The 132569-nt window shown below is 46.0% G+C and overlaps 4 protein-coding genes across 8 annotated transcripts in view; 2 read left to right on the forward strand and 2 right to left on the reverse strand.

The window, feature by feature from the left end:
- Positions 1–26780: 26780 nt before the first annotated feature.
- On the reverse strand, positions 26781–54505 carry C1H11orf97 (chromosome 1 C11orf97 homolog). The gene is made up of 4 exons (XM_075919367.2): positions 52262–54505; positions 38351–38455; positions 28850–28975; positions 26781–26955 (listed from the first exon to the last, which is right to left on the reverse strand). The coding sequence occupies exons 1-4, from the start codon at positions 52974–52976 to the stop codon at positions 26951–26953; spliced, it is 951 nt and encodes a 316-aa protein (XP_075775482.2). The 5' UTR covers positions 52977–54505; the 3' UTR covers positions 26781–26950.
- A 226-nt stretch (positions 54506–54731) lies between these two features.
- On the reverse strand, positions 54732–62023 carry ANKRD49 (ankyrin repeat domain 49). Its single transcript, XM_006134409.5, has 3 exons — positions 61784–62023; positions 60578–60863; positions 54732–59681 (listed from the first exon to the last, which is right to left on the reverse strand). The coding sequence occupies exons 2-3, from the start codon at positions 60848–60850 to the stop codon at positions 59220–59222; spliced, it is 735 nt and encodes a 244-aa protein (XP_006134471.2). The 5' UTR covers positions 60851–60863; positions 61784–62023; the 3' UTR covers positions 54732–59219.
- A 110-nt stretch (positions 62024–62133) lies between these two features.
- MRE11 (MRE11 double strand break repair nuclease) lies at positions 62134–118450 on the forward strand. Of its 5 annotated transcripts, none has more exons than XM_075919364.2 (20): positions 62134–62272; positions 63090–63228; positions 65044–65176; positions 65948–66108; positions 67794–67881; positions 69249–69390; positions 71146–71260; positions 73490–73675; positions 74701–74872; positions 75434–75514; positions 75758–75884; positions 85748–85851; positions 95959–96132; positions 99638–99700; positions 103964–104186; positions 106875–106958; positions 109351–109409; positions 111657–111724; positions 113579–113669; positions 115869–118450. In XM_075919364.2, exons 2-20 carry the CDS (start codon positions 63209–63211, stop codon positions 115920–115922), a joined length of 2145 nt encoding a protein of 714 aa, XP_075775479.2. In that variant the 5' UTR covers positions 62134–62272; positions 63090–63208; the 3' UTR covers positions 115923–118450. The 5 variants fall into 5 exon arrangements, with proteins under 5 accessions (XP_075775479.2, XP_075775480.2, XP_075775481.2 ...); XM_075919365.2 differs by having other exon boundaries at positions 85751–85851; XM_006134410.5 differs by lacking the exon at positions 62134–62272 and adding an exon at positions 62315–62471.
- Positions 118451–130690: 12240 nt separating this feature from the next.
- The window catches only part of GPR83 (G protein-coupled receptor 83), a 10205-nt gene continuing 8326 nt past the window's right edge, over positions 130691–132569 (forward strand). The window contains exon 1 of the mRNA XM_006134408.5: positions 130691–132115. Coding sequence (XP_006134470.3) covers positions 131735–132115 — 381 coding nt within the window. The 5' untranslated portion in view covers positions 130691–131734. The remainder of the gene's footprint in view (positions 132116–132569) is intronic.

Raw genomic sequence — 132569 nt, forward strand, 5'->3', positions numbered from 1 at the left:
CCTGACTGAACTAAAGGTGCAATGTTTTAGCTGATCTCTATGAACTGTTCTCTCATGCCCTCCCCGTTCAGGTCGAATGGTGTAAACTGGCAGGTCAGGATTGTTGTGAGCAACTACAATGTGAGGACTCGACTCCCATTTGTCCTGTATTTTATTACGCCCCCGGTGTCTATGATTACGAACTAGTACACGATCACCAGGCCTGATGAGAGCCCCTCTGGACTTGCGATCATAAGTCCTCTTCCTGCTTTGGGCTGCCTGTTTAGATGTACTGAGAGCAACTTCACAGGCTCTCTTCAGCCTGTCATGGTGACTTTTGACCCAGTCATCCAGATTGGTCACATCATCTTCCTCAGGGCCCTCTCTGTCTAGAATATCCAATGGCAACCTGGGATCTCTAGCAAACATGAGGTAAAAAGGAGAATAACCTGTCGATGAATGGATGTGACTATTATAGGCCATCACCAGCTCAGGGAGATGCTCCTGCCAGGCTCGTTTCTTTTCAGGCGGGAGTGTTCTGAGCATGTCATGCATTGTCCGGTTAAACCTCTCGCACTGAGCATTTCCTTGTGGGTGATAGGGTGTTGTTCGGCTTTTGGCTATGCCATACAGTTTACACAATGCTGATATCACCCCTGACTCGAAATTCCTCCCCTGGTCTGAGTGTAACCGTGCTGGACAACCATAATACATAAACCAGTGTTTTAGGAGGGCTTCAGCCGTTGTCTGCGCTGTCTGGTTTCTAGTTGGAACTGCAACAGTGAATCGGGTAAACATATCTGTGAGAACCAGTACATTCTCAAACCCCTCGGAAGATTTCTCTAGCCGAGTGTAGTCCATTGCTAAGACCTCCATTGGGGCAGTCACGTTAGTGCAGGTCAAAGGGGCCCGAGTGGGTGGAAACACATCCTTGGCTAGGGCACACCGCTTGCACTGATGGATCCATGCTGTTACATCACTAGCCATTGTAGGCCAGTAATAGTTCTTCCTCATCGCCTCAAGAGTGCTTCTGTCTCCAAAATGCCCTCCATGGTCATGCCTGGCTTCATAAACTTGTCGGCGAAGTGACACTGGCACCACTAACTGCCACACTTCTTCGCCATCACGAGGATGACAGATTACACGGAACAGCACTCCACGGTGCAACCTAAGTCGCTCCCACTGTCTGGTCAGCTTCTTAGACTGAGGGTATTTGGCCCCAAAGCTCCGGTCTGGCCTCATCCGGTTCATGACTGCCTCTAAGACTGGCCCAAGGTCCCCTTCTTTTTGCAGGGTGCAAATTTCTTCCCATGAATACCCTGAGATTATTGCATCCTCACCTTCTACCAGGTTTTGTGATACCTCTTTTACCATCACTTCACCCTCTGGCTTCGGAACCTCTAGCCACAAACAGGCCCGCACAACGTCTGCAGGAATGACCAGAAAGTCCTTTTCAAGGTCTTCACCCTCTTCTAATTCCTCTTCCAAAGGCAATCTAGACAGGGTGTCAGCACTAATATTCTGTCTTCCAGGTTTATACTGTACTTCAAAAGTGAACTCAGCAAGTTGGGCCACCCACCGGTGTTCAATCGCACCTAAGTTAGCAGTGGACAGGTATCGGAGAGGATTGTGGTCTGAGATCACAGTGAATTTAGAGTACATTAGATAATCCTTAAATTTTTCAGTAATAGCCCACTTCAAGGCCAGCAATTCTAGCTTAAAAGCACTGTAGTTTTTGTCATTTCTTTCTGACCTCCTCAGCCCTCGGCTTGCATATGCGATCACACGCTCAACCCCCTCCTGTTTCTGGCTGAGCACTGCACCCAGGCCATGTAGGCTTCCATCTGTTGTCACCATAAATGGCAGGCTAAAGTCAGGATATGCAAGCACAGGTGGTGTCATCAGCCGGTGTCTTAGTTCATCAAAAGCTGCCTGACAGGCATCATCCCATACAAAGCATTGATCCCTTTTCTTCCTTTCAGTTGGTTGGCCCACCAATCCATATAGTGGCGCAGCAATGTGTGCAAACTTTGGAACAAATTGTCTATAATAGCTCATGAAACCCAGAGCTTGTCGCACTTGTTTGGCATTCTTCGGGACTGGCCAGTTTTCCAGAGCCCTGGTCTTCTCCTCGTCTACCTGGATTCCATCCTTCGAAATCACATGGCCCAGAAATTTGACTCTCTCACGTAAGAGGCAGCACTTGTTTGGCTTCAACTTCAACCCATGTTCCTTCAGTCGTGTGAAGACTACATCCAGTTTTTCTATATGACTCTCGAAATCTTTGGAAAACACAATAACATCATCCAGGTATATTAGCAAAGTGTCTAGGATGTAATCTCCCAACACCCCTTCCATTAGTCTCTGGAACGTAGCAGGTGCATTGCACAAGCCGAATGGCATACGCGTCCATTCAAACAGCCCAAACGGAGTTGTCACTGCTGTCTTTTCCTGGTCCTGTTCTTCCATTGCAACCTGGAAATAGCCAGAAGTCAAATCAAGAGTTGAAAACACTCTGGCACTTCCTAATGCATCCAGGGACTCTTCCACCCGGGGTAGCGGGTAAGCATCCTTGTGTGTTACTTCATTCAATTTCCTGTAATCACAGCAGAATCGCACCCCACCGTCCTTTTTTATTACAATCACTGCAGGCGATGCCCAGGGGCTGTGGCTTTCTTTAAGGACACCTTGAGCCACTAGGTCCAGGATGTGCCTTTTTACCTCCTGGAACACTTGTGGTGAAATCCGCCGGTGTCTCTGTTTTATTGGGACAGCATCTCCAGTGGGTATTCGGTGTGTCACTGTGGTGGTGTAACCAAAGTCTCGGTCATCCCTGGAAAAGACCTCTTGATGTTTCTCCAGTAGTGCCCGTAAATGGCCAGCCTGCATAGGGGTTAGCTGTTGGAGATCCACTTGGACTGGAATGAGTAACTCTCCATCAGGTACCTCTTGAGGTGTAGTAACCTGTGCTCCCTTCTCCAACCTTGTCACTCGCAGCTCATCTCCCTTTTCTTCCAGGACTACTCCTCCTGGGGGTACTACTTCTTCGGGTCTGTGTACCTCTGCCACTCTAGTGCGGGGGTACAACTTTATGGCCTTCTTACTTGAGTTTAGCAGCCTGACTGGCACTTTTCCCTTGCTGGCATTAGCAAGTATGTTCGCAACCAGTAGTCCCTGAGGTAGACTGGCCCCTCGTGTTGGCTCAACAAGCACCCGGTATCCATTGAATCCGCTTAGTACCTGGCAGCGTCCATCAACAATCTTCTCACTCCAGGGAGGTATAACTACCTTCTGTCTCCCTGCCACCTTTACGTAGCCAATCTGTCCTGTGGGACCAGGAAAACATCCTTGTCTCTCCACTTGGGCCAGTACCCGCTTCAATGCAGCCTTCATCCTAGGCTCCCCATGCCGGTTCATTTCTTGGGTTCCTTCCCCCACTAATAGTAATTCTTTCAGCTCTCTTATTATATTCATCCCGAGAATTCCTGGTACTCTGTTCCCCATCAAAGTCTTTTCCGAAGCTGGATCCTTTAGGATAAAGATGCATTTTCCCGGGATTATCCGACCCATATACCCTACATCAGCTTCAAGGCACCCCACAACAGGGATAGCTAATCCATTAGCTGCTGTTAGCTGTACAAACCGGGTATTATGCATGGTCAGATCTCTCTCTTTTAAGTAGTTTTGGAAATATGATTCAGAAATAGTGGTGACTTCTGAGCCAGTGTCTATCAAACAGCGGGTCCTCACCCCTGCTATGGTTATTTCCACTGTCAAGCAGTCCCCAAAAGCTCGACCGCAGAAGTCATCAAATGCACTAGCATCATCAGGGTCCTTTTCCTTACTGCTGGCATGCTGCCCTTTTCCGAGGGACAGCCGTAGGAACCCTTCTGTCCCCGCTTGGCCTTCCCCTGACGTGCTACTCAATCTTGGTGTCTCTGGGATTTCAGACACTCGGGATTCCAGTCCCCTCTTCAGTGGACAATCTCGGCTAGTATGCCCTGGCCTGTCACAAGTATAACAAATGTACCTTCCCAGCTCATCCTTTAGTGGGGGCCTTCGGGACCCTGGGGTCCTGGGGTATTTTGGCCAAGTAGTGGAGGAGGTGGATTTTTCTTTCACCACCTCAGTCATTACTTTCAGCATCTCCCCCTGCTGGACTGCCAGTTTTTGGATAGCTTCACTTGCCAATGTTAACTGTATTTGGGGCAGGGCCTTTTCCCCAGTAGTTGCACTGACTAGGCCCCCACTCCGTGTTCGGGAGTTAGGCTTGCCGGTCTCTTCCAAAGGAGCCTCCTCTTCTTCTGACCACATAATGGCAGCCTGCATGAGTTCAGGGAACTTCTTTCCAGGCTCTTCCTTCAGCCTTCTCTTCATTTCACGGCGGAGGGAGTCATCCCGAAGCCCAAACACCATCTGTTCTTTCAGTGCCATATCTGCGTCTGAAACTCGTTGAGGGTCTCGCCGCTCCACTTTGCTCATTCTCTCCTGGAGTTCATAGGCATATGCCCGGATAGTTTCACCAGGCTCCTGCTTTCGCTCAAAGAACTCCTTTAGCCGAGTTCCAATAGGTACCTTGTCTCCATACACTTCTAGGAGGAGTTCAAACACCTTTTTCACATCTTTCTTGTCTGCCATTGCCATAAACTTTACTGTGGCCTTGGCCTGGCCCTTGAGGTGCTCCTCTATGAAATCCACATGATCTTCTTCAGGTATTCTTAGCACATGCAGAGCTGCCTTCACAGACTTCACCCACTCCTCTACCGTAATGTCTCCTGGCCTAGTTGGGAAGCCACCAAACTCTGCAACCTTCCGCTCCCGTGGGACATAAATAGTAGGGGGTTTCTTAGCTTCTGCTGCCTGTTGATCTATAACTGCCCTGGCCAGTGATAAGGCTTCTCTATGCTCAGCTCTAGCTTGCTGTAATGCCTCACTTTGGTCTGATAATCTGCGCTGAAGTTCAGCAACTTGGATCTGTAGTTCTTCAATTCCAGCCATGGTTGTGCTCTCGACCAGGCCTGGCTGGTGCTACCAGAACTCAACAAATAAACCAATGGGGTGGATCCTTTGAATAGGATCCTGTTCGTGACGCCAATTATGTAAGCGGGGGAATGATCCCGCTATTGTGGGGAACTTTCCTGGCTTCTATACGCCCCGGTGAAATGAACCAGCGAAAGGATCTGAGTCCCCGCTCCCACTTCCTTTACCCCACGGCTCCCTGATCCTGAGGGCTCCCCCTCCACTCTCCTGAGTAGCAGAGCCCTTGAAACCCCAACAAGGCTGGGCCCAGGTTTCCTGGGGCTTAATCCCTGACCTTGTAGTCACTAGGGGCAGGAGTTAGGGTGTCCCCACTCCGAGGTGCTCTCTTTACACTGCAGCCCTTCTTGGCCCAGTGATCACTTCATAAGGTTCAAAGCAAATACAATTTATTAAACATCAAGGCTACGTCTACACTGGCATGAATTTCCGGAAATGCTTAAAACGGAATACATTCCGTTTTCAGCTTTTCCGGAAAAGGAGCGTCTACATTGGCCACGGAGTTTCCGCGATAACGATGCGCTTTTCCGGAAAAGCGCGTCTACATTGGCGGCGCGCTTTTCCGGAAAAGCAGAAAGCCTGGAGCCATTTTGAAGAGGGCAAAGGCCACCAGCCCTTTCCGGGGGCGGGGCCAGAGCGCCGTTCAGACACGTGCTTAAAGGGGTCTCGCCGGGCAGCCGTTGGTCTCCTGCTCCCGTGCCTTGGGGCCTCTTCCAGGGACTGACACCCTTCGCAGGTCTGTGGGTGCCCTTTGACTTTTGGGGACACCCCCCCTTTGGCCCCCAACTGCTTTTCTCTGCGGTTTATTTTTTTGCCCAGCTCTGTGTACTATGGAGCCACGGGTGGCCATGTGCCTGGTCGGGCCCCTCTTGGTGCTGTTCCGCTGGCTGCAGCTCGTGCTGCAGGCCGGTGCCATGCTGTTCATGGACCAGGAGGCAGAGATAGCCTTGGACGCCCTCACCAGGGAGGCCCTGGCAACTCTGTCTCATCAGCACCCCACCGTATACCGGCCACTCTGGAGTTTGGACATCAGCACCGACTGGTGGGACCGTGTGGTCCTCGGACTATGGGACGACCACCAGTGGGTCCGGAATTTCCGGATGAGAAAACAGACCTTCTTGACCCTGTGCACCTGGCTCACCCCCGCGCTACAGAGAACCGCCACCCGGCTGTGGGCACCCATCCCCGTCAACAAGAGGGTTGCCATCGCGCTGTGGAAGCTGGCCACACCGGACAGCTACCGCTCGGTGGCACACCAGTTCGGGGTGGGAAGATCCACCGTTGGCGTGATCGTCATCCAGGTAAGTCCCAGGGGGAGTGGGATGGGGGGAGGGTGCTCCACTCCAGGCCCAGGGACAGCCAAGACTCCAGGCTGGGTCGCCCAGGGGTTTCGGCCATCCCTCCCTTGCACAGGCCCACTGGTGGGGGGGGACATGGGGGGCCCTGGTGTGTGTGTGTGTGTGTGTGTGTGTGTGGACAGAGGGAATCAAGGGGGGGGGACCCAAGGGAGCGCACACTCACCCCTGGCTGTATGTAATGTGTTCCCTTGTGTTTCTCTGCACCCTTCTGCAGGTTGTCCACGCCATCAATGACGTCCTGCTGCCAAGAATCATCCGCCTGCACGACGTCAATGAGACCATGGCCGGCTTCGCTGCCCTCGGGTTCCCCAACTGCGGGGGAGCCCTGGACGCCACCCACATCGCCATCCGGGCCCCGGAGCATTGAGCAGCCCACTTTATGAACAGAAAGGGGTACTGCTCCATCGTCCTGCAGGCCCTCGTGGATCACCGGGGCCGCTTCCTGGACATCTACGGCGGCTGGTCCGGCCGGGCACACGACGCCCGCATCCTCCGGAACTCTGGACTGTTTCAGAGGTTGGAGGCGGGCACCTACTTCCCCCGGCGGGACTTGACTGTTGGGGATGTACCGATGCCCATCTGCATCATCGGGGACGCGGCCTACCCCCTGATGCCCTGGCTCATGCGGCCCTACACGGGGCAGCCGGACCAGAACCGGGCCCGGTTAAACGACCGCCTCAACCGGGCCCGAAACCCAGTGGAGCTGGCATTTGGTCGCTTAAAAGGCCGCTTCCGTTGTTTGCTCACCCGTCTCGACATGGGTGAGCAGAATGCAACGGAGGTGCTGGCCGCGTGCTGCGTGCTCCACAATATTGTGGAGCGCAGTGGGGAGGCCTTCCTCCCTGCATGGGTGGCAGCTGAGGCACAGACCTTGGACCAGCCCGCCACAGCTGCCATCCGCCAGGCGCGCCAGGAGGCGGTGCGCATTAGAGAGGCCCTGGTGGAGATGTTTGCCCAAGCCCCCTAGCAGGGTCGCTTGGGTCACCCCAGAGTACTCTGTCCCAGCTCCTACCCTTCCCCACCTCCTCCCCTTACCTCCCCCCCCCAATAGTATAGTAAAGCGTCGGGTCACAGCATATCGCGGCCGTCATCGAGTCTGTTCGTCGGGTGCGTCGGGCGTAGTTAGGGTTTGTCTTTTAAGTTAGGCTAGGGTTTAGGCCACCATCGCCATCCTGAGGAACAGCCAACAGGATTTGGGACTTGTGTGGAAGGCTTACATCAGTGCCATCTTCAATGGATCTCCTGGCTGTTCCTATCCTGAGGCCCGGAAGGACCAAAGGATCGAGGTGGCCAGCAACAGCACGATCATCCGTCGAGGGATCTCCTGGCTGTTCCTCTCCTGAGGCCCGGAAGGACCAAAGGATTGAGGTGGCCAGCAACAGCACGATCATCCGTCGAGGGATCTCCTGGCTGTTCCTCTCCTGAGGCCCGGAAGGACCAAAGGATCGAGGTGGCCAGCAACTGCACGATCATCTGTCGAGGGATCTCCTGGCTGTTCCTCTCCTGAGGCCCGGAAGGACCAAAGGATCGAGGTGGCCAGCAACAGCACGATCATCCGTCGAGGGATCTCCTGGCTGTTCCTCTCCTGGGGCCCGGAAGGACCAAAGGATCGAGGTGGCTAGCAACACCACAATCGTCCTCCCTGTGCCTAGAGTTTGTTTAATAATCTCTGTTGTGTGCATCTTGTAACTGTTCTTGCTAGTTTGTAATCTATGTTAATAATATTTTGTGGTTTACCTGTTACTGAAAAGTGTCATCATTTATTTCTGCGCCACAAACTACTGACCACTTACGAAGGCCCCCCCAGTGAATAGAGTACAGATTTCGTTCTCCACAGTTTGCCACCATGTTACATTTAAGTGGCTACTTGGCATCTCACATCATTTTGTACACTACCCAAGAGTTACACAATACCCAACACACGAATGAACAGCAAAGTAGAGATCTGTTTATTTACAAGGGGGGGGGGAGACCTTCAACTGGGACAGGAGAGGGGGAGACCTTCAACTGGGACAGGAGAGGGGGAGGCAGTTACTGGGATGGGCGGCCCCTGCGAACGCTCCTCCGGGGGCCAGCCTGCCCACGCTGGGCAGACCGCGTCGGGGCAGGCTGCACGCGGAGGTGGCCAGGAGCATGGACACGGCCAGGAACAGGGTCAGGAGGAGGGGCAGGAACAGGGCCAGGAGCTGGGATAGGAGGAGGGGCAGGAACAGGGCCAGGAGCTGGGATAGGAGGAGGGGCAGGAACAGGGCCAGGAGCTGGGATAGGAGGAGGGGCAGGAACAGGGCCAGGAGCTGGGATAGGAGGAGGGGCAGGAACAGGGCCAGGAGCTGGGATAGGAGGAGGGGGCATGACCTGTGCTACGGGAGGGATGGCGGGGGCCTGGGCTCCGCCCATGCCATAGTGAATGGCATGCACAATATGTGCCGTGAGAGTGTCCATTGTGGTGCGCATCCCTCTGCATTCGGCCAGGAAGGCAGCCCAGGCATCCTGCTGCCACTGCAGGTCCCCCTGCACCCGCTCCTCGATGGAGGCCTGGATTGCCTCCACAGCATGGACGTGGCGCCGAAGCAGCTGGTCCCTCTGGCGGAGCCTGTGCCTCCGGGGTTGGCCTGCTGGGGGTGGCGCTGCTGCCGCAATGGAGGGTCTGGTGCTGGTTCCCGCTGCAAGGAAGAGAAGAAAGGATGGGTCAGTCAGGCAGGCCGTCCACTGTCCCCACACCGCATGCCCTCCACCCCTGAACCTAGGTGACCCCACAGTTGTGTGGCTTGGGCCCACTCGGTTCCCCTCCTGCCTGCCCCTGGAGTAGGGTCCTCCCTCCAGGGTATTGTAAGCACCGCTCTGTATCCTGGCCCCATGCAGGGCGGGAGGGTGCTAGTGTAGCGTTCACCTGTGGAACTCCCTGCCAGTGGAGACTGTGAAAAGCTTTTGGGTTAATCACTGCTGTTTGACAGGGAGCGAGATGCATCCCCACGCAGTGCCTGGGAGCACATCTGGCAGAGGCGGTCTGGGCTCTCAGATCCCCTCGTGTGGGATATCTCCTGGACGGAACCAGAAGGGTGACTGGGGGGTGGGGGGATGTCCCATCCTTGCAGCACAACTCAGGGGCCCTTCTCCCTCCCACGATCCCTCCCGCAAGCCCGGTAGCCCAGGAACATGTGTGGCCCCAGTGGGGACTTCCCTTGGGGAACCAGCCAAGGCACCGGGAGCAGGTGAGGGGCTCGGTGGGGGCCACGGTCACAGGACCGTGACGCTGCGGTCTACCCAATTAGAAGCTGGCTGTGCCTCACAGCCAGGCATGGGACAGTGTGCCGTTCTCTGGTCTGCACCCTTGCTGGAGCTGCGGGCTCTGGGCTGAGTCCCTGGGGCCCTGGCCAGTTCCGTCCGGCATCCACCCTTCCCCCTGGTCCCGCCAAATGTGTGTGAGCAGCAGGGTCCCAGGCGTGGCCTGCAGCTGCCTGCCGTGGTCACGTGCCGCTCGGTCACCAGGCTGCACGTGGTTGCACCTGCTGCTTGCTGTCCTCATGCTATGCAGCGTGCAGCTCACGTGGCCTGAGTGACATGCTCTCCCCCTCCCCCCTCCGGGCACCTGGATTTACAAGATTTACAAGCCTCTGCTGCAGAAGCAGAGAAATGGAAATGTATGACCATCAGTGCCCAAACCCAGTTAGATGCACTTAAGGATGGGTACAGAGAGTTGAAGCAACACTCTCAAATCTTAGAGGAGCATGCAAACGAGAAAGAGAAAACTGAAAAAGAAAATCAGGTATTACAGGGAATGGTCAAAAAGTTAACTTTAGAACAGGGGAAAGCCCCTGCTGACCATCACCACTGTAAATCGCTCATTAAACAACTGGAACACAAATTGGGCTTTGCAAATAGACAAATTGCAGCAGTAACCTCAGGAGAAGGGACATTTGAGACCCCAGACGGGGCAGATTTTTGGGACCCCTCTGGAGATTGGGGAGGGGATATTCGGGTAGATACCTCCCCCCAGAGCCAAAACGCCATTGCAACAGTCACAAAGAGAACAGTCACCACCACGAGAGAGGGTGGTGGGAGTGAAACAGTAACAACGGTGCCTGTCTCTGCGTCCGATCTCCAGGCCATGGCAAAGTGGCTGGGGATTTTAAAACGGGAAACTTTTTCTAAGTGGAGTGTACAGGCCCTTTTACTAGGAGAAAGGGAGGATTTAAACTCACACGAACTACACTGCCTAATGAGCATTTGTGCAGCCCCAGATATGCAGGGACTTATAGACAGGTTTAGGATTGAGGAGGATTACCAGCTAATGGATGTTCTGACAAAACTGGCAGAACTGATGGGCAGGCGTAATTTCCTAGCCCAAGCCGTTGCAATCTCACAGGAAACTGATGAGGACCCCAAAATATTTTTAACCCGATGGGGTCTCATGCAGATGATGGCTGGTTTAGTTACCCGTGATAGTGCCACCAAACTGGACCTGGTGCCATTCAGTGTAGACTCCTTAAGAGAATGCGCTGCCTCCTTACAGCCATTTTATGCAATGAGACTGGGAGTGTGGCAACCCGGCCAGCCTGCCACATTACGAGAACTGAGAGACCTGGTCCGGCAGATAGTTACATATTCCAGTCCTGCGCCTATCATAAAGAAAGAAAGAGTGGCGTATGTTGCAGCCTTAGAGCCATTAGTTACTTATTCTAATGAAAGTGGCAATAAAGGCATCACTGGGGCACGGGGAGCACACACTAGAGGAAGGTCTCGGGGTAGAGGATATCGTGGAGGAGGACAGAGGGATAATTTGTACCAGAACCCCCAGAACTTTAAAACAGACACCCCAGCTCTGGGCAAGGAAGGGTTAACTGAAAGAGACGCTCGCTGCCTGGCCTGGAAGGTGTTAATGCAGCACGGGGCAGATAGAGAAAGGTGGAATGGGGCCCCCACATGGGACTTATTGGCAGAAGCTTTTAAGCTTCAGATGCTTTCTAAGGAGGGGAGAGAGGGGAGAGTAGTGAGCGTACTAACGCCGACCGCTCCTCCCCCTCCTCCTGCAGTCACGGACCCGATCCCGTTCCCAGGAGATACGGTATAGGGAGACCCTCTGGATATTGAACCTCCTCCATCTGTAGGAGCACCACACTGGAGGTTCATCAGTAAAATCGCGTGGGACCCCGAAGGTCGACCATGTATTTATATCCAGCAGGGCACATGTGCTCCTACATTGGCTTTAATTGACACCGGAGCTGCAGTCTCACTGATTAGAGCTCAGCCGCCTGCCGGCACTAAAATCAAACAAGTCAAGCTGCAGTCCTTCCAAGGGAAGCCCAGCGTAGGATGGGAGTGGGCAGGAGTGCCTTTCTCCGTGCAAGGGTTCAGAACCCACGGAGACCTGATCCAGACCCCAGACATGACAGATGAAATGATTCTAGGCACAGACTGGTTGTTTAAAAATTGCGTAATGATTGACTTACCACGGGACACTTTATGGAAACTGGACATTCCCCCTCCCCGTAAGGGAAAGGTGGAACAGAGGATCCCTCTAACCAAAGGGGGACCAGTAGCCACCGCCACAGTAACTCAGCAAGCTGAGGTTTGGCGCTCAAAATTCCCTACTGTCTGGACTCAAAAGAAAACGGACTGTGGGAAAATACAGGCGTGTGTAAAAATTGTTGGGGATGTGGTGCCCCCTCAGAAACAATACCCCTACCCTAAGGAGGCTGAGACACAGCTGCAACAAATAGTGCAGGACTTAGAACAGCAGGGGGTCATTCGAAAAACTAACTCCCCTTTTAACTCCCCGGTATGGCCCGTCCTCAAGGCAGACGGCAAGTCTTGGCGTTTAACTATTGACTACAGGCGTGTTAACAAAGGCACAATCCCTATGGCTCCTATAGTAGCTGATATGACCCAGGTCATTCAAAAGGTGCAGGCTACTTCAAAGTACTTCTCAGTCATTGATCTGGCTAACTGCTTCTTCGCCATCCCATTGCACCCAGACTCACAGGATAGATTTGCCTTCACGGTAAATGGGCAGCAATGGGCATTCCAGCGTTTACCCCAGGGATTTCATAATAGCCCAGCTATCGCTCATAAACATGTTATAGATATGCTAGACCGCCTTAGCCCACAAGACCGGGCCTGTGTGTTTTCCTATGTAGATGATATTTTAATTTTGGGGGAAACTGAGGCACAGGTACAACAGTTAACTGAGAATGTTTTGGCTCTGATTCAAGAGACTGGTTTTAAGGTCAGCTTAGAAAAAGCCCAGCTCGTCCAGTCTCAAGTGACTTATTTAGGCATTGTTGTAGGGAAGGAAGGGAGGCAGGTAGACCAACGAAAAGTGAGAGCCCTGGTAGAAATGCCGGCTCCTACTGACCAGCATTCCCTACGGGTCTTATTGGGAGGGTTTAATTTTCTAAGACCCCATATTTACAAATATGCTGAAATTACATTGCCCTTGTGGAAGCTGCTTAAGAAAAAGGAAAGCTGGGACTGGGGAGCGGAGCAAGACGAGGCTCTAAGGGTGCTTAAACAAAAAGCTCTGACGGCCCCTGCTCTGCGATTCCCAGACCCAGCCCTTTGTAATCAGACTCGCAGCTAACAACCGGGCATTAGCAGCTATTCTCCTCCAGAGGAACGAGGAAGATAAGCTGGTGCCGGTAGCTTACGAATCCAGGAAGTTACAGGGACCAGAATTAAATTTTGATCCCTGTGAGAGGGAATGTTTGGCAGCGGTGTGGGCAGTCCAGTCCTTTGAACCCCTGACAGGGACGGCTCCCCTAGCGATCCAAAGCACCCACACCCCTTTAAAGTACATTCTGTCCGGGAAACTGGTTGGGGGCAGGGTCTCAAACACCCGCATGGCTCAGTGGACCCTCACATTGATAAACAGAGGGGTCACCACGGAGACCGTGTCTAGCCCTGACATGCTGACTCTCGCTCTGATTGAAAAAGGCAATAAACATGACTGCCCCGAGGTTTCCTTAGAGCAGAGAATAGCCTTGGTTCAGGCACCTCCCTTTGAGGAACTAGACACCATCGGGATAGAGGGACACGTGTGGTTCACAGATGGGAGTTCAATGGTAATTAAAGGGATAAGGAAAATTAAATATGCAGCCATTAACTTAGAAGAGGAAATCCTACAGGGATATTTGGATCATGGGTCAGCCCAGCATGCTGAACTCCATGCCATATATCAGGTACTACAGCAATATGAGAACAACCCCAGACCTGTGTTTATCTATGCAGATAGTGATTTCTGTGTCAAGGGAATACACTACTGGATGCATGACTGGGAAAGAAATGGGTGGAAGGCAGCAGATGGGAAAAGTGTGGCATATGTAGAGGAATGGAAATGGATTTACCAATGGGTACTACAACACCCTGGCTGCTTAAAGGTCAGACATGTAAAGGCACACAGCAGACAGGACACTCCAGAGGCTTTCTGGAACAACAAAGTAGATGGTATAGCACGGCAGTATGACATAGCTGCACTAGTAACCAGGAGTCAGGCAGGGAAGGTAATGGGGGATCCACAGTCAATGGATGAAATTATTAATGACAATAACTGTCCAAACTCCCCAAACAGGACCCCAGGAAAGATAGAAAAGCAGGAACTGGTTAATGTTGCACATCAGTTCATGCATGAGGGAGTGGAAGGGACACTGAGGAGGTTAAGAGAGGTAGCCCAGTGGAAAGGTATGGAGGATGATGTTAAAACCTGGGTTCAAAATTGCATTAGGTGTGCTCAGGATAAAGCCCGGCCACCATATTACCAGCCCCTTATGCACCAGAAGCGAGTAGGTCCCTGGCATAGAATACAAATTGATTACATAGACCAGTGGTGGGCAACCTTTTTTTTCAACTGAGCCAAATCTCGCCAAAACCACGATTGAAATTTATTTTGAGAGCCACATTTTTAAACCCGAAAATACATAGGATGGTACACTGTTTTTAGTTTCAATAAGTTTTTATTGAGAATATTCTGCATGCAAGTATCCACATAGGTCGGGAGGATACAAATAACACAACTAATAAAACAAAAACTTTAGAACGATATTATTTATCGATAACGTTAAATTCCGTAAAATTTGCCTTACAAATGTAGAGAAAATTACATCCTGACAATGACTGACAAAGTCACAACCACTAATGTGAACATTGGCCTTGCATTTCCTTGGATAGTTTGAGTAAGTCAGGTTTGTATGTTGTTGTTTTTAATTTTAGGCACGATTCCAGGTTCTCATCGATGAGACGATTTCTCAATTTACTCTTGATAAGGTTCATGCTTGAAAATGATTGTTCGCATAAATATGTAGACTCGAACAAGGAAAGAACAGCAAACGCTAGCTTTTTTAGTTGATTATATGAGTCAGGAATACTATTCCAGGTGTTAAAAATCAACATATCTTCCTTCTCCAGGTCTTTCAAAGCAGACCACTTGTGCTGTGAACTAAGTTCACATTTGTTTTTCTCCAATCTTTCTAAATCAGCACAAAGACGTTCAAATTTCGAGCTCCACAGTTCTTTGTTTTTTAAATCCAGCAATTGCATTTCAAAGTTGCCAATGTCGATATTAAAGGGAGAAAAATTTAATTCCGTTACAGTGGCATCCAGAGGTTTTTTAACAAAGGCCAACGTCACTTTGCTGTTTCTGAATTCCTGAAACCTCTTGAGAAAAGCTTCCCTCATATTTAAAAGTGCTGTTTTAAAATAGGTAATGTCAATATCAGAATTATTTTCTTGGCGATGTTTCAACAGGCTTGGAAAGTGAATCAAAGTTTCTCTGTCAAAATCTTGAGCAAAAACAGATAATTTGTTTTCAAACGAAATAAGTTCTTCTAACATCGAAAAAATTGTGTTTCCTTTCCCCTGTAGTTTATGATTAAGCTGATTTAGATGGGAAGTAACATCCACCATGAAATACAGTTTTTGGATCCACTGATCGTTTGTTAATTCTGGATGGTGAACACCCTTCTCGAGGAAAAATGCTTTGATTTCTGATATTAAGGAAGCAAAACGTTTCAAAACGTTTCCTCTTGATAACCAACGTACCTTGTTATGCAGCAGAAGATCTGCGTACTCACTCTCCATTTCAACTAAAAATTCTTTAAATTGGCGATGATGAAGAGCTTTAGCTACAATGGAGTTGATCATCTTAATCACCAATTCCATAACTTTGCACATTTCTTCTGGAAATGTCTGCGCACAAAGTGCTTCTTGATGTATGATGCAATGGTATGTAAGTATCTCGTGACTAATTTTTTCTTTCATAATAGCAACAAATCCATTTCTTACGCCGGTCATACTTTTTGCCCCGTCTGTTGCAATTGAGACGATTTTATCAAGTGGAATATGATATTTTTCAATGCAACCAATTACAGCATTTGCTATATCCTCTCCACGTGTTTGACCTTTCTGTGGCAATAATCCTAAAAGTTCTTCTTTAGGACCTGTAGCTGACATAAATCTTACAAAAAGTGAAACTTGAGCTGTATCATTTAAGTCACAAGACTCGTCAACTGCTATTGATAAAGCTGAAACCACTTTAAGATCATCAACTTGTTGGTTGGTTATATTGGAAGACATTTTGGCTGTTCTATCCTTCACTGTTTTAGCAGACAATGGCAACTCTTTAATTTTTTTTAGAATTTCTTCTTTGTTCTTAAAATCCCTGAATAACTCTTCTGATGCACTTATAAAACAACGTTTTATGTATTCGCCATCTGTATATGGTTTGCCTCTCTTAGCAATCTCTTGACTAACCGCAAAACTTGCAAAATTAACATAGTCGGAAGACTGCACCCACTGATTAAACGCAGAGCTTGATTTTTCTTGACTCTTCAGAAGTTCCTCAACTGCTTTCTTCCTTGCATCACCAATAGGATATTTATTACTAAAGGACAAGTGTTTTGTTGTAAAGTGTCTCTCCAAATTAGATGTTTTGTTATGCGCCAATTTTTCTTTACAAATAAGACAGGTCGGAAAGCCATTTACGTTCTGAAACGCGAAAGTCTCGGTCCATTCCACTTTAAATTCACGGTTTTCGTCTTCCATTTTTCGTTGTTTTTTCTTTGTAGCCATGTCAAACAGGGCACCTATAAAAATGTTTCATTTTAAAGTAAAGCCACCAACACCAAACCGGCATCCTTAATCACATAAAAGAAGTAATATTGGATGACACACTGTTATTTATCTGTGGATGACGCACTGTTATGGGGGATCTGTGGATGACGCACTGGTATTTATCTGTGGATGACGCATATATGGCATCTTATGTGTGTGTAAATAGTATTATAAAATTAGTGGGGCTCATCATGGATATTTTAAGCAGGGTTCTCCACCTTGATGGATACACCGAAACAGTAGGCAAGAAGTAAAAGTAATAAAACAGGCATGCACACATTGCACTGGCTCTGCAGTCAAGTTGAATAAAAGTAAAAAATGACAACATAAAATGAAATAAAAATCAAGATACAACTAAAAAAGTACATATAAAAGTATGTGAAAACACACTCAAATAGTCCTCACTGGTACTGTTATATATTGACCTCAGAACCTGGCCACTAACTTATTTTGCTGGCTCCTAGATTACGATATTCCGCAATTTTATGTCCACACCCCCCTTTTCACATCAACCCTTTTTATGTCAATCCCACAATGTCACATTTCTCCCCTCATGTCACATTTCTCCCCTCATGTCACATTTCTGCCCCTCCATGTCACATTTCTGCCCCTCATGTCACATTTCTCCCCCCTCATGTCACATTCCCCCCCCCCCCCTCCATGATGGCCATCATGCCTTTCTTTTTACCCTGCCCTGTTCACATCTCTCATTTCCATAGTTAGGCACACTTAATTCATAATCACCACCCCCCCCTCCCATGATGGCCATCAGTCACCCCTTTCTTTTTGCCCTGTTCACAGTTCACATCTCTCATATGAGTACATAATTCATAATCATCCCCCCCCCCTCCATGATGGCCATCAGTCACCCCTTTCATTTGTCTCTCCCTGGCCCTGCCCACATCTCTCATTTCCAAGTTCCAGAGGCATATAGTTCATATTCATCCCCTCCCCCCCTCCATTCCCCCCCAACCCTTCCTTTTTCTGTCACAGAAATTGAGTCCCCAGAGGCAGGCAGGCCAGGCCATTGCTACACCTACCGGATGACACGCTGCTGATTTGGGAGGCACAGTCTTCTTCTGAGGGCGGCAGACAGAGAGAGGATGCTGCCTCGCCGCCGCGGCGCTACACAGAAAGTCACGCTCCCCCTATACCACATGACCCGACTGGAGCTGTGTGGAGCCGGCCGCCGGGGCTGCACACAGGGCGCGCACTGACAGAGGCTAGCTGCAGAGTCCTGACTTTTGGGGCGGCCGCCCGAGAGGAGGGAGGGGAGCGGGCGCCCGGCACACAGAAGAGCCGCATTAAAGTGTGTAAAGAGCCGCATGTGGCTCGCGAGCCGCGGCTTGCCGACCACTGACATAGACAAATTGCCACGGAGTCAAGAGGGATTCCGGTATCTACTGGTAATCATAGATGCAGTCTCTGGCTGGGTAGAAGCATTTCCCACTAGAAGAAACACCACCACAGAAGCTGCAAAAAAGTTATTTACTGAGGTGGTCTGTCGTTATGGGACTCCTGAGATAATAGATTCAGACAATGGAGGGGCATTTGTAGGGGAAATGTTTACTAGCTTGTTACGAGCCTTAGGCATTAAACAAAAATTTCACATCCCCTATCGCCCTCAATCATCAGGGCAAGTAGAGCGCATGAATCGCACTATCAAAGAAGCCCTAAGGAAAGTTGTGAGCAATACTGGCAAAAATTGGCCAGATAAGCTACCTTTAATTTTGGCAGCTATTCGTAGCAGCAACCGGTTGAGAACAAAAATACAGCCTTTTCAAATCCTGTTTGGACAGTCGATGAGGCTAATGATAGACCCCATGCAGATAAGTTTAGGATCAGGAGAAACTGATGTTGTAACACAGCAGCATGATTATTTTCAATGGCTCAAACAATTACAGGAGGACAAATTGACCCTGCAATATCGAGTGAACCAGGCCATTAATAAAATAAACGATACGTTCCATAAGCAGAAAGATGGTGACTCCCAGCTCTGGGAGCCTGGAGATCTGGTCATGTATTTAAAATTGGGTAGAAGGGAGCACAATTTGGAATCCAAATGGATAGGTCCCTATTCCATTGTGGACCGGCTTAGTCCTTTGGTGTACCGAATAGATAAAGATGGAAAATTAAAATGGGCTCATATCTCGCAATTAAAACTGTTTTCTTGAGTTTTAGATATCCACGTTCCTGGAAATGGTACTCGAGGCATGGAGCATTTGGATTCCAATAACTCTGGTGGCGATTCACGCACTGGAGCCAAAACAGCAACCGGACTCACGATGGGGAATTCAGTGGTACAATTGGACTAGCTGGAACACACCACAGGAGATACCAGTGGCCAACAACACACTGCAGGGAATCTTCATACTCCTATCAGTTCAAGTCTGGGTAAATATCACCCCTGGTGATTATGGATGCATCTATTCTGTATCAGCTCCAGGAGACTCTAGGTGGGGCTTCAATCCCTCCTGCGAACCTGGTCAGCCTGGATCTCAAACTATACCCCCTTTTAAACCAGAGCCTACAGAGACTAGAACAATAACACTCTGGGTGAATGAAACAATGTTTGTTGGGAATGTCACATTCTTGATTATAAATGGCCCAGATCCAGAGACTGTGAAATTTCCCCACTTGCTCCGGAGGCAACCCTGTATTCAGGTGCAAGTGGCCCCCATGATCTCTACTCCACATATCACGATGAGATGGGATAAGAACGACCTGGCTGGGGTGAAGCCTGAGTGTGCCCCATACAGCTCCCCCATATTTGATGCGTGGTATCGGTCATTACTGCAAGAACATATTCCAAGGAGGAGGGCTCGGAGTATAGTAGACACTGTGCTAGGGGGGATAGGAACTGGGACCGGTGTCCTGAACTCCATAGACCTTGAAGCACTGGGAAATAAAGTTAGTGCCATTGAAACCCTTCACTATTCAATAACGGAAGGGCAAGAACATCAAATCGCTCAATTGGTTCAAACAAGTATAGATACTGTAGATTTACAATGGCATACCTGGCAACACATAAACCACACTTTCTGGGCTGAATATGCCACCATGAGAGCCATTGCAGATAAAACTGCTCTAGCCCTGTGGTGTTCAGAACAGCAAATTCTTTCCATCATGCTAATGGAGAGGGAAATGGATTGGGTGAGAGCTAAGGATATGATGGTCCTAGCCCCTGTATTGACACGACATCAGAGTAATCTATTCTTGCCATACATTGCTGGATGGTACCAGCCATTACATTCATTCCTTAATGTACAGCAACTGAGCGGGAGCATTTCTGTCCAGGTGCTGAGAGCCCAGGAGGTGCAGACAACTAGGTTGATTTGCCCTTTCTCAGCACTGCCAGTAATCCAGGGAAAGCATATTTGGATTCCCAGACTGGCTGGGACATATATGAATATGAAAGGGGATATAGTGGACCACCGAGGGTGTGAGCAGTGGTCCTCACAACAATGGGTTTGCCCCACACTCCCCATCTTGGAAGAACCATGCTCTCTCCAAAGCAGAGAATTAGCTACATGTTTTTGGGATGAGATGGATAACTCCACCACCAAGGTGTATTTTAATGGAAGGAATTGTGTTTGTGCTGTGGGATTGGAGCCTGTAAGATGGCAAAATAAGTTTCATTCAGATCCCCCGTCCAAAAATGTATGTGTAATGTCTCCATACTCCATACCCCTAAACTGGTATATTATTTCCCAATACACACAGAAAAACAAATTGATGTAGAAACCTCAGATCTGGTGGACCTTGATCCGAATTTCTCTTTGGGTATTAATTGGACAGGCCTAGATGAGTGGATTTATAATAATGAACAAATTAGTAAATTAACAAAAACCACTCGGAGAAAAATCCAAACTAGAAGTTTGGCCATCCTCCATGAGGGAGCAGAAATACTTAGGGTGGCTGACCAGGCAAAACAATTAAGTATTCATCATTGGTATGATGTGTTTAAGGGTTGGTCCCCTACCTGGTCAGCATTTTTTAATATAATCCTCCATCCCATTATTATTTTAGTAATAATCTTGGCTGTTATGCTAGTTTTAATGCTCTGCATGTGCTGTTGGATGAAACGAATGTATTTTAAATTGAAACCACAGGCTGAAATCATGACCCAATACATAGCTTTAAAGCAGATACAGAAAATTTAAATGGTGACCACTCAAGAATTGTTCTTGAGAGGTCAAAAGGGGGACAATGTAGATAAATCTATGTATTATATATTGCTGCATATGACTTGACATTGTGCCTCTCTATATAACCTTGTAACTTTGTATTAATCCATATAACCTTGAAACTTTGTATTAATCTATATAACCTTGAAACTTTGTATTAATCTAGAAAACCTTGTAACTTTGTATTAGAGCCCTATATAGAAAACTTGTGGCAGAATAAGATTTTCCCCCACTCTCTTTCCCCCACTCTGTAATTAATTGCCCTGTTGAATGAATGAGGTGTGAATGAGTAAGACTTGGGAGCCAAGCACCTCCAGACAGCTACAACAGTTGAAGGGGGGTGGAAGCCAGACCCAAGGTGTCAAGTGGGCTGAAGAAAGAAGACCAGACATATTGACGGCCTTGGGGATTAGAAGCAGGCACCTTCTTTGGAAAACACCCTCTCTGCAGCACAAAGGGACCAACGGACACAGACCCAGAGTTTGAATCTGGGAAAGATTTGCATATGAGAGGGATGCTATAAAAGTGAGGTGTCTTGCAGAGGACCCCGGGTTTCGTCTTGTCACCATCGGAGCATCGATCCAGATCGGCAGAAGCCCGGCTCCACCCCTCCCCCATCTAACTCACCTGGCCAGTGCAGTTAAGGGGAGCAACTTGTTGGTAACAACAGCAAGACGGAGTGTGCTTGTGTGTGTGAGTGCATGAGTGACTTATATATATATATATATATATATATATATATATATATATCATATGCATATGATAACTGTTAATTATTCTATGTGTGATCAATAAATGTGGCGTGTTGCCTTATCCCCCTGAGAAAGATCCCGAGTACTTCTTTTAAGTACAACAATGTCACTTGTATAGATGTATGGACAGAATTGGCACTGGAGTTGATTGCGGGGTGGGTGAATGAATATGATGGAAGTGTGCTGGAAATAATTTGTTTGGAAACAATTTGGTTTGAGCCTGAATTTGAGTCTTGGATTACATTGCAGTGTACCTACATCCTCAAGTGCTATTGAAAATGTTACCTTAAGTAAATAACCATGCTCTAGCTTGATCTCTTTCTCATCTGTGCCATAGCAGTGACCACCATACATAGAATTATAGGACTGGAAGGGACCTCAAGAGGTCATCTACTCCAGTTCCCTGCATTCATGGCAGGACTAAGTATTATCCAGACCATTTCTGACAGGTGTTTGTCTAACCTGCTCTTAAAAATCTCCAATAACTGAGATTCCACAACCTCCCTTTGGAATTTATTCCAGTGCTTAACTGCACTGACTGTTAGGAAGTTTTCCCTAATGTCCAATCTAAACCACTGTTGCTACAATTTAAGACCATGGCTTCTTGTCCTATTACCAGAGGTTAAGGAGAACAATTTTTCTCCCTCCTCCTTGTAAGAACTTTTTATGTACTTGAAAACCATTATCATGTTTCTTCTCAGTCTTCTCTTCTCCAGACTCAACACAACAATGTTTTTCAATCTTCCCTCACAGATGTTTTCTAGACCTTTAAATATTTTGTTGATCTTCTCTGGACTGTCTCCAGTTTGTCTATATCTGTCCTGAAATGTGGTGCCCAGATCTGGACACAATATTCCAGATGAGGAAGTGGCATAGGAATAGCTTTTGGCATAGGGGTGCTGAGCTGCACCCCCAACTTTCCCGTCTGTGCCTCTCACCAACTTTTAGAGCTGGGGCCAGTAGATGGTACCCCGCATGTGGGGCTGGTAATAAGGATCCTGGGCCTGGTGAGACCCCACATGTATGTTACCTGGGGTTCTTTCAACCCAAACCTCTTGGTAACTTTTACTCTCTGCGAGGTGGTGTCAGGAAATAATTTAGGGGAGACACGGTTGTCCGACCGACAGATGGATGGTACAAACAGGACAACACAAGAGTGCTTTCACTTAAAGCTAAACTTTACTTAGTCTCAAGCACTTACATACATCCGCAACAGGTTAGTAAAACACCCCCACCCTCGATAATTACCGAAGTTGAGTGTGGCTCTCGAGTGACACCGAGCAGGCTTCCGATGGCCAGTTTTCCATCTCCTGGTGGGGACGAAGATGCGTCCAGATGTGAAGAGTCCTCAAGGGGAGTCCTCGAGGCGTCCCTTCAAGTGTTCCCAAAATTGTCCCCCCTAACTCAAACTTTTCTTCCCTATTTATCCATTAGTATTACAATAACATGTCACTCAAAAACTTGTTAGGCAAGCACTTTTTAAAGGTTAGGCAAGAGGTTTTCTTCTGATCATCACTTTCACCAGATGTGTTTTTTTCTTTTTCAGAGACTCCATGCTCGGGCGCCCTGACAGATATATGTCTTAAGGCATTTAAACTAAATGTATAGCTCAGCAATTTCACTAGAGATTTGGGCCTCAGGAAGGATGTGGGGTCAAGCTGCCCTCTTTGTGGCACCCAAACTCCTCCTCTTACCCATCCCTGACTTGGTTATGCTGTCTAGGCCTATTTTGGACCTGTTAGCTTGGTTGCTAACGTTCAAGCAGTAAGCAATAGTGGTTCAGGCACATTACTGGATTTGCCAAAATCTCCCCGTACATTTAGGGCCAGGCAGTGAAGCCCCCAGGCACGGGGCTATCAACTGGCCAGGACACCAAGGTGTGGGGTCAGTGGCCAAGCAGGACCTAAGGCCAGGAGTGGATTCCCCAGGCAGCAACAAGCCCGGTGGCTGGGACCCCAGACAGTAGGGATTTGAGGCTGGGACACCCAAAATCCCGCAGCCTTACTTTCTAGGCTTATGAACTGACGCCTAATCACTGTGGAGTAGTGGAAGAATTACTTCTCATCTTACTTACAACACTTCTGCTAATATATCCCAGAATGATATTTGCTTTTTTTTTTTTTACAGTGTTATACACTTTACTCATTTTAGCTTGTGATCCACTATGACCCCTGATCCTTTTCTGCAGTACTCCTTCCTAGACATTTATTTCCCAATTTGTATGTGTGGAACTGATTTTTCCTTGCTAAGTGGAGTACTTTGCATTTGTCCTTATTGACTTTCATTCCATCTGCTTCAGACCAAAGACAGGAGTTGCAGAAAGAGCAAAGTAACAACCATGTAAAATGATTTCATCAGAAGTATTTTGGCTGCATTAAGGATTGGCCAGGCTATTATGGAAAAGAGCAAGACGATGTGGATGTGCATTAAGTAATTTGGCTGTTATCATAAAAAGGAAGATCTTTCATATGGAATTTAGCATTGGTCAGTGCAAAAATGAAGACAGTAACAACCCTGCTCTTAGAAAAGAGGCAGATTCTCATGTTTGGTTCATTACTGTGTTATCTGATGATGTTAAGGGTGTATACTAAGCAAGAGCATGGCATCTCCATGTGCCCAGCACCTCTCAAGGTCAGGCCTCATGAAAGGTGTGGATTAGCAGTCTACACAGAGCATGAGAAGCCAGGAAGTACTGAGCTCCATCAATCTCAGGCAAATCACTTATGCCTACATGCCTCAGTTCTCCCCTCCACCCCGTAAAATGAAAATAATACTTGCTTACTGCAGTTAATTGGTTTATTATTTCTGTGTTTCCTGGTGTCCATTTCTATTCTCTTTAACACAGAATAACTTTGCTGTGTAAATATTAGACTCATATGGGATGAGTACATTCAACTTTATTAAATGAAGACAGACATTGACTCACAATCTTTTAATATTGGGCCTACAGCCGTTGCCATCAATAAATAAGCTCAGACAAAGGAGGTTAAAGCAACTGTCAATAATCTTGCTGGGGGGGGTTGATGTCATTTAACAGTAAAGTTACCAGAAAAAGGTCCAAAAATACCAGCACTAACTATATTTTATCCTCAAATACATTTCACTGTTCACACATAGTAAGCATGCCTTGTATAATGGAGTTCCCAGCTGATGTGCTGGGAAAGATACATGCAGGTTTCCTTTTAGCTCAGACATGGATGTTACAGTAGTATCAGGTGACTAAGAAATACAACATTAAGTAACAATTGAACAGAACAGTGAGCTCATCACTTTCCCCAACACTTTAGATGGACAGATCTACATTTTTAGATGTGACCAGTGATTTGGAACGGCTAACTGGAGATACCAAAGAGGACCCAGATTTTGACAGAGCAGTAAGCAACATTTTGTGAAAACCAGACCCCTCTAAGGTGTCTCAAATTAGGCACCCAAAACAACTAGTTGCTTTTGAAAGTTCAGCTCACAGAACAAATGTCAAGGAAAAACAATTACATGTAGCAGCAGAAATAAATACAGGAAATTACACTAATCTCAACATTGTAGGCATCTCTTCTTGATTCTCCCTCTTCCACCTCCTTTTCTCCATTTTATTGCTTTGCCCTCATTTCTGTTTCTCTTATTTGAATCTTTACTTCTCCTGAAAAGCAGCATTTCCCTCCCTTTCTTTCTTTGCCTCTCTCCTTTTTGCTGCCTTTTGTTTTCTACCTTGCTTATTCTCCCTAGGTTGCTTCTGTCCTCTTCTTCCTCCTCTTCTGCTCTTTCCTACTTTGGCCTTCCTTGTCTCTCTGTTCCTTCTTGTATCTTCCCTATAGTGCATGGTCTCTGGATGCTCTCCTCCTCTCTCCTTACTCTCTCCCCACTCTTTTTGATGAATTCTCCCTGTCCTGGTCCACGCTGCTTGCCGCAGCTCCAGTTGGCCAGGAACAGTAATTCATGGCCATTTGGAGCTGCAATCACTCAGATCTATGGAGGCAGAGGTAAATATAATGGTGGCAGCCCACCAAGCCTGGCAAACAGCTACAGTTTTTATTACCTACTCCTGCCCTAGTCTGTGTCCAGTTCCTCTCTTCTCTACCCTAAGATCTCACTAGCTTCTCTTTTCTCCCAGTTTAGCATTCCTCCAGTTCCTCTCAGGTGAGAAGGAAGATACAGCTGATGCTGTCACTGTTGTATATATGTGTGAAGAGTGACATGTTGGTGAGCCTGAGAGCTGAAGCTAGATCACATAGTATTGAGATAACTATGTCAGTTATGGATGTGATTATTTTTTTATAGAAATAGCTATAGGGAACAGACTAGGGAACCTAGTCTGCACTATAGGTTATAATGGCATTGCTATTTCTGTAAAAAAAAAATCACATACACAACTGACATAGTTATCTCAATACTAAAAGAGTAGTCGAGACTACTTGACTACTCGCATTTCACCCTCCCCACTGTATCAGAGGCAGGAAGGTGCTAGGGGGAGCTAGCTTAAAATCCGGTTCCCTCCAGCACTGTCTCTATGATGCTGCCTCCCACTCCCACCATGCTGCTGCTTCTGATACAGATCCGAGGCAGCAGTGTGGGTGGGAGGCAGGGAAGGCTGCTACGAAGCAGCCTCTGCCCGTGGCAGGCCCAGGCTCACCACGGGCAGGGGCTGTTCCACATCCCGTGAAGCAGTCCCTGTACATGAAGACCTGGGCTGGCCATGAACAGAGGCTGCTCCAGCAGTAGCCCCTGTCTGTGGGGGGTCCCAGCTCTTTATGGACAGGGGCTGCTGGACTCAGTGCGAGCCGAGACTGAGACCTGTCCCCACTGCGGCTCTGCAGTTTAAATGTAGTAGGAGCCACACTACCTGCCTGCCCAGCTCTTACTACATTTAAACTGCAGAGCCACAGCAGGGGGTAGCTCCTGGACCTGACGCGAGCCAGGACTGAGGCTTCCTCCCTTATTGATTAATCATGTAGTCAACAGAAATTCTATGGACTACATGATTTGCTAATTACTCACTTCCTAACATCCTTAGTGTGGACACAGTTATACCAGTGTAAAGGTGTATTATATTGCTATTGCTTATTCCCCACACCCAGTCTTTTCCATATGGGAAAAAGCTTTATTGGGATAAACACTTTATATTGCTATAATTGCATCCACACTAAGAGAAATGTACCACTTATTAACTAGACGGCTACAATTGTTCTTTGTAAATAAGGACTTGGTACAAGATCATTTGCCTGATATGTTAATGTGAGGTAAAAAAAAACCCAATAAACCTGAGTGGCTGATATGTACCTGCCAATGCCTGAAAATTGAGAAGTTTGGCAATCAAATCTTCACACTTTCAACACCTTCTAGGTGAAGTATTCTATTGTTGGAGTGGATCAGGTGCCAATACAAATGGCTTTATAATTTTATTGGACAAAATATAATATACAATCTATATTATGATACTTTGAATTTGCTGGAACAAAATTATTGTAGGCTTGGTAACATGGAATTGCCTGCCTTGCCCCATGTCATCAAGAAAGGGAGATGTTACTTTTCATTGGGGCTATCCTAGAAGAAAAAATACAGGGAAACAACAGAAATTAGCACAGATTTTACTTGGTAGGGAATAGTTTTAAACAGCCTTTGCCTCAGAATTCTAGCACATTTTATATTTGTAAGGAAGTAGGACAAGACAAAGAGAGCACAGTGTGCACAATACACTATGGAGCAGTATACACAGCACAATGTGTCACCTTGGAGAGAAGGAGTGAAGGTTGGGGAGAAAATAAGATATAGGTACTGAGAGTTCTTAGCGGACTGCTAATCAGTTAATCACAGAATCACATACCCAAGTAGAAGAGAGCTGCTACAGAAGAGCTGCAGCAAGACCTGACTGGATTGCCTGTTCCCCAGCCTGGTGAAGAGGAGCCCCGCTTAACCACATAGAATGAAAAGAATGTGAACTCTGCATGCTCCTGGCCACTAGGTATGGCTCTGACAGAGCTTATAAACGCTGTATGCCCTTGAGCCGGGCCGCTTTCTCCATACTACAGAGTCTACAAATTCCTCATGTAGAGAGTTGCTGGGCATAGCAAGTTTGCTACTCTGATAGCTGAGGGTATGTCTACACTACCCCGCTAGTTCGAACTAGCGGGGTAATGTATGCATACCGAACGTGCAAATGAAGCCCGGGATTTGAATTTCCCGGGCTTTATTTGCATAAGCCGGCCGGCGCCATTTTTAAATGCCGGCTTGTTCGAACCCCGTGCCGCGCGGCTACACGCGGCACGGGCTAGATAGTTCGAACTAGCTAGCCATTCCATCTGGAATGAGGCGTACAGATAGTTCGGAATGGCTAGCTAGTTCGAACTATGTAGCCCGTGCCATGTGTAGCCGCGCGGCACGGGGTTCGAACAAGCCAGCATTTAAAAATGGCGCTGGCCGGCTTATGCAAATAAAGCCCGGGAAATTCAAATCCCGGACTTCATTTGCACGTTCGGTATGCATACATTACCCCGCTAGTTCGAACTAGCGGGGTAGTATAGACATACCCTGAGAGAGGACAGGCTCATTGAACTGACAAGGCCCCTTAGGAATTGTAAGGGAAAAGAGAAATCTCTCCAAGCTGCCCATTACCCTGCCAATATACAAATGGGGAAATGACTGAGACTTCACCCAGCTTCATCTCTCCTCCCAGAGTTGTGCACAAGACGGGGGTTACTGCAATACAAGACCTGCAGAAAACTCTGAATCCCATGAAAAGAGAAAGGCAAATGTGATTGAGGATCCACAAAGAGCTATTGAGATCCATCCACCAAAATGAATAAAAAATATTTATTCTGTGTCTTTAAGCAAGATCCTGAGCATATAAGCTTAAGGTGACTCGACAAAGCAGCATTAAGCAGCATGGGCAGTGGGTGAATGAAGGGCTGGGGGAGGCAAGTCCCTAACCCCGCCCCTTCTGGCCAAGGCCTCCCCCTCCACAGGAGCCAAACTCTCCCCCACTGCAGGGGCAAGCCTCCAGCCCCCGTCCTGCAGGAGCCTTCCCAGCCCTGGAGTATGGGGAGGGAGGGCAGCGTGCAGACCCAGCCTCCCTGGCTCCAGAGCACAGGGAAGGTGCACTGCTCCAGCGTCCCCAACCTCAGCATGTCTGAAGCCTGGGAGCCATGCTGAAGCAGAGGGTGTTCTGAGGGTTGTGTGTGGGTAGGGTCATGCCTAGCAGTTTGGGAAAGCATTGCCTTCCTCTGCCTCTTATACCTGCTGCCCATGCTAAGCAGCCAATATAGGGTCTGTAACCTAGTTCCCTGCTACATGCTGAAGGAAAAGCAGGGGTTGATCTGTTAAAAAAATGCCAAGATGCTATGGTGCTCAGGACTATATAGGTATCTACGTAAATAAACAAGGTACAGTTGCTATCTGTTCAATGGATTTGTAGTATATTATACAGATTACTGACTCTTACTTCTTATTCCTCCGTGCCTGGAATAGTACTTGGGCTGTGAAAGCAGACTGTTTCTGTTCTGTGATGCTGGCTTCAGGCCTCCTATGGAGAAATTTCTTTTCACACTCCAAATTCCTTCCAGGGCCACTGTTAATAATGTATTAAAATAACCCCATTAAAACTAATTATTCTAGCATGGTTTGTTTTGCTTTTCACTTCGGCTGCTGTAAAAGAATTAATATAAATGACTTTTAAAACAACCACATGTCAATGTAATAAACAGAAACAATGTAATTTACTAGAAACAGACTAGCTCTACACAAAAGATACTGCACACAATTAACTTACTTGTACTTTATTTTTCAAACATTTTGGATTAACAGTTAATGTGACGAATTATTTATACTTTATACTGCTGCCTTCAATCCTATCCATAGTTTAGTGAGTCAGTGAACTAACACCTAGGCTGTGTCTACACTGCTCCCCTTTTCCAGAAAAGGGATGCAGATGAGACAAGTCGGAATTGCAAATGAAGTGGGGGATTTAAATATCCCCTGCTTCATTTGTATAAACATGGCTGCCGCTTTTTTCTGGCTTGGGGCTTTGCCGGAGAAAAGCACCAGACTAGACAGGATCTTTCGGAAAATAAAGCCTTTTCCAAAGATCCCTTATTCCTCTTAAAATCAGGAATAAGGGATCTTTCGGAAAAGGCTTTATTTTGAGGAGTAACGTCATTTTTTGAGGAGTAACGTTAGTTTGAACCAAGGGGTTTGGTTCTAACTAATGCGTCCCGGCATGCACTTTCACTTTCAAAACAGCTGTTGATTGGAGTAACGCGCCGACGAGAGCATGCTAATGAAACGCAGGATATTTAAATCCCCACTTCACTGACTATTTCGATGCCTACGTTTGCATCCCTAATTCGAACTAGGGTGCAAGTGTAGCCATGCCCTTAGGGTATGTCTACACTACCACCCTAGTTCGAACTAGGGTGGTTAATGTAGGCAACCGAAGTTGCAAATGAAGCCTGGGATTTGAATTTCCCGGGCTTCATTTGCATCTTGCCGGGCGCCGCCATTTTTAAATCCCCGCTAGTTCGGACTCCATGCCCACGGCTACACACTGCACGGAGTAGGTAGTTCGGATTAGGCTTCCTATTCCGAACTACCGGTACACCTCGTTTCATGAGGAGTAACGGTAGTTCGGAATAGAAAGCCTAATCTGAACTACCTACTCCGTGCCGCGTGTAGCCGCGGGCACGGAGTCCAAACTAGCGGGGATTTAAAAATGGCGGCACCCGGCAAGATGCAAATGAAGCCCGGGAAATTCAAATCCCGGGCTTCATTTGCAACTTCAGTTGCCTACATTAACCACCCTAGTTCGAACAAGGGTGGTAGTGAAGACATACCCTTAGGGTGTGTCTAGACTACATGCCTCCTTCGACGGAGGCATGTAGATTAGCCAGATCGGAAGAGGGAAATGAAGCCGCGATTATTTTAATCGCGGCTTCATTTAAATTTAAATGGCTGCCCCGATCTGCCGATCAGCTGTTTGTCGGCAGATCGGGGCAGTCTGGACGCGATGCGCCGACAAAGAAGCCTTTCTTCATCGGCACAGGTAAGCCTGGTTTCACGAGGCTTACCTGTGCCGATGAAGAAAGGCTTCTTTGTCGGCGCGTCGCGTCCAGACTGCCCCGATCTGCCGACAAACAGCTGATCGGCAGATCGGGGCAGCCATTTAAATTTAAATGAAGCCGCGATTATTTTAATCGCGGCTTCATTTCCCTCTTCCGATCTGGCTAATCTACATGCCTCCGTCGAAGGAGGCATGTAGTCTAGACACACCCTTAGAGAATAAAAGTTTTTGGTTTATACATCGAGTAGACATGGGTAAAAGTCAGAACATCAAGTGTCCTCAGAAAATATTGATAAAAATGTCCAAACAAATCCAGGGAGTACTTCCAGGAATGCTTTCACAAAGTCAGCCAATCAAGCTTATTCCTTGCAGCAGTAAACTCCAGAACAGATACATTTTGAGGTGATTATTTTTTATCTAACCTAATCTAATTTAAGCATTCATAATGTATCTGTCATTGTGGTAATTCCAGCAATGATGAGAACACAGATAGCATTACGCATTCACATGATCACATTTATGAGTTCATCAACAGCTATTTTCCAGGATGGCCAGGGACATAAACAGGGGTGCTGGAACAATTTTTATTGGGCTGCTGCTGATGGAAATCATGCATTTGGTATTTGTTATTACTATTTCAAGCCAAGGGGTAGAGCAGCGACCCCAGCACCTCTAGTTCCAGTCCCTCTGGGCATAACCCTATGCTCTGGATAGCCCTAAATCTCTGATTTGATCAAATGTCCTGTTCTATCCACTCCCCCAGAAGCATTTGGCATCTGCCACTGTCAGAATAAAGGACCTAATTGATCTAATCCAACTTTTCATTTTAAATGCACTGACGTGGTACATGCCTATTTCAAGTTCTTAGTAATATTAGATACATTGAGACATATGGTGAAATAGCCATTAACCTGCCTTCATTTGCACAAGCAAAAATCACTTGCATACAAAACTGTCATAAACTTTCACCTATTTGATTTCTTGTTTTGCCATTCTTAGTCTCTGGACACGCAGCCTGTCATTATTATATAGTGTGAGGAAGGCAGCCATTTTTATACACTCTGCAATGAAAAAGTTATTGCTGGATATTCAACATGGACAAGACTGTAACAAAGGAAGTTAATATAAGGAACATCAGGGAAGCAGGTTAAAGTGCTATAGAATCAGACTATCAGCATATTTCTAGTGCACCCATCAAACGAGTCAGATCCTCAGGGCTGTCCACTTGAAGCCAATGCAGCTTCACCAGCTAATAATAGCCCCACAAAGGCTATTACAGCAATTGAGGATTGATCAGATGTATTAGCTCTCAAACTGCATACTCTGTGCCAGCATGAAGGCCAGGAATCCTTAGCTAATTAAGTCAGCTCTGTGCTCAACAAACAACAGTTTCCATGTCCCAATGGACTAATTAGCTCATGAAATACAGAACAGAAGAGTATGAGACAATGGTGAAGGAGAGTGGTAGGTGGTTGATACCTTCGTTGCAGGCAGCAAATTATTACTTTGACTTCAAAAAATATTTTTTTAAGTTTTGCATGAATTTAGTGCTGCCGAAAGTTACCAAAATAAGAGCCCTGGAGAATGAATTCCTCAATGTATCCACAGAAGTGTGTGACCTTCCCCATGCTGCTTTTCCAGAGTGTCTGAAGCCTGACCGGGAGAGACTACTTTTAAGGAGAGAATGGTTTATTCTCCATTGCCTTCCTTTTTGGCTGAGACACAAAGTGGGTGATATAATATCTTTTATTGGAGCAACTTTTGGTGAGAAAGACAAGTTTTTGAGATACACAGAGGTCTTCTTCAGGTCTGAGAAACTAATAGGGCAAGTCTACACTGAAAACACTACATTGGCATAGCTGCACTAATGTAGCTGCATCACTATAGCGCTCAAGTGAAGATGCTCCTATGCCAACAGGACAGAGCACTCCCATCAGCATAGTTAATTCACCTCCCTAAGAAGCTCTCCCATCGACAGAGTGCTGGTCCACACGGGTAGTGAAGGTCAGTATAACAACCACATTCAGGGTGTGGATTACAGTGACCTGTAGTGTAGACTTGGCGTTAGGAAAAATCTACATGACAAAATTAAGTCAACCTAAGATTTTTCATACCCCTGAGTAATACGGTTATGCCAACATATGTCTGTGATGCAGAGCAGACCTCACCACCAGAAGCTGGTTCAATATATGATATTACCATACACACCTTGTCTCTCTATCAAGGGACACTTTCAATCCCAAGTGTGCTGATGATTTATATTACAATAGAAAAAGTGCCTTTCTATATCTCCTCCCATCTAAGGATACAGGCTTTGTATCCAAGATGGTTGCCCATCCAGTCCCCTAAACAATCAAGAACTTCTGCAGGAAATATCAGGATGAGAGTGTGCAGACAGGAACAAGATTTTTAGACAGACATTAACTCTGGTGCGAGTATATTTTAAAATAACAGAAAATTCGACTCTCCTTAAGCTTGGAGAGATTTTTGGAAAAGGAACAACTCCTGTAGAAAAAGTTTTATTAATAGGAATTCAGACTGATTTTACCCTAGTACTGTATTGTGACCATACTGAAAATCAACTTGTAATGATGAAAAACAAAAACCCTTTTGCATGAGGAGCAGGACACATAGGGTATATCTACACTTGCACCCTAGTTCGAAGTAGGGATGAAAATGTAGGAATTCGAAATAGTCAATGAAGCGGGGATTTAAATATCCCGCGCTTCATTAGCATGATCTTGCCGGCACATTACTCCGATCAACAGCTGTTTCAAAAGTGAAAGTGCGTGCCGGGATGCATTAGTTCGAACCAAATCCCTTAGTTCGAACTAACATTACTCCTCATTTTTACTCTCAAAAAATGAGGAGTAACGTTAGTTCGAACCAAGGGGTTTGGTTCGAACTAATGCTTCCTGGCGCACACTTTCTCTTTTGAAACAGCTGTTGATCAGAGTAACGTGCCAGCGAGATCATGCTAATGAAGCTCAGGATATTTAAATCCCCGCTTCATTGACTATTTCGAATGACAACATTTGCATCCCTACTTTGTAGTAGGGTGCAAGTGTAGACATACCCTATTGCAATTATAAGTTGTGACAGATCCAGGCTAGCCATCTGCTGTTCACTGATGAAGGCAAGATGTGCTGGAGCTGGGTAAACAGCTTTCTCTTCCCTGAGTAAAAATAAGGCCAAAGCTTAAATCCACTATTATCAGGCAGGCTCTTGGGGTCAACTGGAACTTCCTAGGAGCCACAGGATAATTAAACACCGGCAGCCAATTAAGGCCTGTGATACCATTTTAAAAGGGCTCCCCAGGCTAGGAAGGGGGAAGGAAAAGATTGAAAGACAGAAAGGAGAAAGTGCTGTGTAAGTGTGAGCAGAGGACTGATGAGCAGGTACCAAAGGAAAGGCACTGGGAGGGATTATTTGGGGAAGTGGCCCAGGGAAAAGCTCTCAGATTGTGAGTGGCAGTAACCATGCCTATTGCTGTTACCTTAGGGTCCCTGGGCCAGAACCTGAAGTAGTGGGTGGGCCCAGGTTCCCCTCAACCTCCCCACAACATCTCAACCTCTGCCTTGAGAAGGGAGATCAGGACTCCAGAGGGGAGTTTACCCCAAACTTATGGACTAGCCTGTGATGAGTATGGCTCTGTAGGCTGTGGCTCCTGCCTCCAGCAAAGAGAAAGAGGCTGTGTGGAGGGCCACAGCAAGCCCCTGGGTCTAACGCTATCTACCAGTAATAGAGATGTGGCCGTGTTAGTCTGGTCTTGCTGAAACAAAAGACAGGACTATGCAGCACTTTAAAGACTGACAAGATGGTTTATTAGGTGATGAGCTTTCGTGGGCCAGACCCACTTCCTCAGATCAAATTGTGGAAAAAAATTGGCATGACCATATATACCAAATGTTCACTTTTTTTATTGTATCCCTTTGGTATATATGGTTGTGCCAATTTTCTCCCACTATTTGATGTGAGGAAGTGGGTCTGGCCCACGAAAGCTCATCACCTAATAAACCATCTTGTCAGTCTTTAAAGTGCTGCATAGTCGTGTCTTTTGTTTCAGCTATCCGCCAGGAGTGTGAGACCTACAGGAAATAGTTGGAGCTTTGCTACAACTGGTGCTAAGTGTGAGATCCAGAGCCAGCAATGTGGTTGGCAGCTCAGAGATGGAGGAGATCCTGCAGTGGCTCGTCAAGCAGCAAGTTACAATTGATCCCAGGTGCCTGCCTGATTATACTGGACTTAGGCTGTGGCCTTTTTTTACTCAGGGAAGTACAAGCTCTTCCATATATTCCCTCCACTGGTGAACAGCAGACTGGGTCTATCACAAAGTGTATAAGCCTAGTGAAAGGAAAGGGCCCAGTCCTGCGCTATGCTGTGCATCCTCAATCCACAGTGAAGTCAATGGTAGTTGGGTGTGCTCAGTACTTTCCTGGAGCAGATCCTCTAATGGTCTTGTGCAGATTTGAATGCATTTTACTAGCTCCTGCCTGTGAGAATCAGTCGGGTATCTCGTTCACGCAAACAACCATTTACCCAAGGGAAGGGAACATGTCATGTGTACTTGATACATGGATTCATTTACAGAATGGATGGACAGACCTGGTAGATATGCTGTAAAAGCATATTTCCTGGATGAACTAAATATGTATGGTAGAATTGTCAAATAATTTCAAAAATAATAGTCACTCCCAAAATAACACACTAGTTTTAATCATTGTACAAATACTGCAAATACTCGAATAAATGTACTGTAGGGAGTATCTTGCACTTGCAGGAAGATGAGCTGAATGACCTACATGGCTTTTCCATCTCAAACATCAATGATTTTATTCTAATTGTGATCTGGCTGTAACATTTCACAGTTGCTAGAGCATGGGGTTAGACTAGACAACATCCTGAGGTTGCTAGATAACAGTGCTCATAGTCAAATAGAAAACATTCAGAATCTTATTAATCTACACAAGGCAGATTAAATGAGGCATTGAAAAGGATCAAGGAAAAATGTAGAACAATAAAGAGATTCATATTTATTATGTGGTAACTCAAAGTCCTGTAGGTGCAGATTCATTCATTATATTAGAAACTGCTCTTGCATTCATTGGAAGTGTGGCCAAATCTGTAATTGCTCATTGAGCAAGATACAACCGCCTGAGAGAACAGATTGCAAAAAGGAATTGTTTAAGCTTAATTTACCAATAGTCCTTCACATCAGCTACCACTCAGATCTGCTGGGCTTAGCTGTAGGAATACATAGGCATCAAATAACTGTAATACAAAGGTTAAACAATAATTAAACAAGCAAACAGAAATATGCTGAGATGCCATTCAGTGTAGTTAATGGAGATTTTTTTCATTTATAATGAAAAGCCATCAGCTAACAAAACGTTCCAAGAATATTTCAGTGGGATCTGCCAAACACTCTCCTTTCTTATTCCCAATCTGGTACATTGCCCTTCTAGCACTCCCCAAACTCAAACTGACTTCAGCAGGAACATTGGGTATGTATGCAAGGAATTCACGATTGGGCCTTGACTCCACACGTTAGTAGTCTTATCCTCTTTGCCCACAGACCATTGAAATGTTGCATAAAAATGACTTGGTAGGAGTCAGAAACACATACTAGAAAGAATGTGGAGAGGGTATGTTTTTTATTCACAGAAAAAGAATTTACCATGGTCAGTTGGTGAAGGTAACTCCCAGCACAGCTCCTTCTACTGAGGTACCACCACCACAAGAGCCAAGCCACCTTCCCACCCCTCACTACCACAGAGAGTAGAGGAGGGTGGACACCCCGGCTACGTCTACACTGGCCCCTTTTCCGAAAGGGGCATGCTAATTTTAAATTTCGGAATAGGGAAATCCGTGGGGGATTTAAATATCCCCCGCGGGATTTAAATAAAGATGTCCGCCGCTTTTTTCCGGCTTGGGGAAAAGCCGGAAAAAAGCGTCTAGACTGGCCCGATCCTCCGGAATAAAGCCCTTTTCCGGAGGATCTCTTATTCCTACTTTGAAGTAGAAATAAGAGATCCTTCGGAAAAGGGCTTTATTCCGGAGGATCGGGCCAGTCTAGACGCTTTTTTCCGGCTTTTCCCCAAGCCGGAAAAAAGCGGTGGACATCTTTATTTAAATCCCGCGGGGGATATTTAAATCCCCCGCGGATTTCCCTATTCCGAAATTTAAAATTAGCATGCCCCTTTCGGAAAAGGGGCCAGTGTAGACGTAGCCCCCAAGTACGCCCCAGCCTCCACACCCCAGAGCATAGGGAGGGAGGAGAGTGCATGGTCCAAGCCTCCCTAGCCCAGAGCACAGGAGGATGGGCAGTGGGGGCAGCAACACTCTGCCCTCAGAATGCCTACAGTAGATATTTTGGGGATGGAGTGTGGGCGGGGCCAGGCTGGGTGGTTTGGGAAGGCAATCCCTAGCATACTTGGGATCCATGGAATTACAGTATATTGGGAACATACTAGGGATGTTAAAATGTATTTATTGAGGTAAACGTGTCACTGCTGAAAATTTCAGTGGTGATACATTTACATGAGGGAGGAGGCTGCCACAGAGCCATCTGTCCACACCCCGTCCCCACTGTCTCTGTATCAGAAGCAGCAGCATGGTGGGGGGATGGGGCTGCATGTAACCGTGAAGGTTAACCGATGAGCCCAGGCTACTATAGTACTTATATGACATGAATTTTAAAATATTTCTTTTAACCTTTTATAGTGCAAATATTTGTAGTAAATTAATAATATCAAATAAGCACAGTACACTTAGTATCTTGTGTGGTAATTGAAAATAATATATTTGAAAATGTAGCATAGGCTGAAACCTATTAATTGAAGAAAATAATGCTCAAGGTATATTTTGGGATTTATTTAAACTCAGTCTGAACCTTTTCCAAAAAGTACCCTTTGGCCCATGCAAGCCCTAAAAAGTTGCTGCAGACCCTGGTTCTGTAGCAGTCTGATTTACTCAATGGGAAGACTGATATGTCCTGGAAACAAATACATTAAAAGTAACATTCATATCCTAAGTGGCAAGTTGCAGAGCTGACTGGGTAGCAGAGGTCTCTTTGCCTGTTGAAGCCTAGGGCCTTGTCTATACTTACGTGGAGATTGACACTCTGGAGACTGATCTTCCGGGGTTCAATTTAGTTCAATTAAGACACATTAAATCAAATATTGATGGCGCCCCCATTGACGCCGGTACATGGGGTAGTGAGGAATAAGGGAAGTCAATGGAAGAGTTTCTTCTGTCAACCTCCCACAGAAGAGCCACTGGAGAAATTTGATTTGAGGTACTATTCTCATAGTTGCAGTTGTGTATCTTAAATCTAATTTCTCATATAGTGTAAACCTGGCGTAGGTGTCATATTTTAAAACACTTTTCTGCCCCTCACGCTTACACTTCAAATGGGAATTCAAAAGTAGTGTGAACTTCTTGCATGACCACAAGCAAATCAGACAAACTTCTAAATCCATTGTCTGAGTGGCTGCAATTTAATAAAATATGGCATTCGAAATATACTGAACTCTTGTTTAAGAAATAAAGGAAAGGAGCTTTTTTCTTTAAGCAATGGTGTCAAGAAGGCAACATAGGAATATGCCTTAAGTAAATTGACAAATATCAGGTTACTGAACCACGTTTTATCCAGGTTTTATGTTGCTGTAATGTCAAACTGCTGAATTGCATGGACTTCTATGTGTCCTGTATGTTCCAGTTTTAGGATGATGGAAGAAAGAATGGATTTCTCCAAGTTCTGTACATTCAGATAAGGATGATAATCAATATCACGGTTTTGCTTTAATGAACAGCATGCTCTCTCATTGACATTTTAGGTACCATTTCCCAAACAAACACTTTTTATTTGCTGACTATAGAGATTACCTGAAGCTGGATGTTTAATTTGGCATCCATCTCTCCGAAAATAGAGCTCTTCTTCAAGTACTTCCTTAACTCTCTTAGGTGGCTCAACATATACAAATGTCTTCCCTGTTTGCAAAACATATTGAAAAAAATTAGGGTATGTCTACACTAGTTCGAACTAGGGGGGTAATGTATGCATACCGAACTTGCTAATGAAGCCCGGGATTTGAATTTCCCGGGCTTCATTAGCATAAAGCAGGCGCCGCCATTTTTAAAAGCCGGCTAGTGCGAACCCCGTGCCGCGCGGCTACACGCGGCACGGACTAGATAGTGGAACGAGGCGTACAGATAGTTCGGATTAGGAAGCCTAATCCGAACTATCTAGTCCGTGCCGCGTGTAGCCGTGCGGCACGGGGTTCGCACTAGCCGGCTTTTAAAAATGGCGGCGCCGGCTTTATGCTAATGAAGCCCGGGAAATTCAAATACCGGGCTTCATAAGCAAGTTCGGTATGCATACATTACCCCCCTAGTTCGAACTAGGGGGGTAGTGTAGACATACCCTTAGTTACCTTAAACCAGGGATGGGCAATACTTTTTAATGGGAAGCCAGTCCAAGATTTTGGTAAATGGGCAAGAGCTGCACTTCTATGGAGAAGGTGTGGGATCTGTGATGGCAGGTGGGATGTAGAAGGGAGCTTGGGATAGAGGACTGGAGTGCAGGCAAAGGCATGGGGTTAGAAAAGGGGTTTGGGTGAAGGAGGAGGTTATGATCGGGGACAAGGAGTTGGGGTTCAAGGTCCAGGAGGGGGTATGGGTGCTGGAGGGGTGTAGGAGGGAGTGCAGGGTCTGAGAGGGAGTTGAGACCTGGAGGAGGTAAAGAGAGGGATACAGAGGGTTTGGGTGTTGGCCTGGAGCAGGAAGTTGGGAGGGGGGATGCCTCTGCCCCGGCTCCGGAGCATTCCTGGCTCCGGAGCGTTCCCTGCACCCCTTGTAAATTTCCCCACGTTGTTCAGTCGCGGGCTGGGAGCCTAACCCTCCGCACCGTAAATATACCACCGCACCCTAAATATACCCTGGCACAGTCTTGTATACCCCACAGGTTATAATCAATTGCGTGGTATACAAGATATTTTTTACTGAAACAGCAAAAACCGCGGGGTATATTCGGGTGCGGGTTATATTTGGGTGCGGGATATATTCATTAAAATACGGTAACTGACGTTTTTCTGAAATAACAGCATGTCTACACTGCAGGCCATTCTTTTGAAATAATGGCAAGCTGAAGGACTTCTTATCCTCATGTAACCCTCATTTTACGAGTAAGGGACAGCAAAGGAAGATTTTTTTCCTTTGACTTCCTGCTGTGTAGACAGCACCAAAAGCCAAATTAAGCTATTTAGACTTAAGCTACACAATTTATGTAGCTCAAGTTGTGTTGCTTATTCCAACTTTAGCCCTGCTGTGTAGACGTACTCTTACACAGCAAACAACAACCTATGGTAATGAGTCCTGGAATCCAGGGTCTACAGACTCTAGCTTGTGGGGCTCATGCTACAGCGCTAAAAACAGCTGTGTAGACATAGAATCATAGAATACTAGAACTAGAAGGGACCTTGAGAGCCCATCAAGTCCAGTCCCCTGCCCTCACGGAAGAACCAAATACCATCTAGATCATCCCTGATAGATGTCTATCCAACCTGCTCTTAAATACCTCTAGTGATAGAGATTCTAAAACCGCTCTAGGCAATTTATTTCAGTTTTTAACCACCCTGACAGTTAGGAAGTTTTCCCTAAAGTCCAACCTAAACCTCCCTTGCTGCAATTTAAGCCCATTGCTTCTTGTCCTATCATCAGAGGCCAAGGAGAACAATTTTTCTCTCTCCTCCTTGTGATACCCTTTTAGATACTTAAAAATGCCAATCACTTCCCATTCTGTATGTGTGAAACAGATTGTTCCTTCCTAAGTGGAGTACTTTGCATTTGTCCTTATTAAACTTCATCCTACTTACCTCAGACCATTTCTCTAGTTTGTCCAGATCATTTTGAATTATGACCCTATTCTCCATAGCACTTGCAACCCCTCCCAGCTTGGTGGTATCTGCATACTTAATAATCGTATTCCCTATGCCATCATCTAAATCATTGATGAAGATATTGAACAGAACTGGTTCCAAAATAGACCCCTATGGAACCCCACTTGTTCTGCCCTTCTAGCATGATTATGAACCGTTAATAACATGGCAGTTTATGCTGAAGCTTAGGCTCCGAATTCCTCTCCTTCCCCCATTCACTTCCCAGGCCCTTTAGTCTGAGCTTCAGTGTCAAAACTAGTGATGGGAAACCAAGTCCAGTGAGTGGGCCACATGAGTGGTTCTCCTTTATTTCAGTGGTCCACAAATAGTCAACCTAAAGTCCACTGGGGTTCAACCTGTGGCCAGCGGACCCCTTCTCTGCTCCCCTCCCCCACATGCCTCTTACACATTGGAGCCCTGCACCTCCTACTCTTCCCCTTCCTCACAGCACTTTCGGAGGGACATAAATCCACTGATTTGTGCTCTGTCCTCTCTCTTCCCCCTCCTTCCCAGAGCTTTAACAGCCCCGAAAAGCTGATTCATGGCTGTTCAAGTTCTAGGAGGGAGGGAGAAGTGGGGGACAGAGCGTGAATCAGCCATTCATGGTGCTCCAAAAGTGCTGGGAAGGAGGGGGCGGAGTAGGAAGTGCAGGACTAGTTTCCCAGTGCAAGAGAGGTGCTTGGGGGAGGAAGGGAAACAGGTTGTATGCGGTCTGCAGGTGGAATCCCAGTGGGCCGCAGGATGCCCTCCACTGATAAAAACTGTTATTTTTATCACTGTATTGTGAGTCAAGGAGCCAGAATCTGTTGAAATAGGGTCTGAGATTTGCTGTCGTGGGCTGCCTTTGCAGCGTACATGCACTCTACGGCTGTATCTACACAGCAAAGTTATTTCGGAATAATGGCTGTTATTCCAAAATAACTGTGTGTCTACACAGCAATTCTGTTACATTTAAATAATTTTGAAATAACGCTCGGCTTATTCTGACTTCTGTAAACCTCATTCTATGAAGGATAACGCCTATTCCAAAATAGCTATTGCGAAATAAGGCGTGTGTAGATGCTCCACTTCTGCTATTTCGAAATAGCCTCTTACCAGGGCCATTCTAATTTATTCATCCTGGGACTCTAAATCAAGAGCACATCCACATTAAGGAAACCTGCCTTAGACTAATTTTGAGGCTTCCCTGTAGTGTAGACATGCTATTTCAAAATAAGTTATTTTGGAATAACTATTTCGGTATAGCTTATTCTGAAATAACTGCAGGGTAGACATCACCTATATGACCCCATGATATTGTTCCAGCTCATGGAGAACCTAGGGCAGTGCACTCCAAATTTTTAAGCACAAAATCACTTTTTGAATTCAAATACAATCCAGGATCTACCATAAACCTAAATATCCTTGCTCCATCTCCTTCATGCCTCTCTTCCAAGGCCCTGCCTCTGTTCACTTCATCCTCCCCCATCCTCCCCCCCTTCCACCAGGCAGGGGCAGAGGGCACTGGCTCTGGTCTTGGGCTAAGGGATTTGGAGTGTGAGAGGCACTCTGAGCTGAGCCTGGGGCAGGGAATTGGGGTGCAGGAGGAGGTTCAGGGCACAGGCTCTGTAAGGGAGTTTGAGTCCAGGGGGCTCAGGGCTAGGGCAGAGGCTTGGGGTGTAGAAGGGGGTTCATGACTGGAGCAAAGGTTCGGAGCTGGCTCCAGCTGGACACTACTTATCTCAAGTGGCTCCTGGACGGTGGTGCAGTGGGGCTAAGGCAGGCTCACCCCTGCCCTGGCCCTGCACCACTCCCAAAAGCAGTCAGCTAACTCCATCCCAAGTCCTGTTGTGCCCCTTCCATTCTGTGACGATAGACCAGTGGTCCCCAACACGGTGCCCGCGGGCGCCATGGCGCCAGTGGGGGCATTTGTGTGCGTCCGTCAAGTGCTTGGGGCTGGCCTGGCCCTGGGCACGTGGCACATGGCGCACGGTGAGCACCGACCCCAGGAGCGCTGCGGATTGGCCTCCCGCGCTCCGGGCGCGCAGCGCATGGGGGGAGGGCCGGCCCCGGGCACACGGCACTTGGGGGGGGGGGGGAGCGCCGGCCCCAAGCATGCGGCTCTTGGGGGGGGGGAAGCGCCGGCCCCAAGCACGCGGCTCTTGGGGGGGCGCCGGCCCTGGGCGTGCGGTGCTTGGGGGGGAGGGACGCTGGCCCCAGGCGCACGGTGAATTGGCCGCCTGCATTCTGGGCGCGCAGCACTTGGGGGGGGCACCCCGGCCCCAGGTGCACGGTACTTGGGGGGGGCACCGGCCGCGGGCGTGCGGCCCTTGGAGAGGGCCCCACCCCCAGGTGCGCGGTGCATGGGTGAGCCCCACCCCCGGGCACGCAGCTATGGGGGGGCCCCGGGGCCCCGCCCCCAGGCACGCAAGTGTCCCCGCCCTCTGGCGCCCAGCGGGCGAACGGCCACGCCCCCTGGTGCCCGGCAACCTCAAATGGTTGGGGATCACTGCGATAGACTATAGGGTGGGAGAGGGGGCACCCTGACATCAATGCCCCCTCCTCTCCCTTTCCTGCCCTGCACAGCAAGCAGGAGGCTGGGGGAGGGGAGACAGGAGGGAGAAGAGGAGGCTGCAAGGCAAAAGGCAGTAGATGCAGAGCAGTCGGAGGAGGAGCAACTGAAGTGCCAGCACTTAATAGCCTCTTGGTTAAACCAGTCAGGATCACCTGGCAGAGGCTCCAAGATCTACCAGTAGATCCTGATCTACTGGTTGGTGACCACTGACCTAGGAGAATGGAGCCTGCTGAAGTACCCACAGTAATAGGACAGGTCACACCCTTGCCCAAGGAAAAGACAGTGTCCTCAGCAGGGTGGGTTTGTCTGAGACCCTCTGGTGAAGGCTACTGCCCACTACAGGGTGAAGATGGGGCAGGATAAGACCACTATGGGGAAGGGACAAGAGAGACTACAAAGGAATTGTGTAGTGCCCTCTGCAGGGTGCTGTGAGGAGAGACTCCCAGGGGAAGGCACCACAGGGAGATCAGCTGGTAAAAAGTGAGATCACTAGGGCAGTGGTCTTCAACCTTTTTTGCATGTGTGGGCCCCTACAAAATTTCAAATGGAAGTGCAGGCCTCTCTGGAAATCTATTGTCTATATATACAGTTGAACCAATTCAGTTAGTTTTCAGTCTACAACTTTCACTGACCCCTTAAACCTACTCTGTGCACCTCCAGAAGTCCATGGACCAAAGGTTCACAAATACTGCACTAAGGAAAGTATAGTGATTCCCAGAGGTTGATGGTGTGTTTGGGATCCCATGGGAGGCAGTGTCATTCACACTGAAGGCAGAAGAAAATGGAGTGAAACCCCCACAGAGGAGGGCTGGGGTGACACCACCAGGGCCAAGGTGTGCCCACTACTTGGGAATGGATGGAGAGATGGGATCGCAGGGCAGGACAGTACCCTGTACAGGGGGATAAAGGGGACATGTAACCATATGGATGCGGCAGGGCAACAGCTCTGCTGGGAGATGGAGAGATGAGACCTAAGGGCATGGCAGTGCCCCTGCAGTAAGTGGATGGGAGCTGGGATAGGTGCTGCATTAGCCGGGGTGCTTCAGGAGAATGGAATAGAGCTGGGATCCAGCGCCCTGCACTAGGATAGATAGGAACTGACCCCCCAGAGCAAACCAGTCTTCCCTGTACGGGGGTGGAATGGAGCCAGGACCGCAAGGCAGTGCCCTTACAGAGAGGTGGATGGGAACAGGCACCCTAGGGGAAGGCAGTGCCTCTGAAGAGGAATGAATAGGAGTGGAAACCCCAGGGCAGGGCAGTGCCGGGGTGGATGGTAGTGGAGACCCCAGGGCAGGGCAGTGCCAGGGGTGGATGGTAGTGGAGACCCCAGGGCAGGGCAGTGCCGGGGTGGATGGTAGTGGAGACCCCAAGGCAGGGCAGTGCCGGGGTGGATGGTAGTGGGGACCCTAGAGCAGGGCAGTGCCAGGGTGGATGGTAGTGGGGACCCTAGAGCAGGGCAGTGCCAGGGTGGATGGTAGTGGAGACCCCAAGTCAGGGAAGTGCTGGGGTGGATGGTAGTGGGGACCCCAAGGCAGGGCAGTGATGCGGTGGATGGTAGTGGGGACCCTAGAGCAGGGCAGTGCCGGGGGGGATGGGAAGGGGGACCCCAGGCGTGGATGGTAGTGGAGACCCCAGGGCAGTGCCAGGGGTGTATGGTAGTGGAGACCCCAGGGCAGGGCAGTGCCAGGGTGGATGGTAGTGGAGACCCCAGGGCAGGGCAGTGCCAGGGGTGGATGGTAGTGGGGACCCTAGAGCAGGGCAGTGCCGGGGTGGATGGTAGTGGAGACCCCAGGGCAGGGCAGTGCCAGGGGTGGATGGTAGTGGGGACCCTAGAGCAGGGCAGTGCCGGGGGTGGATGGTAGTGGGGACCCTAGAGCAGGGCAGTGCCAGGGGTGGATGGTAGTGGAGACCCTAGAGCAGGGCAGTGCCGGGGTGGATGGTAGTGGAGACCCCAGGGCAGGGCAGTGCCAGGGGTGGATGGTAGTGGGGACCCTAGAGCAGGGCAGTGCCGGGGGTGGATGGTAGTGGGGACCCTAGAGCAGGGCAGTGCCAGGGGTGGATGGTAGTGGGGACCCTAGAGCAGGGCAGTGCCAGGGGTGGATGGTAGTGGGGACCCCAGAGCAGGGCAGTGCCAGGGTGGATGGTAGTGGGGACCCTAGAGCAGGGCAGTGCCAGGGTTGGATGGTAGTGGAGACCGCAGGGCAGGGCAGTGCCAGGGGTGGATGGGAGTGGAGATCCCAGGGCAGGGCAGTGCCGGGGTGGATGGTAGTGGGGACCCCAGGGCAGGGCAGTGCCAGGGGTGGATGGTAGTGGAGACCCTAGAGCAGGGCAGTGCTGTGGTGGATGGTAGTGGAGACCCCAGGGCAGGGCAGTGCCAGGGGTGGATGGTAGTGGAGACCCCAGGGCAGGGCAGTGCCGGGGTGGATGGTAGTGGAGACCCCAGGGCAGGGCAGTGCCAGGGGTGGATGGTAGTGGAGACCCTAGAGCAGGGCAGTGCTGTGGTGGATGGTAGTGGGGACCCCAGGGCAGGGCAGTGCCGGGGGGGATGGTAGTGGGGACCCTAGAGCAGGGCAGTGCCGGGGGGGATGGTAGTGGAGACCGCAGGGCAGGGCAGTGCCAGGGGTGGATGGGAGTGGAGATCCCAGGGCAGGGCAGTGCCGGGGTGGATGGTAGTGGGGACCCCAGGGCAGGGCAGTGCCAGGGGTGGATGGTAGTGGAGACCCTAGAGCAGGGCAGTGCTGTGGTGGATGGTAGTGGAGACCCCAGGGCAGGGCAGTGCCAGGGGTGGATGGTAGTGGAGACCCCAGGGCAGGGCAGTGCCGGGGTGGATGGTAGTGGAGACCCCAGGGCAGGGCAGTGCCAGGGTGGATGGTAGTGGAGACCCCAGGGCAGGGCAGTGCCAGGGTGGATGGTAGTGGAGACCCCAGGGCAGGGCAGTGCCAGGGGTGGATGGTAGTGGAGACCCTAGAGCAGGGCAGTGCTGGGGTGGATGGTAGTGGAGACCCCAGGGCAGGGCAGTGCCAGGGTGGATGGTAGTGGAGACCCCAGGGCAGGGCAGTGCCAGGGGTGGATGGTAGTGGAGACCCTAGAGCAGGGCAGTGCTGGGGTGGATGGTAGTGGAGACCCCAGGGCAGGGCAGTGCCAGGGGTGGATGGTAGTGGAGACCCCAGGGCAGGGCAGTGCCAGGGTGGATGGTAGTGGAGACCCCAGGGCAGGGCAGTGCCAGGGGTGGATGGTAGTGGAGACCCTAGAGCAGGGCAGTGCTGGGGTGGATGGTAGTGGAGACCCCAGGGCAGGGCAGTGCTGGGGTGGATGGTAGTGGGGACCCCAGGGCAGGGCAGTGCTGGGGTGGATGGTAGTGGAGACCCCAGGGCAGGGCAGTGCCAGGGGTGGATGGTAGTGGAGACCCTAGAGCAGGGCAGTGCTGGGGTGGATGGTAGTGGAGACCCCAGGGCAGGGCAGTGCCAGGGGTGGATGGTAGTGGAGACCCCAGGGCAGGGCAGTGCCGGGGTGGATGGTAGTGGAGACCCCAGGGCAGGGCAGTGCCAGGGGTGGATGGTAGTGGAGACCCCAGGGCAGGGCAGTGCCGGGGGTGGATGGTAGTGGAGACCCCAGGGCAGGGCAGGGCAGTGCCAGGGGTGGATGGTAGTGGGGACCCTAGAGCAGGGCAGTGCCAGGGGTGGATGGTAGTGGAGACCCCAGAGCAGGGCAGTGCCAGGAGTGGATGGTAGTGGGGACCCTAGAGCAGGGCAGTGCCGGGGGGGATGGTAGTGGGGACCCTAGAGCAGGGCAGTGCCAGGGGGGGATGGTAGTGGAGACCCTAGAGCAGGGCAGTGCCGGGGGGGATGGTAGTGGGGACCCTAGAGCAGGGCAGTGCCGGGGTGGATGGTAGTGGAGACCCTAGAGCAGGGCAGTGCCAGGGGGGGATGGTAGTGGAGACCCTAGAGCAGGGCAGTGCTGGGGTGGATGGTAGTGGGGACCCTAGAGCAGGGCAGTGCCGGGGTGGATGGTAGTGGAGACCCTAGAGCAGGGCAGTGCTGGGGTGGATGGTAGTGGAGACCCCAGGGCAGGGCAGTGCTGGGGTGGATGGTAGTGGAGACCCTAGAGCAGGGCAGTGCCAGGAGTGGATGGTAGTGGAGACCCTAGAGCAGGGCAGTGCTGGGGTGGATGGTAGTGGAGACCCCAGGGCAGGGCAGTGCCAGGAGTGGATGGTAGTGGAGACCCTAGAGCAGGGCAGTGCTGGGGTGGATGGTAGTGGAGACCCCAGGGCAGGGCAGTGCTGGGGTGGATGGTAGTGGAGACCCTAGAGCAGGGCAGTGCCGGGGTGGATGGTAGTGGAGACCCTAGAGCAGGGCAGTGCTGGGGTGGATGGTAGTGGGGACCCTAGAGCAGGGCAGTGCCAGGGGGGGATGGTAGTGGGGACCCTAGAGCAGGGCAGTGCTGGGGTGGATGGTAGTGGGGACCCTAGAGCAGGGCAGTGCTGGGGTGGATGGTAGTGGGGACCCTAGAGCAGGGCAGTGCCAGGGGGGGATGGTAGTGGGGACCCTAGAGCAGGGCAGTGCCAGGGGGGGATGGTAGTGGGGACCCTAGAGCAGGGCAGTGCCAGGGGGGGATGGTAGTGGGGACCCTAGAGCAGGGCAGTGCCGGGGTGGATGGTAGTGGGGACCCTAGAGCAGGGCAGTGCCGGGGTGTATGGTAGTGGGGATCCTAGAGCAGGGCAGTGCCGGGGTGGATGGTAGTGGAGACCCCAGGGCAGGGCAGTGCCAGGGTGGATGGTAGTGGAGACCCCAGGGCAGGGCAGGGCCAGGGTGGATGGTAGTGGAGACCCTAGAGCAGGGCAGTGCCAGGGTGGATGGTAGTGGAGACCCCAGGGCAGGGCAGTGCCAGGGTGGATGGTAGTGGAGACCCTAGAGCAGGGCAGTGCCAGGGTGGATGGTAGTGGAGACCCCAGGGCAGGGCAGTGCCGGGGGGGATGGTAGTGGAGACCGCAGGGCAGGGCAGTGCCAGGGTGGATGGTAGTGGGGACCCCAGGGCAGGGCAGTGCCGGGGGGGATGGTAGTGGGGACCCTAGAGCAGGGCAGTGCCGGGGGTGGATGGTAGTGGGGACCCTAGAGCAGGGCAGTGCCGGGGGGGATGGTAGTGGGGACCCTAGAGCAGGGCAGTGCCGGGGTGGATGGTAGTGGGGACCCTAGAGCAGGGCAGTGCCGGGGTGGATGGTAGTGGAGACCCTAGAGCAGGGCAGTGCCAGGGGGGGATGGTAGTGGGGACCCTAGAGCAGGGCAGTGCCAGGGGGGGATGGTAGTGGGGACCCTAGAGCAGGGCAGTGCCAGGGGGGGATGGTAGTGGGGACCCTAGAGCAGGGCAGTGCCGGGGTGGATGGTAGTGGAGACCCTAGAGCAGGGCAGTGCCAGGGGGGGATGGTAGTGGGGACCCTAGAGCAGGGCAGTGCCAGGGGGGGATGGTAGTGGAGACCCTAGAGCAGGGCAGTGCCAGGGGGGGATGGTAGTGGGGACCCTAGAGCAGGGCAGTGCCGGGGTGGATGGTAGTGGAGACCCTAGAGCAGGGCAGTGCTGGGGGGGATGGTAGTGGGGACCTTAGAGCAGGGCAGTGCCAGGGTGGATGGTAGTGGGGACCCTAGAGCAGGGCAGTGCCAGGGGGGGATGGTAGTGGAGACCCTAGAGCAGGGCAGTGCCGGTGGGGATGGGAATGGGGATCCCAGGAGTGGATGGTAGTGGAGACCCCAGAGCAGGGCAGTGCTGGAGTGGATGGTAGTGGAGACCCCAGGGCAGGGCAGGGCAGTGCCAGGGGTGGATGGTAGTGGGGACCCTAGAGCAGGGCAGTGCTGGGGTGGATGGTAGTGGAGACCCTAGAGCAGGGCAGTGCCAGGGGGGGATGGTAGTGGGGACCCCAGGGCAGGGCAGTGCCAGGGGGGGATGGTAGTGGGGACCCTAGAGCAGGGCAGTGCTGGGGTGGATGGTAGTGGGGACCCTAGAGCAGGGCAGTGCCAGGGGTGGATGGTAGTGGGGACCCTAGAGCAGGGCAGTGCCAGGGGGGGATGGTAGTGGAGACCGCAGGGCAGGGCAGTGCCAGGGGTGGATGGGAGTGGAGATCCCAGGGCAGGGCAGTGCCGGGGTGGATGGTAGTGGGGACCCCAGGGCAGGGCAGTGCCAGGGGTGGATGGTAGTGGAAACCCCAGGGCAGGGCCGTGCCGGGGTGGATGGTAGTGGAGACCCTAGAGCAGGGCAGTGCTGGGGTGGATGGTAGTGGAGACCCCAGGGCAGAGCAGGGCAGTGCCAGGGGTGGATGGTAGTGGGGACCCTAGAGCAGGGCAGTGCCAGGGTGGATGGTAGTGGGGACCCTAGAGCAGGGCAGTGCCGGGGGGGATAGTAGTGGGGACCCTAGAGCAGGGCAGTGCCGGGGGGGATGGTAGTGGGGACCCTAGAGCAGGGCAGTGCCGGGGTGGATGGTAGTGGGGACCCCAGGGCAGGGCAGTGCCAGGGGTGGATGGTAGTGGGGACCCTAGAGCAGGGCAGTGCCGGGGGGGATGGTAGTGGGGACCCTAGAGCAGGGCAGTGCTGGGGTGGATGGTAGTGGAGACCCCAGGGCAGGGCAGTGCCGGGGTGGATGGTAGTGGGGACCCTAGAGCAGGGCAGTGCCAGGGGTGGATGGTAGTGGAGACCCCAGGGCAGGGCAGTGCCGGGGTGGATGGTAGTGGGGACCCCAGGGCAGGGCAGTGCCAGGGTGGATGGTAGTGGGGACCCTAGAGCAGGGCAGTGCCGGTGGGGATGGGAATGGGGATCCCAGGAGTGGATGGTAGTGGAGACCCCAGGGCAGGGCAGGGCAGGGCAGTGCCAGGGGTGGATGGTAGTGGGGACCCTAGAGCAGGGCAGTGCTGGGGTGGATGGTAGTGGAGACCCTAGAGCAGGGCAGTGCCAGAGGGGGATGGTAGTGGGGACCCCAGGGCAGGGCAGTGCCAGGGGGGGATGGTAGTGGGGACCCTAGAGCAGGGCAGTGCCAGGGGTGGATGGTAGTGGGGACCCTAGAGCAGGGCAGTGCCAGGGGGGGATGGTAGTGGGGACCCTAGAGCAGGGCAGTGCCAGGGGGGGATGGTAGTGGGGACCCTAGAGCAGGGCAGTGCCGGGGGGGATGGTAGTGGAGACCCTAGAGCAGGGCAGTGCTGGGGTGGATGGTAGTGGAAACCCCAGGGCAGGGCCGTGCCGGGGTGGATGGTAGTGGAGACCCTAGAGCAGGGCAGTGCTGGGGTGGATGGTAGTGGAGACCCCAGGGCAGAGCAGGGCAGTGCCAGGGGTGGATGGTAGTGGGGACCCTAGAGCAGGGCAGTGCCAGGGGGGGATGGTAGTGGGGACCCTAGAGCAGGGCAGTGCCAGGGGGGGATGGTAGTGGGGACCCTAGAGCAGGGCAGTGCCGGGGTGGATGGTAGTGGGGACCCCAGGGCAGGGCAGTGCCAGGGGTGGATGGTAGTGGGGACCCTAGAGCAGGGCAGTGCCGGGGGGGATGGTAGTGGGGACCCTAGAGCAGGGCAGTGCTGGGGTGGATGGTAGTGGAGACCCCAGGGCAGGGCAGTGCCGGGGTGGATGGTAGTGGGGACCCTAGAGCAGGGCAGTGCCAGGGGTGGATGGTAGTGGAGACCCCAGGGCAGGGCAGTGCCGGGGTGGATGGTAGTGGGGACCCCAGGGCAGGGCAGTGCCAGGGTGGATGGTAGTGGGGACCCTAGAGCAGGGCAGTGCCGGTGGGGATGGGAATGGGGATCCCAGGAGTGGATGGTAGTGGAGACCCCAGGGCAGGGCAGGGCAGTGCCAGGGGTGGATGGTAGTGGGGACCCTAGAGCAGGGCAGTGCTGGGGTGGATGGTAGTGGAAACCCCAGGGCAGGGCAGTGCCGGGGTGGATGGTAGTGGAAACCCCAGGGCAGGGCAGTGCCGGGGGGGATGGTAGTGGGGACCCTAGAGCAGGGCAGTGCCAGGGGTGGATGGTAGTGGAGACCCCAGAGCAGGGCAGTGCTGGAGTGGATGGTAGTGGAGACCCTAGAGCAGGGCAGTGCCAGGGGGGGATGGTAGTGGGGACCCTAGAGCAGGGCAGTGCCAGGGTGGATGGTAGTGGAGACCCTAGAGCAGGGCAGTGCCGGGGTGGATGGTAGTGGGGACCCTAGAGCAGGGCAGTGCCAGGGGGGGATGGTAGTGGGGACCCTAGAGCAGGGCAGTGCCAGGGGGGGATGGTAGTGGGGACCCTAGAGCAGGGCAGTGCCGGGGTGGATGGTAGTGGGGACCCCAGGGCAGGGCAGTGCCAGGGGGGGATGGTAGTGGGGACCCTAGAGCAGGGCAGTGCCAGGGGGGGATGGTAGTGGGGACCCTAGAGCAGGGCAGTGCCGGGGGGGATGGTAGTGGGGACCCTAGAGCAGGGCAGTGCCAGGGGGGGATGGTAGTGGGGACCCTAGAGCAGGGCAGTGCCGGGGGGGATGGTAGTGGGGACCCTAGAGCAGGGCAGTGCCAGGGGGGGATGGTAGTGGGGACCCTAGAGCAGGGCAGTGCCAGGGGGGGATGGTAGTGGGGACCCTAGAGCAGGGCAGTGCCAGGGGGGGATGGTAGTGGGGACCCCAGGGCAGGGCAGTGCCAGGGGTGGATGGTAGTGGGGACCCCAGGGCAGGGCAGTGCCGGGGGGGATGGTAGTGGGGACCCCAGGGCAGGGCAGTGCCGGGGGGGATGGGAATGGGGACCCCAGGGCAGGGCAGTGCCGGGGGGGGATGGGAATGGGGACCCTAGAGCAGGGCAGTGCCGGGGGGGATGGGAATGGGGACCCCAGGGCAGGGCAGTGCCGGGGGGGATGGTAGTGGGGACCCCAGGGCAGGGCAGTGCCGGGGGGGATGGGAATGGGGACCCCAGGGCAGGGCAGTGCCGGGGGGGATGGGAATGGGGACCCTAGAGCAGGGCAGTGCCGGGGGGGATGGTAGTGGGGACCCCAGGGCAGGGCAGTGCCGGGGGGGATGGTAGTGGGGACCCCAGGGCAGGGCAGTGCCGGGGGGGATGGGAATGGGGACCCCAGGGCAGGGCAGTGCCGGGGGGGATGGGAATGGGGACCCTAGAGCAGGGCAGTGCCGGGGGGGATGGGAATGGGGACCCCAGGGCAGGGCAGTGCCGGGGGGGCAGTTCCCGCTGCAGGGCTGGATGCAGTGGGGACCCCAGGGCAAGACAGTGTCGGGCGGGTGGACGGGAGCCGCCCAGGATGGACACTCCAGGCAGGTGGCGGGGCCATGCGACCTAGGCAGGGGCGGCGGCGGCCCCATCACTCACAGGGCTGGCTGCAATGGCCGCTGCCCGCCCCCGCCGGCTCCGCACAGACGCTGTTCCCCGCTTCCCCGGCCGCCGGCTCCTGCTGCTCCCCGGCTGCCTCCCGCATGGCGCCGCCTCTGCAGGCCGCCCCCAGCGCGGCTGAGAGACGCGCCGGCCGGTTGCCATAGGAGCTCAGGGGCGGGGGAGGGAGGAGCGGCTGGGCCGCCTTGGGGGGGGAGCGCGGCAGGGCGGACGGGCTGAGCAGGACGGAGCTGGGCCCGCAGGACACGTGGGGAGCGGACGGGCGCTCCTGGCTGTACCTAGTTCCGCCCTGCGCCTCCACGGCGCTCCCCGGCCTGGGTGAGCGAGCAGCAGGCAGATGGGGGAGCGAGGCGAAGAGAGTGGCCCAAGGCGCCCCAGGGCCGGAAAGCCTGCCCAGCAACGAGGCGTGAGTTCTGCCTCCCCATGCCGAGGAAGCAGAAGACAGCAAACTCTTGTAGCATCCTCTTCCGTCGGCGTTTAGACTGTACCTTCTCAGGTCAGGGATTGCGTCTTCCAGTGCCTTTGGAAAGAAAGACTCTTGCACATCTGAGGCTCTATCACACTCTACATTAATTAAATAAACTCTCACCTCCTCCTTTGCTGTCTCACTTTTTGGGTCTTCCAAACGTTTTAAAAGCCAGCTAAGGTAGTTGGCTAAACTGTCCTTTTCACCAGCCTGTGATGTTTGTCCCATTGCTAGGATTGGTTCTAGCTCAAGGCTAGGACCATCCAGTTTCTGTGACTTATTTATAGCACACCGCTTAATAATATTTTGCTGTCTTATAAACCAGGCCGAGCCTCTTAATGAGTCAAAGCATTAAATATTAAAATTGAGTGTGGGTTTTTAACTGTTTATCTGAAAGGTTTGTACAATTTACTATAATGGACATGGAATATGCACACTGCATTATTCTTTGCAACATCTCTACAGGTTGCCAGCATTATTCGTTTTAGAAGCATAGCGATTTAAAGGAGATGACCTACAGAAAATACATAATAGTAACCAAAACTACTGCTTAATTGGTTGGGTATTGTAGATTTATAGTCTAATTTTGCTAATAATGACATTTTCAAACTGTATAAGATTAAGCATCTTCTAATGAATAGAATACATTATAACAAATCACAGCTTTCTTTGCCTCTTGTTTTATTTAGCCTAGATTTGAGAAAATCAGCTGGTATTTAATGTAATACATTCAGAACGCCACCAGATGGAGGTAGGGTTGCAAGGAGTGCCTGATGCTGCTCTGGTGGAAACCTGAAGTTTTTCTAGTCACATTAATTGGGGCAGTCTCAGGTAGGCCTAGACTTTTGAATTTTGAAGAAACTGAAATTAAAGCTTGTTTTATGGACCTATTTATATGGATGCATAGTTTTTAATTAGTAAAGAGTCCCATATATGGAATCATGACTTTGAAAACTTGGGCTTATCTATGCTTGTTATTTTTAGCTGTGTTTTAACACTTTAACCTGCGCTAACACATTCATAAATTCTCATGTAGACCCTGCCCTAGGCTTTGAGTTCAGCTTAATTAGTGGTATATGTCTGTGTAGCCAGACAGGAAACCCCCTTGTAACATCCATTTTTGCTTGCCTGGAGCATACAGGGCACACAGAGCAGAAGGCCCAGGCTGCTGTGACCATGAATGGCTGTAAACAGAGATACGCCAATTGTTGACCAAGAGGCTGCGAAGGAGTGTCCTTGACTCAAACCCATATTGATACGAACACACAGCCGCCCTCAGGTGGAGGAATCTCTTGCCCAGTAAAAGAATATCCGGCACTCCTAATTTAGCTATCTTCCTCTCTTGCAAGTGTAAATTAACTTGAAACTTGCTTGTAAGAACTGGCGCCACAAAACAGACCAGTACAATTCGGCATCTTAGATAAGAAAAAGGATATGGGCCCCCAGGGGTATAAAGATGGGTCCAGCAGCACATTTTCTCTGAGTGTCAATCTACCATCTATCTGCTAGTCGGGTTAGGTGTTTGATCTCCCGAGGTTCCAGAGGGGACGCCCACCTCGTATTCGTCTTTCCTAGGAATTGAGAGACTGGCCCTGGCCTGACACGCTGGAGTCGAGAGGCACAGAAAGGGGTAAAAATTGTACCTGGATGTGGTCCTTTGTTTAAGTATATATATATATACACACACATAGTGTTAGAGCTCTTTAAAGATTAAGCTGCCACTTGGTACCATTATTTCTATCTTTACCTTTTTCCTGTAATCATTTTTAAGATCTATCTATCTATCTATCTATCTATATATATATATATATATATATATATATATATATATATATATATATATATATATGCTAGCATTTAAGAAATAGAGCAATAGCCATTGTAACCATATGATTTATAAGCTTCTTTAATAAACCTGTAACTGTTTAAGCTTTAACCTGACTCCTTCAGTTGCTGTAATAGAACCAAGCACAATTTAAAAGAACTTCAGCCGGTCATAAAGGAACAGACATAGGGAGAGCTTGGGCATTTGGATCTGTGTCACTCCCAGGTGACAAGATCCGTTGGGGCACCTTTTCAGCCTTTCCTAGGCTGCCCTCTGCGAAGGAACCCCTGTGTTCTAGCAGCTAAAATCTAAGGTGTAATAAACTCTTCCTATATAACGGGGCGTCTGCTGGCCACCCTCTGCGATGGGACCCCGGTCCTAGCAGTAAAGACACAGACATTAAACCTTTTCTCGGAAACATACACACACACACTGCCCTGACCGACGGCTGACAGTCTGTGTGCTGGAACACAGTCTAAAATTTACTATCCTATTAATAAAAGTGTTAAAACACCACTAAATTATGAAAATGTAGACAAAATCCATGCCACTGTCATGCCTAGATCTCCATTACTCTTCTATGATACTGATGTGGTTTTCACTAAAGGGTTGCATTCACTTTCTGTAGATACACTAAGTAGAATTGCCAAACAATGTGATGATTAAACAGTATTGTACTTTGAAATTTCACTTCGCAGTTGCAGTTCTGTAATACTACTTTTGTAAAACTTTTCATCTCCAACTACTTTACAAAGGAAGGCAAGTCTCCACAGTACAGAAAGATGAAAGATTCTACACAGAAGGTCATTAGCAAAACTGGAAACAAAACCTAGGTCTCCTGATTTCCAGTCAAATGCATTACCTAATGGGCTGCCTTCTGGGCAGACGGCATTGCTGAAAATATACCATTATCTTCACCACCACAATTAATTTGAATGCAGCTTCCTGACAAAAAACAGTTATTTTTCACATCAGAAACATCCTGTATAATTCCTTGAAAAGTCATACCTTTACAATGATAGCAATAGTTTTTGCGTCATACATAAGGTGCTTTTTTAAACACATGCTATAGATAAATCAAAGCTATACACAACTTTCTTTCCACACTCCAGGAAAAATAACTTAGGTTTGATAAAGTGCTAGTTAATAATCCATGGTGCTGCCTGCCCCCCCCCCCCCATCAGAGGCAGCAGCAGGGGGAGGTATGGTAGGGGAGGCTTTATGAAGCAACCCTTGTCCGTGGGGGGTCCCAGCAGGGAGCTGGGCCCTCCTGTGGACAGGTTGCTGGGCCCCCCTGTGGACAGGTTGCTGGACCTGGCATGATCCAGGACTGGGCAGTCCCAGCTCACACGGGTCCAGGACCGCTGCAGCTCTGCATTTTAAATTTAGTAAGAACCAACTGGCTCAATTAAAATACAGAGCTGCAGCAGAGATGCACTCGGCGCAAGCTGGCACTGAGGAATCCCGGCTTATGCTGGGTGTGGGACCGTTGCGGCTCTGCATTTTAAATGCAGTAAGAGCCACCTGGCTCAAACCGGTAAAGGAACTACCCCCACCGCAGCTCTGCGATTTAAATATAGTAGGAGCGGGGTGCACAGGCAACTCGGCTCTTACTACATTTAAACTGCAGGGCCACAATGGGGGTAGGTCCCAGACCAGTGCAAGCACCTTCCCTTATTGACTAATCATGTAGTCGATACAAATTGTATTGACTGCATGATTAGTCAATTACCTGCCTCTTAATATGCTTACTTCACTTATGAAACTATTGCTTGCTTTGGTAAGGACTGAGCCTATTGTTGAGGCAAAGTGTTAAACCCTCATTTATGTTTCCTAAAACTTTGTATGCTCAAGTTTAAAGCACTGCCATGACAGCTTTTTAATGCGACAGTGTGGTCAAGTTAAGAGGGCTGGCAGAGAGCGCTCTCAGGCTACATCTACACAGCAAGACAAAACTTGAATTTAGCTTCAAACTTTAGCTACATCACTTGTGTAGTTTAAGTTGAAATAGCTTAATTCGGCTTTTGGTGCTGTCTATGCAGCAGGCAGAACACTCTTCCTTCAACTTCCTTTAGTCCTGGTAAAAGGAAGGTTACAGGAGTCAAAGTAAGAAGTCCTCCAGCTGACCATTATTTCAAAATAATGGCTTGCAGTGTAGACAGTCTCTTTGTTATTTCAGAATAATGTCAGTTATTTTGAATAATGCTGCTATGTAGACATACCCTCACTAATCCACCTCCATTAGAGGAGTAGCTAACTGTGTAGGAAGCCTATTTACACTTGTGCTTTACTGCACTGTAACATGCTGTGCGTGTGAGAGTGTTTTTTCACACCCTGAGTGAGAAAGCTACAGCATAGTAACTTGCCACTGTAGACAACGGTTAAGACAAAGAGCTGTGTTAACAGATGACTACATTTTCTTGATGAACAAAACAAGGAAGAATGCTCTATATTGTGCTAAGACTAATTCCAGCCTGGAGCAAGAATCACAAAAATCAACAAGACAGTGATCTTATATATGAACTTTAGGGCTATGTCTACATAGGAGGGTTCTTGTGCAAGAATCTGCAGAGTGTTCAAACTGCCTGCCCCCTCTTGTGCAAGAAGATTTACAGTACAGCATGGTAAGAGAGGGCTTCTCATGCAAGAGCTACGATCTTTTCTAACAGGCGTAAGCTCTCTTGCGCAGGAGCTCTTGTGCAAGAGGGCAGTGTGGACGCTGGGCAGGGGTTTCTTGTGCAAGAGCCCTATGGCTAAAATGGCCATCACAGCTTTCTTGCACAAGAGAGCGGCCACACTGCAATGGATGCTCTTGCGCAAAAGCACATCTCGCACATGGCAGTGTGGACGTTTTCTTGCGCAAGACTTTTTGGAGAAGAACCCTTGCACTAGAAGTTCTTGCGCAAGAAGCCGCCAGTGTAGACATAGCCTAGATGTTTCCCTTCTTCAATGGCCCTCTTGCATCCCACGTAAGTTAACCACTTTTCTGGCCATTTTGTGTGGAGTGAGACAGATGCCTTACCCATTCTCACAAATAGTAGGTTAGGTGTTTAAGCCACCTGACTGCGGGAGATAGGTTCCTGGTTATGCGTCTTGTGTTTTTGCAGCCTGGAGTTGGGTCACTATTTCTGTGAGGAGGTTGGACTCAAGAAACACCCCTCATCAGCATCTCCCATTGGCTAGTTTACCTGAGTTGCCAAACTGACTGACTGTTGATCATATGCTAGAAGGCCTGCCTCTTCCCAGTCATTATTTAAGCATATAACTTAGGCTTTGTAGATCACAGTGTTGTTCCTGTAATTTCTAAGTGCCTCAAAGGCAAAGCTGAGCTTTGCAATACCCTTTTATGATCTGATCCTGAGCTACTTGGAGAGAAAGGTGCTGACAAATAGAGAAAATGCTAGAGTTAGACTACACTGTGTTACCAACACTGGTGATTTAATTGAGAGTTTTATCATGTTTGGTGTAAGTCTTAAAGCTTTAGCTACTGGAGTCATGAGAAAACATGAGAATCTACTTTAGACTAAAACCTGGAAGTAAGTTTCTAACTGTCATGGTTGCAGAGAAAAGCTGGACAATATAACTCAAGTGCATACCAAAAAGGTTCAATAGCCAGAAAATACATCATTATCTCTCACTGTTTATTATTTTCAAATCACATGGTTTTTCATCAAATCTCATATCTTGTGTGCCCGCCTCATGATATTTGAATGTTCCAGATTAGTAATACTGGCCTCTCTTCAGTTAAAAAGGGGATCAAATAAGGAACTGAACTCAGGGTACTGTCTAAAATGTAGTGAGAATTTATGAGAAAATACACAAAATGAAATATGTGACTACAATGGTGTCCTGACATTTGTGTTAGAATCAACTATACAAGATGTCAGCATGAATCAGATATACTACTAAGGTCCCTTCTGCTTTGCAAAAATGTTTCAACCGAATCAGACAACAGTGTTTCATTTAACTTTATGTGTTTCAGATTGTAGACAGTGCACTTGAACATTATTCCTTAACTAATTTTGAAGGCGAGTGTAATGAGGATCTTTAATGACAGTCATCTCTATCAATAAAACTAAACTTGAACAGCTTCAATACCTTTAGGAAAATGCTCTTGGTCTATCAATAGACAACTCCATTGATTATAAGGCCATCAACAAAGATCCACAACACAAAAAATATTTAGTGTTAACCATATATTTTGGAGTGTCCCCTGTCTAAGTTAATTGCATTCAATTGCATGCACTTTTAGAAGAGTTAAAACAAGTGTCTCAAGTCACAAAGTTTAACACAAACATTGACTATCAATTTGTGCATAACCTGCTAGACTTTTTTCACTTAACAGTTAATGTTCCAGCTCACTCCAAGACTTGATATTAGTGCTTTAGACTTTAATTACAGTAGGTCCTTACTAATTTAGAGACCACTAAATTTACTAATGTATGTAAGTGATATGTCAAAGTATATGGTCATTTGTCTTGCAAAAATAATTGAATCTAAATCATGAGATTTCCCTCTATAATATCTCCCATTAAATCTTTTCTGAGAAGTGGAGAGAAACCACTAGTTTTGCATGGAAGTATAAAGAATGTCATGTTACAAAGAGGAAGTGAAATTCACATTCAAAAGTTTAAATAATATTTTTTTTAAGAATCTGGCACACAATTTGTGCAACTTTCTACAATTTCAAAAAGGTAGTGATATATGTCAGTCCTTCTAGCAATATCAAATGCAGTTTCATCCAAGTTATTTTTTAGATTTGGTTTCAGATAACGATTCATCAGCAGAAGTTCAAGAGTTTCTTTACTCCCTTTGTTTCCTGCTGCAAGATGCAATGGTGTCAGCAGTCCATTTGTTTGAGCATTGATATCTGCACCATGCTGAAGTAAAAATGAAGCCACCTTTGTATTGTTCCACTTACATGCGCTATGTAGAGGAGTCCAGCCATCCACTGTCAGTGCATGGACATCTGCACCTTGGGCAATCAACTCACGCACAACATCTAAATGTCCACTGTAGGCAGCTCGATGGAGGGGAGTGTACTGATCTTCATCTTGGACATTAACAGGAGCTAGTTTTTGAGAAAGGAGCCTGTTCATTGTGCTAAGCTATGTAAGAAAGACAGACAGTTTAATGGAACCCTCACTCAATGAGATGCATAGCTTTTATTTCTACAATTTAGAGACAGCCTGATATGCAGTCAAAGGAAGTTTATAATATTTGTCTCAGGAAGAAGGTTGTACATAAACAATTTTTAAATTATACCAATTATTTTACTGTTGCTGTTTCTTTTGAAGACCAGACATGAACTCACTGGTACATAAAATGCATGTGTGAACATACACACGCAATAGATATGTAACAAGTATAATTAAATAAGGTAAATTTATAGTCTGTTGACTGTAGTGCATACAGGATAAAGTACCACTTAAAACAGGGGAGAGGAACTTCTTCTGGTCCGGGTCCACTCACCCACAGGAAAAAAAAAACAAAACAAAAAACAAAACAAAAAAAAAATCAAACAACAACAGTTGGAGGCTGCACACAAGTAAAGAGAAAAAAAATCACAAGACCATAAAACAAAACAAAAAACCCACCCCTCACTGACGTGGCCCCTGACTGAAGGAGAAAGAAACACCTCCACATTCCCCTTGCACACAGAGCTTCAGGTGGGGAAGCCCAACCTAGTAGATTTTGGGTCCTCCAACCCTGTGGGGGGTAGGGGCTGGAGCATGGGCTCCCCAATGCTATGGGGTACCCCTAAGCCTCAGAGGCAAGCTGGGGGCCTCATTTGCTGACTTGAAAGGCAAGTCAACTCTGTGGATTAGCTTGCAGGACCTGGCCCCAAATATTCCAGGTCCTGTTAGCTTGGCTCCCATTATGCTTTGCAAAATATGACAATTGTGGCTAAATTCTTAATTTTAAGCATAATCCAGGTAGATACCAATATAAGGTAATACAGTCAAAAATACTTTATATATAAAGTGGATCAACTTCTTCTTACCCGATTTTTTTCTGCTGCCCAAAGCAACAGTTTTTCTGGATTATTCTCCAATTTTTTTTCTTGCATTTGGAACCACTCCTCGCTTTTTTCCTCCTCATCTTCTTCTTCTTCAGACTCTCCGGACCAAAGACTCTGAGTTCCTATAGGAATTAGATGTCTGTGTGTCTCCAACAATTCAAGTTGGTTAAAGTTCTCAGTAAATTCCAGTAACTCTTCTCTGTCATCTTTTCTATTGTCTGTATTTTTCATGTCTGATTGTCGGCTTTCATCCATTTTTAGTTAGCAGCTGTAAATGCCAAATGTAAATAATTAAATATTTTTTTCTTTCTCACACAAATAAATTATCAAAAGATAAATAAAGTGCTATTCCAACAACAACACAATAAAACACTTTCTAAAAGCAACTTTAAGAATGACAGTTTTAAGTATTTTTTACCAATCTGGCTATGTAAACAGGAACTGGATTAGCTGCAATTAACATCTTTGCTGCCAAAACCCACGAGAAACAAAAGTGCTTGTACAGAAAAAGTATGACATCTATAAATGATATAGATTATATGGAGCAGCATTGAATATGCATTCTGCATAGTGTGCTTGGAATACCCAAGTGGATTAATATTTGCGTTTCCAGAATTAGTTTTTGTTTCTCTTTTGAGTTGTAGCAATAATGACTTATCTATACTTTTCCCCCAGAAGGATTCTGAGCCTGGGGTGGCTAAAGGTCCAGATGAAGGGAGAAAGAGGAAGAACATTGAGCATTTCATCTATAAAGCACCAATGCTAGTAGAGAAATTCATGACTGGGGCAGAAAGGAAGCTTTGGTGCCTCCACTACCTCCGTATAACAAGGAGTTTACCAATCTTTAAAATTCAAACAGAAGGGATGGATGCCTTTTTCTCCATTCTCTAATCTCTGAGTCACCTATCCCTTTTGGCTCCTGCTCCCAGGTTATAGCTGATGCACAGCTGACCTGCCAGCTAACATTGTAGTTAGCAGGGTAGCTGGTCTAATTCCACTTCCCCAAATTTCCTCTTGTTCTGATGATGCAAAACATCTCAGGTGCCAGGACACTGCGGCACCCATTCACAATGCCCTTTGAATGCCACCCAGGGTCTTAAGATTTGAAATGACCTGGCGTAGCCAGGACCTCAGGGTCACACGCCACCTGACAGCAGATTCAAATTGCTGATACCAGGGTCCGCTTACCAATTCCCCTGCGCCACTCTGGTAGCACCGAGACGAGCGCAGACCACCCACCGCCCCCTTCCCCCCCAGCCCTGCTTCCGAGCTGTGACTGCGCCCGGCCTGAGCTGCTACGGGGGCAAAAACCCTCGTCCTAGCCCCACGCCCAGCATGTTCCGCAGGGCGGGGCGGAGAGAAAGGGGCGGGGCTGGTTGGCGACGGTGCCACAGACGTCAGTCGCGCTCCTCCTCTACGTGAAAGCACACAGACGGAACCCAGCACACTTCCGGGTGCGCAGCTCCTCCCGGAAGTGGCCACAGCGCGGCCTGTGGGTGGTTCCAATCTGGCCAATGGCGTCCCGGCTTTGCCCTAGCCTAGAGGAGCGCAGGGTACGGTGCGCTGGTGGGCAGATATCGCGAGAGGATATTACTCCCTCCCCGCCCCTTCAGCGCTATGGAAACCGAAAGCGCGGCGAGGAGGCGCGGGGTGCTACCGCGGCGCTAGGCCTGCAGGGTGAGGCTGCGAGAGCGGGAGCGCGCTCTGCTGGTGCCTGCTCGTCACAGCCGGGGCTGCGGGGACAGCCGCTCCGCAGGGCGGGGCACTGGTGCAGAGGCGGCGGGAAGAGGCCCGCAGTGTCCTGGGTTGCCCCACCCCCGCCAGCTGCCTGGCATCGCTGACGCCTCCCTGCTCTGAGGGGAGGCAGCGCAGCGCGGTGTGTGCGCCCGGCTCTGCCGCCTCGTGCAGATACAAGCGCTGTTGGCCCGCTCACGTGGCGGGATTGAACGGGGGACTGCGGGCGCCACGGCTCTGGGCTGGGGGCTGTCACGCGGTGGGGCGGCAGTGCGGGGCCGTAGCGCGCGCGCCAGTGGGTTCCTCAGACACCTGGGTCCGCAGCGCTCAGTGCTCCCCCTTGCGCGGGAGGGAATGGCCGCTCGCTCCTTCCCGGCATCAGGTCTCCATGGGCCAGCTCTGGGCCTCTAAGGCCGTGCGCACGGGCTGTGCTTCCCCTCTGATTGCTTGCGGGCCGCTGCCAGCCGGGCCCCCCTCATTTGAGGAACTTTGGAAGCCCAAAGCCCTGTTTCTGGGGCAGCTTCTGAGCCGCTTTGGTGCCCAAGGGGCAGCAGTGGAGAATCGTCATGCCCCATATATTTGATTTCATTGTGTCTCAATGCAGTTGATTTTTTTTAAAAAAGTGTGATTTTATTAAATACAACTGGCTTTCTATATTTTTTTTAAAAAAAGAGCAAAACTATCAGTGCAAAACTGTGTAGGTGGCATGAACTCAATTTTATGTACTTCATTGTAATCCATTTGTATTCTTATATTTTAGGCACCATTATCTGTATTTGAAGCTAGAACTGACTATTCTGCCTTGTGTGACCCATCAAGCTCTCTTCAGAACTGCTCAGTAAGAAGTCCTAGCCACTTGGTGCCATTCTAAGTGCAGAGATGAGTCCCATCAACTCACTGTAAGCTTGTGTTTTTGTGTGTGTTTGTTTCCAGGCCCATAACCTCCCTGTGCAAAAAAAAGTTCTGTTCCATTTGCAAGAAAAAAGTCAAGTGGCCAAGCTATTCAGGTTAAAAAAAAATGAATTAAATGGTCTCAGGTAGAGTGACCAGATGTTCTGTCCTGGTGGCAGGGCAAAGCTGCAGCATGCAGGGCTAGCTTCTTCCCCCCTGCTAATCTGTTAGTGCAGCCTGTCCTGCATGCCTAATCTCAGTGCAGTCAGACGCCAGCTGGTAGCCAGTTACGTTTCGCCTCCGCTGTCCTATTGGCCCTTTACATGCTACCCTTCTTGCCTCTCCCTGCTTTGCCCTCCCCACCTCTCCAGCCCTGCTGCTCTTCCGTACCACTACCACCTCCTCCTCCCCCGGTCTCTGTGGGGCATGTCTCGTTCCCATTGCTGTGCAGAGCACCACTCATCTTACCAACAGCCTGTCTGACAAGCTCCTTCCTTTCCCCATTGCTTCTGGATGGGCTGGCACCCAAGGAAATCTGAAGACCCTGTGGTCCAGAACACTGACTGGGAGTAAACAAGCCCTGCATGTGCCAAAATCCCGTACAGCACTGGCACATGGAAGCCTCTCACGCCCCTTCTTCCCCCCTCATGTAAGAGATGTCTATGAGAGACTGTGTGTGAGATATCTCTCCCCATGCAAATCCTAAAGCTTTAAAGATAAAGTAAATAAGACTTAAATTACTACTCCTTTTTAACAGGGTCTCAGTCAACTTGATATTTGAACTCTTATATTACATAGTTCTGATCTCTTTCCATTGAACTCGTTTGAATATGAGTACTGATTGTATCTCTTTTAACTGGGACTCCCTGGTCCGGCATGGACCACGGATATTCCTGGACCACACTGTCCAGGAAGAGGGAGGTCTGGCGGTGGGGCAGGAGCACCGTAAGGAGCAATGGCAACTCAGACAGGAGCAGTATGTATGTGGGAGGGGAGAAGGGAGGATGGCCATCATGGCAGAGAGTTCTTGCTCCAGCGGAGCTCCCTGGCCCCGGTTGCTGGGGAGCTCTACCCTGGCTGCAGCTGTGGACCTCCTCGCCCCTGCCAGGGAGCTCTGGTCCTGTCCCTGGCTGCAAAGCTCTAGCAGCATTCTGGCTCCAGCAGCTAGGGAGCTCTCGCCCCAGCTGTGGAGCTCTGGCCTTGGCGCTCTGGCCCAGCAGTAGGGGGGCTGGAGAGAGTCCTAGGGGACTGAAGCAGCAGTGAGGGCAGGCTGGAGCCGTAACCCGGTGACAGTGCAGCCACAATGGGAGGAACCTTCTCTGTTCCGGCAAAACCCCTCTTTTGGGACCAGTCAGGTCCTGTGGGTGCCAGACCAGCGAGGTCCAACCTATAATTTTACTGAGTAGCCTATATTTAGCATAGGGAAGTATGGTCACCCTAGTTTCAGGTGTTTGCTCAGGCCATTTCTCTAAACCAATATTCGTGGTTTTATGAAGACTTTTTTTCCCCTTTAGGGTTAGATCCTTAAAAGGGATCCACAGGGTGCAGCCCCACATCTGCAAGGATCCATTTGCAGGATATATCCCATAACATCTTTTACTTACGGTAAATCTAGGTGTTGTTTGAAACAAATGTAGGTTAAACATTAAACATGAGACATTTGGTTTTTAAGTTCATGGTATCCTGTTAATGCTACAAAGTATAAATCTTTGTTGTAGACTGCTTGTGTCTTTGGTAAATTTTGGTACAATGGTTTATTGTACTAAAGACTGGAAATAGCTGAATTCAGAATACAGGTTTTTTATTTTTTTAATTAAATTTAGGAATGAAGAAGATACCTTCAAAATCTTGGTTGCTACTGACATTCACCTTGGGTACTTGGAGAAGGATCCTGTGCGTGGAAATGATACATTTGTAACTTTTGATGAAATTTTGAGACATGCTCAACAAAAAGAAGTAAGCAGTCTTAAACATTTTGGAAAATAAGGCACTGAGACTGTACTTTGGATGCTTTCCAGAAAATATGAGGAAGGTTGGCTTCAGTCCTGTGTCTAGATCTTGTGGAGCCCCTTAAAGATTGCAAGATTGGGCCCTTGTTCTGAAGTCACCTCCCCCGCCCCGGCGTCTGGACTCCCTGCTGTGCCTGGGCATCCTGTCGGGGCGGTTGCCTGTGAGCAGCTGGCGCACCGCTGGTATGCCGTCTCCGGCGCTGCTCAGCTCCCGGGCTGCGGCACGCCTGGCACTGCGGCTCCACCCACTGCCCCGAGAGCCGCCAGGAAAGCTCCAGAGTGTGGGGTGCCTCTGCCCTGTCACAGATATACTTACTCATTTACTCTAATAAATTAGTTTTAAAGAAATTGGGGTAGAACACTTGTAAAATATTGTTGGGATCTTCTTTATCATTGATTTTTTTAAGAACATCTGTGATATTGCTTTGCAAAGAATTGTATGTTTTTTGTTGTCATGGTTTTGTCTTTTTGCAAATTGTGCTTTTTAATTTTTCTGAATAACTGCTAGATTGTAAAATAAGATTAAATTAATTTAACTACAAATATTTTCGGTTTTACTTGTTTTAAAGTCTATAATTATGGTATTAACTTTAAAGACCTGGTAAGAAATTTAATATACTGAAAACTAAAATTAATGTTTTACAATAGCATGTAGAGAATTGCTTTTAAGATAAAACACAATGCCATTTGACTGTAACAAATCTCTTGATCTGTGCAGGTAGATTTTATTTTATTAGGTGGGGATCTTTTTCATGAAAATAAACCTTCCAGAAAAACACTACACACCTGCATTGAATTATTAAGAAAATACTGCATGGGTGATCGTCCTGTACAATTTGAAATTTTGAGTGACCAGTCAGTCAATTTTGGTTTTAGCAAGTAAGTATATTTACAGTGATGAAGTGCCTATGTTGTACATTTGCTCATTAGACACTAGAAACAGTAAGCTGCCAGTGGAGTAGAGGTAAGAGTCTGGTCCTGTAAACTGCTTATTGGCAGACCTCTATAAGTCAGTGGATTTCTGTGCACTTTCAGTAGTCCACAGAGCAGCTTGCAGCATCAGCTCTTGAGTCTATTTTCTGACCATTTCAGACTTGTTAAAAATTCTTAAGAACTTTGTTACCATCTTTGGATGACTTGTCTAATTTATTATTATTGCATATAATATGTAGGCCCAGTATTTGAAACTTAATGTAAGAATGCTCATTTGAACAGTCACCAAATACAATAGTACTGCTTGTTAGAGAGAGGAGTGATTTTGATCAAAGTATTTGTAGGATTGGGCCTCCATAATCCTAGCTAGGCTTTTGAGTTTTTAGAACTAAAGGATTCTAACATCATAAATTAAACACATTGCTCAGTGTTTTGAGGACAGAAATCAAATGTGAATATGTTGAAAAGGTGTTTTGTTGGTTTTGTTTTGTTTTTAATAATGCAGAATATATCAAACAAGTTTTCAACTAAGGATCTCAATTATTGCTTAAAATGTTAACCAGTTAAATGTTAACCAATCAGCATCACCCGGGGTAACCAGTTACCCTACTTTCAACCTTAAGTACAACAAGTGTGTACCAAGTGTACGCTGTGATGCAGTACATTCCACACTTCAATATTTATCCAAATTTATGTAGTGTCTTGCTTCCTCTAAAGCCTTGCCCACTGCCTAACTATCTTAGCTACATGTATGAACTCCAACTTCAGAATCTGAGCACCTTTACTCTTATAAATATACCAAGCAATCATGTCTGCCAGTCAAGACCTGCTCCCCGCCCTGGAGCCAGTCCCTCCCTGCTTTTGCGAGCGAAAGCAGTGTTGATATCCCCATTTCACATGTAGGAAATTGTAGTACAGAAGTTCTGGCTCATAGACTCATAGACTTTAAGGTCAGAAGGGACCATTATGATCATCTAGTCTGACCCCCTGCACAGTGCAGGCCACAGAATCTAACCCACCCCTCTTAGAATAATCCTCTCACCTATATCTCAGATATTGAAGCCTTCAAATACTTTGAAGGCCCCAACATGCAGAGAGTCCTCCAGCTGTGATCTTTGCCCAATGCTACAGAGGAAGGCAAAAAACCTCCAGGGCCTCTGCCAATCTACCCTGGAGGAAAATTCCTTCCCGACCCCAAATATGGCAATCAGCTAAACCCTGAGCATGTGGGCAAGACTCACCAAAGGTATTTAGGCACCATGATTTCAATGGCAGTTAAGGTCCTAAATACCTTTTGAGGTTCTGGGCCTAAGTGACTTGCCAAGGTCACCCAGGAAGTTTTATGATGCAGTAGGAACTTGACCTCATGTCTCTCAAATCTAAACTGTTGCCTTTCAACCACTGTCCTTCCTCTCTTAGTCCCTTTTTAATATAGGTGAAGTGAAATCTCATTTAGTAATCACCTGCTTGAGAATCTTGCTGAATGTGTCTTTATTAATGTTCATAAAATGTCTTAATATGTAATAAAGTTTATGTATCAGTTACAATTATTTTGATAAGAAAAAACTGTATGACATATTCTGTGTATGCAAACAGCTTGTAAAGAAACGTAAAACTTTTTTTCTATTCAGATTTCCATGGGTGAACTATCAGGATGGGAATCTCAACGTTTGTATTCCAGTTTTTAGTATTCATGGCAATCATGATGATCCCACGGGGGTAATTATTTTAGTGATGGCAAGAATTATAACATTGCACAGATACAAGTATTTTTTTTTCCCTTTGAGAACAGGTTACTAGTATGAATCATTCCATTTCACTTTTAAGTTTCCTTTTTAATTTACTAGGTGGATTTTCCAGAGTCCATTGTTTTTTCACATGTCAGACTCAAACCAAGGACGTTAAGGACTAGTTGACTATCCAATAAGAATTTGCTTATTGGATAGTCTATCGACTAGTCGATTTCACCCCCTTGCTGCCTCTATGAGATTCTGGGGAAATGCTGCACGGTGCCTAGAATCAGTTGCGGAGTCCCTAGCTGACCACAGGCTCGATGGCTGCCCCTTTGAAATACGGAGGCAGCATTTCAAAGGGGCAGTGCCACACAGCTGAGCTGGGGATCAGCTGGGCAGCAGCTGCCCCTTTGAAATGTTGCCTCCACGTTTCAGAGGGGCAGCCCTGGAGCCCGGGGTTCCAGCTGACCCCAGGCTTTGTGCAGCATTTTCCCAGAACCCGGGGTCAACTGGGGAGTCCCTAGCTGGTCCTGGGTTCCGCTGAAATGCCGCATGGAACTGGGGTCAGCTGGGGAGTCCCCAGCTTTAACCTGGGCTCCACGCAGCATGTTGCACAGTATAGAGCCTGGGGTCGGCCGGGGACTCTTTAGTCCCCCACTGACCCCGGGCTCCATGGCTTTGAAATGCGCAAGAGCCCCTGATAGACTCTTCTATATTTCAAAGGAGGAATGCAGAACTCTGCGTATAGCCCAGGGCCAGCGGGAAGTCCCGCTGACTCCAAACTGCATGTGGTTGCCTGCTTTGAAATGTACAACAACCCCAGAGGGGTTGTTGTACATTTCAAAGCAGGCAACCACATGCTAAGTGCCTATCAATTAGTCGAGTAGTTGATGGAAATTCCACCGACTACTTGACTAGTCAATTAACTGTATTTTAACATTTTTAACTCAAACAATCATGTTTTAGGCTTTACGTCCAATTATTAACAGGGGTGGGAAGACAGGATATGGGACCACATAGTCTGCCTATCTAATACCTTATTTTAGGGATATCTAGACCTACAGATGACATAAGGCATCTGTTCATAAATGTTTTCATTATGCATTTAACACAGAGAATTTGTAATATAGGATTTTTACTATTCTTCACAATCTACCTCTAAAACAAGCTATTTAATAAAAACTATAACTTGATAGTTCATACTGAACAATCAATTTAGCCAAGCCATCCTTAAGGCTTCCTTTCTATTATACTTACTTTGGTGAACAAAGTAATAGTTAATTAAGACACAATCTTAAAAGTTGAATTTAAATACAAATTAATTATCTTTCTGTTCTTTAATATTTTCAATAGGTAGATGCACTGTGTGCATTAGATATTTTAAGCAGTGCAGGATTGCTGAATCATTTTGGACGCTCATCATCTGTAGAGAAGATAGACATTAGTCCCATTTTGCTCCACAAGGGAAGCACAAAAATTGCTCTATATGGATTAGGTAAGCTTCTTTTCTATTCATCTAGATATTTCCAAAGCATGTCTAGATCTTTGTATCAAAGGGCTATATTTCCTTTTTTATTGAGCTCCAACCCAGGGCCCTAGGGACAGAGACTACACTCGAGTCTCTGTCCGACTGGCGGGGGTGTGCCCCTAAACACACCAGCCCATGGGCTACTTCGCCGCCCTGCCCTGGGCTACTTCCTTCTTCCCCCTGTCCCGTCCTTGGAGTGTCGATACTCACGACGTCGTGTCTCCCCCTGCGGAAACTGTCGTGAGCGCGTGTGGGTCTCTCTCCACGTCGGGGAGCCCCTGTGCTCTCCTCGTCCCCCCCCCCCTTCCTTTCCGGTGGCCGGCAAGCTTTTAAAATCCCCTCCGACCTCGGAGGAGTTTACGTGCCCCGCCCCTTGCCGTCCGACGTGGCGCATTCTCTTTTCCCGTCTCGCTGGAGGGGCTGAGTTCAACTCAGCTGTGCCGGGACGTCCCTCCAGCTGAGCCGCGGCGCGAGAGCAACCGGCGCATCGGCGGTAGGTGCTCTGTTGCCCCTCTGCAAGGGCGCAAAGTCCCGGGGGTTGGGTGCGGGGTCTCGGCGCCCCGTCACAGGCCCTATATTTGGCTTGTAGTTTGTTGACAGTACAGTATATTTACTCACTTACTGAAGCAGCCATGATCACATTAGTTCACCCTACATTCTTTTCATAGGCTGCTTGATCATTTGGTATTGGTTTATAAAACTCCTAATGGTGTTTATTCCCTCTTTACTTTTATGACCTTCTCTGAGTCCTGTTAAGATTAGTGTCTGTGCTCTTGACTGCAGCCATCTTTTTAGGGATGCCACTATTGTATCAGAGGTCAGCAAGTTTGATATGATGGCAAGTATTTGTGGATAATCTAACCAATGTACCCAGATATACAGATAATCTTCTTAACCTGCGTATTATACTTTTAATAGTAACTGTAATACAATTTGTGAGTTTATACTTGTTTATTACACTGAAATCTCTTGCTGTTGAATGAAACTTATTCTTCCCCATTTTTACCCTGACAGCTCAGTGTTGTGTTTTTTTATTTGTTTTTTTTAATTAGTACTTGCTGTGCTTGTCTGAAGTCAATTTTTGTTTAGGCTTTTCACATGCAACCAAAAGGGGGAGAGAAGCACTTTTAGACAGAAGATTTACCCAATGTTGCTCGAGTCTTAACTCAATTAATTTTTGTTTTTCTTCATTTAAATTATTGATCTGGGGTGAGGGTGAGGCTGGGGATGAGGGGTTCAGTATGTAGGCTGCCCTGGGGAGAGAGGACAACCCCAGCCCTCTCTCACCACCGTGGCTTTAGGTCATGTGAGAAGCGCCTTTCCATGGCTGCTGCAGCTTCAGCAGGCACACCCAGGGACGGGTACATGTCCCCAGCAGGGGTCCAGACAGATACACAAACAGACAAACTCTCTTAAATATATAGTAGATGATATTAAAAGAGTAAACTTGATTGTAAAACCTGATAATTGGCAGGGAGACTCAAGGGCAGACATGGTATCTGCTGGAATTAAGTTTAACTTTTTTTTTTTTAACATTTTAGGTTGAGGTGTTTTTCAGTTTTAGAGCACCTTGGTCAAATCTGTGGCAGTGCTTCAAGATTCTTTAATCATGAAAAGATAAAGTGTAATTTTGCTACACAATGTCATTGTTCAGGATTTAGCTGATAAAACATAATTTATTGTATAGTAACATTGATTAACATTTTGCAATGCACATTCCAGGGTCTATACCAGATGAGAGATTATATCGAATGTTTGTCAATAAGCAGGTAACCATGCTGAGACCAAAGGAAGATGAGGATAATTGGTTTAATTTGTTTGTGATTCATCAGAACAGGTAACAATATTGACTGGATTGTGAATTTTTTTTTTCTAAGTAGATATTCAGTTTTGCACAACAAAAATATTCAAAATGCTATGCATGAAATTTAGGTTCATGACCGGACATCTGCTACCTAAGTCTATTGGATAGCCTATTAGATGCATCAAGCAAGTGGAATATGTCATTTCTTGGTGTAGTAACCCTGTCCAGTTGATCTGATTATAGAAAAGAAATACAGAAAAAAGGATGGAGCAAAGGAGTTCACAGTTGGCTGAGAGTGTGACCTCTGAATAAGGAGGTTAAAAACAGTACAACCTCATTAATTAACTTTATGGAGAGGGCGCAGTTGTTTTTCACAAAACAATTGTGAATTGTCTGTATTGGGGCGAGGAACCTTTTTTTTTTCCCAAATGGGGGAGGGAGTACTAACCCACAGAAAACATCAGTTTCAGGTTACACATAGCCTTCAAGGGGATGCTGAGGCTCTGGCCTTCTAGACTTTGGGGTGGGGTCAGAAATTAGGGGTTTAGGGCGTGGGAGGAGGCTCTGGGTTGGGGCTGAGGAGTTTGTCGTATGGGAGAGGGCTCAGGCCTGGGGTAAGGGATTGAGGTGCAGGGTCTGAGAGGGAGTTAGGATGCAGGAAGAGGATCTTGGGCATGAGGTTTGTGGTGAGGGTGCAGGCTCTGGGACGGGTTTGGAGAGTAGGAGGGGGCTCAGGGATGAGGTCAAAGGTTGAAGAGCAGGAAAATATGAAGGGCGTGAGCTCTGGCCTGGCGCCACTTATTTCAGGCGGCTCCTGATTGGTGGCGCAGCGGGGCTAAGGCAGGCTCACCCACTGCCCTGACCCCCGCAGATCCTGAAAGTGCCCGGCGACTTTGGACTGTGTGCACTGCGTGTGCTGATGAATGTCACTCTGCAGCTTTCATTTGTCCCGGTTTCTGGTTAATGGGAGCATCGGAGGTGGCACATGTGGATGGATGGTGGCAAGCGCACACGGGATCTCAGAGCTGAACTTTCCTAACTGTCCCTGCATCTAGGGCCTTCGGGCAGCTGACCAGTAGACAACTTAGCTTCCTTGCACAGCAAAACTGGTATTGGAGGCTCCAGCATTGCGGTGGGAGGAGGGGAGCGGAGGGTAGACAAGGCAAAGCTCAGGATTCCCAGCCCGCAGCATGGAGATTTGCCATGAGTGGAATGAAATTAAACAGTGGGCTGGAGGTTCCCCACTCCACTGAACTCTGTACTACTTGCGTGTGTGAGGAGAAATATGAGTCTATAAGTTTACATGTTTATAGAAGGAATAACAAATTGGCCATGGATTGGTTATAATGCAGAGACAATTGTAGAGTTGGGTTCAGAAGTCCTATGATTTCGTTTGCACTTTTGAACATTTAAAAAATCTACCTTGGCAAGATTATTGTATACATTTGTACTGTTCCACATCTATTATTTTCCCAGAAGTGTTAGCAGGCAAAGAGTGAAAATGACACCCTCCTTATAATTTCTGCTCTGAATCTGTTCAAGAAAGAGAATGTGAAGGTGTCAAAGGTACTTTGAGGGAAAAGTCTGAACATTTTGTAAAGATAGCTCCGTCAGAGTTAATTACTCCATACAGCTGTCTGAAGGAGTAACAATAACTGGATCTTCATTTCCCATTTTAAAGGGGGGAAAAAAGCAAAAGGGAGTAAGAAGTGAGGATTATGGATTTAGGATGAACCCTAAAGAAAAAAGTGGAAGAATTTTTTTTTCTTTAAAGAACAGCTATAACAAAAATGTTTGAGGTGGACAAGACGTTCATATGATGGAAAAGTGAAGAGTATACATGTCAAGTGAAAGGAGGAGAGAGAGTAAGAGAACCCAAATCAAAGCCAGGATGGTGGGAGGGAGAAAAATCAAAGTAAGCAAGCTTAGTGTTAACAGAAATGTTTGAATTTTTAAGCTACCCTTTCACTTGTGAGGAAATATAACCTCTATTAAAAATCAAGAAAAATAATATTTCTTAACTCAGCATTAGAATAATAACTCTTATCTGTGCAAGGAATAAAAAGGAATATTAATTTTCTATATACTTGTGAAATATAGGCATTGCCAATATTGTAAGAATGCAAACCAAATGTATAATATCTTTATTATTTAAATTAGTGTTTTGCAACTGTTCTCCCCCCCCCCCCCCCCGACCTCCAATCTCGCCTCAAAAAGCCAAAACTGTACTTATTCTAATTCTCTTCCTTTTCTTTGAAACAGGAGTAAACATGGAGCCACAAATTATATTCCAGAGCAGTTTTTAGATGACTTTATTGACCTTGTTATATGGGGTCACGAACATGAATGTAAAATAGCTCCAACTCGAAATGAACAGCAACTTTTCTATGTATCTCAGCCAGGAAGTTCAGTGGTTACTTCTTTGTCACCAGGAGAAGCTATAAAAAAGTATGTTTTTTCTGGAGTTTTGTTCTAGTATTCTTCTTGCATGCTGTTCTGGGCAACTCTTATACAGAAGACACATTTTATTTAAATGTAGGGAATTGGTTGGGGTATAATGTAATTCTGTTTGGAAATGTTACTACGTAATCTGCCAAAGGACTAATATCAGTATTTTATGGTAACTTAGTGTTGGCTTTTTTTTTAAACTAAATTCAGCCTTTTAAGTAGGTACACCTCTGGGCACTTAGGTAAACTTAGCCTAGAAAAATGAATGGATTTTTTTTAGGGCTGTCAAGTGATTAAAAATTGTAATCACGATTAATCGCGTGCAGCTCCCATTTGAAACATCATGGTGGCATTTCAACGGGGCAGGGCTGCATGAAGCCTGGGATCAGCTGGAGTTCCTAGCTGATCCCAGGCTCCATGCAGCGCTGCCCCCTTGGAAGCACCGGAACGGCACTTCAAAGGGGCAGTGCATTAGGAGCCAAGGATCAGCTGGGGACTCCAGCTGATCCCCGGATCTGTGTTGCTAAGGCCCTTTGAAGTGCTGCCTTGAAATGCCGGAGCGGCACTTCAAAGGGCCTTTGCAACAGCGGAGCCAGAGATCAGTCCCCAGCTGATTCCCGGCTCCACGTTGCAAAGTCTCTTTGAAGTGCCAGAGCGGGAGTTCAGCCGGAGCAGCGCTTCAAAGAGGCAGCACAGCATTAACGCCTGCGATAAACGTGTTAAAAAAATTAACGCATTAATCCTGACCTGCTTTAATCGCAGGTGTTAACGCAGGTCACTTGACAGCTCTAGACTTTTTGCACCCTGTCTATTTCCATCTGTGAACATGCTCTCATGTAATCATGAGGCCCTTCCAGTTATAACCTACTGAGGACAGGATCTGAAGTACTGCTCAGAGCACCTTGTTACTTTTTAAGGATTTTCAGTGAGATTGTTGTAAGAATAAAGGAGACATTAACAGAAATTTTTATCTAAATTCTGTGACTTGCCCATCCTCATTTGCAAAATTATTCATCTAATTCCAGGCACATTGGTTTGCTGCACATTAAAGGCAAAAAAATGAATATGGAGAAGATTCCTCTTGAAACCGCACGAAGTTTCTACATAGAGGATATCGTTCTTGCTGATCATCCAGACATTTTTAATCCAGACAATCCAAAAGTAACACAAGCAGTACAAGCATTCTGTATGGAAAAGGTAGCTCTCTTGTACTTGAACTGTAGGAAGGGAATGTGATCAACATAAAAGACTGGAAGTTGGAACACCTTAATTTTCTCCCTGTGTATGCCAGTGACATGCTGAGTGCCGGAGAAAGTCTCTTAATTATTTTCTCTCTCAATTCGGTACTTCATTGGCCACCCCACCCCTTTTATTGGACTCACGAGTCAAGTGAAGAATCACAATTATATCTAACACTGAAGTATCACATAGTATAGCACTTGATAATGTTGGAGATTACACTGAACTACCTAATGAAAATGTGAGAAGACTTTTGGAAGTACTAGCAAGAAACTTCTTTGTTGAGATTTAGTCATTATATTTCACACACTTGTTCAAATTCTGCCATCTCTAATGTGTATGTGCACTTAAGAGGGCAGATTTTAGTTCTTTATTACTTAAATAGGCACTTCTCCCCTCCCTCCAACAAATGTAGTTTTAGATAGTGGCTGGAAAGTTCCAAATAGCCACAACCAGAAAAAGTAATAGATGCTGAAGAGTAACTTTTATATCTATTCGCTTACTGCTTGTGCCTCTCAGGTTGAAACACTGCTGGATAATGCAGAAAGAGAACGTCTGGGAAATCCACGCCAGCCAGAAAAACCTCTCCTAAGATTACGAGTAAGTCTTAGTTGCTTTATTTTAAAACTCTTGTTGACTTGATTGTTTTGTTCTACATGTTCTCAAGTTTTATATTTCATAATTTGTCTGCTCATCCACAGTTTAAATTTTGTTTTAAATCCCATTCTCGCTCTACATGTATCGGATATTTTTTTTTTTTAAATCTGATGCTTTGTAGATTATTTGAATGGTATGGTTTACCTGCCTCTATCTAAATTTCATATATTGACATTCTCATTTTAGGTTGATTACAGTGGAGGTTTTGAACCATTCAATATTCATCGTTTCAGTCAGAAGTTCATGGAAAGGACAGCTAACCCAAAGGACATTATACACTTTTTCAGGCATCGTGAACAAAAAGAGAAAAATGGTAAAAACACTTTTAACTGATAACATTTAATATGGGAATTTTAGTAGTTAACTTTAAAACCAGTATGTATTGATTTTAAAACCAGTATGTTCACTAACTATGTAAACTGTAATGAACAGAAGCGATATTATTATTTGCTTTAGCATGGCACGTAGGACCCTTAGTTGAGGACCAAGACCCAGCTATAGAAATCTGTAAGGACCCCTGCAAATCTGTAACATATTTGCAGGAGCATGTGGTATGTGCTGTTGTTTTAAATCTTGGTGCTCGTAGGAGCATCCTCTGTCAACAGTTTACAGAGAGTGACTTTATGGCCTCAGAAGACCTTTCTGAGCTCTGTGTTTAATGCTGTGCATAAAACTGCATCACAGTTGAATTCTTTAAAAGAACAAATTAAGAAGTAGAGGAGCAGTTTTTATATGCTTTAAATGCGTATATAGGAAGTGCTTGGCTGTGGCAAAACCCAGCTCTCTGAAATTTTCAGTGATTTCCCTCCTCCCCCCCACCTTGAGACATGTCAACACATTTACCAATTTGACAAGGGGCTTGTCCTGACTTCAGAACATCTGGGTACCATTGGGGTAGGAAATAGCCTTGTTATCCATACACAAACTTCCCTAGCATTTTATAAGTGAGTACACACATTGAGGATTTCAGTTTTCTCTCTACATCTGTTTACGTAGGATATGCTCATCTAAAACTTTGTAGGAAAAATTTTCTAAGGTGTAATTTGGTTTTCTCTGAAATTGTCAACAACTATTAACCAGTTATTATGAATTCTAGGCATATTTGGATTTTCACTGTGCGAAGTGACTGTTGTTTTAAATAGCAGGAACACTACAATAGAAGACACTAAAATAAGATATTCTGGTAACATATCAAGACAAATTGCATTCTTGATGTAGAACAGTGTATTCAGATTCTTACTAAATCCAAAAGGAACAACGCAGCAGCATTTCAAATTGGGATTTTAGCTAAAGATTTAGCTTTTGGGTTAAATAGCTAAATCTTTGTCTAAAATCCCAGTCTGAAATTCTGCCATGTTCTTCTTTTTGGATTTAGTAAGAATCAGGGTCTTTCGTGTGGAATAGTGTGTTCTGTTTGCCCTGATTCATTATAAGAATATTTTATTCCAGGTGTCTTCTGTCGTAGTGTTACTGCTGTTTAAAACAGCAGTCACTTGTCACAGTGAAAATCCTAATATGACTAGACTTATTAATAACTGAATAATAGTTGTTGACAATTTTTGTCCCAGTAATGAATCCCTAATGGTCACTAATGAAGATGTGATTTACATAAGAACATGCAGTGCTAATCTAATGGACTTCTAATGTAGTACATTAGTGCTTTATAGGTAATTTAATTCCATTGACAAGGTTTGTTTATAGCAACACTTGAATTAAGTTGAAAACATGCTTCATGATTAGTAAATACACTTAAAAAGCTCTTAGCTAATTCTGAATTAGGTTGCTCTTCTTTTGTGTGGGGCTGTTGGACTTAATTGAGCACATCACTTTTAAAAATGACTTACCTTATTAGTTCTTTGGAACTGCAGAACAACTACTGTAATCCTGATCGCTTTGGGTTAAAGAACTTGTCTGCTTAATATGCAGAAAAATCAGTGTCATGGGGGTCTGTTTGTCTCAGTGGCTTCTTTTCTTAATGCCTCTTAACACAAGGTTGGTGACTAGCAGAATTAATACAATTCAGGATTATGTACACGTATACAAGATCTGATTGTAAGTATACAAGATCTGATTGTAAGACACTACGGGTTCACTGTTGTGTTCAGCAGGAGGTGAAGGGATACTGGTGGGCTATGTCTACAATGGCCAGTCTCGTGCAAGAACATATGCAAATGAGGTGCAGCAGTATGAGGCAAAGGGCTGTTGCGCAAGAAGGAGCAGTCTACACTGCTCCTTCTTGCACAAAAGCCCCTTGTGCAAAATGGCAGCTCATTAAGTATTCGTTGTCATCCCTCATTTGCATATGTTCTTGCGCAAGACTGACCATTGTAGATATAGCCCTGGAGTTTTTATATCTGTAGAACCCTACGGCAGGGGGGGTGGGAAAGAAGAGGGGGTACTTCAAAGTGGCAGTGCTGCATGGAACCTGATGCTGTGCTCCCCGTGGCTTTTCAAAGCAGCAGTGCCGCTTGAAGCCCAGAGTCAGCGGGGGAGTCCCCAGCTGACCCTGGGCTCCATGCAAAGCTGCTGTTTTGAAACACCGCGGGGAGCACAGGGCTAGCAGAGGACTATCTCACTGGCCCCATGCTCCCCACGGCGCTTTTACCTTTGAAATGTCGCAACAGCCTTAGAGCACCTCCACCTCTGAAGTGTAGAAACAGTCCTATCGACTAATTGAATAGTTGATACAATTTGCAAATTACTCGAAATTTAACATCCCTAGAACCTTGCAAAGCCCCAGATATCTGCTTTTATATCCATGGATATCTGTTGATATCTGCGACTTATTTTGGTGGATGCAGATACAAAATTTGTATCAAGAATCATGCAAATTTGTAAATACCCACTTTATATCTGCGGGTATCTATATTCATATCCATGGCTCATTTATGTGGATACAGATTTTGTATCTTTACAGAGCTCTATATATCTGACCTCAGATGTAGATTTTCCATTACAAGGCTAGAGCTGATGAAGGTGTTCACGTTGTGTGTGTCAGATCAGAGATAGGACTTGACTAGTGCTGTTGCTATAGCATTTCCCAATGGAAAAGACCTGAGTATTAGGTTACTCTGCTGTCGTGATGCTGTAATAGGTGAAGTTGATTAATTCTTGGTGTCTATAGAACAGCGATGGGCAACCAAAAATAGGCAGTGGACTGCATGAGTGGCCCTCCTTCTCCTCACTGGTCCCCAGCAATCCATGCACACTCTGGATCTTGTGTTTGACTTGGAATTGAAAGTTGGAATTGAAAGGCAGCTTTGACAGAGAATATTGATTACCAGCTGATTGCTCTACCAGTGCTTTGGTGGGACTTCATAATGTTCCACTGTTGATAAGATGGACCCCAAATGCCCTCTTTCAGAAGGAAGGTGATACAGTTCACCATGGTTTATAGGTGATGTCTTGTATACAGTTTTCATATTACTTTCTGGGTGAAAATGCTAGGTGATGAAGGCCAGTAAAGGGGTACTGGCTCTGCTGTTGCTGTTGGTTTGCCAGTATTTCACTGTAGAGGAGTTGTTGTGTACCCTTGGCTTGGGGCTAGGACAGGGATGGGCAATAATTTTTTGCCAGGGGCACTTTTGAAATTTTTGAAGTGGACCCAGGCCGCACATGAAGGGTTGGGGCATCGAGCAGAAGGGGCGGGGCCAATATATTTCTGCATTCCCATCCCCAGACAGTGATTGGTCTGGTGGTGAGAGAGTGCCTTTGCCCCCATCCCACATTCTCCCAAGGTGCCCATGCCCCTGGGGTGGGAGGAGACTTCCCTCACTCGCCTGCCCCTAGGCCAATCAAGGCATGGGGGCGGGGGAGTGTGCGAAGCCTTCTCCTCTCTTCTCCCCCCCCCCCCCCCAGCCCTGCGAGCGGCATGCAGTGCTTCAAAGCACCACATGCTCCTGGCAGGGCAGGAGGAGGCTTCCTGCGCTCCCCTGCCCCCAGGACAATTGGGGGTAGCATGTGAAGCCTTCTCCGCTCTGCCCCCTCCCTGTGAGTGGCACTTCATAGCGCTATGTGCTCCTGGCAGGGTGAGAGGAGGCTTCACATGCACCCTTGCCCCCAGGCCCTAATTGCCCTGGGGGCAGGGGAGCAGCAGGGCCTCTGCAGCCAGATCCACCAGCTTGGCAGGCTGTATCCAGCCCGCGGAGGCCCTTTTGTCCGCCCCTGGGCTAGGATGAAAGCTAGTTGGCTGCCACTTGATCTGATAAGATGGAGATAATATTCATGGCTTGTAGGAAGTAGTCCAAAGAGTATGCAAAGAATAATTTGATACCTTTCACTGAAGGAGCGTAACCACCATTTGAAATACAGTTGCATATTGTGACAGGTTGGATCACCGAGATCTTCTTGAGGCCAGTGAGTTGATCATAGCACTGAGCCTGCCTGCCTATCTGTCCTCTGGGGCTCCCCACCACCCTGTCCTGCTAGATCAGAAGCTCTGGTCTCCCACAGCAAAGGCATAGAGTTGGGGTTACTGCCCCCCTTTTTCAGAGCAAAAGAGGAGCTGAATCAGCTCTGGGAGGGCTGAGTTATAGAGCCTAGACAGGAATACAGGTGCATTGCCCTCAAAAGGGACCAAAACCCCAAATAAATCTCTTACCCTGTATAAAAGTTTTACACTGAGAAATATCATAAGGTTTGCTCTTTAACAATGAAAGGCAGAAATGCACAGCTATGGCTCCCCCCACACACCTTTCAGTTATCAAATACAGTGTAAACAATTGTTAATAAATAAAAGTAATTTAAATATAAAAAGTAGGGTTTAAGTGATTGCAAGTGATAACAGACAGATTGAAGTAAGTTACCAAGCAAAAAATAAAACAAAACACGCTAACTAAGCCCCCAGAAACGACAGATTCAGGCAAGGTTCAAATCAATCGAACAGGTTTATTGTCAAGTGTGATGCTCTAACAGTTGGTAGCAGAGATTCTACAATCCTGCACCACTGTGCATTTGGCCCGTGTTGACAAGCTACCAACACACAGCAGGCCTATTGCCGTATAACAGATATTAACAGCGGTGAGTCAGAGTTAAGCCATTGTGCACTCTGTGGCTACGTCTAGACTGGCATGATTTTTCGCAAATGCTTTTAACGGAAATGTTTTCCGTTAAAAGCATTTGCGGAAAAGAACATCTAGATTGGCACGGATGCTTTTCCGCAAAAGCACTTTTTGCAGAAAAGCGTCCGTGCCAATATTAATGGGGTTTTGCGCAAGAAAGCCCTGATCGCCATTTTCGCGATCGGAGCTCTTTTGCACAAAACACATCTGAGCTGCCTACACTGGCCCTTTTGCCCGAACGGGAGCAGCATGGTATTTCCGCAAGAAGCACTGATTTCTTACATGAGATCGTCAGTGTTCTTGCAGAAATTCAAGCGGCCAGTGTAGACAGCTGGCAAGTTTTTCCGCAAAAGCAGCTGCTTTTGCGGAAAAACTTGCCAGTCTAGACACAGCATGTAAGTCTAGGCAATGACACCTGCCATTTCAGGTGCCTAGTGTATATATCCCTCCTCCTCCTCCCCTCCAAGGTTGGCCAGTGTGCATAATTTGCGGTGCCCTTTTATAGACAGATACAAACAACGTACATCATTTCTTTATGTACCATGTTACCACCCTCTGTTGCCTACTTACCACCCCTCATATTGTGAAAAGGGGGCTTACTTACTGTCCTTCATGCTGTCAGTTTCGACCCGGTCCTGAACCTAGGTCAGTATGTACGTTAGTTTTTGCAAAGTCTTTGTACCAAGACATTCCTTACTAAGATGTTCTGCTACTCCCCTTTTGGCTTACAGTCTGACCTGGTGCCTCCCTATGTCCATTCATGCTCTACCTAACTTACACAATCAATAGGGCCTCTTTCTTGGCTCCTGTGTTACTAAACCAAAGTCTTGGTCACTAGATTGCAGGCCAGCTGCTGTTTGCATGTTACAGGCCTCTATTTAGGTCTGCTGACTCCATGTTACTGACCCTCAACTTACTACATTTATATGCAGATTATTACCCCCAATAGTAGCTCTAATCATCATTTCTACTAGCTAGGCAGCCTCCTGGCTTAGGTCCAGTCTTTCCCCTGTTCAGTCTTAGATACTTCCAGCACACATCTTGGGTGGTAAGAGTGAGTGGGTCTCTTGGCATCTGCCCCTATTTTTGGTTTCTCACCTTTTATATCCCTTTTGCCCAAGGCAGGAATCCTTTGTGTTTAGTTCAAATTTTTCTTACCTTGAGTAGAAAAGTACAGGATCCAAAATGTTTTCTAGCACCAGATGGCTTGGCCATAGCCTGGCAGGACTAACCTCATGTCAGGCTTATGAGAAAAATAAGACTATTCACAAGTCATTGGTTTGAATACTGAGCCATTATGTTTCCAGAGTATCACTAATGGCCCTCATTAGCACATCTAGATTTATAAACAGATTCACACTTTATATTTCTAACATTACATGCACAAATCATTCTTGTATGTGATTAAATATATTTTATTTATAAATGTAACTTTAAAAAAGTCATGTGATGGCATCATTTTAGGCATTTTGCCTAAAACATCTTTGAGGTATGTATATTCTTATTCATAAGCTAATTTTCATAAAGCATGGGGGGGGGTGACACAAATTTAAATATATTACTAAGTCCTGTGCTTATGGATGCTCAGAGAATGTTGCCAAGATTACTTTTTCCTTTTATGCCTAGTAGAAAGCATGTGGCCTTTTCTGTTTGATATGGACTTTGCCAATTATCCTTACTTTCATAGGATTATTGCAATGTTCTAACCAAACTCAAGCTAATGAAGAATGTTATGACTCATTTATTATGCAGAGCTTCATGTTGGGAGCATGTTACACCAGTGCTCTGGTGTCTGACTGGCTGTTAGTGTCTGAGTGGAGTACAAAGCATAGTTTTTAACCTGTAGGGCAGGCATGTCCAAAGTCCGGCCCGTGGGCCAATTGCGGCCCGTGTTCCGGTTTAATACGGCCCCACAGGTAATTTGGCAATATCTATCTCTTATGGCCCCCAACGAATCCCCGAGCACCGCTCAGAACTAAGGATGAGCTTGGGCGTGTTCGCAGCTCCACGTACCCGAACCCGCCGGGAAGCTGACAGCGCTAATCACAGGTACTGAGACATTTTCCCGGTCCACAGCTGCAGAGATCGGGAAATGTCTCAGTACCTGTGATTGGCGCTGCGTGCTGTCAGCTTTTTGGCGGGCTCAGGCACGTGGAGCTGCGAATACGCCCGAGCTCATGCTTAGACTCTTCACCACACACAACCACAAAGGCAAGAGAATTCTTGTTGGGCAGTGTATTAGTGCTCGGACGAACACACTTAGACCAAAACCTCTGGCACTGCGCTCACGTGATCCCTTCCCCTTCTGGTCAATTTCAAAAATGGCGCCTGTAAATAAGAGAAGGAAAGTTGACAGTGAGGGCCGCCGCTTCCAGGACAGGTGGAAAGTGGAATATTTCTTCACTGAAATACGGAATCACTGTGTTTGTCTGATATGCTAAGAGACTGTGGCTGTTTATAAGGAATTTAATGTCAAGAGACACTACCAGTCGAGACATAGCACATACGACAAGCTAACAGGGCGCGACCGCAGTGAAAAGTTGAAGCAACTTGAAGCTGTTTTAATGTCAAAACAGCGATTTTTCACAAGAGCCCGTGAGTGAAATGAAAATGTCACAAGGGTGAGCTATGAGGTGGCAACGTTAATTGCTAAAAATTGCAAATCTTTTGCTGAGGGTGACTTTATCAAAGAATGCGTTATGAAAATGGTTGAGAATATCTGTCCCGAGAAGAAGCAAGAGTTTGCCAACATTTGCCTGGCTCGTAACACTGTAGCATGGAGAATTGAAGAGATTTCATCAGATATTAAGAGACAGTTGACGTCCAAAGGAGTGGATTTTGACTTCTTTTCAATAGCCTGTGATGAAAGCACGGACCTATCTGACATAGCTCAGTTGCTGATTTTTATGAGAGGGGTGGACGATGAAATGAATGTGACTGAAGAGCTACTTGACCTCCAAAGCCTTATGGACCAAACAAGCGGAAAAGATTTATTTGTTTCTGTTAGTTCCGCCATAGATGACATGAAACTGCCTTGGAACAAAGTTACTGGGATTATTACTGATGGGGCACCTGCCATGGCTGGTGAACGAAGTGGATTATCAACCCTAATCTGTAACAAGGTGATCGAAGAAGGAGGCAAAGCTATTAAACTCCATTGTATCATTCATCAACAAGTTCTCTGTGCTAAACATCTCAAATATGTTCATGTTATGAAACCGGTGCTAAAGACTATTAATTTTATTCGCTCTAAAGCCCTGTGCCACCGCTAGTTTAAACAGTTTCTACTGGCCATCCAGGCTGAATACGAAGATGTTTTATATCACAACAATGTAAGATGGCTCAGTCAGGGGTCTGCACTGCAGCGTTTCTACTCTCTCAGAAAGGAAATCGGAGAATTCTTGGAAACAAAGGGACAACCAATGCGAGAACTATCTGATCCTATTTGGCTGGCTGATTTGGGGTTTCTAGTTGACTTAACAAAGCATCTGAATCTACTGAACACGAGTCTTCAGGAGAAAGATGCAGCGGTGAACCAGCTTTATTCACACCTCAAAGCCTTTGGAACAAAGCTGCAACTTTTCATAAGGCAGTTGTCACAAACACAGCCCAATACCATACATTTTTCAGCGTTGCAGGAAATAATGAACAGTTTTCCACAAGACAATATCAGTGCGCAAACGAGCAGGTATGCAGCAGACATCGCATCTGTGGCTGCGGAGTTTAAACGGCGCTTTCAGGATTTTGCAGCTATTGAAAAGGAGATCAGCCTTTTCTCCTCTCCATTCTCTGTTGACCCCGATGATGCTCCAGATCAGCTGCAGCTCGAGCTCATTGAGCTGCATTGTGACAGCAAGTTACGCAGTCGTCACCAACAGCTCTCTCTTGTGAACTTTTTACCGCCAACTGGATAAGAGCCGGTTTCAAGAGATTCGAACATTGGCTAAGAAAATGCTGAGCTTGTTTGGCTCAACATATATGTGTGAGAAGACATTCTCTGCTATGAACTTTAACAAGAACCGCGTGAGGACAAGACTAAGTGACTCTCACCTGCGTGACATTTTGCGCATCAAAACCACTGCTTTTGAACCAGACCTAGCCTATGTGCTGCAGTCCAGATCTCAGTTTCACCCTTCACATTAGTGCAGGCAAGTTTTTTTTCAATTGAGATGAATACATTGTAAAATCTCAGTTAATGTCAGTTGGTCTAAATCAGTTATAAATGTATTTGGACACATGATGTATACTTGGTGTTATGTTCCTGTTCATATTTTTTTACCTTAAAAGTTGACAGACAACCTTTATTACCAATAATATGTAATGTACTTTACAATGTTCCTGACATATATTTCAGCTTCCTGGATTTTTTTTTTCATCTGGCTTTTCAGATATGAAAGGCAGAGTGATTTAACACCTGTTTAGATTTGTCATCCATGTGACGAAATGAAAAGTATGCCGTTTGCAATAAACTTTGCATAAAATAGTTAATTTGCATTTAATTTTAATGGTTCAAAGAATGTCAGGCAAAATGGTTGGCCCTCATGCATGTTCACTTCATTAAATCTGGCCCTCTTTGAAAAAAGTTTGGACACCCCAGCTGTAGGGCATTAAATGCAAGCTTTTAGGACCTACCTACATGAGACACTATTTCTCCTCTTGTTCTATTTGAAATCGGCAAAGATATTTGAGCTGAAGTTCCTTCAGTATAAAAGAGAGGGAACTACTGATACTGTATTTTCTATGGGAGGCCTTGGATTTTGGAAATTGTTCTCCTTTTGATCTGACAGAGCCCAATTTTTGTTGCTCAATCCCTGTATTTTTCCAGGCATTTAGGAGAGTGAAAGGGTTTTTATTATTTATGCTTGTTACAAGTGGAATTCTCTTTGGACATATTTGTATATTATTGTAGCGGAAAGAATAGAGTATTAACTGGATATTTAAAGAACAATTCCTTGACTGATGGCCAGCACTTTTGCAGGAAACTTATTTTCAATAATGTTTTAATTTTCATTAACTTTTGTATTACAATGAATCAAGGTGGTCTTATCAATTTAGGTGTTATAAACGACTGTGTGAAGATAAAAATAGATTATTTTAATATATATCTCTTTTCTAGAAGATGAGGTTAATTTTGGAAAGCTCGTTAGCAGGCCTGCTTCAGAGGGGGTGACCCTGAGAGTGGAAGACCTTGTGAAGCAGTATTTTCAGACAGCAGAGAAGGTAATTTTATTGCTGTGTTTAAGTCCTGGATTCATTTATAAAATCTCACATTGGATTATTATGCTGATTTCCCCCTCCTCCCCCCCCCCCCCCCCCCCCATGGATGTTCGACAGGGCTCTGTCCTTGACACCCCTTCTTGTCTCCATCTTATCTCTGGTTAATTTTATCTGCAAACATAAATTCAGTTACCCTCTCTGGACTGACACCTCACTTGTCTCTTTGTCCAAACTGAAATCTCTGACGTCTTCACATGGATGTCTGGCCATCAGCTCAAGCTCATCATGATTCAGACTGGGCTCCTGAGCAGTGTTCCTGCTAATACTTGCTATTCTTGGGTGGGTTATATTTTTGGGGGGGCAGATTGAAATTTCTTATGTGTAGCACCAATACTAACACAAAATATTACCGGCCGTCCTCGCTATAAGTCCAAGATACATTCTAAAAAACTTGAACTTATAACGAAACAACTTAAAGCGGGGAATGTTTTTCCCACGGCTGACTTCCATTTGCACAAATTGGGTGGTGTGTTTTTTTTTTTTTTTTTTTTTTTTGCGTTTTAGGGTTTTTTTGCACAACTTAAGAACAGGGAATGTGGGGACTTAAAATGCATCAGTTCCTACAAGTGTCAATGACTTTAGTGCGGAATGGATGTATACCAGGGCGACTTATAGTGGAGACGCCCTGTATACATGTACGTACATACATGTACGTGTGTGTGTGTGTGTGTGTGTGTGTGTGTGTGTGTGTGTGTGTGTTTTTAAAACCGTCTATAGGTGTTGTCATTAATAGGAGGAGTGCTGGCTAGCACTCAGTGATTAAAGGTTAAACTCGGGTAGCTAGCAAGAGGGCTGGCAGGGGGCCAGAAGAACCAATGGGATACAGAGCTGATATTTGAATTGTATTTAGATACCTGGTCTGATCTTCCTTTTGTGTGACTTCTATGTTAAGGGCTTTAGGGAGCAACATTCAGTAAGCAGAATTACCATGCCTACAAGGAATATTGGGCATGGAAGTGGACTGAACCAGGAAGGGATCATGAATAAATAAAGGAAAAATGTGTATTTAGTCGCGATCAGAGCATTTTTCTTTGTTTTGGTGGTTTGGTTAAACTTCTGTGTGTGAATCTATGCCTTTCCTCCCCCATTCACTATCTAAGGTTATGTCTACACTACAAAGTTAATTCGAACTAACAGACGTTAGTTCGAATTAACTTTGATAGGCACTACACATACAAACCGCTAGTTTGAACTTAATTCGAACTAGCGGAGCGCTTAATTCGAACTAGATAAACCTTGTTCTACGAGGACTAACGCCTAGTTCGAATTAAGTAGTTCAAATTAAGGGCTGTGTAGCCACTTAATTCGAACTAGTGGGAGGCTAGCCCTCCCCAGCTTGCCCTGGTGGCCACTCTGGGCACCACCAGGGAAACTCTTCTGCCCCCCTCCTGGCCCCGGAGCCCTTAAAGGGGCACGGTCTGGCTATGGTGCCCGTGCCAGGTGCAAGCCTGCCAGCATCCAGCCAGCAGACCCAGCACCTGGCACAGCACGAGCCAGCCACCCGCTGCCACCCAGCCCTCCGCCTCTTCTCGGGACCAGGCTGGCGGCTCCCAGGAGCCTGCCTGGGGCTGCAAGAGGCGGGCGCCGCCTGGTCTAGTGTGGAGATCGTGGACCTCGTCCAGGTTTGGGGGGAAGCCTCCAACATCCACGATCTCCGCACTAGGCACAGGAAAGTGGCCGTCTAGGGCAGGATAGCTGCCAGCCTGGCCACCCAGGAGCAGGTTTGCATCAAATCAAGGTGGTCCAGTGAGACCCCCGACCCTGAGCTTAGAACATAAGAATGGCCGTACTGGGTCAGACCAAAGGTCCATCTAGCCCAGTAGCCTGTCTGCCGACAGCGGCCAACACTAGATACCCTGGAGGGGATGGAGCGAAGACAATGACCAAGCTATTTGTCTCGTGCCATCCATTTCCAGCCTTCCACAAACAGAGGCCAGGAACACCATTTCTACCCCCTGGCTAATACCACTCCATGGACCCAACCTCCATGAATTTATCTAACTTCTCTTTAAACTCTGTTATAGTTCTAGCCTTCACAGCCTCCTGCAGCAAGGAGTTCCACAGGTTGACTATTTGCTTTGTGAAGAAGAACTTTCTGTTGTTAGTTTGAAGCCTGCTACCCATTAATTTCATTTGGTGTCCTCTAGCCCTTCTATTATGGGAACCAATGAAGAACTTTTCTTTTATGCACCCTCTCCACACCACTCATGCTTTTATAGACCTCTATCCTATCCCCCCTCAGTCTCCTCTTTTCTAAGCTGAAAAGTCCCAATCTCTTTAGCCTCTCTTCATATGGGACCTGTTCCAAACCCCTGATCATTTTAGTTGCCCTCCCCTCTCCCATCCTCTCTCTTCCCCTCTCCCACCTCCTTTTCCCAGTCTCCCCGAGTTTTGTTCAATAAAGAGAGTTTCTATTTTTGAACGTACGTGTCCTTTATTTTGTACGTGAGGAAGGGGGGGCTAGGGAGGGGTAAGCTGAAGGAGGTGAGGGAGGAATGGGGTACGAGCCCCTGATGGGGTAGACTGGGATGGCTCTGCGGGCTCCTTGGGGTGGAAGCTGTCAAGCAGCCCCCCGATTGACCCGCCCCCGGATGGCAGCCTGCGGCAAGTGCAGCTGGGCTGATGGCCGAGTGCTGTGATGTGCCAAGTGTGGGCATTCAGGGCACTCCAAGCCAGGACTGCTTTGCTGTCCCTCATCGAGTTAGACAAGCGAGCGGGGAACCCCTGAGAACTGTCTGTCCGGGTTCGGGTCCCTTTAAGCACAGCCCTTGGCTAGCCTGAGACAGCAGCTCTACGCTCTAAGTCCTAATCTGATGCCCTGCTGGCACTGCTTCCGGCCATCTTTAACCTCGGTTCAGGGTCCACTCAATGTGGACATGCTAGTTCGAATTAGCAAAATGCTAATTCGAACTAGTTTTTAGGTCTAGATGCACTAGTTCGAATTAACTAATTCGTATTAAATTAGTTCGAATTAGTGTTGTAGTGTAGACATACCCTAAGAGTGTTCCCAGAGATGTTCTCTGTGTTTTAATTTATTTTACTCAGTTGCTCTGTAATACCCAGAAGCCAAATATGTTTTATCACGTATATCTTTTTGTTTTAGCGACAAGGAATCCTGTGGCTCCTTATAGACTAACAGATGTATTGGAGCATAAGCTTTCGTGGGCAAAGACCCACTTCGTCAGATGAATGTAGTAGAAATTTCCAGAGGCAGGTATAAATATGCAGGCCAGAATAAGTCTGTTTTATTAATAAAATCACCTTTTTTTAAGGCAATGATTTGATGCTTGGTTCCTGGAAGGAAACAGGAGGTCTATGTATATGCCTGCTAGCCTGAGAGGTCAGCTATAAGGGAAAAAATTTGTTTCTTTTTTCAAGCTCTCTTTTGGCAAAAGAGCTTGGGGTGTCTCTGGGGAAGGAATTCAAGCTTCCTGTTTTTTAGGTTTTAAATCACTCAATGATGGCAGCTACCTCAAAGTCAGTCAGTCTGTGATTCTAGGGAGTTTCTGTAAGCAAAGCTTAAAGAGGCAAGGTATTTGAGGTCTCTTGCGGGCTTCCATCTTCTGCACTCAGCGTGCCAGAGTGAAGAACCGCTCTGGTGTGAAAGAAAATGCATTAAAACAAGGGATGGTAAACAAGGAATAATGCTCATGATATTTAATATGAAATCAAATAAAAAAGAAAATTAACATTACCCTTGGAGTACATGTGTATATATTTTCTAACAACTCAAGCTAGTAAACACACCAAAATCCATATTATCCACGTATAGCTCAGCTTTAAGATGCTAAACAAATCTATGAGTTTAGCATATCTCTGAGAAATAGTCATGCTATCCTTGCAAATACTAATACAATATTTACTGACACTGGAAAGGAGAGTAAAATACATTCACTAAGGTTTAAACAGTTTCTCTGAGAAATGTTTAGAATCCCTGCTATACAACTGTGGTTTCCAACATGGTAGCCACATGTGGCTATTTGGCTGGTTGAGTGTGGCTAGTTCACTATAGTGGTTAGTGCTTCAGAAGTGGTCGGACACCATTGCTACATAAGAACAAGTGAAACACAGACCTGTAAAAACAGATAAAAGTTCTGGTTTGAAACTTTCACTGTGTGTGTCACCAAAGAGAAGCCCCAGAACAAATCAACACATGGCTTCAGGGATTGTAGATAGATACATGTTTCAAAGACCTTGTAAACAAGGTGTCATCCTACAAAACAACTAACATCACACCTAGTACTTGCTACTTCTGACTCTCGAAATCCAGAACTCGACCACATAGCAAAGAGCTGGCCTTTAATGCAACAGTATGCCATGTATTACTAATTAATACAGGATTTTAAAAAATCATTAAGATCAGAGTTTTAGATACAGCCACTCCCCGAGTTACGACCACCTCCACTTATGACCATCCATACTTACGACCAAAGCGGTCATGAATGCGGATCTAAATGTTGGTTCGTAACTTGTTTGTAACTCAGGGAGCGGCTGTATATGCAACACTCCAAAAATTCTGTTAAAAAAATCTTTTTCTTTCTTACCTTAAACCATTAACCCCTATGTAAACTTTTTTTGAAATGTAATCATGCAAATGTCCTGGTACACACACACACACACCCTCCCCCCATGTAGCCTTCTTTCCCCTCCACCTTTTCATCCAGCCCAGCCAGACGGAGAGGACTGCAATCTGGACTGCAGCGAGTCAAGACATGCCAAACATCTCATTGCACAGAGAGACCAGCACCTGCCCACCTTTCCCCCACCAAACCCTATGCATTCTGCTCCCCCACCCCAGCTGAGAGCTGGAATAAAATCCTCCTTCTCAAATTTGCAGGCACCAGCAGTCTAGCTGGAAGTCGGAACACAACAGGCTCTCCACCTTCCCCCATCTCACGCAGCCCAAACAAACTCTACTTCCACTTCACCCCAGTGCCAGCACCTACCCACCCCCTCTTTCTCCCATGTACCCCATTCCGTCAGCTTCCCCCTCAATCTCTTTCCCAGCCCAGGAGGCTTGAAAAGAGTGCTAGTTTTCTGCCTATGCCCCTCTCTCTTCTCCCCTTCACCCCCCACCACAGATGGGACTCCCCAAGCTCCCCCTGCCAGTCAGCTGAGCTCCGTCCCTGCACAGAAGCTTGGAATCTCAGCGCAGGGCTCACTAACGAACTGCACAGTTGCGCAGCTTACAGGGAACTTAGCTCCTAAACTCTCCGTTCCACCCCTCAAGCCATCCCTACTACTTCCTTTCTTGGTTACAGTGGATAGTGCTACTTGTGTTAATTTTCAAGGCCCTTCATGGCATATTCCCATCTTCTCTAGAATCATAGAACTGGAAGGGACCTCGAGAGGCCATCGAGTACATCCCCTGCCCTCGAGGCAGGACCAAGCACTGTGTAGATCATCCCTGACAGGCGTCTTTCTAACCTGCTCTTAAATATCTCCAACAATCTTTTTTTGGTTATTGAGATGTTAACTTTTTCATCTCTCAACAGCCCGTGGTGCCAGTATCCATTTCCCATTTTGTGTTCCCTTTTCATGCTGCTTTTCACACTCAGGAGGAGTTCTCCATAAACATCCACAAAACTAATGACTTACCCTCCTTCAAAATCCTCCTCAAAATTTTCCTGTGCCTTGAGATCAACAAAAAACATGACAACAGTTAGGCTCTGGACTGAGCCTTATGTTGATCAAAATTGGCTCATTGTTTCCTTGTACTCTGTCTATATCCATCTCTTGATTTTTAAATTGTGAGCTCTTTGGGTCAGGGACTGTTTGTTTTGCTTGCTTTCTTGTTTGTTGGTGCTTAAGTACTGCTGTAATTCATTCTCTCCCCCCTCCCCCAAGTATAAGTTACGTTAGGTCAGAAACTCTTATTAAGGTGCTAGGACTTTACACTTTCTATTTCTAGGTGACATTTGTATGTCTAGAACTTATGACAGTAGTTGCTCTGAAGTGCATGAGTAAGAATTAGGCCCATAATTCTTGATTCTGCAAGACTTGGGTCCTTAGAGACTACCAATGGGGTTAATGCAAGTAGCTATAGGGTTCTTTCCCTTTCATCTTAGAAAGTTCTGTGAGACTAAGAGGATTATGTATTTAACACAGTTTTGGAAGTTTTTTATGTCCTATTACAGTGGTCACCAACCAGAAGATCGGGATTTACTAGTAGATCTTGGCGCCTCAGACAGGTGATCCTGACAGCTTTGGCCACGAAGTTATCAATCCAGCACTTCAACTGCCCTTCCCCTCCCCCAATTGCTGCACATCTGCTGCACATCTCCTGCCCTTTGCCTTGGAGCTGTCCCCTCAGGAGCCTCTGCTTTTTGTGCAGGGCAGGAGAGGAAGAAGAGGGGGTGCTGATGTCAAGGTGTTCCACTCCCACCCTGTATCCTGTCTCCACAGAGCAGAGAGGGGGAACAACAGGACTTGGGATGGAGTTTTCTGGCTGCTTTTGGGAGTGGTGCAGAGTCAGGACAGGGGTGAGCCTGCTTTAGCCCCACTGCATCACCACCAAAGAGCCACCTGAAGTAAGCAGCGCCCACCTGGTGCCCACATCCCGAAACCCTACCCCAGTCATGAACTCCATTCTGCACCCCAAGTGCCTGCCCTAGCCCCAAGCACCTCTACATCCTAACACCCTCCCATAGCCTGTACCTAGAAACCCCTCTGGTACCCCAACTGCCAGACCCAGGCTCAGCTCAGAGCCCCTCTCATACTCCAGATTCCTTAATCGAAGACCAGACCCTCTGCCCCAGACTGTTGAAAGTGAGGAAGGACAGGGGAGGGAGGATGGAATGAGCAGGAACGGGGCCCTCACAGGAGCACAAAGGAGAAGGGGCAAGGGTATTTGGGTTTGAGGTAGATCTTGGATTGCACTTAAAGTCAAAAAGTGATCTTGTGCTTAAAAAGTTTGGAGACCACTGTCTTATTATAATTGCTTGCTATTGCATTTGTTTTCTTTAATTACAGTAATAGCTTTTTCATTTAGTGACAAACTTCCTATTTTAATACATTTATATGAGTTTACTGAATGTCAGAAATAATACTGTCTTTAAAATGACAGTTCTAAGTGTAATGCTGATGCATTTGCTTCAACTAACACTTTATTTTAATAGCTATGTAGGTACCTTTTAAAATTTATCTAACTGTTCCTCAGTAGAAAAGGCTCCACTGCTTCTAACAAGTGTTACAAAATAGCATCTTACGGGGCAGCTGAAAGACTTGAAAATAAATTAAGCACACATTATGTTCCTAAGTAAGAACATTTATTGCATCATTACAACAGACTAAAGAAGAAAGCATGCTACTCAAAAGTCAGTATCCTTGCTTGGAAATAGGTATACGGCTTTAAAGAGCTGACTGTTCTGGACTGTTTTGGTTTAATCAACAGTTGCAGCTATATTCTGTCTGACAAAACTAGTAGGAATTACCGATGTTTACAAAAATTACAAACCTCCACTGTTGGGAGCTTTTGATAATTTAGAACACAATATTAACTGTTGTGTAATTTTTACAACTTTCTTTAATAATTCTAAATACTATAGATTCTGCTATATAGCAACCATGAGAATAACATCTTCCATTTAATAGAAACATATTGCCAGGAACCAGTTCATTCTATTATCATCCGTGGATTTGGATGTTAGGAACTGGTATGTCACTGAAGTAGCAACTGTTTTAGAGGAGAGGTCCATCCTATAATCAGCTTCCAGGCTCTGAGCATGTACAGCTAAACTTCTGTGTGCCATGGTTTCCAAAAGCATGTGCCTATCTCTCGTCAATAGAGTTTGGCTGCTAGAGGCCCTGCGTGATCACTGTCCTATGCATGTAAGAATGGCTGAAAGGTTTGATGTCTCCAAAATCCAAGTTATGCTTTCAAACAGCCATAACCTTTACCAGGAACAGCACGTACTGAGGCTGTAAATGTCAGTGTTATGGGAAGGAAACAGATGTTGGTGAAGACCTGTGGTTCTGGTTTCAGCATATGCTTGGACAAAATGCTCATCTCTCTGAAACAGAAAGTGAGTCAACTGGTAGCAGAGAAGTTCAGTCCTGCAGATGGCTTAGTTGGAAAGTCCACCACAACATGGCTTAGTTGTAAGAGCATGGCAGACAGATACCTTACACAGCATTCTCAAGTAGTTTCATATACATGAAATCTTTAGTGCTGACTAGTCTCTTTTATCAGGGCATTCCCAGCAGAGGCCTTGGCATTCTGACAGAAGGGGTTGCAGGAATGTGAAAAAGCTATATACCACATCATATTGCTGTGTTATACAAACATGGATGGGACAGAGAAATGGCCTATAATGATCAGAAAGGGCAAATCCCCCAGGCTTCTCTAAGGACCACTCAGAGCTGCCTGTGATCTACAGAAACTCGGCCAATGTATGGATGGATGACAAGTTTGCTCCTTGAAAAGTTGCTTAAGAACTGGAACAGGGAACCTCTGGCACAAGATCGCTAGATGTGCCTCTTATTGACATTGCTTAGCACATTCAGCTGATGTAAAGCTATCACACTTTGTGTTAAAATTCTTGCTCCGATGAAGCCTTGATCATGTAGCCAATGAACTGTGTGCATCATTGCTTCTTTGGTGTTGACCCAAATCTACAAATAGTGTATGTTGTTAAAAACAAACAAAAAAAACCCTAATATTTATAAACGCACTTCACATCGCTAAGGAGTCCTGGGTTGCTGTTCTCCCATAGACTGTTCTAAGTGGCATTGGGAAGGGAGAGCTTATAATAATAACTGAAAATGATGGCTTGTGTACATCGATATGCTGGCCAATATTTCTGTTCCTATAAATTCTAACAGGAGAGGCGTTTAAAGCTGTTGTTGAGTTCGATAGTTGATTGGAGATGGAAGGTGAGGTTTCTGATGCTGAACTTCTGGAAATTATAGTGGTTGTAAAGTGTCAATAGGCCAATAAGGCACAAGGGCATCATGAATCGTGCATCATATGGTGAATCCAAAGAGGCTTCCCTCACAGAGCAGCTGGTGGATGTTTTTTGCAGGTTATTCCAGAGTTGTGGCTTTGAGAACTGTTGAAACTGCGTGCAAAACTGAGATGGATTTATGGGTGGAGATGGCAAACAGTAGAAAGGGACAACTTTTAAGACCTTTGCAGTAAAATATCTTGTCCACTTTTATTTGTGGCACACGAGCACTGCAGAAACAGTATAGTTCAGCATACAGAGAAATTGTAAGTGTTTCTTAAATTTTAATTTTTAAATGCTTTTTCTTTATCATTGTGGTACTTAGCAAGTGGAGATTTCATACGTTTTCTGTATGTGGAGTTGGCGCACTATATAGCGTATCCATTCCTGTGTATCAGTGTTTAGTTTTTTCGTTTGTCCTCAAAGTGAATAAGCGGTTTCATAATTGTACAATGTATTACTGTTCTGTACTTGGTTTTTGTGTATTCCCCTGAAAACAGTGCTTTCTACATATTGGCAACATCTGGATAATAGCAACTTTTTGATGGGAGCCAACAGGTTGCTGTGAAGTGAATTCTATTATATCTATAATAGACAAATAATTTTCTTTCTGATTTCCCAGCATCTAGTCACATATTTTAATGGTTACATTTTTTGTTTTCATGTTGTACAGATAGAAGAGTGCTGCTAAAATATTATTTAGTAACAGACTTGACTTATTTCACATTTGAGGTACAAAAATAAATGTAAATGTAGTTTACTTCATTTTAGTCATGAAGAAATGCAGTAAGATTGGCATTATTGCTTTCTCCATGTAAATGATTCACTTGTGAGATGTATTTTACTCTCTTCTGTCATCACTAATCATAATGCTTTTTAGCTTATTAGATCTTAATTTGATTTACATAACATTAATTCTTTAAAGCTAAGATTCTTGATGAGCGACTATTATTCAGCTTTTCCTGGTGTTATCCAATTCTTTGACTAACATCTTTAAATATTTTTGTGTATTTCTCTTTTCTGAAGAATAATATAACATTCTGGAGTAAATATTGCTGTTTGAGGGAAGTGTTTTTTAATGTCTGCCCCTTTCTATCTTTTAAAGAAAGTACAACTTTCACTCTTGACTGAAAGAGGAATGGGTGAAGCAGTGCAGGAGTTTGTTGACAAAGAAGAGAAAGATGCTATAGAAGAGTTGGTGAAATTTCAATTAGAAAAAACACAGCGGTTTCTTAAGGAACGTCACACTGATGCAGAGGAGGCAAAAATAGATGAGGAGGTGGGTACTAAATTACTCTGTTCTTCTAATTAGGTGCAGCCTAGATTGTAGCTCAATATTGTGGTCTATTGACAGTTTTGTGGATGTTTTGAAGCTTGCACAACACCTTTCTCTAGCCAATCCCCTCATTCCTTCACTTTCACGAGCACACAAAAAAGTTAAATATTTAGCTTAAAAGTAGCTTAATCTATTTTTAAAATTGTATCTTGTAATCTGATATGTTGCTTCTTACTCCATTTTATATAGTATTTTAATCTACTATATATTTGAGTTTGTCTGTATCTGCTCAAGATCTTCTAAACCAGTATACAGCCTCCTCCAAATTCAGCTTCTTATCATAACTTAAAGCGAGGTAAGGGTTTGGTGGTGTGAGGAAAATGGGATGTTCCTGGAATGGGATCGCTTTTCATAAAACCATCTAGAAAAGAGACAAAAATCACCAGGCAGGTAAAAGGGGCTGAGTGGGGGTGCCCCACTTTCTACCCTGTCTCCAGGGGACTGCCCTAGCCTCCCAACCCCCAGGCACCCTTTTCGGAGGGTAGGGGGAAGTGAAGCTCCCCCTTGTTCTGATTCATATAGGGACATAGTTGGCTGTTCCCCTTCGTCAGGGAGCAAGGGGAATGTACAGTTTGCTGCATTCCACGCTCTGGCTGGGGAGCAGACGGACCTGGACCAACCTCAACCGGGGGTCATTCACCCCTCCCCTAGCTGTGCCCACTGGAGCTGTAGTGGCTGTGGACAAGTGACACAAAGCCGGGATAGCATTCACTCTGTTCACTTGTTGTGTTGCAGTGATTTCTACTGTCCTGTACCATTCTGTGTAATGTGTGTGTGCCTCAGTTTCCCTGGGCACTGCACTACTATGGGGATGGGAATTCTGGGTGTGACTCATTCAGAGAGGATGCTATGGCCAGCATGTTCACATGGCCTAAGCTCTCTTGTAACCTGAGCCTGGAAGGGGTGTGTGGCCAGGTGACACCTTTTTCCAAGGAATCTGGAAAAAGGAGGAGGCGAGGCTGCCTGCAGGAATGGAACTGCTTGCTGAGTGTGAGTTAGTCTTGTCTGGCTTGGGATACAGGGAGGGGGACCAGAGCCCTGGTTTTGCCCCCTCTTCCAGATGGATTGTACTGACTGCTTCTGGTTCCTGTGCTAACAAGTCTGTTCTATACTGTATCCCTGTGAACCAATATACTTTCTATTCTACCTGTTGTCTGATAGTCACATTTGGCTGCAGATGTGAGTGCAAGGCCCGGTGACTCTCCACACCTCCGTGACAGGGTACATTGCTGGCTGTTCCCCTTTGTCGGGGAGCAAGGGGAAAGTGTGGTTTGCTGCATTCCTCACTCTGGCTGAGGAGTACAGAGGGCAGACGAACCTGGACCAGCCTCAGCCAGGGGTCATGCCTGTGTCCACTCAGCCTGTGTCCACTGGAGCTGCAACAGTTGTGGACAGGTGCTTCTCGCTTGGTCCCAGAATGCTACGGTAGTCCTCTCACCCCAGGGCAGCTGCATACTGAACCTCTCGATCCCATCCCCATCCCAGAGCAGTGATTTAAATGAAGAATGTACATTGTGAGGTTGGCTAACTCAGTTGTTGGAGCGTCAGACTTTTGGGAATTGGACTTGATGACCTCTTGTGGTCTCTTCCAACCCTAGGATTCTATGGTTCTATGATTTTCATTTTATTTTCCAAAAAAACAAATATTAATTTGAATTAAGGATCTGAGCAACACCAGGTAAATCTTCTAATTGTTCATAATAGAATCTTGTGCATATACCCACATGTACACAGATTTGTCATTTGTTAAGTGTAGGCCACATGTACCTTAAGCTCAGCACAAAATTGACCACTGGCATTTAACAATAATATTTGGAGTTGCACTTGCTCATGCCAGTGGCAGATTTGACCATTGGTTAAAACAGCAGCAGCTTGTTGCTTAGTTTGACTTGAAGATTTTTATTTTAAACAAAGCAGTGGGTCTAGATGCATATCTATGATGCCAGTTTTCTCTCCCCATTTCTTTTTCTCTTTCATCTCCTTCTTACTTTCACTTCTATTTCCCTTCTTTATTACTCACTTCTACACTTGTTTTTTTCTGGCATTTACTGTACTTCTTCATAGCCCACTACTTCTTGTTACTCTGTTAACCCATTGTCTGTCACACTTGCACTATGCATCTCTTGTCATAGTTGATCTTACTGACTTCTCTCAGTTGAGTTGACAATTCAAGTGTTAAAGGGGTAGCTCTGTTAGTCTGTAACTTGAAAAACAAGTAGTCTTATGGCTCTACTATGGAGATTAACCAAACTGTATAGAATCATGAACTTTCATGGATGATTTTGCCCACAAAAGCTCATGAAACAAAAAAAGAGAAACAGGAGGGAAAAATAAAAGCTATTGCAACTGAGCTTCACCATTCTGGCTGTCACCCCCTCTATTTTTCTGGGACCTCAGTACTTCATTACCATGATCTAGAGAGGTGTCCTGACCAAAAGACAAAGAAGAAAAAGGAATCTGGGTGACATCACCACTTCAGTGGAGCTTTTCTGTTGTTTACTGTCTACTTCTAAAGGGAAAGAATAAGAGATGCTACTAAAATGAAAACCTTATTTAATAAACAGTTAAAGCAATTGAAATATTTTACCTTCTTTTTGTGTGTGTCTAATAAAAATGTAAGAGGATTTTTAATACTGTGTTTGCTATAGTGCTAAACAAGTTAAGGTTTCTGTAAACTAAGCCCAGGACCTTGTTTAACACTGTGCAGTATTAGATAGTGATGCCTTTTGCCTATATAGTCCATCTAAAGTGATCCACCAGCTTTCCTTTCCACCTCATATCAAGTGTGTTTTCAGCTGGTGCTGAGCTTTAGTGCTCTCATTTCATGAAATATGAGATTCGTTGGCTGCAATGTTGGCTTCTCTTCCTCCTATGGCCTTTGAACATGTTGTTGGGCATCCTTTGCTCTCATGCTACTTTGGATTCTCTGAGAATAGCACCAGCCGCAAGATTTTCTTTTTCTAAAGATGCACATTGCTGGGTATGAGCCAATATCTAATCATGCCAGTAAGCAGCAGTGGTACTGCAGACATGCTTTGAGCCCTGAATCTCTGGTAGTGGTTTCTTTTTACTAAGGGATGGACTCAGTCAGACTGTTCTATATTACTTGATTTTTCTTATTTGCTTCTAAAAAAGAGGTTTAGCTAAATCTTATGTATTCTGGAGCCTCCCTATTACAAAGATATCTCAAATGTATTGCTTGTACCTGGTAATGTAATTGTTGCTCATTACAATTAGCAAAGCCTTCCTGCCAAAGGGTTGAACAGTGAAAATGCTGTTCTATTCCTGTTAAAAATAAATCCAGTAAAAAGAACAGGCATTCAGTTGATTTTTAGAAAAAAATCTAAGTTTAAAAACAGGAATACTTTTCTTGGCATTTTTGTGTCTTCGGATATTGTACAGTACAAACTACTAATTTGATTGTATATTTTATATTATTGTGATCTAGGTGCGAAAATTTAGGGAGACCAGAAAAGAGAATATTGAAGAGGAGGATGAGGAAGTTCGTGAGGTAATTCCCATAAAACACAAATGTAGGGTACAGGATATATGTCTATATTGATGTTACATGAGTAGAGGATTGTCGTCTTCTATGGGTGTGGAATAGAATACATCATAGATACATTCTGTATCATCCAGGCCTAATTGTTTAAGAAGGATGAGAGAATTCCGTGACAAGTCTTATTGATTTCTGACAGGTCCCACATGATCTTGTGTTGGATGCAGATTTGCAAATCACCCGAAAATATCTTTGTGTATTGAGTGTCCTCAAAGTCACAGCATGCTTCTGGTTGAAAAATCAAACAGAAAACATATTCTGAGTCTGGATGTTTGGTTTACAGTTCCCTTTAGATAACTATATAAATAATATTTTTTATTGTTTTTATCTCTATAAAGCCACCAGAGTTTATTTAGAAAAGATAAAAAGGTAAAAATTCCAGATTATATTGCTGTTCATCTGGGCCAAACTAAACAGCTCCCATGTAGAAGACAAGCTTATGCATCAGTCAGGGTATGTCTACACTACCCCGCTAGTTCGAACTAGCGGGGTAATGTAGGCACACCGCACTTGCAAATGAAGCCCGGGATTTGAATTTCCCGGGCTTCATTTGCATAAACGGGGAGCCGCCATTTTTAAAACCCCGCTGGTTCGAACTCCGTGCAGCGTGGCTACACGGGGCTCGAACTAGGTAGTTCGGACTAGGCTTCCTATTCCGAACTACCAGTACACCTCGAGGTGTACCGAGGTGTACCGGTAGTTCGGAATAGGAAGCCTAGTCCGAACTACCTAGTTTGAGCCCCGTGTAGCCGCGCTGCACGGGGTTCGAACCAGCGGGGTTTTAAAAATGGCGGCTCCCTGCTTATGCAAATGAAGCCCGGGAAATTCAAATCCCGGGCTTCATTTGCAAGTGCGGTGTGCCTACATTACCCTCCTAGTTCGAACTAGGAGGGTAGTGTAGACATACCCTCAGTTAGTTGCATGATAATTAAGCAACTATCAATAATTATGTAAATTGTAAAGACATTCAAACATAAATATCCACTTTACCATGTATAATTTGCTTATATGGACTCTCTTCCTGGGACATAATCGCATGCATAAAACCTACATTAAGATGCCTAGTAAGTGAAGTCCTGGAATCTATTAAACTGACACTTTATGTAAATGGTTTTGCAATTACTGGGGAGGCTTTTTGTTTTTGTTTCACAGAAGGATATTAGATTTCTTTTCAGTTTTTTGACAGCAGCTTAGTGCTGCATAGCTAAGGAGATATACTGAAGCATAGAATTTATTCAAAAGTCCAGTGTGAAGTATTTTTCATTTATGCAGGGTACATTTATGAAACACACAGACCACAAAAGAATGGCCTAACAGGAGCTACTTATCCAGTCATACATATGACTAGCATTGTTTGGGAGACAGCGCCATCAAAATAACCAACCTCAGATCCATAAGATTTAGATAAACAATTGCAAATTTCAACTCGGTTATGAGTGCCAGAGCAGTCCCAGAAGCAGTAAATCAATATCCCTATTGATGAACTAAATTTCAGGCAGATATTAGAATCTAAATGTTGACAGTGTTGTAGCTTATATGAATACGTTTTTTAAAAAGGTAAATTTCTTGATTTATTTTTCTTCCAGTGTGTGGAAGCATATGATGGGTTTGGGTTGGGTTTTTTTGAGGTGGTTTATTCAGGAGTGTGTGAGGTGAAGGAGATCACATCTCAGTTTTTCTTTAGTCCTTCTGCAGAGCTGTTCAGAATCTAATGTCCATTTATTTATAAAAAGGAAAATGTCTATTTGAGCAACATGTAGTTGGGTTCACCACCATAGAATCAGATATTTCTGGTAACTTCTAGATTTGTCAAAATCAATACTTAAGTTTGCAATAAGGTGCAATATAAATCTACTCCACAAGAGGCTAGCTGTGCTTAAAGTTCCCCTAGTATGTGTTTTGATCTGTCCTGCTTTGAAACCGGAATAAAGATTACAAGAAGTTCCCTAGTGCAAAGCAGCAGCATCCACACAGATTCATAGCATGTGGCAGGCTAGTGAAGGGTAGATTTATACTGCAGCTTTCAGTGAACTAAAGGGGTTGTGTAGTCAAGTCCTTTCAATGGGCAGTGCTGAGCTCTAGCTGTAAAAGTGTTGCCAAGGCTAAATCCCCACTCTGGCACGATGAATGACAAAGTGGGGGCCTGCAAAAGTACCCCGGAACCTTATCTTTCCAGGCTCTGGCATAAAACTTCCCCTCCAAAATCTTAAAAACCTAGATTTTGGGGATAAAAATCTGCTGCCACTACCCAAGTAATGGTAAGAAAACCAGGGAAGAGATCACTTGGGAAATCTCAGCCCTAAAATAAAACCAGGACACACAATACCAGGTTAATAAAAAAGAAAGAACTTTTAATATCACCACAATACTCCTGTTACAAGCATAGCTGGATTGACTAAATGGTAAGAGCCACCAATTAATAAACTCACGGGGAATTTTTCCATGGGGAACAAAACTTAATTACAAAAGAGAGAAAAACCTGTTTCTAAATACAGACATCAGATTCCCATTCCCAAACCATAAAACAATAAAACCGAACGGATTTATCTAAACTTTGCCCTACTTACAGATAGTGAAAAGTCTTTTCTTGGAGAGAGACATTTTGTCTGTTCCCCTCAATATCTGGAGAGAAACTGCCCAGAGACAAAGGAGGGAAAAAACAAAAAATCCTTTGTCCCAGTTTGAAATCCCTATCTGCAATTCTATTGGCTGACTGCTACCTGGCTTAGGTACAGCTAAGCCCTTAGTCTCCAGGCTGCTGGCTATCCCTCATGACCATGACAAGTGTGCTTCAGGCTAGTGAGGTAAAAAGAACAAATACCACCAAGTTAGGCCTTTTTGTGTCCTATAGTTCTAATTTATAGTGTAGATGGGAAGCTAGCCCTGTACTTTTTTGTGGACTAAATTCTTCTTATGCCCTGTACTTTTTTGTGGACTAAATTTTCAAAGATTCTTAAATGACTTAGGATGCTAAGTCCCATTGAAAGTTAGTGGACATTAAAGTCAAATAATTGTAAGGACCATAATAATAGCACCCATGTCTTGTGTGTTTTGACATAAACTTAAATCTTAGTTTAACTATAAATTAGAATATGGACCAGGGGATCACAGTGCAGACAAGGTCTAGTGGAAATCTAGAAATGCCAAATTAACTTTCAGTATGGTTCTTCTCATCTAACTATTTCAATGAACTTACACAGATGTAAGTGATAGGATAATTGGACTCTTAACATTTATTTCTTTTTAAAAAAGATTGAGTCCCCTCATTCAAGATCCCATACATCTTTAACCTAAATGTAACATCCCTAGAATAATCAGCTAATCGATTAGTTGATGGAAATTCCATCGACTAGTTGATAAGCGGGGGAGTGGCAGCAGGGTTAGCTTCCAACCCTGGGAATTAACCTCACTGTGGCTCTGCCTTTTAAATGTATTAAGAGTCTCTTAATACATTTAAAAAGCAGAAAGCACAGCGGGGGAGGATCCAGCGTGAGCTGGGACAGCTGATCCCCAACTCATGCCGAGTTCCACCTGCTGCGCACCAGCCTTTTAAATGTATTAAGAGCCGATAGGCTTTTAAATCGGTTCCCCCCAGCCTGATAGAAGCAGCAAGTGGGGGGAAGCTACTAGGTGAGGGACTGGTCGACTATCCAATAAGCTTATGCTTATTGGGTAGTCGTCTAGTCGCTTACATTCCTGCTTTATTTCAGAGGAGAAGTGAGATAAAGACACAATGAAAGGGAAATGAAAATTGTTTTCTCTCTCCTTTAAAAAACAGAAATCACAGTACTTGGGTGTGTAGAAACTGCTGAGCTATTCAGATACCGTCTCCCTTTTCTTTTCTTGTATTAAGCCTTAATGGCCATCTTTCTTACTCAGTTTTTGCTGAATTTAATGGACGAATATGCATATTACCTCTTGGAGAAAGCTGTTTTCTCTGTTGTGGATTGGTTGACTTGGTATTGCATTTCACAATTTGGTATAACGTTTTTTTTAAAAGTTCTTTGTTTATAAAATGCTTCATTCCCATTCAGTCTTGGCTTAATATGCAAATTGGAACTGCATCAAAATGACTAGGAAAGAGGCATCTGTTTTCTGACTGACTTCCATCACCATTGAATTTGACCCTAAATCTGAGTACTTATAAACATGTCACCAATTTCACCCTGGTTCATTTTACTATTAAAATTAAATATTCTGTATAACTTCTTTCAGGCTATGACCAGGGCTAGAGCTCTTCGATCTCATGAAGCTGGTCTTGCTTCTGGCTCTAGCGATGATGATCTTATGGATATGGGAGCATCAGAACAAAAAAACGATGATTCAGATGCTGGCAGCACTGTACCATCCAGCAGAGGAAGAGGTCGAGGAAAGGGTCAGGCAAGAGGTGGAAGAGGGCAGAACTTAGCATCAAGAGGAACCTCTCGAAGAGGAAGAGGTCAGTATTTTTACATTCTTATACTTCAGTTAATAGAAGTTGTCCCTTTTTACAAAAAGACCTTTTCTTTAATGTGCTCCTAAGTTATGCTATTGTTGTTTAATCAGGTTCCAAATATAATATTATTTTTATTTCCAACGTTTTTGGACTAGTTACTGCAGTGTCTTTCCAACTTACAAAAATTAATTTCAAAACCTCAGTATTTCAAAAGAGGGGAAAAATACCATGCTCCTATGTAGTAGTTGTTTAGCAGTCTCTTGAAGAAGCCATGTGCAGAGAGGTCTTAATCTTGGAAATGAGGACTTTTTTTTTTTTTTTAATAACCAAAAATATCAAATCACCTACTAGTCTGGTTGTAATTGATTGTGCACTTTAATGGAGTTGCACTCCTTGTTAAGTCTTTTAAAAAAAGGCTCCAGTGACAGGACAACTTAGGGACATAGGGTAGCTAGTCTCAGCTGCCACCTGTTTTCCCTCAGCTATGCTATTTTCTGCTCACTAGTTTATGCAGACCTTTGGTTTTAGACCTTTTGGTGATTTGTTTCTTTAGAACCGTGGTCACCAACCCGTCAATCACGATCGACTGGTCGATATGGGGGGGGCATGGCCAGTTGATCGCGAGGCAACCAGCCCTCCCACCCCCGTCATTTCCTCCCACCCCAAGAAGGAGCCTGCGCTGGCGCTACCTCCTGTGAAAATGGGGGTAGTGCCAGCTGCCTACTGCGTGGAGGGAAGTCCCGCAGCTTTATGCCAGAGCTGGCATGTCAGGAAGCATGCGCGCTGCTCTTCCCCTCCCGCAGATAGCCAGCGAATTTCCTGAAATGCCAAGTCTGTCGCGCCGCTGGAGACTTCTTTCTCCCTGCTTTCATGCACAGGAGGGGGGCGGATGGGGTAGGTGTGCAGGGACTGCGCGTCCGCTCCAACTGCTCAGGAAGCAGACACTGCCATAGGGAGTGGAGGAAAAATGTGCACACTTCCTGAGCAGTTGGAGCTGGCGTGCTGTCCCTGAACTCCTACTCCTCCCTTCCCCGCTCCCCGTTCCCTCCCCATGCAGGAAGGCAGCAGGGGGCAGGAAGTTCCCGGTGGCATGACAGACCCAGCTTTTCAGGAAGTGTGCCGGCTGTTTGGGGAGGGGGGAAGCAGTGCATGTGCTCCCTGAGACCCCGGACCTGACACACAGCTGCGGGATCCCCAGGTACCAGCTGAGTTGTCTGTCTCCTCCCCCTGCCCAGAGACCTACGAGTATCCTGCCCCCTATCCCTCCTGCCCCGACCCCCATGAGTACTCTGCCCAGGGCTCCACCAGCAACCTTCCCTCTGCCCCAGCCGGTGCCTTCCCTCCTCTGCCCTCTCCCCCTCCCCCCCCCCCCCCCGCCGTGCCCTATCCCTAACAGCATCCTGCCTCCTGCCCAAACCCCCACCAGCATCCTGTCCCCTGGCCAGACACAATACATCACCCTACTCCTGCCCCAGCTCCCACCCACACCCTGCCCAGGCCCCCACTAGAACCCTGTTCCTGTCCCCTGACCAGGGCCCCACCCGCACTCTCCTTCTGCCCCCTGGCGAGACCCCATCCAGCACCCTGGCCCAGACACCCACCAGCACCCTGCCTCTGTCCCCACCCTCGTGGCCAGACACCTACCCCCATGCTCCTGTACCCCTTTTTCCACCCAGATTCTGTAACCCCACCTCTATCCCACTCACTGGCAGCCCTGTCCTGCAACCTTGATCCCTCATTTTTGGCCCCACCTCAGAGTATAGAGAAGCCCACAAATTCCACTAGCCCTGGAACCCCAAAAGAGTTAATCTGGCCTAAGGCCTTGAACCTCAGTCCTACCTACCCTCCCCCCCCATGGGGCTGGGATGCCAGCAGAGGGAGGTGTCTTAGTCGGGGCCACATCAATGAGGTTTGGGGGGGTTTGGAGGGTTTGATTTTTTTGCATCTCACTTGTGTGGTCCGTGACTGATTTTTTTTTTCCTTGTGAGTCAGTGACCTCTGACCCAAAACAGGTTCCCCACCCCCCATAAATAAAGACAATGCTGAAAAGTTTGTGTTGGACATAATATTTTATTTAAAAATAAAGCCTGGCCAGCAAGCCCCCAGTTGCGGCCAAACCGCCATCTGGCTGCAGCATCATAACACCCCTGCATCCCCCCACACATTCCAACCCTGAGCCTATCATACACCGGAACCCCCTGTCCTGAGCCTCTCACATCCCCAGTCTTCTGCCACAACACTACTGCACCATCCGCACACTGCAAATCTTTGTCCTGAGCCCATTATACTCCCAACTCCCTGCCCTGAGTCCCCAACCTGAACTCCCGCACCCTCACATCCACAAGCATATGGCTTGCTCAGCACCCCAACACTCTCTAGCCTGGAGCCCCCTCCCTTTCACCCCTTCCCACACCCAAATCCCTCATTCGCACCCCAGAGCCCACACATCCTGTCTCAACCCAGTGAGAGTGAGTAAGGGCTGGGGACAGCAAATGATGGAGAGGAGCAGAACTGAGAGGACGGGGCCTCAAGAAAAGGGTGGGTTCTTGGGAAAGGGATAGGATAGATCTTGGCTTGCCTTGACATTTAAAAAGTCATTTTGGGTGTAAAAAGGTTGGAGACCACTGCTTTAGAATTTTATAATTAACAGAAAAATAGGGGGTAAATATTGATTGATTGTTATTCCTACAGGAATCGCTAGCCAAGACCTGTCTAACAGCAGTAGAACTCACAAGCATGTCGCTACACCTACCAAGAACATGTCTATCATAGATGGTAAGTTAAAATTGTTCTCCTTTTGCAGAATGCCATAATGAAATTAACAAGTTTTATGATGCAACCTTTGTTTCCAGTAGACCAATTCAACCATCACATAGGGCTTTGTTTGGCTGTTAATTAGGGATGCAAACTATTAGTGCGCTTTAGTTCAGTTGACTTCTTTTCCTACCCTGACTTTTATCTGTCATTTAGGAAGATTTAATTCATGGGGTTAATTGGTCTGCCTCTCTGTACTTTTGCCATCTGATGAATTCAGGTTTTCTCAAAGAACTTCCCCTTCAGATACAAAATGTGTCCAGAAAAATATATTTGTCAAAGCATCACAAATTGTGTCCCCCAAATAGATTGGCTAGTTCTGGGTTTGTGATTAAGCTTTTTCTTATAAAAGGGGACTAGGCAGGTGTTGAGCGAGAAGTGTCTCTTCAGGCCCTGGTGAGTAGGGCGGAAAATGACACAAGTAATAGTTAAGCACAAGCATAGTTAAGCACTAAAAGAAGGCAGCAACTTTTGTACCATTGGAGCTTTTTATAGAGATCATGACAGAAGCTATGTTTAGAGACCCGTGACCAGATCTTGCTCTTCGTTACTTTAGTGTAAATCTGGAGGATTTGATGAAGAAAGAAAATAGTAAACTTAGACTTTTATCCAGTGTCATTCAGATCATAATTGGGATCCTTAGAAATGAAGTGCTGTAAAAGCATTTTTCAGTTGCAGTTTTTTAAAATGTTCTATCTCAGGATCTCTGAAATAATTACACAGGGTTAATAATCTTCAAAATATATTCATTAAAAAGGTTCTTCTTAAACCCTTGTACTCCAAGTGGAGCATAGGTCATCTACAAGTCTCCTCCACTTCACTCTGTCTTGAGACAAAACTTCTAACTGACTCCAGGGGTACCCTAGTTGTTGTCCTTCAGTCTCAGTAGATCTTCTCCACTTTGTCCAGGTCTTCCTCTTTTGCGTTTTCCTTAACATTAAAAAGGTTGGGTTCCTATAAAAAGACTAAATGACCTTTTTTGGCAGATGTTATTTTAAAAGATAACTTTCAAAACTATATTAAAAATAAAGCTATGATGCACTTTCAGCTAGTTGTTTCTTGATTTGAAAATAAAGCTATGAGGCAGGAATCAAAGGTTAAGAAATGTTTCAGAGAAAAGCATTGTTCATGTAGCAGTACTGAATCCCTTCAGAACCTGTACCAATGAGGTGTTACGCTCAAACATCTGTAAAAGAACACAGCTTTGTTATCTGTTTGCAGTTTAAACAAAGCCAAGCTTATATCTCATATAAGGTAGCAAGGCAAATTCACCACAGTTCAGTGAAAGCAACTAAGAAGTTATTTTTTGTTTTAAGAGGTGGTAATTTCATTTCTTTAGTAAAGAGAAGAATGATTATTTTTACTGAAAAGAATCAAACATACAATATTTACCATTAAGAAATCAATATTTCCTCGCAATTCACACATTACAAGTATCAGATATACTGCAGGTCTTGCCTATTCTTAGTAGTATATAGCAAGACACTGAAACATATATCTCTCTAGGTTCTTTCCACACCAGCACTTTGTCTCAGATACACATTGGGCGGAACAGAGGGCAACAATTTATTTCAGTTTCATTGACTTGTGCTACAAAAAGTACAATAAAACTCTCTATTTCTAAAACCACGTGACTTCAACCCAAAAAATTGTCCAGAAAAATTGGACTTTTCAAACAGGAGCATAGTAATGTGAATATTGCAGTGTGTCAATAAAATGTTAATTTAGTTTGTATGCGTGGGTGTTTTCTCTAACCTCTAGGGTTATAATTTTCCCACCAAGAATAGGAGCTGTTGATAATATCAGAATTAGTTGCTATAGGCTTTGCCTTCAGTCATCATCCTGGGAAAAGCATAACCCTATTTTGTCTGAAATATTGTGGGAGAAATCATACAAAGTAAACTAAATCAAGTCTGCTTACCACACCTTTTCATTTGTACTTTGTAGTAGAACACATTTCAGTCAAAATGTTAAGGTGGGACCCTTGTACGGTATGGTGTGATCAGATAATGAAATGTGGACATTTCAAGTCCTTGCCAGAGGATGTTGTGAGATTAGGACTTTAACAGAGTTTAAAAAAGAGCTAGATAGATTCATGGAAGTTGGGTCCATTAATGGCTATTAGCCATGATGAGTAGGAATGGTGTCCCTAGCCTCTGTTTGTCTGGAAATGGGTGACATAGAGGGATCATGTGATGATTACCTGTTGTGTTCCCTCCCTCTGGGGCATCTGGTATTGGCCACTGTCGGCAGACAGATACAAGGCTAGATGGACCTTTGGTCTGACCCAGTATGGCCATTCTTATGTTCGTATGCTTTCTATATAATGTGGTCTAATCTGTTTTTATTTTAGCCTTTAAATCTTTAAGACAACAGCCATCTCGGAATTTTTCTGCTAAGAATTACTCAGAGGTGAGAAGCATATGTGTAAAGTTGTGTAGTACTACGTACGTGTGTGTGTGTGTGTGTGTGTGTGTGTGTGTGTGTGTGTGTGTGTGTGTGTGTCCATGCCTGCGTTACAAAATTCTATCAAGTCAAGTAAAATTGGCATACAGAGTCTGTAGTTACTACACCACTTATGTGTATACTTGGCTCTTGTATCAGCAGTGTATGAACTTACGGGAGTGTTTGTATCATTGCAGAATGTGGTGCACTATGGGTAAGCATCCCACTGTACAACTTGCCACCGTCCAGTGCACTGTCTTCGACACTTTGGCAATGTACGATAGGGCTGAAACGAGTCTCACAGAGAGGGCTAACTGGGAGCATCGGATCAACTTCCCAGTTTGCAGCTGTCTCCCTACAACTGTGTTCACCCTTAAGGGTCTGTGCTCATTGTCCAATACAGCACTGGGTTGCAGGATGTCAGTGAATATATCATCCCAAGTCCTGCTTTTCTTCTCCCCCCCCCCCCCCATGTGGCTCAGGTTTTCTGTGGGTGTGAAGGGAGAGACCCTGAATGTCACAATGGTAGCAGCTGCAGATAAAACTTAACGAAGTTCTCATTGTTAATATAGTCACAAAAGCATTTTGTGTTTCACCTTCTGAACTTGCTTCCCTTGCTTTCCTAAAGTTTTAAGCACTTAATTCTCACTTCTGCTTGGGATTGCTTGTGCATGGCCCTGTCACAGCACTTGCCATGGTGAGCATGGCCCACCAGGGTTGGGAAAATGCTGAGTTTCATGATTCTAGTAGTACATAGTACTGGCACAGTTTTCAATAGGCATAGTGATTTTAGCTGATATCTCATTCCTGAGGGTAACAAAGGCAGAGAGAGTACAGCTGCTGCAGGCATCCTGAAGCTAGCTAGCCCTATGTGCTGCTACTCTGTGCACTTCAATAGTGCCCGCTGAATATATTGCTGAATGACATGAGGAAGAAATGGGACAGCCCTCCCTAGAAACCTTTTGGAAGAAGAATTGCAGAATACTTCCATGAACATTTCATTGAAATCTCTCTGGAGGAATCACAGGACAACCTTGTGTACATAACCAAACTACTCGGAGTCATCTCCCCATCATTCTTCCAACTCTGGAGAGATAGCAACTCTGCTTCTCTTTGTTGTAATACTACCTCTTCTAGCACAATAAATTAAGGATAAGTCAAGTTATGTGTCCTACTTTAGGGGTACCATCCCTGTAATTTTAAAATTAAACTACATACTGACCCAGCATTGCTTCCCCTGTATTGGGCTTGTCCGTGCTTGACTGGATGGACTGTGACTGAGTCAAAAATTGGTTCTTGCTGGCTGCACAGCTGGAGCCCATAGTCACATCATCCCCAGATTCCTGCACCTCATTCTCTTCCACTTCTTCGCTGTTCATAGCAGGAATGTGACTTGGATTTCTCAGAGATGTCCATGGTTCTGAGAGGAGAAGGGGTGGTTGGCTCTCCTCCAGCTATGGCATGTACCTTTTTGCAAATATAGCAGCTCTGTGGCATGTTACTTGATTGATTGTTGACCTCTCTGACCTTCCGATATGCCTGCTGCAGCTGTTGGCTTTCATGCAGCACTGTTGCTGGTACCCATTGTACCAGTTCTCCCACATCCCCTAAGTCAAATCTGCTCATAGATGTTGACATTTAAAATATAACTCAAAGCTTTGCCTGCACCACAGATCCAGGAGATCCGATATCTTCTGTCTTCTTCAGACAAGAGTGTGTATGGAGCATGTAGATGCTATGGTCAGCTGGGCAGTTCCACTCAAGAATGGAGAGCTGCTAGATATGCTTGCCAAGCCAGGCAATCAGAAAAAGGAATTTCAAAAATTCATGGGTCTTAAAAGGGGAAACGGGACTTCTGGCCGCCATCATTCCTAGGCAATAGAGGTCAAAATAATGATGAGAGCGATCAGTGTGGGGCATCGTGGGACAGCTGCTGGAGCTGCATTTAAACTGCATTGACCTATGTACATCAACTATGACTCTCTGTCACTAAACTACATTTGAAGCCGTGAAGCACTTAAGAATGCAAGTAGCTCATACAGAGTCTTTTTTGTTTTTGTTTTTTATCCAGATTAAATTGTTTGAAGTTAGACATTCTAGAAAGCATTAAACAAAGAATAAAATAACTTGTGCACTGTAGCTGTTACTATATATTTAATCTCAAAAGAGTACATAATATACTACCTTCTGTAAAATGTACTGGTTCTTTTTCAGGACATAATAGATGATGACTCTGATGTGGAAGAAGTTTCTTTTACTGCTGCTTCGAAAGTTACTCAAAGGTTGGTATAGTTATTTCAAAATGGCTAAAGAGCCATTTAAGGATATGTAAGTCCCTCTGGAGTGGTATATATGAAAGAGCCTGTAGCACTATATTCCTCTGATTGTCAATAAAGAGTTGCATTAGCTGAAACTCGCTTTTAAAAATTTACAAGTTAATATTTAATTTAAAATGTGCTCAACTTTTAAAAAATAGAATAGTAGTTTAGAGAGTTCCTCTCCCCCCACCTTTTTTTGTTCATTTGAGACTTTCACCAACTTGCATTAGAAAATGCAGTTGAAGAACTTGAAAGTAAGTGTATGTTGCCATGATAAAGACCATGTATATCTTTTAAAGTATATGAATTACTAGACAGTTTTTCAGAAGTATTCAGTTCTCCAATTCACTCACCTTCTTGCTCACAAATAGGCAACTGGATAAGTGGCCAGATTTTTAAATAGGTCTTGGTACAAGGCAGCTCCTGTTGTTTTTGGAAGTGGTTATTGGAAGTGGATTTCTTCTGAAAGTGTAAACTCCTCTTCCTCTTTACAGGCAGTCCCCGGGTTACGTACAAGATAGGGACTATAGGTTTGTTCTTAAGTTGAATCTGTATGTAAGTCGGAACTGGCGTCCAGATTCAGCCGCTGCTGAAACTGACCGCCAGTTCCGACTTACATACAGAATCAACTTAAGAACCCCAAGCGTCCCCAAGTCAGCTGCTGCTGAAACTGATCAGCGGCTGATTCCAGGAAGCCCGGGGCAGAGCAACTCTGCCTCGGGCTTCCTGTAGTCAGCGCTGGTCAGTTTCAGCAGCAGCAGCTGACTTGGGGACGCCTGGGACAGAGCAGCTGGGGTGCTGCTGGGTTGCTCCAGTAGCGCCGATCCGGCGCTACTGGATCAACCCAGCAGCACCCCAGCTGGTCTGCCCCAGGCGTCCTGATTCAGCCGCTGCTGAAACTGACCAGCAGCGGCTGAATCAGGACGCCTGGGGCAGAGCAGCTGGGATTCTGCCGGGTTGGTCCAGTAGCGCCCAGAGCAGCGCTGCGGGACCAACCGGCAGCGCCCCAGCTGCTCTGCCACAGGCGACGGAGAAAAGCCTAGTCTGCTGGGAGGGGGGGGGGGCGTACTAGCTGCGCTGCCCCTCCCCCCAGCAGACCAGGAAGACGCGGGCAGCGGACCGAGACGCACTGCGGTCCCGCCGCCCAGGTCCTCCACGGCTTTGCTCCCAGTCTCCCTAATCTGCTGGAGACCAGCAGACCAGGGAGACGGGGAGCAAAGCCTCTGAGGACGCCGGCAGCGGGACAGCCGCAGCGCGCCTGGGCTGCCCCCCTGCCAGCTTCCCCCGCGGCTCCGCTGCGCGAGCCTCTCCGCAACTTTCCAAAGCCGCAGGGGAAGCCGGCAGGGGGGCAGCCCAGGCGCGCCTGGGCTGCTCCGCTGCCAGAGCCCCTCCGCGGCTTTGCTCCGCATCTTCCTGGTCTGCAGACCAGGGAGACGCGGAGCAGCTTTTCTTGCCCGGGAGTACACGGGCGGCGGGACCACGCGGTCCCGCAGTCCGTGTTCGTAACTGCTGATCCGACGTAAGTCGGATCCGCGTAAGTTGGGGACTGCCTGTACTAACAACCAACAGACTGCCACGTAAACAACCTTACTACTGAATTCTTTCACTAAAACCTCATTTACTACATGTTTTCAGAACTAATTCATACACTTAGCAACAGCCTATGAACACCATGATCTGGATTAACAAGATAATGGGGTCTACACACTACAGTATATTTTTATTTAGGTGTTGTCTGGCCAAATAGAGAAAACTTAGAATGTCTGGTTCTGGTTCCTTGCTCTATGATAATAATTGTATCCTGTTGTAACCCGTAAGGTCGTCAAGCATGTCTACGAGCACATCCAAAACCAGCAGAAGGAGCTCACAAAGCCAAGTAACTAGAGGGGTTGACTTTGAATCAGATGAGGTACAGTACCGTATGATTGTCTCTTGTCATAATTCTTACAACTTCATATTATCACTTTGCAAAATATTAGGGTGGTCAAGTGATTAAAAATTAATCAGTCACGCTGTTTAAAAATAATAGAATAGAATGTATTTAAATATTTTTGGATGTTTTCTATATTTTCAAATATACTGATTTCAGTTCCAACACAGATACAAAATACAATTCTCACTCACTAAAAAACAAAACAGTGTAAAGCTATAGAACCTACAAGTTCACTCAGTCTTACTTTTTGTTCAGCCAATCACTAGGAGAAACAAGTTTATTTACATTTATGGAAGATAATGCTGCCTGCTTCTTATTTACAATGTCACCTGAAAGTGAGAGCAGACGTTTGCAAGGAATTATTTTAGTTGGCGTTGCAAGATGTGTACTTGCTAAAGAGTCATTAATAGGCTGCATATTTAAAACTAATGGAATTACTTTTTCACACCACCTTTCAACTTCTTCTTTTTGCCATGGGATATTGTGAAGGCCAGAAGTATAAACTGGCTTCAAAAAAGAATTACTTTTAAGTTCATGGAGGATAGGTCCATCAATGGCTATTAGCCAAGAAGGTCAGTAAATCCACCCCATACTCCAGATGTACCTAAACCTTCAATGCCAGAAGTTGTCCCTGGACAACAGAGGATAACTCATTTAAAATTGAGCTTTTCTTTTAATTCCCTCTGAAGCATGTGGAATTGTCAGGAGACAGGTTACTGGTCTGGAAGAACTATTAGTCTACCCCAATATGGCCGTTCTGTTATTCTAACTTATATTTATATGGACTTCTTTACAATTGTTTTTAATTGCACTGTACTGTATTGTAGATTAAAATCAATAAAAATAATAGTTTCAGATCATTCCGTTACACTCAGTTTCTTGTATCAGATCACTCTCATACAAGAAAACCCAGTCATCTCTTTTGCTTTTCTTGTCCTTTATGTACAAGAAAAAATGTTTCATGGAGATATTCCCAACCCTGCATGCTAATGTTTGAACTACCAAAATCACCACCCTGTGCCCCCACTGCTCTTATAATTACATGGCTCTTCCTATGTTCTGAAACTAAAAGAGGGGCTAACACTGTACTGTTGCAGTATATCTAATGGGTTTATGCTGCTTTCCATCACTGCAGTACATGAACACCTGGTTGTTGTATTTTCCAGAGTCCTTCGACTGTAAGATACTTAGTGCAAATGAAAGCTATGGTTAATGTTTAGCTAACAAAATGAAAATATAGTAAAAACAAATTCAAGATACTTGCTTTTAAATTCTTAATATTCTGTGTGTCTAAAATATTTTGGTCTTTTGCCTTAATCTTTGCATGCATTTCAAAATAAAGCTGCAGAAATTGTCTCTATTCAGGACAACATTTAAGCATGTGTTTTCTGAATCAAAACCAGCATAACTATAGCATGAATGAGATGTTTCCAACGTACCCAAGCCAATCCAACCTTTACTTTTTCATTTAAAAACTTATTTGCCATAGTCTGCAGTTTGGAAATGAATAGGACAGAACTCTCTCTCTCAGCTGCTGATACAAATTATGGAAAATACATAAGAAAACTTAAAAATGAATTTTAGGTGTGTTTTAAAAGTTGAAAGATGAACGTCATATTACTATGGAGGCAGCATTTTAACAGAACAGGTCTTATCTGCTAAGAACAGTCTTATAATCAGTTATAACAACTAGATCTTATATAGCATTTTTCATCAACAGATGTCAGTGCTTCATGTTTTATTCTCAGTGTCACATCAGGTTTTATGCATATTAAATATCTTTAAATTAAACATATAAATTACAAAGATACATAGAATCCAACAAGACTGTATTCGATTATCAGTGTTCATTAAGTCTGGTATTCTAATTGGCAGTGAACATTTCCTCTGGATGTCAGAAATTGGCATAATCTCAGAATATCTATTCCAACCAGATTTTGAAACCAACCTGATTACTGCTTTCTTGGACATTCTATTTACTGTTTATATCAATAAATAATCTCCTTCATATTAAAAATTATAAAAAACGAGAACAAAGAAGCCAACAGAATCAGGTTAAGTGGAATATGGAATAAGATGGTGTGCCTTCTAATTTAGCCAACTCACATATTAATTCTCTGCCTTTTTAATTCAAAATGCCTCTAATTTTTTTTTAAATTAACTTTTACATTCTAGGATGAATTTGACCCCTTCAAGAGCACTGCTACTTCAAGAAGAAAGCCAAGATGATTCTGGATTCATTATATTAAATCACTGTAGAAATGCCCAGATATTGTGATGGAATCAGAAAATAATATGCAAGTTTTTAATCTAAACTATTTTTTGCCTTAATCTTTCACAAAAGAATTGAAACATTAACTCTCAGTGGTACTATGTATGTAACGTAACTTGACATATATATTGGGTTATCATATGTAAATACCATTGCCTAATAGTCAAAACTTGGAGAAATATTTCCTTTAGAATAATTTCAAAATTCTTCAGTGTGTAAAACTTCTGAAAGGTTGCTTTCATTTCTGGGACATATATAAGAGAATTCCTCCTTCTATAAAATTTTTCACTAGGTTTTGAATTTTTTAGAAGCATAAATTATGGATATGGTTTACGTATTTTACAGGCCTAATGAATGTTATATTAATTTGTATCTTGTTACGGTTGGAAGAAAAATTCAAAGACCCAGAGATGCACATTTCAGTATTAAAATTATTAATGCCAGGAAAGGGTCTGCTATTACTGTCTTATAAAATGTCAGAAATATAAAGAAGGGACTTTCTGCTCTGCAATTCTGGAAAATGTCAGAGTCTTTAAGTTGGGCTGCATATTTCTATAGGAGAGAATCCTGCATCTGTGCAAGTAAAACTCTCAGAAGTTGTCACGAGTCTTACGTGAGCGTGTGTGTGTGTGTGTATATATATATATATAAAAGAGAGAGAGAGAGAGAAGGAATTGGGCCAGTAATGGATGAGACACCTGTATATTTGTGTAAATGACGTATTTCTTTCTTTTTAATTTCAGTATTCCCCCTGAAACAGTACTAATTCAGCAATACTTTTGTTTCCAGAGTGAGAACAGAAAAACATGATCAAAATAGGAATTACAACAGTTGCTATTTTTCACCACGCTTGCTGCTTGGCACTAAGAATCCATAGTGATTCACCATCAGTGATTTCAACTTGAGAGCTAGGAAAGTTTGGGGCTTAACCTCTCGGTGGACTCTGTGGCCACTTTGGTCTCCCTGACTGACTATCTCTGGGATGTTGGAGAAGCACTACACTACATACAGCAGTAGAGAGGGAAAATGTAGAAGCATTAATTATCCTGGAGTGAGATGGAGTTTAGTAGCTGTGTGGCCATGGTTCTGGTCAATTATGGCCATCCTGGATATGCATTCACTTCTGCAACTGTGAACCCAAATGAGCCACAGAAGTTCTGAGAACTCTGGAAGTTATCAGACCCAGGTCTTGTTCTTCAAGGTATTAAATAGTTGGTAGTAGTTCTGAGCGCAGTCTGTTCCCTTATGGTATCAGAACATGCTTGTTCTGGCAGTGTTTGCTATGATCTGATTCTTCTCCTACCTCTTTACCAGTGGCTATTATTGCTATGCATAGAAAGCTGCTGTAAATCCCTCTTTAAAGGGGGTATATTTATGTTTTGCTCTAGAAGCTGAAAATATGCAATTCATCAATTTCTAGCTGACATCAATTTCACTAGGAAGAAAAGTTACCTTGTATAGTTAAAATGTTTGTCATAAAAACCCCATATGAACAATGGATGTCTGTTGTATGGCACTGTGTGTTTTGCATTGAATCTGAAGGATTTAGATGTAAATGCAAATCTTTTTTATATGTTAGCTAAATAAAATTTGGTACTGAAAATAAATAGGTTCCTAATAGTTTTAAAAAAAAAATCTTCATTGCTTATCGCGTGTTTGAAGGGAGCTTTTTCTTTTTTTTTTTTTTTTTTTTTTTTTTTTAATGGTCGCAAATCACACCGGTTATCAAGGAGCCAACCCTGCATTTTCTCTTTAGATATTTTGTCCATTTTCTGGAATCAAACATTTCCTGGGTCTTTTCCTGTTATCCCTTTTACATGTATCAGAGGGATAGCCGTGTTAGTCTGGATCTGCAAAAGCGACAAGGAGTCCTGTGGCACCTTATAGACTAACAGATGTATTGAAGCATAAGCTTTCGTGGGCGAAGACCCACTTCGTCAGATGCATGTAGTGGAAATTTCCAGAGGCAGGTATAAATATGCAGGCTAGAGATAACGAGGTTAATTCAGTCAGGGAGGGTGAGGCCCACTTCCAGCAGCCGATGTGGAGGTGTGAACATCAAGAGAGGAGAAACTGCTTTTGTACTTGGCTAGCCATTCACAGTTTTTGTTTAATCCTGAACTGATGGTGTCAAATTTGCAGAGGAACTGTAGCTCCACAGTTTCTCTTTGAAGTCTTGTCTTGAGGTTTTTTTGCTGCAGGATAGCTACCTTTAAATCTGCTACTGTGTGTCCAGGGAGATTGAAGTGTTCTCCTACAGGTTTTTGTATATTGCCATTCCTAATATCTGATCTGTGTCCATTTATTCTTTTACGTAAGGACTGTCCAGTTTGGCCAATGTATATAGCAGAGGGGCATTGCTGGCACATGATGGCGTATATTATATTGGTAAATGTTCAGGTGAATGAACCAGTGATGGTGTGGCTGATCTGGTTAGGTCCTGTGATGGTGTCGTTGGTGTAGATATGAGGGCAGAGTTGGCACCGAGGTTTGTTGCAGGGATTGGTTCCTGAGTTACAGTTAGGGTATGTCTACACTACCCCCCTAGTTTGAACTAGGGGGTGTAATGTAGTCATAAAGAGTTGCAAATGAAGCCCGGGATTTGAATTTCCCAGGCTTCATTTGCATAAAGCTGGCCGGCACCATTTTTAAATGCCAGCTAGGTCGGACCCCGTGCCGCGCAGCTACATGCGGCACGGACTAGCTAGTTCAGATTAGGCTTCCTAATCCGAACTAGCTGAACGCCTCGTTCCACTAGGCGTACAGCTAGTTCAGATGGGAAGCCTAATCCGAACTAGCTAGTCTGTGCCGCGTGTAGCCGCGTGGCACGGGGTCCGACCTAGCTGGCATTTAAAAATGGCGCAGGCCGGCTTTATGCAAATCAAGCCGGGGATATTTAAATCCCGGGCTTCATTTGCAACTCCATATGACTACATTACCCCCCCCCCCCCCTCAGTTCGAACTAGGGAGGTAGTGTAGACATACCCTTACTGTGGTGCAGTGTATAGTTGCTGGTGAGAATTTGCTTCAGGTTGGCGGGTTGTCTGTGGGCAAGAACTGGCCTGCCTCCCAAGACCTGTGAAAGTGAGGGATCATTGTCCAGGATGGGTTGTAGATCACTGATGATGCGTTGGAGAGGTTTTAACTGAAGACTGTAGGTGATGGTCAGTGGTGTTATGTTGGTTTCTTTCTTGGGCTTGTCTTGTAGTAGGAGGATTCTGGGTACATGTCTGGCTCTGTTAATCTGTTTCCTTACTTTCTTGTGCGGGTATCGTAGTTTCAAGAATGCTTGGTGTAGATCTTGTAGGTGTTGGTCTGTGTCTGAGGGGTTGGAGCAGATGCGGTTGTACTTTAGTGCTTGTCTGTAGACAATGGATCGTGTAGTGTGTCCGGGATGGAAGCTGGAGGCATGAAGGTAGTCATAGCGGTCGGTAGGTTTTCGGGATAGGGTGGTGTATGTGACTGTTACTTATTTGCACTGTGGTGTCCAGGAAGTGGATATCTTGTGTACACTGGTCCAGGCTGAGGTTGATGGTGGGGTGGAAGCTGTTGAAATAGTGGTAGAATTCTTCCAGAGTCTCCTTCCCATGGGTCCAGATGGTGAGGATGTCATCAATGTAGCATAGGTAGAGAAGGGACGTTGGTGGACAAGAGATGAGGAAGTGTTGTTCCATGTCAGCCATAAAAATGTTGGCATATTGTGGGGCCATGCGGGTGCCCATAGCGGTGCCACTGGTTTGGAGGTATATATTGACACTGAATCTGAAGTAGTTGTATATGAGGATAAAGTCACAGAGCTCAGCCACCACTTGTGCTGTGGCATCATCAGGGATACTGTTCCTGACAGCTTATATCCCATCTATGTGTGGCATGTTTGTGTAGAGAGCATCTACATCCATGGTGGCTAGGATGGTGTTTTCTGGAAGATCACCAGTGCATTGTAGTTTTCTCAGGAAATTGGTGTCTTGGAGATCGTAGAATCATAGAATAATAGGACTGGAAGGGACCTCAAGAGGTCATCGAGTCCAGCCCCCCGCCCTCAAGGCAGGACCAAGCTCCACCTACACCATCCCTGACAGATGTCTATCTAACCTGTTCTTAAATATCTCCAGAGAGGGAGATTCCACCACCTCCCTTGGCAATTTATTCCAATATTTGACCACCCTGACAGTTAGGAATTTTTTCCTAATGTCCAATCTAAACCTCCCCTGCTGCACTTTAAGCCCATTACTCCTTGTCCTGTCCTCAGAAACCAAGAGGAACAAATTTTCTCCTTCCTCCTTGTGACACCCTTTTAGATATTTGAAAACCGCTATCATGTCCCCCCTTAATCTTCTTTTTTCCAAACTAAACAAGCCCAGTTTATGAAGCCTGGCTTCATAGGTCATGTTCTCTAGACCTTTAATCATTCTTGTCGCTCTTCTCTGTACCCTTTCCAATTTCTCCACATCTTTCTTGAAATGTGGCGCCCAGAACTGGACACAGTACTCCAGCTGAGGCCTAACTAGTGCAGAGTAGAGCGGCAGAATGACTTCACAAGTTTTGCTTACAACACACCTGTTGATACAACCTAGAATCATATTTGCTTTTTTTGCAACAGCATCACACTGTTGACTCATATTCAACTTGTGGTCCACTATGACCCCTAGATCCCTTTCTGCCATGCTCCTTCCTAGACAGCTGAGAGTGCTGGTGGCGTAGGGTCTGAGTAGAGAGTCCACATATCCAGATAGTCCTTCAGTGAGGGTGCCAATGCCCGAGATGATGGGGCGTCCAGGATTTCCAGGTTTGTGGATCTTTGGTAGAAGATAGAGCCCCAATCAGGGTTATTCTAAGGGGGGTGTGTTGATTAGTTCCCTTTTACATGGTTTCCTACTTAGCTCTCAGATTTATAGTACAGTTGTGTGCGCTAGTTCAAGATTAATTGTAATCATTCTCAACTGTCACTATAAAACTCGGAGATACAGGTTGGACCTCCCTGGTTCAGTATCCTCAGGACCTCACTGGTTCCAAAGGAGGGAGTTTGCCAGACCGGGAAGGTCAATTCCATCCATCTGCTGAAGGGCCTCCAGGCTTTCCTGGTGTCTGTCAGCAGACTTAGTGGAGCTCCCTTGTCCCCAGGACACCAATTCCCAGCTCCGCTGGTCAGTTCCTGCTGCCGCAGCTCTGCTACCCCAGGGCCATCAGGCTCCGCTCACCCTAGGGCTGCCACAGCTCCAATGCCAAGGGGCTGCAAGGACTCCACTGTTCCAGAGCCACCGCGGCTAGGCTGCCGTGGCTCTCAGACACTGACACGGCCGCAGCTCCGGGATGCCGGGGCTGCTGGGGCTCCACTCCATGAGGTTGCCGGACTATGCTATCCCGGGACTACCGCGGCTTCCCAGCACAGCGCTGCCAGGGCTCAGGGCATCAGAGCTGCCATGGCTCCGCTCCTTGGGACTGCCAGGGCTTCCACAGATTCACTACCTAAGGGCCACCAGAGCTGCTGTGGAGCCACTGGGGCTCTGCTTCTCGGAGCAGTGAGGGCTGCCACGGCTCTGCTGTCCCAGGGCTGCTGTGGCCAACACCCTGGCCACCCAGCCCTCTGGTCCAGGGGCTGTCTGGTCCAGCAATATCAGTGGTCCTACTGCACCACTGATGTTGCTGGACCAGTGTATCTTGGACAAGAGAGGTTCAACCAGTACTACATTTATTATACCACAGAGAGGTAAAATAATCTCTTTACATATAAACATAACTAGTTTTATATTTAAACATTACCTCTACAACTGTTAATGTTGAGGATGGTATAGTCTGCTCTGGCCTGGTAATAATAACGAAGCACTATCAGAAATTGAGGTGTCGTGAATGATCTGTCCTCGTTAATATAGCTAACCTGTCCTGGCAAACAAATATCCTTAACAAAGGTTTTATTAATAAAAAAACAAATGAATTTTAGTAATAATGGATACACAAACTGAAAAAACAAGGATATGCCTTTACCCCCTCCAATTAATGAATATTAATGAATAAAGGCGGAGAAAAGAATAATCTGCATAAGGGTTTTTGTGTATATTATAGCATATTTTAAAATGGTTCTCAAATGACTTGTGTAATAGGTTATATATGAAAAACATGTTTGGTTTGATGTGATTGCTTTTAAGTTATCAGCGCTCATGAACTGTATAACTTTACAATGTTTGGTTGTACTTTTAAAAATGGATTGTTTTGTATTTCCAGTTACTCAAACCTCCTGAATCCAGTTGTGTAGTCTCTGTACAAATACAACTTATTGCTCTTAGTACAATTTTTGTTAATGTAAAATCTGCAAAAAGGGGTACTTGTATACCCTGTAACTGAACTGATTTCTCTTAGTTTTGAGAGATTATTCTCTAGCAAAAATTCCAGATATGTTTTCAGTGTTTTTCAGCACTACTTGTTCATGTGCCATATGCATATACAAATACACAAAACGATACAATACCTGTTCCTGGCTTGAACATTTCCTAGCATGCATTTACTGGTGACATTATACACATAGAAGAGCCCCTTATTTGAACATGAAGCCAATTTTTAGAGGTGTGTATCTTTTCTTATTTACAGCTTTTTAAAGTATAAAAATCAAAATTAACTTGACCTATTTAATCCTACTATTTAATGACAACACTTTTGTTTTCTTAATACGGACTTTAATATTAGGGACTTTAATATCTTAGACAATATTATTAGACTGTGACTTGCACTACCTGTATCAGTTCATTCAGTAGTTGTTCTATGGAGGATTTATCTTTAATAGGTCTCCTGTAGTAGCTACAAAATCCCAGAAACAATTATAGATATTTCATATTGTTTGGCCTAACAGAGGCCATTAGTGCCTGTGAATCTACTAATACCCTTGGTTCAAAGACAATATGTCTAACACAGAGAATCATAGGACGAGAAGGGAACTTTAGAGGACACCTAGTCGAGTTCCCTGCACTCATGCAGCACTAAATTTTAACTGAACTTTCTCTGACAAGTGTTTTGTCTAACCTGCTCATAAAAATCTCCAAGGATGGAAATTCCACAACCTCTTCTAGGCAATTTATTCCAGTGCTTAATACCCTGATAGAAAGTTTTTCCTAATGTCCAACCTAAACCTCCCATGCTGCAGCTTAAACTCATTGTTTCTTGTCTTATCAGAGGTTAAGGCGAATAATTTTTTACCTTTTCTTTGTTTAAAAAAAAAACAAAAAAAACCCTTTCATGTACTTGAACTGTTAGATCCCCCTTCAGTCTTATTCAGACTAAACTGTCCCGATTTTTTCTGTCTTTCCTCATAGGTCATATTTCCTAGACCTTTAATCATTTTTGTTGCTCTTCTCTGGATCTTCTCCAATTTGTCCACATCTTTCCTGAAATGTTGTGCCCAGAACTAGACATAATACTCCCAATTGAGGCCTAATCAGGGTGGATTAGGGTGGAATAATTATATTTCTTGTGTCTTGCACAACAGTCCCGTAATACATCCCAGAATGTTTGCTGCTTTTTTTCCCCAACAATGTGACATTGTTGAATCATATTTAGCTTGTGATTCACTATGACCCCTAGATCGCTTCCTGCAGTACCTCTCCCTAGACAGTCATTTTTCCATTTTATATATGTACAATTGACCCTTCCTAAGTGGAGAGTTTTGTATTTGTGCTAATTGAATTTCATCCTATTTACTTCAAAACATTTATCAGTTTCTCCAACTCCTTTTGAATGTTAGTCCTGTCCTCCAAAGCACTTGCAACCCCTGCCAGCTTAGTATCTCTGCAAACTTTATAAAAAACAACAAATGGTCTGGTAGCACTTTATAGGCTAACGAAACATGTAGATGGTATGATGAGTTTTCATGGGCACAGCCCACTTCTTCTCCTAAACTTTATAAAAGTACTCTTATGCCATTATCTAAATAATTGATGAAGATATTGAACAGAACTAAAAATCAGAATTGATTCTTGTGGCACCCCACTTGATGTGTCCTTCCAGCTTGTCTGGAAAACCATTCCCAGATAGTAGCTATCAGATGTTCAAAATCAGTTATGCACCCATCTTACAGTACAGGTAGTCCCCGAGTTACGCGGATCCGACTTATGTCGGATCCGCAGTTACGAACGGGGATTTTCTCGCCCCGGAGGACTCGAGCGGCGGGACGCCTGGTCCCGCCGCCCGCCTCCTCCGGGGCAAGAAAAGCTGCTCCCCATCTCCCTGGTCTGCTGCGGGAGCCAGCAGACAAGGGAGACGGGGAGCAAAGCGGCGGAGGACCCGGGGCCGGACCTGCGGCCGCTTCCAGATCAGCTGATCTGGAAGCGGCCACGGGTCCGGCCCCGGGTCCTCCGCCACTTTGCTCAGCGTCTCCCTGGTCTGCAGCGTCTCCCTGGTCTGGCCCGGGTCCTCCGCCGCTTTGCTCCGCGTCTCCCTGGTCTGCTGGGGGGGGACGCAGCTAGTGCCCCCCCCAGCAGACCAGGGAGATGTGGAGCAAAGCCCGGGACCTGTGGTAGAGCAGGTGGGGAGCTGCCGGTTGGTCCCGCAGCACCGCTCCTTGGCGCTACTGGACCAACCCGGCAGCACCCCAGCTGCTCAGCCCTAGGAGTCCTGATTCAGCCGCTGCTGATCAGTTTCAGCAGTGGCTGAATCAGGACGCCTGGGGCAGAGCAGCTGGGGTGCTGCTGGGTTGGTCCAGTAGCGCCGAGGAGCGGCCGCGCTACTGGACCAACCCAGCAACACCCGAGCTGCTCTACCCCAGGCATCCCCAAGTTAGCCGCTGCTGAAACTGACCAGCGGCTGACTACAGGAAGCCCGAGGCAGAGTTGCTCTGCCCCAGGCTTCCTGGAATCAGCTGCTGATCAGTTTCAGCAGCAGCTGACTTGGGGACGCCTGGGGTTCTTAAGTTGAATCTGTATGTAAGTCAGAACTGGTGTCCAGATTCAGCGGCTGAATCTGGATGCCAGTTCCGACTTACATACAGATTCAACTTAAGAACAAACCTACAGTCCCTATCTTGTACGTAACCCGGGGACTGCCTGTAATTCAATGTAGGTTTTATTTCCCTAGTTTGTTTGAGAAAAATCATGTGAGACGGTATCAAAAACTTTACTAAAGTTAAGATATACCACATCTACAGCTCCCTCCTCCCCTAATCTACAAGGCTTGTTATGCTGTCAAAGAGAAGAGTTAGGTTGGTTTGATATATGCAGTTACATATTACCTTATCTTCTAGGTGTTTGTAAATTGATTCCTTAATTATTTGTTCCATTATCTTTCTGTATACTGAAGTTAAGGTGACTTGTCTGTAGTTTCATGGGTTGTCCTTATTTCCCTTTTTGTATATGGGCACTATATTTGCCCTTTTCCAATCCCCAGGAATCTCTCCCATCTTCCATGACATTTCAAAGATAATCACCAGGGCTTGACAAATTATGCAAAATCCTACTCACCAGGCAAAAAAGGGACCCCCCTCCCCCGCAAAAAAAAGTATTTTTAATGGCACAAATTCCTAATAAAAATAAGAACAGCAATTACTAATAAGTTATTAATAAATATCACCCAAGTTATTAATAAATATCATAAACCTCTACCTTTTCCCTCTGCTGCCATGTCTCCTCCCCTTGCTCCATCAGCTCCCCTGGTGCCTGCTGCCCCCCAACTCCTCACCCTCCTCTACTGTCCTGACTCCTGCCCTTCTCACTGCTGTCAGCCTTCCTGAGACCTACCCCCCTCCACCAGCCCTTCTCTCCCCCCTTTGCCCACTCCTCCAGTAGCCCCACTCTGATCACGTGAGCTACCCCTTCTCATTCCCTCGTCTAACAGCTCCCTCTACACACCTGCCCTGCCTCTCTACTCTGGTACTGGTCCCTCCCCTGCAGGTGTCTGCCCTTCTGCTTCACCCCCAGAATCCCCTGGCACCTGCACCCTCCTGGTGCCTCCCCCTTCCCTCACTGCTCCTGCCCTCTTTTCCCCTGATGCCCACCCCCTCACCATCTTCTGCCCCCGTTCTCCCCATGTCCCTGTGCCCTCACACATGCCTTGGTCCATCCCTGCTTTCCTCATGCCCACCCCTTCTTTCCAATGGTAAAAGCAGAGTGGCAGCGGGGGACACAAGAGAGGGATCTTGGGTTGATGGGGCAGAAGTGGGATGAGCAGCTGTTGCTGCTGCTAGGTCCAGTGGTAAAAGCAGAACGGCAGCGGGGGACGCGGGAGAGGGATCTTGGGTTGATCGGGCAGAAGCGGGACAAGCAGCTCCTACTCACTGTGAGGATCGGAACAAATCCCCATACACACTGTGAGGACACGTGGCTCCTGTGTGTGACTTTAAGTTTAAGAATTCAATCTAATATCAAAATTCCCCATGGATCGTTGGTTAAAAGAAGGAACTTTAAAGAGAAAAGTGAGTACTTCAAACTCCAATATTTTTACTGAAAGGAGCAAGGAAAATACTGAGGCAGCTCAAGTTAATTATGAAAAATTTCAGCTGACTAATAAGAAACGCAGGTATTGTGAAGACTATTTGGCATTTGGATTCACAAGCAATGGAAATGAAGATGCTCCAGGTGCCCAGTGTGTAGTGTGCAACAAAATATTATCTAATAGTTGTTTAGTACCTGCTAAATTGCGAAGACATTTTGAAACAAATCATCCAGAATACAAAGATAAAGACATTAGTTTTTTTTAAGCAAAAGCTTGAATCGCTTGAAAAAAGTAAACATGTCAAAAATTGCCAAATTTGATAATGAAAATGCAACAGAGGCATCTTACAAAGTAAGCTATCGTATATCGCTCGCCGGAGAAGCACACACTATTGGGGAATCACTCATAAAACCATGTGCAAAAGATATTGTAATGTGAATGTTGGATCAGGAGTCTAGTAAAAAAGTTGAGGCTGTGCCACTATCAAACAATACTGTCACGTCGTATTCACAATCTTGCTGCTGACATCGAGAAGGAGCTTATTTTTCGGCTGCATTTATGTGATGCATATGCATTACAATTAGGCGAGTCCACTGACGTTGCAGGTCTTGCAGTTCTGCTTGTATTTGTCCGTTATGATTTTAATAGTTCTATTGAAGAAGACTTACTTTTATGTGAATTTTTGCAAACCAATACAACTAGTGAGAATATATTCAATTGTATCACTAACTTTATGAAAACACATCAAATAAGCTGAGAAAAATGTGTTGATGTGTGCAGTGATGGTGCCAAAGCAATGGTAGGAACAGTGGCTGGCGCTGTAACACGAATAAAAAATGTAGCACCAAACTGCACCAGCAGTCACTGCATTCTCCACAGACATGCTCTGGTAGTTAAGAATATTTCTCCCTGTCTTAAAAATGTGTTGGACGAAGCAGTACAGATTATTAATTATATAAAAACTCGACCATTACAATCAAGACTGTTCAAAATTGTGTGTGAAGATATGGGTAGTCAGCACACAGCCCTGCTTCTACATACAGAAGTCAGGTGGCTATTACGAGGAAAAGTGCTGGTTAGATTATTTGAATTGCGTCATGAGCTCTCCGCATATCTGATGGACCACAAATTCCAACTGTCTGATCGTTTAACAAACTTTTTGTGGTTATCGAGAGTTGTGTATCTTGCAGACATCTTTACAAAACTAAATGAAGTAAATCTGTCGCTGCAAGGAAAGAATGTAAATATTTTTAATGCGAAAGACAAAATTTTGTCATTGTCACGGAAGCTACAGTTTTGGATCTCATCTGTAGGACGAAATGATTTGGATTGTTTACCAACTCTGAATGATTTCCTTGAAGAAAATGGATACAAACTTGATGAAGATATTCACAGCAACATTGCAGATCATCTCCGCAATTTATACACGAACATCATTAAGTATTTTCCAAACATCAATGACAACAATAACTGTATTCTAAATCCATTAAGTTTAACAGAAAAGCCGGTCAGTTTTTCTACACAAGATTATGAAAACCTAATTGAAATCGCTTCAGATGGCCAATTAATACAAAAATTTAAAGAAGTTTCTCTGATTACATTTTGGAGTGACTTATGTCAAAGTCAAGAATATTCATCTTTATCAAGACGCGCAATTCATCAGCTGTTACCCTTTGCCGGTACATACTTGTGCGAAACTGGGTTCTCAAACTATGCAGCAACGAAAACAAAATACAGAAATCGACTGAATGCTGCGCCAGATATGCGAATCCAACTTTCTAGTATTAAACCAAATATAAAAAGAATTTGCCAAGAAAAGAAGAAAAACCACTCTTCACATTGAAAACCAATATGTTGCCAATTGTGGTGTACTGGCAGTCTGTGTGTGTTTGGGTGTGTGGTGTTTTTTTTTTTTTCCTCGACAAACTTAATCTCTGGCTAGGGGCTTCCTTGACATTTTTCTGAGTTTGAAAGGGTTCCGTGGTCAAAAAAATTGGGAAACACTGGTATACACTAATGAAGCTATTAACCTAAATTATCCCGAATAGCTTAGAGAGGCTTTCAATACATGTTTGTATAAGGCCTAGCATTTTGAGACCCAGTCCTAATCGGGGCCTGTAAGAAATGTTGTAATATACATAGGGCTCGACGATCGCAATGAAAGCCACTCACCAGCCCCGCACTGCACATGCGCGGACCGCTGGTGAATGGGGTGACCGGCTGATAGCGTATTTGTCGAGCCCTGAATATACATAATATTATACCACCATTTTTTCTTTGTACTGGGCTTTCAGCAGCAGCAATTGGCACAATGGACAAACACAGATATTAACCTTTTCCTTCCTTCCATTTGCTTGCAGAGTCCTTTGTATTTCTTGCTTTCAGAATAGACTGAGGATGTCCTTGTCTGAGCAGAAATTGATCTCTGGTGCCAGTGGTCCATCCTTCCTTAGAGATCCTACAATAACAAAGCAGCAAGCACAAGCCAGTACTCAGGAACAAGCAACTCTACAATAATTGACCAGTTTATGCAATTTTGGCATTTGAAGCAACTCTGAGGAAAAAAATCTTTTATTGCTCTTAGGGATCTATCAGGAATGGCGATGGTGCTTGGTCCTGCTGTGAGGGCAGGGGTCTGGACTCGACCTCTCGAGGTCCCTTCCGGTTCTAGTGTTCTATGATTCTAAGTGTGGAGGATTGATAGGAAGAATATAGCCCTTGCGAGGGGGAGTACCGTATATATACTCCCCATCCCGAGGGATGGATATATAATGTGCCCATTTTCTGCATTTTTTGGCTATTTATGTATATTATATATCATTTTGTTCTGTGTCACCGTGCCCCTTAATTTTCCCAATAAAAGACTTCTTGTTACAAGTTTGGGAGTTTTTTTTCATCTTATATATTTTAGAGTGTTTCTGTCTAGAGTGTGAGTCCATTTGTTCAAGAACTCCTCCTAAACCAGAGGCAGGCAACATATGGTCCATAGGCCAGATTTGCCCTCCAAGCCACTGCATCTGGCCTGTAGGTTGCCCAAGCACTGCCCAGCTGGTATCCTCAAGCTCAGAGCAGCCCCATGCCACTTTAAGTAGCTAGCTGCTCCCTGTGGCTCTCTGCTCTGTGCACTGGGGGCGGGGGAGTCTTCATGGAAACTGGCCAATGGGAGATGAAAAATTTTGCTGTGGGCGGGGGCAGCATGCAAAGCCTCCCCTCCCCACAGTGCCCAGCGCAGAGAGCAACAGGTAGCAGCCAGCCATTTTGAGTAGCCTGGGGCTGCAGCAGGCAGGGAGCCTACCTCAGGATCCTGCAGGGTTGCTGGCTGGGAGCTGCCTAGGTAAACACCTTCCAGCCCCTCCTGCTTCCCAACTCCCTGACCAGATCAACATCCAAACCCTCTGTATGCCAGCTCACAGCTTCCTCCCAGACCCTGTACCCTCTCCTGCACCCATACCCCCCTCCCCCCAGCCAGAATCCTCTCCTGCACCCATACCCCCTCCTGGACCCTGCACTCTGAGCCCTTACCTCAGATCACAACTCCCTCCTTCCCCCAAAATCCCTCTGACCCCACATTCTCTCCTGCACCCCAGTCTCCTACCCCAAGCTCCCTTCTGCAACCAACCTCCATCCCAGACCTTTCACTCCCTTCATAGAAAAGTGCAGCCCTTGTCCACTTTCCAAAATGTTGGACTGGCCCACATCAAAAATTATTGCCCACCCCGATCCTAAATGGTAAGAGCTAGACTCAACAAATTTAGAATAAATGGAAGCTGCATACCAACTTAAGGGAAAAGTCAGGCTTTGGTTGTGCCGGGAAAATGGGAAGACCCGGGGATGGGATACTCCCAGCCTCTCGCCTTACCTCCCCTCCCCCACATATCCACAAAGCCCTGCCTTGTACACCACCACCTGCCTGCCCCCGCCCCCTCCCCACACACAGCCCTCTGCCCTGAAGGACCCAGGAAATGCTAGGTAAGTCTGCCTCTATGATATGAAACATAAATTCTAACAGCTAGACATGCATAGCATACTGTGTGTGTGTGTGTATATATATATATATATATATATATATATATATATATATATATATATATATATATAATACAGTAGATAACATTTTATTCTGTTGGCCAGGAGAGAAAAGTAACTGCCAATAGGAAGTTTAGCTTTGACTTGCCTGTAAGAATAACATCTTTAGAAAGACTAACATAATAAAAAGTTAATACATAAGGGCTGCGTCTAGACTGGCATGATTTTGCGGAAATACTTTTAACGGAAAAGTTTTTCCGTTAAAAGTATTTCCGCAAAAGAGCGTCTAGATTGGCACGGATGCTTTTGCGCAAAAGCATCCATGCCCAGTATAGACGCACTTTTGCGCAAGAAAGCTCCGATGGCCATTTTAGCCATCAGGCTTTCTTGCGCAAAAATTAAGGTGCCTGTCTACACTGGCCCTCTTATGCAAGTATTCTTGCGCAAGAGGGCTTATCCCTGAGCGGGAGCATGAAAGTATTTGCGCAAGAAGCACTGATTTTGTACATTACAAAGTCAGTGCTCTTGCGCAAATTCAAGCGGCCAGTGTAGACAGCTGGCAAGTTTTTGCGCAAAAGCAATTGCTTTTGAACAAAATCTTGCCAGTCTAGATGCACCTAAGGTGTTGGGTGTTTTTAATGAGAGGCTTAACAATAGCCAGCTAGAAGCCACATAGTCTTTGAGCTTACAAGGGAAAAACCTTTGAGTACAATGAACTTGTCTAACTCTTACTTTCTATTCTGTACCTCCTTACTAGTAGCTATAGATAGTCAATGCAGCGGTGCTGTAAACAAGGGTGAAACTAGCCTAAAATACATTTAAAATTGTACTTCTAAATTGGACTCTTCTAGATGCAGCACAGCTGTCAGACAGTGTTGGTTGATAAACAGAATTTACATGAAACTGATGCTGCTGAGAAGGAAAAATGCATGTTCAAGTGAAGATTTTCTTATACAGTCCAGATATAATTATCTCAGAGGAGAAGTGGGCGTCACAGAATAAAGCCAAGTAAGAGTGTAATCTTGGACAAAGCGAGCATGTCAGTGTAGCAGTAATATTAAAGCATCCAATGGGTAGAGAGTCTTGCTAGCAGCCTGCCTGAGATGGGAAATATAAAAGTGCTAAAAGAGAAGTCTACACTGAGTCTGGCCACAGCACTTGTCTGGATAACCTGCTGTTGTTTTTGGCTGATAATTTCTGCGTTTTGTTCGCAGTCATGAAGATTGTGCTAAGGAAAGCGAACTACTTCAGCAAGCCTGCCACTGACTGAATACACAGTATTGTTCATAGATGAGCTATTTCTGAATCTGAAGAAAGAAGCAGCTTTTTAGAAATGGTTACTCCTTCTATATGGCTTTCTCCTCCATACTTAGCACATGCCTTTGAGAAATCAGCAAAGCTGAACACAAGTTTTGAAGGGTCTTTTGAAATACCCAACATCTCCAGTTTTTTTCCCTGGAATAACTACACCCTTGCTGACTGGCAGAGCTTTGTGGGCAGGAGAAGATATGGGGCAGAGTCTCAAAATCTTACGGTGAAAGCCCTGCTCATTGTGGCATACTCCTTCATCATAGTTTTTTCGCTCTTTGGGAATGTCTTGGTCTGTCATGTCATCGTCAAAAACAAAAGAATGCACTCCGCTACCAGCCTCTTCATTGTGAATCTAGCTGTAGCAGACATAATGATAACACTTCTCAACACTCCCTTTACTTTGGTAAGAACTTGACAGAGGTCTGTTCTCTCTCTCTGCGGCTTTTCTCTAAAATGTGAGCCTCTGTAGTGGAAACTGTATCATTGGCAATTTTTTCCCTTAACAGAAATAGCTTAGTATATGGAGTTCACCTCTGATTGTTGTTACTTGCACGCACAGGAATGGCAAATGACACTGTAGTAAAAATGAGGCTGCAATTTAAGTTCTATTAAAGCATTCATTTAATAACTTTTTTCTGTATCCTGTTTTATGGATTTATATTCTACAGTCTATTCTCTGCTAATGCAAGACAGTTCTATGATAAATTTGCTAGTGATCTTTCCAGGTTAGTTTCAAATGTCTGTAGGAATGGAATCATAATATTTTGGGAAGATTTAACAGATTTTTGCTTTTTCTAAAGCTTATGGTCCAGTTAGAAATAGAATAATAAAAATTGCACCTGTGGTTTATGGCCAAG

Source organism: Pelodiscus sinensis, chromosome 1 (assembly GCF_052426305.1).
Source record: "Pelodiscus sinensis isolate ZL-2025 chromosome 1, ASM5242630v1, whole genome shotgun sequence".
Lineage (NCBI taxonomy): Eukaryota > Metazoa > Chordata > Testudines > Trionychidae > Pelodiscus > Pelodiscus sinensis.

Coding starts and splice junctions, on each gene's coding strand:
- C1H11orf97 (XM_075919367.2), bottom strand. CDS start 52,976: ATGGGACAAACATCACAGGCTGGTGAAAAGGACAGTTTAGCCAACTAC. Junction 38,456..52,261: donor CGGCCATTGCAGCCAGCCCT/GTGAGTGATGGG, acceptor TTTTGCAAACAG/GGAAGACATTTGTATATGTT. Junction 28,976..38,350: donor AATTAAACATCCAGCTTCAG/GTAATCTCTATA, acceptor CATTATTAACAG/TGGCCCTGGAAGGAATTTGG.
- ANKRD49 (XM_006134409.5), bottom strand. CDS start 60,850: ATGGATGAAAGCCGACAATCAGACATGAAAAATACAGACAATAGAAAA. Junction 59,682..60,577: donor GGGCAGCAGAAAAAAATCGG/GTAAGAAGAAGT, acceptor TTTCTTACATAG/CTTAGCACAATGAACAGGCT.
- MRE11 (XM_075919364.2), top strand. CDS start 63,209: ATGAGTCCCATCAACTCACT. Junction 69,391..71,145: donor AATTGCTCTATATGGATTAG/GTAAGCTTCTTT, acceptor TGCACATTCCAG/GGTCTATACCAGATGAGAGA. Junction 71,261..73,489: donor TTTGTGATTCATCAGAACAG/GTAACAATATTG, acceptor TCTTTGAAACAG/GAGTAAACATGGAGCCACAA.